We start from the raw sequence: 119,196 nt of genomic DNA on the forward strand, positions 1-119,196 counted from the left end.
TTGTGGATGTTCAGCCATGATCACAATGAATGGCGGTGCTGGCTCAAAGGGCCAAATAGCCTCCTCCTGCACCTATTTTCTGTTTCTATATTTTCTATGTTTTTTCTCCCCCTCACCTGACATCTGTCAATTAACCCCTTGCCAGGTAGTATAAGAAGATAACTGCAGATGCTGGTACAAATCGAAGGTTTTTATTCACAAAATGCTAGAGTAACTCAGCAGGTCAGGCAGCATCTCGGGAGAGAAGGAATGGGTGACGTTTCGGGTCGAGACCCTTCTTCAGACTGAAGAAGGGTCTCGACCCGAAACGTCACCCATTCCTTCTCTCCCAAGATGCTGCCTGACCTGCTGAGTTACTCTAGCATTTTGTGAATAAAAACCTTCGATTTGTACCAGCATCTGCAGTTATCTTCTTATACTACCTGGCAAGGGGTTAATTGACAGATGTCAGGTGAGGGGGAGAAAAAACATAGAAAATATAGAAACAGAAAATAGGTGCAGGAGGAGGCTATTTGGCCCTTTGAGCCAGCACCGCCATTCATTGTGATCATGGCTGAACATCCACAATCAGTAACTTGTGCCCAACTTCTCCCCATATTCCTTGATTCCACTAGCCCCCAGAGCTCTATCTAACTCTTAAATTCATCCAGCGATTTGGCCTCCACTGCCCTCTGTGGCAGAGAATTCCACAAATTCAAACTCTGGATGAAAAAGTTCCTTCTCACCTCAGTTTTAACTGGCCTCCCCTTTCTTCTAAGACTGTGGCTCCTGGTTCTGGACTCCCCCAACATTGGGAACATTTTTCCTGCATCAAGCTTGTTCAGTACTTTTATAATTTTAGATGTCTTTATAAGGTCCCCTCTCATCCTTCTAAACTTCAGTGAATACAAGCCTAGTCTTTTCAATCTTTCCTCATATGACAGCCCCGCCATCCCAGGGATCAATCTCGTGAACCTACGCTGCACTGCCTCAATTACAAAGATGTCCTTCCTCAAATTAGGAGACCAAAACTGTACACAATATTCCAGATGTGGTCTTACCAGGGCCTTATACAACTGCAGAAGAACCTCTTTACTCCTATACTGAAATCCTCTCGTTATGAAGGCCAATATGCCATTAGCTTTCTTCACTGCCTGCTGTCCCTGCATGCCAACTTTCAGTGACTTGTGTACAAGGACACCCAGGTCTCGTTGCAATTCCCCTTACCTAACCTGACACCATTGAGATAATACTCTGCCTCCTTGTTTTTGCCGCCAAAGTGGATAACTTCACATTTATCTACATTATAATGCATCTGCCCACTCACTCAACCTGTCCAGGTCACCCTGCAACCTCCTAACATCCTCTTCGCAGTTCACACTGCCACTGAGCTTTGTGTCATCTGCAAACTTGCTAGTGTTACTTCTAATTCCTTCATCCAAATCATTAATATATGTGGTGAACATTTGCAGCCCCAACACTTGCGGCACTCCACTCGCCACTGCCTGCCATTCTGTAAAGGACCCATTTACTCCTACTCTTTACTTCCTGTCTGCCAACCAATTCTCTATCCAAATCAACACCCTACCCCTAATACCATGTGCTCTAAATTTGCTCACCAATCTCCCGTATGGGACCTTATCAAAGGCTTTCTGAAAGTCTAGATACACTACATCCACTGGCTCCCCTTCATCCATTTTATGTCACATCCTCAAAAAATTCCAGAAGATTAGTCAAGCATGATTCCCCTTTCATAAATCCATGCTGACTTGGACTTATCCTTTTACTGCTATCCAAATGCACCATTATTACCTCTTTAATAATTGACTCCAGCATCTTCCCCACCACCGATGTCAGGTTAACTGGTCTGTAATTCCCCGTTTTCTCTCTTGCTCCTTTCTTGAAAGGTGGGATAACATTAGCTATCCTCCAATCCACAGGAATGGAGAGAAGAACAAAGGCTGGCGGTGATAGGTGGCGAACACAAAGGGCTGCAGATGACGGTATCTGGTAAAATAGCAAAGTGATGAGCGAAATGAGAGAACGAACCTAAAGACCACGTAGGGGCTGTACTTGGTCACACAGTCATGGTGTAGAGCAAAGGACTGAGCACACGGGCCTGAGAGGCACCAGTGTTAAGGGTCAGGGTGGTGGAAATGTTATAACCAATTCTAACCAATTAAGGAATAGGTGATGTTGTGGGTCGGAACCCAGTCTGGAGAAGTCTCGACACAGAACGTCACCTATTCCTTTTCTCCAGAGGTGCTGCCTGGCATTTTGCAGCATTTTGTGTCTACATTTGATATAAACCAGCATCTGCAGTTCCTTCCTACACATTCTAACTGAGGTCAGCCAGTCAGGAAATCCGGAAGCTAATTGTAGATGGAGGCCCCACGGTCAAGTTCCAGAAGTTTAGAGATGGCCTTATTCAGTATTATGTTATTGAAGACTGAACTGTAATGAATAAATAGGTTTTTGACATGAGTTATTATTAAAGTGATCCAGAGTGGAATGTAGTGCAAGGGAGATGGTATCCTTTAGACCTATTTTTCCTGTACACAAATTGCGAGGGTCTAAATTGTCTGGAAGACTGGGGCAGATGTGGGCCATTAGCAATCTTTCAAAGCACTTCATTATGGTCAATGTTGGAGCTAATGGGTGGAATTCATTGAGACTGGTCGCATTATTTTTCTTGGGAACTGGAATGATGGAGGGTTCCTTGAAGCAGATGCAGACAGTAGATTGCTGAAGTGAGAGGTTGAAGATGTCAGCGAAGAGTCTGAAAATGAAAGTGAGTACTCGGGGGGTTTTTAGACACTGCAATGAAGATGTTAGTAAAATAATGCAGAGAGGGGAGTTGACCTGAAACTTGAAGTGTCAGGAGATCCTCCAAAAGAATGGTTTGGAAATATCGCAAATAAATGATCATACACACAATGCCAGGAATGCAGTTTTGACATCAGTGTAGTGCAGGAAGATCTGTCTATTGAGTTCAAAAACTCACCGAGTTCAATCCTTGAGCATCCTACCACACAATGCTCAATTCATTATTCCTCTATTACCCATCACCATCAATGAATACTCATTCTACAATTTCTTACTTTTTTTTTTCAATTTTCAGGATGTGGGTGTTGTGGTGTGAAAAACATTTATTGCCTAACACAAAGTCGTCTTTCAGTAGGTGATAATGAGCCAGTTCTATGCCCCACTGCAGTTCTACAGGTGAAGATACTACTACTAATTATTATTTAGTATGATGTTCCAGATTCAGGCAGTGATAGTGAAGGAACCAGCACCATGTTTCCGTCAGGATAGTGTGTGACATGAAGAGGAACATCCAAGTGGTGCCTACTATTTATCTGAAGCTCTTTTTGGTGGTGGTGACAGGTTTGGGGGATGCGATTGAAATACCCTAGGCAAGTAATTGCAGGGCAATTAGTTTGTACTCATTGTGTGTGGTGGTGGATGAAGTGAATGATTAGGATGGTGAGTGGAATACTAGTCAAGCCGATGGTCCTGGTTGGTGTCAAGCTTGAATGTTGTTTGAGCTGTGGTTTTCCAGGTGTGTGTATTCCATTTCACCCTGTGCCTTGTATATGGTGTGAGCTACTACTTATCAGTTCACACATTAAAAATCACTTTGTGAAAGTCAACAGCCTCTCAGGAGAAATTCTGCAGGACTGCCACCCTGAAGGCACTGCCACCCTCGCCTCATCAGCCTACCTGCTCCCTGTTTCACTTATCTTCCATTTCACCAAAGATGTTCCCTGTAATGCAGAGTTTTGAACTGGTTGGGGTTACCAGTACAGAGTAAACAAAAAATGATGGAAAGTCAGCAGTTCAGGTAGTATCTTAGGAAAGAGGAAGTTTCAGACTAGGCTGACTAACCACACGCAGAGAGCAGGAGTGGCTCATCAGCTGATCATCGCCAGAAGGGTCTCGACCCGAAACATCAGTCTGAAGAAGGGCCCCTTCCCGAAACGTCACCCATCCTTTTTCTTCAGAGATGCTGCCAGACCCGCTGAGTTACTCCAGTACTTTGTGTTCATCTTCAGCTAGGAATAATCTGTATATGTACGAAGGTGTGTCAGAACAGTTAACATTCAGGCATCTTGATTTATTTCAAACACACCAGCCCTGTTCTCCTGCTTCCTGAAAGAGAGAAGCTAATGATAGCTTTAATGGTGATGTTGGAAACTGCTGTGGGCTGAAGCAATAAAAGATATGACAATGAATATAAAGTATGAGGGATTACTGCCCTCCTCTGGAGAAGTGGCAGAATTAATGTTATTCATGGTGTGGTTCATTCACACATTCTTGAAGCAAATATCTGGTATTTCATCCTAATCACACGTGAAATGAAAATACCCATGCCTTTCCTTCAATCTGCTGGAATATTTGATGAAGAGCCACCTGGTGTGAAGGATTCCGACCTGAAATGTCACCTATCCTTTGACATTGCCTGACCCACTGAATTACTCCAGCACTTTGTGTCTATCACCTGGTCTTAGCCAGTTTCCAAACAGCAGGATCTTCCAATTGTGCTTGTTCAGAGTGCAAACCCACCATAAGAGTATTTTAAGAGTCATACAGTGTGGAAAGACCCTTCGGCCCAACTAGCCCACACCGACTAACAAGCCACATTTACACTAATCTCACCAGCCTGCATTTGCTCATCTACTAAATCCATCCTATCCATATACCTGTCCAAATGTTTTTTAAACATTGTGACAGCACCTGCCTTAACTATTTCCTCTGGCTTGTTCCATATAACCACCACCCTTTCTGTGTAAACAAAAATTGCCCCTCGGGTTCCTCTTAAATCTTTCTCACCTTGCCTTAATCCTATGTCTACTGGTTCTTGATTCCCCAACTCTGGGTAAATGCATTGAGTCTATTACTCAATCGTGATCTTATACACCTCTATAAGTTCACCCCTCAACCATTGCTCCAAGAATAAAGTCCTAGCCTGCTCACCCTCTCCCTATACCTCAGGCCCTCAAGTCCTGTCAACATCCTCGTACATCTTCTCTGTACCCTTCCCAGCTTAACAACACAACAACCTTTAACAGGGTGACCAAAACTGAACTCAATACTCCAAATGTGGCTTCACCAATGTCTTGTACAAATATTGCGCTTATTTTTCTGTTTTTTACTGTGAATTTCTTCTGAAATGTGTTCTGTATTTTCTGTTTCCTTGTATTCATATTTTTGGCAAAGATTAAATAACTTTCACCAGAGTTTCCTTATTACTGGGAAGGCTGAAGCATTTAATGAAGGTTGAATGAATTAAAGCTTTCAGAGGGTCCTCTGGCTGGAGATTAACAAGCCCTTGGAAAAATGATGGAAGTAGCATAAATACCATTTAGCGTATATCCGCAGACGCTTAGATTCCTTGAAATCACATATAAATTTATCCTTGAAGGCAAATTGTTGTTAATTTTGCACTATTCTCCTGACATTATTAACAGGGCAGAAAATCCCTTATGCACCTGGGCCTGACAGGGTCAGCATTGCTGTAAACCAGGCCCAAGTAATGCGAGTCTATGCTAAATATTCTTGAATCAAAGTGCCTACCCCACAGGTCTCTCTCAGTCCTGATACAACCCAGAGATCCCTGACTCTGAGTTCAGTTCTATTTTGAATGCTTTGAAATTCCAAAGGGAATGAAAGCTGAGAATAATTTCTATAGACTTCAAAAAATAGGTGCACCATGCATAGGTTTATATGCATGAATTAAAGCTCTCAGATGGTCCTCTGGCTCTTGTGACTGCATAGGTTTCCTCTAGGTACTTCAGTTTCCTCCCACAATACAAAGGTATGCTGTAAACTGTCCATTTGTATAGGTGGGCAGCAGGACAAATAGCAGGGAATTAATGTGCATTTGCAAAAAACTAGTTGCAGTGGAAAAAATGTGGAATTAATTGATGGAAATGCTCCATTGGCCAGCAGAACTCGATGGACTGAATGGCCATTGCTACATCGTATAACAATGAAAAATACAAGAAAATTAAGTGCTGTTGTAATTAGATACGCAGTAGCCAATTTACACTCAGTAAGCTTACACATGGAACATGCAGACTGAGTGCTGAATTGGCTAGAGTGCCAGCATAATTCTCTTGTAAGTTTCCTGGGACACTTTACAACCACCTGAGAAAGCAGATGAAACTAACTATAATGTCTCAGTTGTAACATGACACCTTTGGTAATGCAGCATGGTTCAGTAGGACACTGGAGGGTCAACTGTGACTTCTTTGCACTGGTGGCTTGAGTAGGATCCGATTCAAATTCAGAGGCTAGAATGCCACCAACTGAGCTACTGCTGAAGAAATGAAGTGCATGAGAAATACTTTCTGGAAAGTCTCCAGAACGGACATCAAGTTTATGCACAGATTTACTGGCGTACACTAAACAGGTATATTTGGATAACAGATGAATCGATTTTATTTCAAAATGTAAAACCCCTTTGAATTTTAATGTATAAAGCACATAACACAGGTACTTTAACAAATTGAAGCAAGCTATGCTTTAAAAAAATACATAATTGATGTATATATTTATATGTATTTACATAGAATATCAACTTTCTTCTTTAAAAGTCATTTTGCTTGCAAAAGATTCACAATAACTAATATAACAAAACAGGATGACATTTTGAATAAATTACAACACTGTAAATGTTTTAATGTTACAATGAATAGTTAATTAAAAGCTAATGCATGTAGGAGATCCATCCGTTATCTGTCCTATAAGGAACTTCAAAGTGTACTTCTTTTGGCAATACCTTAAGGTATGACCCGGATGGCTGTGCGATTCAGCGACTAAAAAATAGGCATTGCTGGTAATTGCACCTGCCTTTTCACAGTAACTGTCTCAATGTAGTGAAAAATATCAATTTTAGCAAACTAAACTGTACAAATCACATTTACATTAGATCTATAACAGCATAAAGTTCTGTAACAATTTTTCAAAAAATAAATACATTTGTCATTTTCAAAATGTACAATATAGTACATGGAACACCACAGTGCTATTTTTCTGCAGGTTATTATAAGCTACATTTCGCTTTTTTAATTATAATAATTTTGATAGACCGGCCAATAATTACAGTAGCCACTACGGTGATTATGGCACTGTAGGTACTTATGTTTAAACAAAGGTGATGTAAAGTCTCAATGCTCAGAAAAAACTAAACCTTTTGATGTGCATTTTCTTCATGCAGTCTCAGAGTTCCCACAGCATCTTTAACAGAATGGTAAATTATATTTTTTATCTGCAGAGAGACATTAGAATTGATTAGCACAAACAATTCCAAGGATAAATATTGGCCATCATTTTAATATACAGTTTAGAAAATATATTTGATGTTAAACATGGAAGCCAATTATATTAGCCAATATACGAAATGTGGAAGCCAATTATATTAGCCAATAAACAAAGCCATATGAAACCAAATATCTAGAGTTCCTCCTATCATAATCAAAATTCTGAGGCTGGTATGACAAGGCAGATGCTGCTAAGAGGTTTCCCATCTTGCAAGATTATGAACTAGGGTCAGTTCATCTTGTGTTAATAGATTTGTCCAATGAACACCATTATAAGGAAGTGTTGCAAGTCCTCAGAATCCTCTTGCCAATGAACAATGAAACAAACTTTCAGGTAACAACAGAATCAAGGGTTATGGAAAGAATGGGCAGAAATGTGGTGTTGTGGCAAAAAATCAGATGCTTTATGATCTAACTGAATGGAGGGGCAGGGTTCAAGGGCTGTACAGCCTACCTCTGCTCTTCATGCATATGTTTCTTTGTCATGTGACTCAATGCAGCAAGTTCTCCTTATTCCTGTGTTCAATTATCCACAGTGTGTAGATATGTGATAATGGGAATAACATGAATAATGTTTAGTGCAAGATGAAGTCCGATCTAAGATAGTCCGAGGGTCTCCAATGAGGTAGATAGAAGCTCAGGACTGCTCTCTAGTTGATGGTAGGATGGTTCAGTTGCCTGATAACAGCTGAGAACAAACTGTCCCTGAATCTGGAGGTGTGCGTTTTCACACTTCTATACCTTTTGTCCGATGAGAGGGGAGAAGAGGGAATGGCCGGGGTGCAACACGTCCTTGATTATTATGCTGGTGGCCTTGCTGAGGCTTTGTGAGGTATAAATGGAGTCAATGGAAGGAAGGTTGGTTCGTGTGATGGTCTGGACTGCGCCCACAATTCTCTGCAATTTCTTAGGGTCTTGGATGGAGCTACACTTTAGTAAGAATGTTATGATTTTAGAGAGAGCACAGATGGAATTTTTGGAAGCTGAAATTAATCTTAGAATGGAGAAGACCAAAGGCAGACTTCAGAGAAATATTTATTTTGATTAAGAAAAAGAAAACAGTTTCAAAGCAGAACGGACTAACCAGAAGATACACATTTCAATGACTGGCTAAGAATTACCAAAGATACAGGAAAATATTACGCTCCCTATTAATATGTGAAATAAATTGGTGGCATTTGGATAGGGTGGCAATGTTCAAAAATAATTAAAATAAATGAAGGAAAAAAAACTTAGAAAGAAGATTAATTAGATAGATTTACTAAAGAATCAAAACTGCCAGAATGGACCAAATGTTATCTTATCTTATTCAGTACTAAAATGTGAAGTGGAGTTAGTTGTATCATATGTAATGTGCTGCTTACAAGAGGTTTGGTCAATGAATTCTATTCATCAAATTGTTGTAAATCGGATGCATGCATAGTAGATTCTGTAAACAAAAATAAAATACAATTCCACTAAAAGGACAACTATTATGAACATTTATGGAAGAATGGAAACAAATAAATGTTCCTGCTATGTTCAAGACCCTGATATTAACATGCATTTTTGGACCTATTACCTTCGGCTTATGCAATATAACTGAAGCAACAAAAAATGGTGGCCATAAATTATGTGAAATTATAAACCAAGAATCTAATGAATAATACTACAATAATTTAGAATTCATTGCTCTCTCTTCCCATCAACTCTTCCTCTTCTGAAAACAAATTCTTGTCTTCAAAACCTTAATTGGAACTGGCCAGTAGAGTGTCTAGAGCAAAAAGGTTCATACCTGAAATTTATCCTCATAGTTTATCTCATCTTTTGACTGATGTCTTAGCTCATGTGTCAGATGGAAAGACTGCGCTATGTGCTCAGGTGACACAAAGTCTTCAGAAACTTGAATGCAACTGTAAATACTCTGCATCTGCAAAGCAATCATCAAACCACTGTTCAATTAATCTAACATTCATAATTTAAACAAATATAACTTGCCAAAACACATTATGTTTCATTATAGGGACAATTCATGCAACAATTCTGATTAAGAAAAACATCTCAACAAGGAATCTTAATTTATGTACTGTACCCCCGTTTTGGAAACAAACAATTAAAATATAAATAAAGCTCAATGGCTGAGGAAATAACTTGCATAAAGATTGCTCCTGGAATTGCTGTACTTTGCGTTCTTTCTTTATATGATTGAAGACAAAGAAACCAGGATATAAAACCACAGAAACGGACTCTTTATGTCCGCCTCATTCATGTTGATTGTGGTACATATCAATGCTAATCCTGTTTGCCAGTAATAGGCCCGTGGCTGTTTAAATCTTTAATCTGCCAGTACTTGTTTAAATTGTCTTATAAATGTGGTCATTGTATTTGCAAATACTACCTCATCTGGCAACTCGATTCACTCCGTGTGAAAAACATACCCCTCAGAATTCCTTTAAATTTTACCTCTCACATGTTCAGGGAAAAGACATGATCTATCCTATTGATGTCCCTCATAAATTTTATAAAATTTATAAAATCACCCTCTGAGAATAAACCCAACACTCCCAAAGTATCTGACATTTACTCTGAATGTCTTTGCAGAATTTAACTTGCCAAAATGCAAGTCTGGATTAAAATCCATCTGCCTTAGCTCCAACCAGTCTTCCAGATGATCTATATCCCTTTATATCCCTAGCCAAACTACTTTGTTATCTATGATCCCTCCATTTGTTGCATTAGTTGCAAGCTTACTGTTCAGATTACCTACATCATCATCTAAATCATTAATATATATTACAAGCAACAGAAGTCCCAGTAACAATCCCCGTAGCACAGAATTTGTTACAGATTTCCAGTCAGGAAAAACCCACAGGCCTCTACCCTCTGCTTCCAATGACCATATATTGAGATTTACTGGCATGAACGTCCTGAATTACCTGACGCAATGTCCCAGCTGGTATTAAGAATGTATCACCCAAGAACTGCAAGATGGAGCAGCATTGTATTCCACATTCTTCACAGAGTCTCTGGCGCATTTTCTTGTCCAGGTAACAGATCTGATCAAGGAATGAATCATGTTCAGGTGACTCTTGACCCAATTCCTCATTAACCTTTTAGAAAATGTTTAAAAAAAATTCACCACTAGTAAACTCAGGTTACCAAATAACATAATAAGTTGATACAGGGTTTTTCTTTCTAAGCATGGCCCAATTTCAAAAGTTTAACAATGTTTAGGAAGCACAAAAGCAAAGTAAATACAACTTCTCTCAAAGGATGTACAGTAAAACCTTCTAATGGACCCTTTTATCTGCCTGACCGCCACTCTCTCCTCCTTTTTCTTCCATTTCTCTGTCCAGTCGCTGTCTTCCACACCTCCCCCACCACCGCTGCATCCTCCTCCTTCTCCCCTGGAGTCACCGACATATTCCACCTTGGAAGTGGCAGCAGTTGAGAGGGGAGGGAACCTCACAGTGACTGGGCGTATCTGGTCGTTGGAGGCAGCTTGATGAAAGTGTTGTCGGCAGGAGTCACAACTTGAGCCGCAAGTACCGGTGAAGAAGAGCTCGCTGGTGCTGACCAGCTGTATCGGCACCTTGTTTTAAGGTGAAATAACATAAAGTGCTGGAGTAACTCAGCAGACTGAATCAGTCTGAAGAAGAGTCCAGAAGTCACCTATCCTTGTTCTCCGGTGATGCTGCCTGACCTACTGAGTTACTCCAGCACTTTGTGTCCTTGTGTGTATTAACCACCATCTGCAGTTCGTCCTTTCAACTACATACAATTATAATAGCATACTCGGTTATAGCAATTACAATAACGGACACCATTCCTCCCCCCGTATGGGCAGTTATAATGAGGGTTTACTGTACAGCGAGTCTTCTTGCTTTACTTAAAGATTTAAAAACTCTCCAAGTATCATACTATGCAGTTAAAGTTAAAGAGGTGTTAAATTCTTCAGTTACTCCTGATTCAGCATTGGGATGAATTACATCAATAAAATCAGAAAGGAACCAATGCAAACTTCCTTTTGAGGGAACCATAAAATACATATTACTTTCAAAACATCTGACATTACTGATATTTTGTTTTTTATTACAATGGCTTAATGGTTGCATTTACATTTAAATGTAATATGTTCCACCACAGATGACTGCACCTTTCCTGAATGCTTGTGTTCAATAAATGCATGAACTGTATACCTTTTGCAGAAACTCCCTTATTTTGTCTGTATCTTTAGTTGAAAAGATATGCCACAAAGCACCTGGAGTCTCATTACTGTTCTTCAATCTCTTCTTTGTGCTTTCATCAATTTCTTCTTCAATTTTTTTCAAGATAGCTGGAAAAACAGGAGATAGTAATCTTAGCTAATATCACTAGGCATCAGCAAGTTTAATTTAATATTCAGCATATTCTACTGAAACTAGTCTTACTAAGTCACAGGTCGTCATTTTAGAGAGTATGAGTGGTGTTATTAATGAAACTTCTCCGGCAAACCATGACAATGTAGGTCGACACTTCGCAGTAATAAAGGTGAAGTAATTCACTACTATTACAAGACAAATGTGACAGTTATCTGCATATCAACAGTTATATGTGGAGGTTACTTGTGGAGGTGCCTTTTCTTCCACATGATGTGCTGCTGCAGTCTTCAGCAAAAGACCTATCACTGCAATAATTGCAACTGTAATTTGTTGGACTTCAAAGGCCATATTTACTTTGGACCAGTAAGTTCAGGATGAAACACACAACACATTTCTATTGATATGCAGAACATTTAGAAGACCATTTGACATGCAATGAAGCAAAAAAAAAACTTTAAATAGTCACTTGACTTCACCTGTCCAAAATTATTCCATACATAATAAGGACAACTCTGGCATCTGCTAGAAAGTCAGAGGTATCCACCTCCCCCCAGGAGAGTACCTTATTTAAATTTTGTGTTCATAAGACATAGGAGCAGAATGAGGCCATTCAGCCCAACGAGTCTACTCTGTCATTCAATTATCTCAACCTCATTCTCCTGCCTTCTCCCTGTAACCTTTGACACCCTTACTAATTAAGAACCTATCAATCGCCGCTTTAAAAAAGCACAGCCTCCACAGCCTTCTGTGGCAATGATTCTAACAGATTCGCCACCTGGCTAAAGAAATTCTTCCTCATCTCCTTTCTAAAGACAAGTCCTTTTATTCTGAGGCTGTGCCATCTGATCCTACACTCCCCCAAAAGTGGAAACAACCTGCACTCTCTCCGGGCCTTTCATTATTCGGTAAGTTTAAATGAGATCCACCCTCATGCTTCTAAACTCCTGTGAAGACAGGCCCAGAGCTATCATACTCATACTAAACTCATCGTACGTTATCATTTTCATTGTTCCGGATTGCTCCATCCAGCTCATCACTGATCCCAAGGCATCACGCTCAATCCCAATTCATATGCCCAGGCAACCTGCAGACTTGGAGTCACCTGCTCATCCAACCCAGGCCATCCGCCCGACCTCACACCTTTGATCATTTGCCCAACCCCCTACCGTAGCCCCAGCAACCACAACACTTCCCCCACCCCCCCCATTATCTACAACTCTAAAACAATTAGGTGGTTAATGCTAAATGTGTAACATTTGAAGGTCAGTTAATACCTCCAATTCTTTTGAAAGTAAATGTTGAGTAGTAGTCTCCAGTTTTATACTTTACACTGCCATAGGAATGCAGCTGACATAATTAAAGACCACTCACACCCTGGGTCATCTCTATTCTCACCCTCTCCCGTTGGGTAGAAGATACAAAAGCATGAAAACATGTACTGCTTCTTCCCCACCGTTATCGGGCTTTAAAATGGACCTCGCATTTGCTAGGGGTGAATTCGGGGCTCATGTTGCCGACTTCCCCGTGGTGAGCCCTGTCAACTGACCTCAGTCAGGCGAACGACAACAACAGAGACAGCAGAAGCAGCTTCATAACTTCTGCTGCCTCAAACGCAAGAAGAAGAAGGGATGAATTCCAGATCTGCCAATCCACCTTGTTGCAAACCTTGTCTTTTTTTTTTTAAATCTGCACTTTTCTCTGTAGCTGTAACACTATATTTTGGATTCTGTTTATTTTCTCTTTTGCACTACCTAATGTACTGATGCATGGTATGTTTTCGTTAAATTTAAATTGTTTAAAATCTGTTGCTTTTAATATTGGTGATAAGCTTAGATAGGTAGAAAGGCTCGTTGTACTCGTTGCAATGACAATAAATGAATATTATAAAAACGTGCAGTAATGATTCATTAAAAAGTTCACAAACCATTGCTTTGAAAACATTACCTGCTCTGTGATTGTTTCCATTCCCTTTTGGTACTCCTACATAGACAAGGACATTGACTACATCAGCAACATCTAGATGGAGGTTAGTAGTTCCATGTTCTTTAACTGATGTTTGTCCTGTAAATAATGCAACCACTTACATATTAGACCTTCCTACCCCCAAAAAAGTTATTTTGAATACTGCAGAACACTTCCTGCTTACCATAAACACTATACAGTTTCGGCCCTAGGTCTGGTTGAACAAAGAAATTCGGTAGCCGGGATGCAAGATTTAGATTTCCTTCAGGATTGCAATATTGTGACAGTGGCAAATTTTTCATAAAGTCATCATACCTAAAAGGGAGGGAAACAGGATAATATTTTAAATACTTTGCAATGTAATGTCTTAAAATGGTGGACTACCAAGTTACACATTTAAACAAATACGGTATAACATTTCAAGACACAGCAATATTGGTTCAGAGTTGAATCACATGATAGTATTGCTTTATTTCAGATCTGTGACGTAAAGTCAATGCAACTGGGGGTGAATTCTGTTTGCAGCCAATTTCAGGTTAAGTCACATTGTGAAATCAGATCAGCACCTCTTATCATGAATAACCTTTTCTATTCCAATGTGATTTGAGGAACATGGGTGGTGTATATTGCTATTTTTGAAGCACTGTAAAGAAACCTGCACTGCATTGTGATGGGAACGTCCATCATTAAGTGCCTAATATCTTAAAAATAACGCCAACTTGGGAAGTCCGCAAGTTAAATAAAATGATTATATTCAATCTGGTGCTCACTGTACTCCAATCCTACCTTCAGATCACCCAAAGCCATGAGATCTGTGCAAATACCTCTGGCATTTTTCCCAATCCTTTTGCCAGAGCATTCCACTCCCTCATTATTACCATACTATCACCAATTCTGCTAACTGTCCCCTCCTCAACTACTGGATTGGTAAAGTCCTTCATGACTCCCAATTGCTTCACCCACTCCCCTGCAGCAATTCTCCCCACCTCCTGACCAAAAGGCCACAGTACTGCTGGTGTCATTAAGATCAACGTCCATCACTCCTCGAGCCACAGGATGAAACACACGTCTTGAACCGGGATAAGAGGGGTGGCACGGTGCTGCTGCAGCAGTAGAGCTGCTGCCTTACAGCACCAGAGATCCCGAATACGGGTGCTGTCTGTACGCAGTTGTACATTCTTCCCGTGACCGCGTGGGTTTTCTCCGAGATCTTCGATCTCGCACACTCCAAAGACATACACATTTGTAGGTTAATTGGCTTGGCGCGGACTCGGTGGGCCGAAGGGCCTGTTTCCATGCTGTATCTCTAAACTACACTAAAGAGGGATTTAAGGCAACTTATGTGCAAAAATCTACAAAATGATCAACTAGAATTTTTACGTGGCGAATATTGACGTAAACATTTATTTCTCCATGTTATTCCAGTATACTCTTTAAGGCATACTAAAATTTCTGAGCATGTGTGCTTCTAGAAACAGAGATCGGAGGTACATAGCAGGTACAGCAAAATGGTGGAGTTATTACCATTTCCAATAGGTTTCCAACCTTTTAATTTTAAAAGAAGTCAAAATGCTAAAGTATAACACACAGTGCTGGAGGAACTCAGCGTGTCTGGCAGCATCTGGGAGGAGAATGGACACACAACGTTTCAGATCATGAGCCGCCCTCAAACTGAGAAGGGTCCTGAAACGTCACTTGAGAATTCCCTCTCGATACTACCCGACCCACTCACGACTACAGCATCTGCAGCCTCTCAAGTCTCCAATTGCTACAGTTCCTTTTGCGCAACATTACTCAAGCAGAATGTGTACTCATTTAGTATTCATCAAACATTACTTAGTTTAGTTTAGAGATACAGGATGGAAACAGTCCCTTCCGCCCACCAAGTTCACACAGACCATCGTTCACTCATTCACACTAGTTCCATGTCATGCCACTTTCTCATCCTCTCCTTGCACACTAAGGACAATTTACAAAGGCCAATAAATCTACACATGTGCACGTCTTTTGGATGTGGGAGGAAACCGGAGCACCCGGATGAAACCCACATGGTCACATGGAACCTCAAGGTCAGGATCAAACCCAGGTCTCCGGCACTGAAAGACAGTAGCTCTACCAGCAGCGCCACTGTGCTGCCCTTCATCTGCTGTGGAAATTCACTGATTTCATCAACTCCACTACTGACACAGTTACTGAAGTGGAAGGTGGCAACTGCATTATGCATCTTACAGATGCCCTTTTCTGATCTTTAAAACAAAAGGTCACAAAATACTACTGAGAAGAGTGCTGTTCTTTATGGAACTGTACACACTGCAAGAGGAAAATTAAACTATGCATTAGTTTAATGCAAACTACCATGCAACAGTCATTAAAATTCAACTGCCACAATTACCTAGAAGGCATCATGGTTTTGAAATCTTCACCAGAAGGCCAATCATTGAGCTTCAGCAATAAAGATTCCCCATTCTTAGACTTCAATCGCTCTGGATAAGGGATAGAGACTTAATTCACTCCAGATAAAATATGCATGTACTCAGTTTATTCATATATAGTCTTTTCTTTAACTGGATAGCATGCAAACAAAAGCTTTGCACTGTACCTCAGTACACGTGACAATCATAAACTTAAACTAGAGAATTAATTGCTTCGGTTACTCAATAAAGTTTAAATATTTAACATGCATTAGAAAAAGGTGCCATTGATATGCGCGTGCTTGTGAGTGTGTGAAATCAAAAATTATTTTGCAAATTAAGAGTCCAAATAATTAATCAATCTCATTACAATCACTCCAACCAACCAATGATACTTACTGGTTAAATCTTCAAAACCATCCCAGAAGTCTTGAATTCTCACACCGGATACAATACTGCCATCTTTGCAGTTAATTAGGTCAACCTTCTGGTCTGCAAAATCCTCATTGAAGCTTTCAGGTTTCCAAATGTTGGAATTTAGTTTTTTGTGCACTCCAGACACAAGAACAGGCTGCAAAATATTTTATTTGAGAGGGAAATGAGAAGGGAAGAATTGATTTAAGAGAATATTTCTAAGTAAACAACAATTTTATCATAATTTCATATGAAAGAATTTCCAAATATATATTTGAGCCAACACATCTAAATATTTGATATTACTAACATTTTTAATTAAAGCATCATATAACCATATAACAATTACAGCACGGAAACAGGCCCGTTCGGCCCTACCAGTCCACGCCGACCACTTTCTCTGACCTAGTCTCATCTACCTGCTCTCAGACCATAACCCTCCAATCCCCTCCCATCCATATACCTGTCCAATTTACTCTTAAATAATAAAATCGAGTCTGCCTCCACCACTTCCACCGGAAGCTCATTCCACATAGCCACCACCCTCTGAGTAAAGAAGTTACCCCTCATGTTACCCCTAAACTTTTGTCCCTTAATTCTGAAGTTATGTCCCCTTGTTGGAATCTTCCCCACTCTCAAAGGGAAAAGCCTACCCACGTCAACTCTGTCCGTCACTCTTAAAATTTAAAAAACCTCTATCAAGTCCCCCCTCAACCTTCTACGCTCCAAAGAATAAAGACCCAACCTGTTTAACCTCTCTCTGTAGCTTAAGTGCTGAAACCCAGGCAACATTCTAGTAAATCTCCTCTGTACCCTCTCCATTTTGTCGACATCCTTCCTATAATTTGGCGACCAGAACTGCACACCATACTCCAGATTCGGCCTCACCAATGCCCTGTACAATTTCAACATTACATCTTTGTCATTTCTCAATAATACATCTCTTACAATAGCCACAAACCCAATTTCAGTGGTAAAGTGCCCCATATTTACATCTGCTTTGATTTCTCCAATCTGAATTTGTACAGACCTGTTCTTGTCTCCAGCATTCTCTGAATATCTTACAATTGTTGGGATTTCCAGAATCTTGGAGCCACAGTACATTTCCCCCACAAAGCCAAGAATATGATTCTTCAGAATGATTCTTGCTGATGGAATCTAAATTTAAGTTTTTAATTTCGTTTTGCAAATGTTGATTTGTTTCTTCTTTCCCAAGCGATTTTTCCGATTTACTTGCTGGGATCTTATTTTCCACAACTGATGCAATTATGTCATCCAAGAGATTCGGCATGCTTCTTGCACCTCTGCCAATCTACAAGGAGTAACAAAGAAAGCAATGTCAAATACTCATCAAGTATATGTACGTAAGCTAAGACTATCTTGTACCAATGAACAAGCCTACTGTACTCACAACATTTTGTTGATTATAACCCACTTAGTTTGAATGAATTGTCTGTGTGTTCTGCTGTGTGTCTAATTCTAACAACCATTGGAGAAAGTACGGGGATGCATAAAACTAGTGCCATTGAAAAAGAAATCAGCGGGATGAAATACTCTGAGGTAAGACACATTATATAACTATTTCTACTATTCATTCATTGTTTCGTAGCTCATAACAAATCCATTTAATACTTTTAATATAGCAGACCATGGATAAAGTTAATATTTCTATCTGTAAATAAAATACAGACAGAACATTATCAATTCATTAATCATGACAGCAGCAGGTTGTTAGATTTACACTGCCTTCCCCTTCCAAAGTGCAGCTGCTCAACATGAAGAAATGGTTGCACTACAGAATGGAACACCTATTAAGATCCACATTATTAAATTCCACTTACAGGTGTCTCTGCAGAAAACACTGGGGCAAAGGCAATACCAGCATCAGTTGAGCCTAATCGCAATTTGCCAGCTGTTGCAGTAAGTAAATCCCGCAGAGTTGACCCCGGTTCAATCGTGGCAGCCGTTTTGCAATTCTCCGTCTTATCCATTTGGTTTAATTCAACCTTCACTGCCTTGGACATGAACAATTCTTTGTTTTCTATAAACAGTCCAGAAGAAAAACAGATGTTTTACTTTGACATTTTGCATGTAAATATGGATTCGTTTTTACTACGACCACCTCATCGCTGCAGGATATAAACATACCATCGGGCACCTAATTTGTAGAATTATGAAAATGAACTATTAGTAATTTTACAACTAACTATGTTAACAATCAAAAACTTGATATTGTCGGATTTTTTTAAATGACATTCAATTACATGCTCAGATATCTTTCCTTTTCAATATGCCCATTTATACTATACTGGGAACTTATCTCAAGTTACTTAGAAATATGACCCAAAATATTAACATATACATCAAAATTCCAAATGCAAGAGAGCAGGCTTTGCCCATTGAAGAAATGTTGTAACTGACAGCTGCAAGTAGTGGACTAATGTCATGGTGCTTTAAATGATAAAAGTCAGCACTTTGTTTATTTTGAAAATACAGCCATTAACTGCTTGCAATTAAAGGCATTCCATTCAAGGTAAATCAATTATAAATAGCAACTCCAAAAGTTACACAAGTTGAATTTAAAGAATAATAGAGAAAAGATTATGGTTCAAAGTGTACACTGCAGGCCAAATTGTGGAAGGAAATAGAGGAACACATTTCTTCATCAGTATACACCCAAGCCAACAATGTAATAAATAAGATTAGATTGTCTTCGGGGAAATAACATGAGCAAGTGGAATGTACTTCTGTGGGAAAGCGTTCTGAAAATATACAGGTAGTGAGTAATTAAAGAAAAATATTTGTGATTAATCAGATATATTTTTCCTGCTTTAAATCATAACGTGAACAATAAGGGAATAGCAATGTTAAATGACTATCCAATGGAAAATATCTTGCCTTTAAAGTTGAACGGTCAAAAGACTTGCCTTTATAATATGAAATAATGCAAGTTAAAATTCCCTTCTGTTTATATCCATCTAAGGGATACAACCTCCAGACTGCTCCATTCCTTTGAATCTCTGCTTTACTCCATTTTGGCCCATCTGCCCATCCCCAATTTCCTTCACACAAATTCAGTAAAATTCAGATAACTGATTATTCCAACGATTTAGTATTAGGCTCATTGCATTATTTCCCACAATCTCTTTAGACACCACGCCCTGCACCTGCACTCCCTTTAGACATCCCATTGCCGCATTTCCTTTTATATTAGATCCTGTTTGTGCATTACCTTTGGACTCATTGGAGCCCATTCCCATGCATCCTTTAGACTCGTTGGACCCTGTCCTGCACTCCCTGTGGACTCACCAGAATGTCTCTGTATCATATACCAATTGCAAAATGTTCTGTTTTAATTCATCTAAGCTACTCCAATAGCATCTCCCAAACATGCGACCTATGCTACCAAGGACAAGCCAAGAAAACAATACACTTTCAGGACCTCTTCGAGCCACACACAATCCTTGGTTTGAAATGCATCACTGCTCCTTCATCATCACTCAATCCAAGTTCTGAAATTCCTTACCAGCAGTACTGTGGGAATACATGACTTCAGTCATTCAATATTGTGGCACATGAGCATCTTCCCAAGAGAAATGCTGGCCTTGCCTGTACCCAAGCTGCTGTAGGAACTCAGTGGGTCAGGCTGCATCTGTATGGAGAGAAAGGAATGGTACATATTTCGGCTTGAGTTAGTCAGTCCTGATGCAGGGCCTCAACCCAAAACGTCAACCATTCATTTCCCTCCTTTCTTACCCAGAGTTCTTCCACCAATTTGTTTTTTTTGCTCCAGATTATAGCATCTGTAGTCTTTTTAGTCTCTGTAAAATATTCAGACATTGTAAGAGTGCTATTTCGTATGAGAAGCTGGTTTCAATAACTTAATAAACATCAGCCTGCCTGGTGAAGCAAGGATCACAAGGCATTATACAAATGGCACATAATTATTCTGGTATTACTGCCAATTTTGCCCCACCAAAACACTGTGGTCGGAAATGAATTAGTTATCGTATTATTCCGGGGACTATGGTTGATACAAAACATTTATTACAATGGTCAACAATTAGCAAGTTGCAGAACTCACTAATTCATTTGACATAAATCAGGATAAATAAAATTTGAAGGAGATGATCTGGCTGTGTCTACTTATTTGTCTCAACAGTGAATTTAAGAATCCAATCATTATCATTATTCTTATTTTCATATACACATACTGGTAATGATCATGTGGTTGCCATTTACACTTCTACTACAGCCATTATGCTTCTTCACAAACTATTATTAACCCCATTTTTTAATGCACCAAACTTTTTGTTATTCAATCACTCGTGCCCTTCGACCAATCAAACGTATCCTTTTATCCATTCTGTCCCTTTCTCTGTCTTTATTCTCAATTAAAACCTTCACATCCTTGACATTTACCTGTTTTGACAAGTTTGAAGGCTAAAATATTAATCCAGCATCAACACTTAAACCTGACCTGAACAATTCCAGCATTTTGCCATTACATCAGCCTTTTAACTGAGATTTCCTCAAGCATAAAGTGCTTCCTGTAATTGCCCACACTGCCATCATATAAAAGAGAACTTCAGCTGGAAAAACAAATACAGTGAATAAACCTATAGCTAATAGGAGTTGGTAACATACACCTTGACATTTAGCACAAATACCATTGCTCAGTTCTTTGGCACATGGAAAACATTAAAGGCCGAGTTATGAGTCAATAATTGAGTTTTCAGTACAAGTTTTAACTCTTCTGCTAAGGGCGGCACGGTGGCGCAACGGTAGAGTTGCTGCCTTACCGCGAATGCAGCGCCGGAGACTCAGGTTCAATCCTGACTACGGGTGCTGTACTGTAAGGAGTTTGTACGTTCTGCCCGTGACCTGCGTGGGTTTTCTCCGAGATCTTAGGTTTCCTCCCAAACTCCAAAGACGTGCAGGTATGTAGGTTAATTGACTGGGTAAATGTAAAAAATTGTCCCGAGTGTGTGTAGGATAGTGTTAATGTGCGGGGATCGCTGGGCGGCGCGGACTTGGTGGGCCCAAAAGGCCTGTTTCCGCGCTGTATCTGAAATATGAAAAATAAATAAATAATATGAAAATTAAAGTGGTGAAATAAACCGTGTCAACTTATGATTAATATTGTATTCTTGGATTTTTACTATCCATTTATCTTTCTTTTCTCTGGCTTTCTGTTCTATTTGCCATTAATATTGGTAAGAATCAAATGGTGCGAACTTACCTTCCGCAATGATGTGGATCCTAGGGCTGCTGGAATTGCCATTAGTTTCTGGGTTCTCCGATGTTGAAAGTTGTTTAGCCACTGAGTTAATGGTGCTGCGATTTAGGACACACTGCAGAATCAGGCAAAAGAGATGACAGAAAATAGAAAAATAAAGTTAGACAATACATTAGAAACTAGTCAAGGCCTTTATCTCGCGAGAAAACGCTATACAGGTCCTGCCCAGCTTATAAATTCCCGACCTATGTACAGCTGAAACACAAGAAACTGCAGATGTTTGAATCTTGAGCAAAATACAACGCACAGGAGGAAATACAAGTAGTATCTGCAGAGGAAATGAACAGGCAACGTTCAGGTCAAGACCGTATATTAGAACTGAGAATGGAGAGGGATAGCAGGTAAGTAGCACTGAGAGAGGAGCAGGGCAGAGACTGGTGGGTAATAGGTGGATTTAAGTAAAGGGGGAGGAGGGGTGGGTGATGGGCATATGGAACTGGGCAGGGTAGGGTTTGTAGCAGACATCAGTTGATAGTCTATCCCTGTGATGGAGACAGAGTGATTGAAAAAGGGAAGAGATATTTCAGAGAGTCTAAGTGAATTTGATGGCACAGGGGAAATTAGCAGTAAAGTTGATGAAATCAACGAGTTCTGCATGGGTGCAAGAGACAGCCCCGATGCAGTCATCAATGTAGAGGAAAAAGTGTTAGGGGATGATGCCGGTGTACACCAGGAACAGGGACTGTTCAATGTAACCAACAAATTTTCATATTTTTAGTAGCTTCCCACCCCCCCCCACTATAATAAATCAACACTAACTGGGGTGATGCAAAGCCGTTTACCACTTGTGCATGTTCTGCAATTCAATATTATGCTTGAAGTCTTGTCTTTATTTTTCTGCCAAACCTCCATTTTCCAGCCACCCCACCCCAAAATGCTCTGCCGCCCATTCCCCAATACAAGGTCCAATATATTCCCTTCTCGTGTTTGACTATCCACATTTCTCCCCTCTCCCTCCCACCTGCATTGCTTCCTCTAGCTTCACAATTCACCACTCTTTAATCCTTTTGTCTCACATCTTCTGTCTTTTTATCTCTGGTCTTTTCCAACCACCTGCCTGTCAAAACAACCCTACACCTGTACCCACTTATTACAGGCTTTGTCCTACAGACCCGTCGGCCCACCGAGTCCGTGCTGACCAGTAATCACCTCGTACTCTGCAACACTCTAGGGACAATTTACAAAAGCCAATTAACCTATAAACCCACATGTCTTTGGAGTGTAGGAGACGTATGTGGTCACAGGGAGAAGATACAAACTCCGTACAGACAGCACCCGTAGTCAGGATCAAACCCTGGTCTCTGAAGCTGTAAGGCAGCAATTGCCACTGAGCACTGTGCCGCCCTGACGAAGTATAGGTGTCGATGAACCTTCTTTGTGATACATGTTCTTGTGTCCAAGTTGTCCAGCACAGAATGAACAGCCAGTGAGATCATATCTGCTGTTGATCTGTTGTGGCAGTAGGCGATCTGAAGTGGGTCCAGGTCCTTACCAAGACAGGAGTTGCTATGCGTTAACTTACTCTTCTCGGTATCATGGATGATCTTTTAAAGAAGATGGGGGCCTCCGACCATATTAGTGAGAGGATGGCGATGTCCGCAAAAGCTCCAGCCAGTTGGTCCATGCAGCCAGGTGCACCATCAAGGGTGGACTCTTTCCAAGGGGTCAACCTTGAGAAGGATCTTCTGTTAAAGGTCTCAGAGACTGAGATCACAGGGTCGTCAGAAACCGTGGAGCTCATCAGTGCAGGTAGACCTTAGACAAATCTATTTACCCAGGTCTGGATACAGATGGGAGATGCAAAAATCCCACCTTCTTTATTTCTACAGATAGTCACTTTTGGTGGGAATATTTCATCCTGGTAATTTCACCTCCTGAGATTCAGGATTTGCAATTATGTAGAATATAATCAAAAGTTCAAACTTCCTTGACCAAAATTATAATTTCCCTTATTTTTGAAGTATTTTTGTTTAAATTTGTTGATGACATTGCAAGTTGATATCATAGCATGAGAGAAACCTTTTTCTATCAGCCACCGGGATTTATGTAGCCTCAATACAAGGCTCTGAATTCGTGAAGCAAACTTTTCACCCAGAGTGGCAGGAATACCTAATGTACCCAAAAAGGAACACCTAAAGTACCAGAGGTTTAGCAATTGAAATAATTACTTGTATTAAGTAATAAGAAAGCTGCATTTCACAACACTGTACTTTACCTGCAAAACTCCATTCGTTGTAGAGAGCTTGGAAGGTTGTACATTTTGTTCCTTAAAAGAATAACCTGCAGAAATTTTCCAACTGTCCTTGATGGAATGCACTATCTTTCCAATATCTGTCAAAACTGACATTAAAAAAAAAGAAACATTTGTTTGATGTTGTAAGAGCAAATCAAAATTATGCACAAGAATTGATCAGGTGATGAGTAGCGTTATTTAACATTTCACACTTTGCTCAAGAACATTTAATAAGTAGGAATTCTATTTTGACTCAAATTTCTTTTGGCAGGTTTTCTGCTCTGAAATATTATTTTTCACAGTGTGATATTGCCATTTAATAACGGACAAAATTGTCCTTGCATTCTAGGAGAAATAAATGGTCTTTTCTCAAGCACAATCATAGTATACCAAGAGAACAACTTAAAACACGACAAAGTAATTATGCATAATTAATTTTTGGAACTTGACATGCTTACCAAAGGTTTTGCTAAAAAGATTCATAATTAAACCATGATATGATGATTGGAAACTTACCAGAACCAGGGATAATCTGTGTTGGCATCAGGCTCTTTGGATCATGAACTTGACCTTTGACACACTTCAGCCAGACATAAATTTCTTTAACAGCTGCAATCATAAAAAAGAGAAATACACACTTATGGCTCTGTAAAATGTGAACAGTTATAAAGGCTCCATCAGTGAAGAACACATTCCAGGTGATGAAAACAGAAATATTTAAGAATGGCACAGTGGTACAGCTGGTATTGCTGCTGCCTCAGTTCCAGAGACCCAGATTCAATCCTGACATCGGATGCAATCCGAGTCAAATTTGCACATTTTCCATGTGACCACGTGGGTTGTCTCCAGATGCTCCCATTGCCTCCCACATCCCAAGGACGTGCGGATTTGTAGGTTGATTGGACTCCGTAAATTACCCCTAGTGCTTAGGGAGTGGATGTGAAAGTGGGATAACATAGAATGAGTGTGAACAGGTGATCGATGGTTGGTGGCCCGTTTCCATGCTGTATCTTTCAATCAATTTATTCTCCTAAACCAATTCATTCTTCTAAAAATAAGCTACCCGTCCACTGGGTCCCATGACAGCTGTTCACACACTAACTAGCAGAACTATATTTATGCTGCTTGAGCTTGCTCTGAAACTACATATATAGTACTCTTTCACAATGGTTGGCTAATGTATATTGTTATATTGAGAATGGGTGAATTACAGTTCCCGAAACCTTTGAATTTACAATCATTTACCAATCGATCTCCAGTGAACTTTATAAACCAAGTTTAACAACACATTGGACTTCGCACTTGAAGTGCGCAAGACAAGACAAATCCGCCTAAGACATCTCAAACTGTTTTATTCCAGAATGGGTTTAAACCTTAAACTGAGCTTTAACTGTCAAAAAGATGACAAAATTATGCGAAGGTACCACAGATTATAACATAAATTGTTTTTAAGTTTCAAAACTATTGCACAAGTTTGTATTGATACAGGTTTTCATTGGATCAGATCGTGCAAATGTTTTAGACAATCTATCATGAAAGTACATTCACTGTTGTAATTCAGCCAATTTACATAAAGCAAGGTTGTGCAAACAATGATGCAACCATGTGTTACACTTTTTTTGACACTTCTTGAAAGAATTATGGCCAGAAAATGAGAATTTCAATCATTCGTAATAATTATCAATGAAACAATTAGCCATTTTGACACTTGCATTACAATTTATAACCATTTTAAATGATAGAAACTGATTTTTGAGGGAATTCATAAATTTCTTGGAGAGAACGAAAGATCAATTCAAGCAGCATTCAGGTTTCTGAAAAAGTTCATCTTTCATTACTACAGAATGCCAAGGATCTTAATTATGTATACAGCTTGTAGGTATTACACAGTATATGCATAACTAGAGTCTTGAAGAAGTATCTCAATATCACTGCACATTTTCAAACATCATGATCCAATTTTCATAAAACAGCACAGATTTAACATTTCACACGCAGAATACCCTATAGACTGATAAATGCATGACTTGGTATACTTCCAAGACAACGATTTTGCATGGATCACAGTAGCATAAATGTAAACATGAAATTACCAAAGATTTTCATTCCAATCCATAAAAAGAATGGCCATTCCATCATCAAAATTACCAAATTTCTGAATAATTATTATTGCTTACATACTATGTTACTCATGGATCGGATTAATTCAGAACTGACCTTTGGAACCCCTTCTTTCCTTTGCTTCATAACAGTCCAAACAGACCACAAATCCACATTTCTGGCAAACCCAATGGATATTAAACAGTGTGGCTTCACAGGCATCACACATTTCTTGAACTCCTTTTACTGCTCTCTTCCAGGCTAGTTTGGCTGAAATACAAAATAAACAATGTTACTATACACTGAAGCTTTCAGTTAATAGGGAAAAGTTCACCAGTTTTGACTGCATTTTGTTTAGGTTATATCGAAAAATATTAATGTTTAAAAATAATAATGAACAAATGTATTAAATGTTCCATGAATCATAAAAGCAATGTCATATCTTGCACAATATAAAAATATACTAAGGCCTATATCCCAAAACATGCAAATAGGAACATTTATCCACGCTATCTACACTTGCAATTTCAACATTTTCTTCCAAAACACAAAGATCTATTTCCAATTCTTGAACCAAAAATCTTTGTCAACTCAACATTAATAAACAATTTGGCAGTACCATTTACATTGCAAGAATTTAATAAAATTCCACATGTTAAACATATCAAAATGGAAACCTCAGCACTCCGACTAAAATGGTCATTAAGGGTTAAATATTACCATCTGGTTTAAACCATGTCATAGCAGTCTTCTCGGATCTCTCTATTTGACAAAATTTATCTCCAACATTTTTTAATATATATTTGGAAGATTCGGTGTCCAAATTCAGATTTGTGGTATATCTTGGTAACCACAAGTTTATTGCTTCATCATCATACTGATCAGGAGTTGAAAACCCATCTGTCCTTAGTACTGTATTCTTACTGAATGCCAGTCTGAGAAAATAAAAAGGAGAAAATATAACAATACAAATTGCAATTTATTGCTTTCAATAAATATAACTTCTTTCTCAGAAACTAAGGGTAGAATCTCAGCACATTAGGCATTTTATCCAATTTGAGCCATCTACTTGAACACCCATTCCTTTTCTCTGTGTATGCCTACCATCAAATCTCTGGGATGGGAGCTACTTTACGTCCTCATCGTCCACCCTGGGTAGTTCTAAGGAACTGGCAAAATTTGCAGCAAAGCGTCAACTACGGTACTCTGAAGCACCAATTGCCATTTTTGATTGTTGTAGTTGATACACGAAAGAAGATGATCAAATCTCTATCCAATTATATATTAAATATCTTATATAATATTGTAACTGCAGACTCAACGCTCTGGGACGGCACAGTGGCACAGCGGTAGAGTTGCTGCTGACAGTGCCAGTGACCCGGTTTGCTCCTGAGTACGGGTGCTGTCTGTACGGAGTTTATATGTTCTCCCTGTGACTGTGTGGGATTTCTCCAGGTGGTCTGGTTTCCTTCCACATTCCAAAGACGTGCAGGTTTGTAGGTTAATTGGCTTCAGTAGATCGTCCTTAGTGTGTTGGATAAAACTCGTGTGCACTAGGATAATCGTTGAACAGTGTGGACTTGATGGGCAGAAGGGCCTGTATCCTACATTTGTGGTGCTATTTCTCAGTTCATGTTGTGTTGTTTAGATTATTAATAAATAATCCATGCAAAAAATCATTAACTTCTTAAAACTCTTGATAATTTTGAATCATTTTAGCCCATTAAAAAGCTCCAGTTGTGACTACATCCTTTATGAATATAATCTTTCGTGGTGTTCTGATTTGTCTTTTCATAGCTCCATTAATTTTATAATTTGTTGTCGAAAACAGAAACTTATTAACCAATATTAACCAGAATTTTGTTAATCTGACAGTATCTTCTATTAGTTGTTTATATCAGTTAAAGAAGGTAAACCAGAATTTATTTTTAATGTTGGTAAAAATTCAATTACTCCTAATCTATATTTACTTTGCTTTCACTCACTATCAATGGCAATTTTGCATTATTCAAAATATCATTTCAATTTCTTTTTTGTTGTCTTTAAACAAAACTGTTCATTAGAGTAACAAAAGGTGAAGGAGAAATCTAATTGTGTTCATCATCTTCACGGGTCTAGCGAGTGAGGAAGCCAGAGGAAAGGAAATGGAACAGAGAGACTGGTGCGTGAAAGACAGCACCGGACAAGGGAACCAGTAAGTGAAAAGGATGTGTTGCAAACATCATCTGGTGAGCTAGAAGTCAAACCACCAGGATTTCTGTACAGTCTAAAAGCAAAGTATAGATATTTAATAATAATAATAATAATAATACATTTAATTTATATAGCGCTTTTCAGGAAACTCAAAGACGCTTTACAGAGCAAACAAGACATAAAAACAAACAAACAAAAGATTTGTCCAGACGGTCCAAAGATTTTGCTCCAGGTTACCCATGTGGTATTATTATTCTTCTTGTTTATAAATGGCAGAAGAGTTGTACTTATTGGATACTCAGCAGAATGTTTTCTCGCATAACTTTTGCCTTATATAATCTGTGGATCTCCTTTGTGTTCTTTTCACTATTGATTTTTTCAGTGTTAATCACCTTTTCAGAAGACATGTTCCAGAAACCTTTGCTCTCAAATGTTTGAGCATAGCCAAACTGATGTTGAACTCAGTATTATTCCCTCTGAGAACTAAAACCCCTTGATATATTAGGCATCTTGTGTTCTTACATTTTGCAGATCTAGAATATCTCAGATTTTGTAAACTAATTAACTTCTTATCCCTTTCCTTTTGTCTCTAATTTTTTTTTTTTTAATAGTATTTCTGGATAATAAATAATTGTCCTCCTTATTATTTATGCACAGATGCTAGACCACACTCTGAATTATGAAGTTAACTTGATTTGCTTCAATTTAATCAGCAAAACAAGCTTTTACTTATTTGTTACATTATGATTGTGTAGAGCCCAAACTCATATTTACATACCGGCGAAAGTAGTAGAATCTGCAGAATACAGCTGAATGACTGAATTCCTCATTTTTTCTATAACGAATCATACGACATTCCCTGCACTTTTGAAGATTTGAGGCTATCTCAGAGCATGAACCATCTTGCAGAAAAGGTTCTCCAGACTGCTTGAGCTTTTTAACTTTCCTCCAGTCTTTCAAGACAGAGCGTGGTAAACCATCTGCAAAAGTAGAACAAACATATTAAGAACTAAAGCACAGAGTATTTGAGTCATACAGTACAGAAATGGACCACTCAGCCCACCACATCCAGGCTGACTGTTGTACCTATCTATACTGACCCCATTTGCCTTATTAGGTCCATAGCTTTCTAATCCACAGCAAATCAAGTGCCTGCCTAAATGCCTCTTAAAATGCTGTGATTGTATCTTCTTCCACCACTTCCAGCTCATTCCAGCTATCAGCCATTCTGTGTAAAATACTTTTTCCTTTGATCACTAAACCACCTCTCCATCACCTTAAACCAATGGCTTCTACCTACCTTAACTAGGCCTTTCATAATCTTGTATATTTCTATTGGGTCACCTTTCAGCCTTCTTTCCAGGAAATACAAATCCAGCCTATCCAATCTCTGTTCATAACAAAAGCCCTCCAATCTAAGCAACATCCAGATGAATCTCCCCTGTACATCTCCAGAGCAATGACATTCTTCTTACAGTAAAATAATCCAAAGATCTTAAAACTAGATCAGTTACCCAATGCAATTGTGAAAAGGAATCCAATACATCTGTTAATTTGTGGATTCATAGGTCAGAGCTGTCTATAAATGTGGTTCACTAAACATGGCCATTTCTGCAAGGGACATATCATTAATTTATCAGGATTAATTAGCAATTTTGATTCCATAATTGACTAACTTTAAGACCTAATAATAAAATAGTACTGCCCTGTCATCTCAACCTTGATCACACGAACAAATATTAAAATTAATAGTTCATTCAAATGCGTGATTATCCACAAGACTTGTCAACATTGCACGACATCCAATTATAAGGGTACATAATTCCTATATATTAATAATTTGGAACTATAAATGCAAATCAAATTATACATTAATTGAACTTTAGCCCACTTACTGCTCTGAAGTTTATTTTTCTTTTCCTTTGTATTCCTATATAATGTACCATTTGGCTTTATTTCCACATCCTCCCTCTCAGTTTCAGCTTTTCGTCTTTGCAGGTCATTTTGCCTCTTTTTGTAGGTTGGTTTGGGTTGACGCTTGACACGGTGCTCCAATTTATTTCCACATTCATCTGACACATCGCAGTCATCTGACACCTCTGATTCATAAGTTCTTTTTGTTCCTCTGGTTTTTCTTTCTTCCTGCTCACCTTTCCCTTCATCAGATTGTGCCTTCTTGTCCACATCATTTGTTGTGGAAGCCGAAGAATTAATCGTAATTGGCTTCTTTGCATCATTCCCTGTAGTCCCTGAATTTTCCATTTTACATGTGTTTTTGTCTTCTTCAGAATGTCTAGTTAGCCAAGCTTTCTTCAGTTTTGTGTGAAAACTTGGTTGATTGGATTGAGAAATCTGACCATTGGTGACAGAATTTACTTTACAAAATATACCAAATGTTCCAGTATTTTTGGGAGGTAGAGATATTGAACTTTTAGCATATTTAAGGCTTGCAGATTCATTGTTATTAGGAAGAGTACTTCCAGAATGGGCCATAGCCAGCGCTGCTTTGTGTTTCTTCAACTGGTAATAATCAGTTGTGCTTGAGATTCCTGTGTCACTTTGCACAGTGCTTCCTGTTCTTGCAGCAACTGCTGTGCAAATTGCAGTAGATGTGGTATCACTTATGCATTCCTGTACCTGTATTTTAAAATGATCTGAAGATTTGGGAATAATTTGTCCTGCTATACTATTGACTGGCGTGTACGACTGACATGAGGTTTTATTTGTTTCTTCGCCACTTACAATGTTAATTGGTGTGGTTACAGAGGTTGAGGGGTAAGCACTGCTATTATTGAAAGAGTTGTTGACAGCACTGGAGCTCGAATTACTGTCTGGAAGAAAAGCTTTTAACTTTTTCTCATGTTCTCCACTTGCAGTATCCAAATTCAAGTTAGGCAATATGACTTTACACACTTCTTTGAATTTTGAATCAAATGAATTTGTTTGCCTTTCTAACCTTGCAGAATCCTTTGCATTACATTGAATTTCTGCTTTAATTTCTTGCTTAACCGTGGAAGATGATCTTACAATGACAGATGCTGGGGAAACTTGTATGACATCACTGTTTTTGTTGTCCAAATGGCAAACTGGCTTACGAATAAATCCGGTACTGGTGTTCCAGCTGTCATTAGAAGTGACTGTTCGATTGTTTGTGCAATTTTTTACTCCAGGCCTCGGCTCTGGCAATAAAGTTGGTGGTTTCTGCAAATCAGAAAGCTTAGCTGCATTGACAGGGAGTACTGGAGTTAAGGTCGGTGGGGACAGATTGCGATAATTACCTTCCTTCCGTTCCATAATGTGATGAGATGGATGTTGGTAAATAGGGGCTCTTTGCAGAGATGGCATACCTCTCGTGGTATTTGATGGCAGAACGGGCAACTGTTCTGTCATTCCCCTGTGATCAGATGTATTTGAGACGGCATTCTGAGAAGTCACTTGATGGGAAAACTGTTCTGTAGGTTTGCCAACTGATCCCTCACCTTTAGGTTGATGCTTAATAAGTGGAGGCAACTTGGAAAGAGTCTTATTATAGGAAAGGAGAGCAGGGGTTGAAGAATTTGTTTTCTCAGCATAAGGACATGCATCTTTAGACAGATATAACCGAGGTGGCTCATTTATAATACTGTTTGACAAAGTAGTAAAATAGTTGCTCTGGGGCACAGAATGAGGTACCGAGTTCTTTGATGCATAAAGTTGAATTGCATAATACTTAGTTTCTCTATCTTGTTTTATGTTCTGGGGTTTTAGACTATCAGGAGGCAAAGATGGAATTCTAGAAAGGCCATATTTCACAAATTCATTTGGCTTGACTGTGGAAGCAAGACGAGCTGCTTCAATGCTCTCCTGCAAAATCTTACGACTCTCTTCTTTATACATATTGTGACTGTCAATTTGTTCCGGGAGTGATCTTTTTGGCTTATTCTGACAAAGAACGGTGTTCATGAATCCTTGGGTCAGCTGGCTTTCCACCCCGTGTGAATGTCCATCATGATTAAATTCAAGCTTCATTTGAGCAGAAGTAACAGAATGGAATGAATCAATTACAGTTTTCTTGTCAATTTTTCTATTTAAAAAGCAAAAGAAACAGATGTGATGATTATAACAATGATTTCCCTGGCAGAATACTCACTCAAATTTCTGCAATTTTTTTGCATATTCATTTTCACCTTATAACACATGCATTTTTTAAACAATAATAATTAATTTGTTAATGAATCAACGTGAAAATAACTTTTATCCATTGCATTATGTTTCAATATTTCACAAACAGCATTTGGACTAATCATCAAATAGAACCTTCATTCATACAGTATTTTTCATTGTCAATATATTCCAAATTATAGAGCCACAAGAGTGACTGCAGATGCTTGTATCTGCCACAAACTACTGGCAGAACTCAGCAGGCCAAGCAGCATCCATGGAGGCAAAGGGATGGTTGATATTTTGTCCGATACCTTGTTTCAGCACCAATCCTTCACAGATGCTGCTTGACCCATTGAGTTCCTCCAGCAGTTTGTTCAAATCACATAGATCTAATAACATACTTTTAATATATTAAGTTGTGGTGTATTATATGAATCACAGCAGTCAATTATTTAAAACTTTTCTCATATGTTTTAAATGCTTCTTATCATCATATTTATAAAACATGAAAGTGATTTCTGACCACATGTCAATTAGTGGGCAGGACTTATTTCTGTTTCTTTGCACATGAGGCAAACGCAATGGGGTGACTGCAAAGTGCAGTCGAGGTCCAGCATTTTCCAGCTCAGCAACAAGGTTATCAGTGCTCACCCTCAATAGGTTGCCAATCACAGACCAAATTTCAGTGTCTGAATGAATAGAGTCAAATGCAACAATCTTTTGATTGCCCATCAACCATGCAGGTTGCCCATGTTGAACAAGTGAGTAAAATCTTAATTAAAATTAAACAATTATGTGGTATTGAAAATATATATTTTTAAATGTGGAGTTTTAATCTCCACATTTAAAAATATATATTTTCAATACCACATAATTGTTTAATTTTAATTAAGATTTTACTCACTTGTTCAACATGGGCAACCTGCATGGTTGATGGGCAATTTAATAACTCCTGGAGATATTTTTTAAAATGTTTAACTATCCTTTTTTTCTTTTACTACTCAATCCAATCACTTCCCCCCCCCCCCCAACCCCCCTTATTTTCTTTCCTGTACTACTTGGCACTCTAATTTATACTTCCTAGTTTAGACACTGCCCTCCTCATTAATAAAAGGAGTTCCAAGCCATTGGTAATGTAAGGGAAAGTACAACATGACAGTAAGCTGGCAAAAACATAATTGTAGGACTTTATCTTGATAGGCAAGATGGAAAAAAAGATAACATTCCTCGGCAGAGCAGTTTTGAAGGGCCTCGTGGTCAACTCCTGCTCACATTTTCTTGTGATCCTGATGTTTTTACAGGCTAAGTCAGGATAAATTATATTGCGGAAGAAAAGAAACTGAATAAAATATTGTGTCTGTGTCTTCATAAAGGACAATGCAGGAAACCTGAAAATTGTGAGCTATACATGTTTAGAGTGCATTAGTGTTAGATAAATAAAATCACACTGGAGAAATGAATAGAAGTGAAAGATAAAAAATCCCCAAGACCTAAAGACACACATCCTTTTGAAGGAAATGCACTGGCAGTTATCTTCAAATATCACATATTCTAGAAAAGATCTGACAGATCAGAAGGGAGAGAGAAAACACCAAATTAAAGACTGGTTAACATCAGTAACAGTGAAAGTAGTCAAATAAGAGTAATAAGTGTAAGGAAGCAGGCTCTTTGGTCCAACTCGTTCCTGCCAACCAAGCTGCCCCATTTTGGTCGGCATGGATGAATTGGGCCATGGGGCCTGCTTCCATGCTGTATGACTCTACGATTTTATACACCTTCCTTAAGATCACCCCTCAGCCTCCTGCGCTCTAAGGAACATAGCAGAAGGGCATTAGGAGGCGATAGATGGCGCATTTGCAGTGGTCACAGTTGAAGGAGTAGGTGGATTAGGCCACTGGACTGTGAGCCAAAAACAGTGTTGGAGGGACCGAGGCAGCATCGGTAGAAGTAGCAAAAAGGTGAAATAATTTTAAATGGAGAGCGATTAAAAGGTGTTAGTGCTCAGACACACTCACAAATCACTTAAAGTTAAAATACAGATACAGCAAGCAATTCAGAAGGCAAACAAGAGAATTTGAGTACAATTATTATTAACAAGAGCCATGGTAAGACAAATCTGGAGTAGTGAATATAGATCTGATCTCTTGAGGCAAAGACTAATATATTAGCAATAGGAATGAAGCAATGGTGAACAAATTAATTCCTGGGATGGAAGATTTGTCATGAGAGGAGAGATTAAGCAAAAAGGGCTTGAAATTAAAAGACTGAGAGGACATTACATTGAAAAATACAAACATTTTAAGGGACTACAGGGTTTAGATTAGTTCAGTTTATTATTGTCACATGTAGTGAGGTACAGTGAAAAACGTTTGTTTGCATGATATCCAGTCAATGAATAGACTGTACATGATTATAATCAAGGCGTTTACAGTGCAAAGATAAAGGATGTAACATTTAGTGCAAGATAAGGTCCAATTGAAGATTTGCATCGGAAGGAACTGCACATGCTGGTTTAAACCAAAGATGGACACAAAAAGCTGGAGTAACTCAGCGGGTCAGACAGCATCTCTCGAGAAAAGGAATAGGTGTCGTTTTGAGTCAAGACCCTTCTGAAGAGGATAGTTCAAAGGCCTCCAAGGAGGTAGATGGGAGGTCAAGATTGCACTCGAGGCGACTCTTGTTGGGAGAGGGGAGAAGATGGAGTGACCAGGATGCGACTGGTCCTTGATTATGCTGCCGACCTTGCTGACGGGAAGTCAATGGAAGGGAGCTTGGTTTGTGTGAAGATCTGCACGATATCTGAAATTCTTGCGGTCTTGGATGGAGCAGTTCCCAAACCAGGCTGTGATGCATCCCGATAGAATGGTTTCTACAGAGCATCTGTGGAAGTTGGTGAGAGTTGTTGGGAATATGCTGACCTTCCTAAGCCTTTTAAATAAAGGCAGACCTGTAATAGATGAATAGGAGTTTGACGTAGGTGTCCTTATCCAGGTGCTCCAGAAATGAGTGCATGGCTAAGGACACGGCATGGCCCCTGTTGTGGCGGTAGTTGGACTGCAGTGGATCAAGGCTGCTTGGTAGGCGTGAGTTAATGTGTCAGAACCAGCCTCTGTAAACACTTAATTGTGGTGTATGCCAAGGCCACTGGACGGTAGTCAGTGAGGCATGAGATCTTGCTTTATTTTGGCACCGGAATGATAGTGGTCTTCTTGAAGCAGGTGAGTACCTCAAGAACAGAGATGGGAGAGATTAAGATGCATGGGTAGATGTCAGGTTGATGTTTCCCCAGGTTGGATTGTCAAGAGACAGGGTCACAGTCTCAAAAAAAGGTTTGACCATTTAGGATAGAGACAAGAAGAAATTTCCACAGCCAGTTTTTTTTTCTCCAAAGATTCACTTCCCAAGAGGGCTGTGGTGGCTCAATTGTTGAGTTCAAGACAGACGGAAAATTTATTAGATATTAAGAGCATCCAGCGTTATGGAAAAAAGCAGGAAAATGGAGCAAAGGTTAAAAAAAAATTTGACCATGATTTTTTTTCAAGGGCAAAGCAGGTTTGATTAGTCCACCAGTTCCTATTCCTTTGGTCCAATTCAATGGAACAAAAGTAGTCTGTGGGTAAATGTCCTGGAGCCATACAACATGGAAACAAGCCCATCTTTCAGCATTGAGCCAAAGCCTTCTATGCCTTGATAATTCAAGTTCTCATCTAGACAATTGTTAAATGCTATCTGCAACTCTGATCCCACCACTCTGTCAGTCAGTCTTTTCCAGGTACTCATCAACCATAAAAAGGTCCCCCTTAGGTCCCCTATAATCTCTCACTGGTACCCTAACCCAGTGCTTCTTAAACTGGTGAATGGTTCACCCAAGGGTGAATGAAATTCGTTTGGGGTGAATGAGTTAATATATATAAAATTGTACACAAGGGAGATTAAGACGGAAATTACCAAAAACATAAGAAAATTTAGAGGAAGATGAATGGGTGAATGACACTGAAATAGATTAAGAAGCACTGCACTAACCGTCTTCTAGTTTTATCTAATCTGATGTAAGAAAAATGCAATTCTGTTAAACGATTAGCACCTTTCAATCTGATCACAATTTTAAACTTGTTATTCTATCCTAATTTGCCCTCTTTAGCATGACTAACAAAATGTTTAAATAGCTTCAGAGACAGAAGGCTTACTCTTTCTGATGATTTCCAGTTGACTTAGACAAAGGTGGACTAGAAGGCAGGGCCAGTTTCGAGGGTCGATGAGGTTCAGCACTGGCAGGACGAACAGGAATGTGGTTTAAAAATCCCAGACCATCAGTTGAGCTCATGGAGGTGTGCTGAGGTAGCCAAGGACAGGATGCATTCTGTTCCAAAAATACAGATGATTGCATCAATAAATGTCACATTCTCAGAAGCTGAAGGCACAGAAATTAAGTGCAATTAATTCCTCAGTTAGAAATGCCATTTGTTTTTAGTCTAATTGTACCACAGAAAGCATAAACTTGATTAATGAGTAAAGTAACATAAGAAAGGCATTAAATATTCATCTCATTGAGTAATTCCAGCTACCATGTTACAAATAATCCTGCTCCAGCTGTTTTTCAGTTTAAATATTCAACTTAAATATTCAACCTGGACAATAGATATAGATAACATAAATGTAATAGCATTAAACAGCATAATAACATAACAGCATAATAAATGGCTCTCCAAGCCACCTATTTGCCCCAATCCCATGTTATTTTCCCCGCATTCTCATTAACTTGGGAGATTCTACCACTTACTTATACAATTCACAGTAGCCATTTCACCTACCAACCTATACATCTGTAGGATATGATGGAAACCAGAGCAGTCACAGGGAAAACATGTAGACTCCACTCCAAACAGCACCAGAGGCTAGTATTGAATTTGTAGCACCCAAACTAGCTTGCATTACTGAGCCACCCTGCTCTGGTGAATTCAATTTAGATCTATTGGTCAGATCCAATACCTCCTGAACGCAGTAATAAAAGTAGGAAAGCAAAACCATTATCTCCTATCATATGTTAATTATTTGACAACAAGCAACCTGCCTTTCTTGAACTTGCGTGATAAAAATGAACATTTGAAAATGGGGGACAGGAATATGAATGAGTTCATCTTGGCTGCTCTCCATTGAGAGCATGCAAGTTTTCATTTTCATTTTAATTACACAATTTTAGCAAAACAAAAGCTAAAATATTTAGGATATTTTCTGTTACAATTATTTTTCGTCTTATACAATTCTATTACCTTGAGCATAAAGCTGGCCAGATATGCTACACCTATTCCCTTTCTTTTCTGGTTTGGCTCTCAGTAGCTACTCAGCACCATCTGATTTTCGATCAGGCTAAGGGAGCTGAGATTATGATCAGGAATTTGACAGAAAAGTCCAGGTCAAAATCAGGAAGTACTCTGGAGAATTAAGCTTGGAAGCATTAAAAGGACTGCAGCATCTGATTTAAAAAAAATCTATGCCTGATTTTAATAAAATGCTGGTCAGTAACTATTTGCCTGAAGTATACATTAATTAATTTTCACTGAACTAGATATCATCTGAAGTCTTAACTTATTACCACCCCAAAACATAAGCCACTCGAGTACGAGATATACTTATGAACTAAAACATAAATAAGTTTGTAATCTTTCCATTGCAATAGTTTGCAATCAAAATTGTTTAAAATTGCAAATTTTAAGATGGATTTACCATCATCAATAATAGATTACAACTTCTAAACAGTTATTCTTCAAGTAAGTTAAATTTTAACGTGCAACAGAAAATATACACCAATGCTGAATACTGTCGCGGGAACGGTAAAAATGCAACCACAAGGTACATATAAATCATCACATTTGTACAGTGTAATATGTAACAAAGGAACATACCCTCCTAAAAGCTTCAGCACTCACTGAGTTTTCAGGGTGAATCCACTTAGATGAGGTCAAGCTTAGACCCGAAGACAGATTAGTGCCATTTGAATACTGCCAGATAACAGGATAGAGTCCAAGATGATTATAAGGAGTAGATGGATGGGTCCGGCCAAGGAGCTGAGATGATTGCTGCTGTAAAAACTGTTGCTGGCAATGTGCCAGCGCTAAAGGGTTTAAATTTCTTGCATGCACAGTATCTAAATGCCCACACACCAAAGATGCTGATGGAATTCCTGGTATTACTTTAGGAAGGAGATGGGAAGAATGAACTGAGTGGGAAAGGGCGCTGTTGAGAGCTCGGGAACCAGAAGTCTGTGGAGATCCGGCACAATTATGTGATGACACTCTTACAGATAAATTAGAGCTATTTGTGGTCAAACAAGTTGAATGTGATGAAGTGTGAAGTGGGTGATGATGCGGGTGCAAATATGGTGACAAAGATTTTGTTACTGCCTCAGGTCCAACCAAAGCAGGATCCCTGTATACAGTAAAATGTTCATTTTTATCAACAATTAAAGGGCTTCTTGTCGTTTCCACAATTGTTCTTGCACACAAAGGCTGGAGACTTGATGACCCATTTTTACACCTTGAAGTTGGTCTGGAAACTGAAGCAGCTGGGCTACGAGGATGAGATATTTCAGGCTTCAGTGTTTCAGGTGAAGTGGTCGCTTTATTTGATTTACTGATTTTGTTGATAGCAAGAACAGGAAGATTGGATTGTGGTCCAGAAGCATTAAATGCTTTTTCTTTTTCCAAACCACTATTGTAATCATTAACAACTGAAAATTCATCAACTTGAGATTTGACTTTTTTGTTAATTCTGTTCAGATCTACGTCTACCTCTGATTTTTGAATATCTGATTTGTGTTTTTTTGAAACGGTATGTGTTGGATTTAGAGTGTCAACTTCCAGTTTCTGCGATGCGAGACTGAGGGAACAGGTATCAACAGCTTCCTGAAGCACATTATTTGATAAAGTTCCATTACTGATACCAAGGAAAGATTTCTGTTCAGATACATTTAACAGCTTATCTGGATATGGCTCCACAGATTCACTAGTTGTCATTACTTCTACAATGCACCCACCAGTTACTTCTTGGGATTTTATGCTCTGTTGACTATCAACTTTCAGCTTATGGAGATCAATTTTATTGTCAACTAGTTCAGGCCTTTGAGTTTCATTCTCCTTGTTAATCTTATTACAGAGAGCTGAATTATCAATTACCATCTTTTCCCCAGATTCTTGTTTTTTCTGTAAGATATTTTCATCTTTATTATCATCCAAAGTTATCTTGTTTGGCAATTCAGTTTCTGAACTCTGCTCAGACGAAGAATCTAAGATGACTTTATTCACAGAATTTTCAGACTCGCTGCTTTCAGTGTCCGAATTATTATTTGTTCTCAGTCTTTCTGAAGTCACTTGCTTTTCATCTTCAACTGGCTTTCTCCTTTTATTAACCGACTGTTTTGCTTTGCTCTTTGAAGATTCTATATGAAAAATATGGAATATGTTTATCTAGTTAATATACTTTAAAAATACTCAATGTGAGAAGAAATGAAAACAAATCAAAACATGTGATTTTACCTTCTTTTACAGGGTTTTCACATTTATCCTCCATTTTAGCTTCTTCCAGAATGCTACAATCAGATTCTTTCCTTTTATTTGAACGGATCATTCGGTGTTGCTGCTGATTCTGCTTGCCTGATGAATTCTGAGAATTCATCGCCAATCGTGGGCTATTGGCTTGAGCGCGGGTGTAATGACCCTAGATATGACCAAAATAATACTATTTACAATTTTCAGTGCATGTGCTGTAATAGGCATTACTAAAAAATTCAATAAACTTCATTGTATCTACCTTCAGGAGGTGGTTAATGATTTTGAGGAAAAATGTGATTGATAATCAACAATTTAGCCTAGAAAAGAATGAGGTTAAGACATGCAAGTAGGTGAAGAAGATAAGGGGATCCCCTATATATAGTTGAAGTGAAATGTGTCGAGAAACATATTAATATTGTACTTCTTGAATAGGAATGTCCAAGATGTGGCAAATAGGAAGAGTGGAATTCTAACCATTATAGGTCACAGCTTAGAATGCAAGACCAGAGAGGTCAGGGCAGAACTGTGCAAAAGGCTATGCAGACTTATGCTGTTCTCGTCACCACTTGGCGGCACGGTGGCGCAGTGATAAAGTTGCTGCCTTACAGCGCCAGAGACACAAGATCGATCCTGAATGCGGGTGCTGTCTGTACGGAGTTTGTACATTCTCCCTGTGACCTGAGTGCGTTTCTCCTCATACACTCCAAAGACGTACAGATTTGTAGGTTAATTGGCTTGCTATAAATGTTTTTTAAAAATTGTCCCTGGTGTGTTGGAAAATGTTGATGTGCAGGGATCGCTGGTCGCTGCAGACTCGGTGGGCCGAAGGGCCTGTTTCCGCGCTGTATCTCTAAACTATACTTAACAGAATTAATGATATAGGACGAATAAACTCAGAGTGTAAAGGATACTTATGACTTTGTTGCCAAGTATAATTATGGTTATATTGAAAGAGCAAGATTAAAATTAGGTGTATAAAATTATGGAACACGCGGACTTAGGTAAATAGTAAGGGGCCATTTCCCTTAGCAGAGAGATCAGTGACTTAGTAGAAAACATAAAAAACATTGCAAATGTTTGAATCTGAAACAAAAACAGAAATGCTGGAACTCAGCCAGTCAAGCAGCATCTGTACAAAGAGAAATGAGTCACCATTTCAGATCAACAACCCTTCCTCAGAACAAGGGCAAGAGTGGAGAGATTAGTTTTCAAAGCAGAGTTGAAGTGAACAATGTTGTGCAAGATAAAAGACCATATGGAAATAGGTTAAGACAGATCAGGTGATAGGAAGCACGAGTGCTGATCATTAGTACGGCATAAAAATGCAACAGTGTGGGAAAGAGATGTTAGCATATGGGAAATTATGAGAGCAATTTACCTCCAGTTGCAAATTCAATGTCCATTCCAAAAAGAAGTAAAGTGTCTTGATGGAAGATAAGAAGTTATCCTTCTAGTTTACATTGGGCCTCATTATGGCAATGGAGGCCGCATACAGACAAGTCAGAAAGGGAGATTAGAGATATTTCAAGAAAAAAAATATTTCACCAAATAGTAGTGAGGGACTGGATTTCATCACCTGCAAGGTTGGTGGAGGCAGAAACCATCACCGCATATAAAAAGTATTTGGATGAGCACTTAAAGATTCATAACGTGCGGGGTTATACACTGAGGGGTGCAAAGTAGACATAAGATGAAGTGCATTTCAGGCCAGAGGTACAATCGGCTGAATATCTTCCATCTATTTCACATATTTCTACAATTTAAACAGAGGAATTCCTCCATACATTTTATTTTCATGTGGTCCATCTAAATTTAGTTAATTACTTCTTGCTGCAGATGTCCAAGCATTTGAACTTAGCAATTGACCTGCTTATAAAATGCCAACTGTAAAGACGGAAAATTGGACATCAAACTATCACCGTTTGCAGGTGCACAAATTGAAAGATAGAACTAGAAAGATATTCATACTCCTGTACAATAAAAGGACAAATAGTATGCCCCAACACTCACCAATGATTTAAAATGACAAGGAACCTGACTTTGAGATTGTTAGAAAATATCCATGGGCAAAAATATTCATTTCAAACACGTGTGTGTGTGTGTGTGTGTGTGTGTGTGTGTGTGTGTGTGTGTGTGTGTGTGTGTGTGTGTGTGATAGAGGAAAAATGTTGAAGGATGAACCATGTGACAAGCAGGCTGGCAATGATGATAATTAAAATTGAGGTTAACACTTTGAGGTAAAACCAAACTCAGAAAATCAGAAACAATAGACAATAGGTGCAGGAGTAGGCCATTCAGCCCTTCGAGCCAGCACCGCCATTCAATGCGATCATGGCTGATCACTCTCAACAGAGAAACTATGAATATGCAAGACTATTTCAAAACATGAATGGCAAGGGATAAAGAGAACCATTCTTGCTTATATTTCCTGTGTTTAATGGTAATCTCACCGACTAGACCAATCTGCATAGCACACAACAAAAGCTCTTCACTGTACCTCGGTACACGTGTCAATAAACTAAACTGAACTGAATCCAGACTGCAGGAATCTGAGGGACACACATCTGAGGGCCTACTTGACAGCTCTGTGTGGGAGGACCACGGTCTGTCAAGGGACATTGAGGGGCTGATTCTGGTAGGGAAATGCCTCAAACAAGGGAAGGGATATCAACCCAGGGGGATACGAGTAGCAATGGTGCTATAAGTAAGGGAAATGAGAGGTGCTAACAAGACCAGGTATAAAACAGCAAAACTGAGTGCATAGACACAGAAGGAACGCATTAAGAGTTTTACTCTGTTTTTGTTTTGTATATATTTTGTAAAATGTAAAAATATTTTGTTTCCTGCAAAATTTGTGCACACCAGAAGCACGATATAAAATAACGATAGTGAATCGCCGTACAATAGGAATGTAATGGAAAATTAACCTAGGGAAGAACTGAAGACAAGTAATAAAGCTCACAATAAATTTAAAGGTGGAAATCACAGGTGAAAAAAAAAGTTCTATTTACATTGCATTATTCACAATATTCACTGAAGTAGTGTTTCAGACATGGTAATGAAGTGCTTTGAGAAAACATGGCAGCTAGTTTGTGCACAGCAATTGAAAATAAGACAACAATTTGGAGAAATTTGCTGGCCGAAGCCAGTGGTTCTCCCAGGTTTAGCCTTACTCACACAAGTCTCTAACTTCACCTTCAACTTAAGTTTGAAACTTATTTAATGTCATTGCACCTTTCACTTTGCTGTATCGCTGTTCTACAAGGCTTTGGAGACCCTGTACATTTGAATGGGAATTCGCAACCTGGTGAATGGGGGTGGAAATTTATCTTATTATTTTAATTTTATGTTATAGTGCAAATATCCAAATTAAATTTGGTTGCAATATTCTAACCTTTTAAGCAAAATTTGCTTTTTTGTTAGAATTTACATCAGTTTAGTAGCCCTTAAGATTTGCCACATTTAGAATCGGCCAAACACCTCAGGTTTGGCAGGAAGTGAACGTTCACTTGCTGTTTTGCCTACTGTCAAAGGCAGTTGGAATGTTCAGCGAGTGGGGCCTCAAGACCTCAGTCTATGAGCCTTACTTGGCGCTGAAGCCTCACTGTATCTCACCACCCAATATACTCACCACCCAATTCAGAGTCAATTAGATCAGTCCTTGCATCTTGCCCAAGCTAATGTGATCAAGCAGAACTCAAAGAGTGAAAAATTATCGCACATGATGATTGACTAAATAATGATTGCAATAAGCCTAAACGAGGGGCAAACTTTCAAGAGGTCCCCTGTTCTTTCCTGAATAGTGCAATGGGAATGTTTATAATCGTCCATGATGATGGGGATCAAAGAGAAAGCATTCCAATTGTTGCACCTTGCACAAAACTGTAGTTACTGGACGTCAATCATCAGCAGACCTTTAATCATCAACAATGTAACAGGACAAGTTAATAGACAACAACTGCATATCATATATTACTCATTCATGTGTGGTTGGTGTTCTGCCGAAATCATCTGGCTTCCGGTCTTGTGACAAATACGGACAAAAAAAATTCCAGAAGTGAGAAGAAAGTAAATGCCTTTAACATTAAGAGGGTCCAGAAGCTCGTGTAAACTTCAATGGGAAGGAGGTGGGGGAAACTTTAGTGGATAGAGTCAAATTAGCACAGAGAATGATTATAGTGCTCAGTCTCAGAACTGAGCAAGAGCACACCAGGACAAGGTGCAAAGCCCAAGCATTTTCAACTGTTTCATCAAATCTTTCTAACCATGAGGTCACAGTGGATTTTTCTAAAGATATTTTATTCAATTTGTATGTGATTTGGGTTGAGGTTAAGAGCTTCTAATAACCACGATTTAATGTTCACCTGCATTCTTAACAATGAATTTCCCTGACTTGAACATCTGGGAATCACTATTCACCAGAAAACTAACTGCACTAGCATTGATATGGTGGCCACAAGACTATACCAAAGACCAAATATTCAGAAGCAATGAACCACTTTCTGCTTCCCCAAAGCTTTTCTACGAGCCACAAGGAAAACACAAAAGCATATTTGTGGGCGAGTGTGGCTCCAACAACTCAAGAAACTCAATGCCATTCAGGACAAAATTTTGATGGTAGTCAGTTCGCACTGCCACATCCAGTACAGTGTGCATCATCTATATGATAGATTATAGCAACCTGCCACCTTCAGCAGCACCTCCCAAAACCATGACGAATGCAGCGCCGGAGACTCAGGTTCAATCCTGACTACGGGTGCTGCACTGTAAGGAGTTTGTACGTTCTGCCCGTGACCTGCGTGGGTTTTCTCCGAGATCTTCGGTTTCCTCCCACACTCCAAAGACGTACAGGTATGTAGGTTAATTGGCTGGGTAAATGTAAAAATTGTCCCTAGTGGGTGTAGGATAGTGTTAATGTACGGGGATCGCTGGGCGGCACGGACTTGGTGTGCCGAAAAGGCCTGTTTCCGGCTGTATATATATGATATGATATGATATGATAAACTCAGACACTAAGTATCCCAAACTGGAAATAAATTACCTTTCCTTCATTGTCTCTAGATTCAAATTTTGCAATTCAAAAACAGCAAGTCCCTTCAAACTATTAAGTCTGTCGAATTTCAAGATGGTACCTCAGTACTAATTGTCAAGAGTAATTAGAAGTAAGCAATTACACCTGGCATTGGCAGCAAATTACATATCCTGTGAATGAGAAATGATAAAAAAATTGTATGAGCCAGTTATACAAGGATTAGGGCTAGACGGGAAATTATTTGCCACTTCGGTGAGGACCAAGGGAATGATTTTAAAGACACAGGAATTTGCTTGGCAGATACATGCCTAAAGTTAATAAATATTAAAAAGTCAGAAACCAATTCGGCTCTACACGGGTTAATTTTCAAAACAAAACTTCTTCTGTCACTGTACACTCCAAACACAAACTTCTGAACCTCTTCAGAGAGAGTCTTATCCCAAGAGTTCTGGTGAAAACTAAATTGTCATATACCTGGATTCCCAAAACCATCAACAACGTTCCTTTCAAAGGTTTTATACATGAAATTTAAAGCAAATTCTCATTAGGACAGCAATATCGGTTGAGAACTTGCAACCTACATTAACTACCTGCAACTCCAAAACACTATGGATTAAAATCAAGTCTTGGGCACAATGATGAAATGTGGGGATAATCTAACTAAAATCAAAACCATTTAAAAAAAACCTGAAAATCCAATTTTATTTCTATTGAATACAGGAAAATCTGAATACAGAAAAATCTGCATTATTTCATTAAACATGCCGTATATGATAAGCAAAAGATCTTTTCCGATGCTAACTTTCATGAATAAAGAGAAAAACAAACATGGCACAAATATGCTTTTTCTCAGATCACAGACTTTCACTTGATGGACATCAGTTTTCATGTTTCAAAAGGAACAGAGTTGAAAGTTTTCATGCGACCTTTTAGGAATTATTCATTTTCATTAATAATTTTAGGAAATACCAGATCATCAGGGTGGATTTACAGTTCGCTGTCTCAACTGGCTGCATTGTACTGCATTCATTTTAGGTTTAAAAGTTTGGGCATTAAAACTCGCCATGTCACACTATTTGAACAAGTCAATCATATTGCTGAATTCCAACTGCTTCCAGACACTTGACCAGAATGTTTAAAAAAAAATACAAACTAGAGATTATAGAAATAAATTGGATTTGCTGTCTGGAAACACAGGAGCAATTCGCATTTACATTAAATAATAAGATTCTGACAAACTCACATGAACTGCAGGGCTGTTTTGATTAGAGCGAGACCTTCGTCTTGATGTGATGCCAATGTTTTCACCTTTCAGCAGAGAATGAACAACATCATCCAAAAAAGTCATTTGTACCATAGAAGGATCGACATTCTGTGGTTCTAGCACCTGGTTTGTTCACAAAAGCAGGACAGCATTTACAATATGCCACAAAAAAAATTACATTTAGTGTTCTCATGTCAGACTACAGTAAGTGTGCATTGAATTAACAGCATGTTAATGCCAATCAGCACTGGTAATAGTTATATATTTCTCATCCTCAACTGGTTGTTGGATGTTACTATTGTTTCATTTTGTTGAATGTCCTGTCAATGTTTGTTATTGTGATTTATATACTAAAAAATATGCCACGAGCAAAACTGAACCATGGTATGTGTCATCACCTACATTAAGGTGGAAAACAAATATATAATCATTAAATATGCAAAGTTAAGGAACGGAAAATTAAATGAAATTTGTGCATTGCTCGCATTTGATTTTTCAAAAGATAATGAACAAATTCATGCAGCCCTAATAAGCATTTCCTCAAATCTATTTACCTGGTCGTTCATCACGATCATAGTGCGACTTAAAAGATCATGGTAAGTAATGATACCAGTGAACCACTGGGTGGCAGAATCTTGCCTGTACACTCGCACTCTATAGCCGTTCAATGAATAGGGACCTGCAAGGTGTAAAGCACAAATTGAGCAACTAGTCATCGCATAGGAAGATAATTGGCCAGAAATAATGTTTTGCATCAATTTTGATGTTGTAAAAGTTGAATAAATCATCCTAAAATAATTGACTCTTTTTAAAATTATCATGCATTAGAAATGATAATGAAACAGTGCTATTATCATAACAATCAGCTTGAATATGGAAAAGCATTCCGAGATTAAAAATAGTTACTGGATTATGTTACAAAATAATTCTACCACAAGACGACAAGATAAACACAAAACAATACCTTGCATAAAAATTTCCTGAACCTTTTGTTCTTTAACCCAGGCTTTTACTTCTTCATGAAGAGGGGGGTTGTCCCTGAGAACTGGGCTCAGACTGTCTATATCATCCTTTTAAAAAAAATAACAAGTGCCTGTTATTTTTTGAAAATCAGTATGTTTGCATTATTTAATATTAAGCATGCATCACTCAGAAAAACAATACTTCTTTACCTTACACCGATCTAAACACATTTATTCCAATAATTTTATGCACAAATTTGATTTTTTTTTTTGCAGATCTGGACCAATGGCGATTGAAGTAGATTCCTATCATTTATATCTCAATGAAAAGAGGTTGAAAATTAAAACAGAAATGTTCAAATATTCGGTGGTAGAATGTAAAATGTAACAGCAGGGACTAAAGTATCGAACAAGGAGATAGCAATGGAACAACCCTGTTGCCCAACTACACCGAGGATTCAATTTTTCAGATAAGCCACTTCAATAGCAGGGTGAAGATTCAACAAAAGATTCAACTTAGAGCAATGTGTCAAATGGCCATGATTCAAGTTATTCAAGTCTTAGGGGAAATAAAGTGAGAAAATGAAAATAATTATCACCCATTATATTTATTTAACATATTATTCAAAAGGTAGCTCTCTGATTGATAATCAAAGGCCACTTTGCATTATGTGTTCATGACTGCCCCATCACTTATTATGATCATACTGATCTGACCCAGTACAATTTCCTCTTCACTGCTCGAACCTCACTGCTCTTTGACCTTTGAAAGGTCAAGGAATTATCTTTTTTTTCTTTGACTACCCCAATGACCTATCTTTGGTAAGATTAAGATTACCCATTATTCTTCTAAACGCCAAAGATTATAGATCTAATTTATTTCATTTTCTGAAATTGGGAAACTCTCTCAAGCTATGAATAAATTAGCCTACTGAGCCTTTACAGTATATCCTTTCTCAAATAAGGGGACATGAACTGTGTACAGTACTTCTAGCTGTGACCTCACAAGTACCCTGTACAATTGCAACAATACTTTTCTATTTTTTAAACTGCTTTGAAATAAAGTCCAAAATGCCATTTACCTTCTTGAATACTGGTTGCATCTGCCTACTTACTTTCCTTTTGTTGTTGCGACTCATGCAAAACAACATCTAGAAACTGTCTTGCAATTTTTGTTATCTTATAAATTGAAATGTGTCAGTAAAATGTTCCAATAAAAGTAGAAAATTATATACTGTATAATGGTTACTAAATTGATTCCCTCAAATGTTCCTTCAAACCCTTAAGCAACAGCAGATTATTGATTCAAGTGGGTGACTGGGGCATCAGCAAAGGTCCACTCCCAGGTTTTTCAATAGAGAGATGAATCATGTGCATACAGATGGGATTGGTTTATCCTGGCAGCATGTCAGAACAGACATTATGGGCTGAAAGGCCTGTTCCTGTGCTGTATTGTTCTGTGAACAACCTAAAAAATATTTGTTTCATGTTTATTTTACTATTGATTATGCAATCATCTATGTATGAGTCAGAGTCATTGAGTGATAGTGTGGAAATAGGCCCTTTGGCCCTAATTCGCCAACACCGGCCAACAATGTCCCAGCTACACTAGTCCCACTTGCCTGTGCTTGGTCCATATCCCTCCAAACCTGTCCGAATTATGTACCTGTTTAACTGTTTCTTAAACAGTCCCAACCAACTACCTCCTCTGGCAGCTTGTTCCATACACCCACCACCCTTTGTGTGAAAAAGTTACCCCTCAGATTCCTATTAAATCTTTTCCCCTTGAACAACTTGAACCTATGTCTTCTGGTCCTCGATTCCCCTACACTGGGCAAAAGACAGTGCATCCACCCGATCTATTCCTCTCATGATTTTGTATACCTCAATAAGATCTCCCCTCATCCTTCTGCGCTCCATGGAATAGAGACCCAGCCTACTCAACCTCTCCATATAGCTCACAGCCCTAGTCCTGGCAACATCCTCGTAAATCTTCTCTGAACCGTTTCACGTTTGCCAATATCTTTCCTATAACATGGTGCCCAGAACTGAACACAATATTCTAAATGTGGTCTCACCAGTGCCTTATACAACTGCAACATGACCTTCCAACTTCTATACTCAATACCCTGACTGATGAAGACCAAAGTGCCAAAAGCCTTTTTGACCACCTTATCTACCTGCGACTTGACCTTCAAGGAACCATATACCTGTACTTCTAAATCCCTCTGCTCTACAACACTACCCAGAGGCCTACCATTTACTGTGTAGGTCCGGCCCTTGTTCGACATCCCAAAATGCAACACCTTACACTTCTCTGTATTAAATTCCATCAACCATTCCTCCGCCCACCTGGCCAATCAATCCAGATCCTGCTGCAATCGTTCACAACCATCTTCACTATCTACAAAACCACTAACTTTTGTATCAGCAGCGATACATTATCCCAGACTTTGCAAAACCCAATGTACATTTTGTACTTCATCCTTGCAACAATCTTTTTTATCCACTAATATTTCACAGTAACTGATTCACATATCTAATCTTCCCTATCATTTGCATTCATACAGCACAGAAACATACTCTTTGGCCTACAATGAACATGCCAACCATCAAGTATCTATCTATATCAATTCCATTCGTCTCATCACCTTTGATGCCAAAGCAATTCAAGTACTCATTTAGATATTTAAATATGGTGAATCTGCCATCACCACTCCATGCATTGCAAATTCCAACCAATGCTAATTCCAATTCCTTGATACCTCCCACTCTTGATCTTAAACGAATGCCCTGAGGCGTTGGACACATCTGCTATGGAGAAAAGGTTCTTACTCTCTAGTCCTGTAGATCTCATCAGGCTCTTCCTCAACCACATACTCCAAGGAAAACATACCCAGCCTATCCAGTCAAAGTTCTGAGAAAGGTCAACTGATTACCTTTGATTAATCAATGCTTTTTCTTTTTCAGTCTGAAGAAAGGTCCCAACCCAAAATATCACCTATCCTTTATCTCCAGAGATGCTGCCTGGCCTACTGAGTTACTCCACAACTTTGTGTCTAACCTGTACTCGAGACTCTAACAAAGGCAAGTGTGCCAAATGTTTTCATCACCTCCATGTCTACCACCTGTATAACCACTTTCAAGGAACCATATACCTGCACCCTTTTCTCTCTGTTCTACCACACTCTTCAGGGTTCTAGAATTTATTGTGCAAATCCTGTTCTGGCTTGTCTTACCAAAATGCAACACCTCATATTTATCCGAATTAAAATTCCTTCAGCCATTCCTCAGCCCTTTGGTCCAGTTGATCAAAATCCCGTTGTAATCTTGGATAATCTTCTTTACTGTCAACTATATCACCAACTTTAGTGTTATCCACAAATTTGCTAACAATGCCACCTATATATATATTCAAATTATTAATAATAATGAATGGACCAGCAGGTGGCGCCGAACAATGGCTGCCTCTGCCAATGGTCTGTCTCGTCGTTTTCTTCTTTGTTGTTTTTAGTCTGTTGTTAAATGTATGTTTTAGTGTATCTTTAGTTTTATATTATGTGGGGGGTGGGGGAAACTTAAAAAAATATCTCTTTCCTCAACAGAGATGCGACTTTTTTATCGTATCTCCGTCTGTGAGGAGGATGCTATGAAGTTGCAGGGTGACTTGGACAGGTTGTGTGAGTGGGCAGATGCATGGCAGATGCAGTTTAATGTGGATAAATGTGAGGTTATCTACTTTGGTGTTAAGAAAAGGAAGGCAGATTATTATCTGAATGGGGTCAAGTTAGGAAATGGGGAAATACAAAGAGATCTGGGTGTCCTTGTTCATCAGTCACTTAAGGTTAGCATGCAGGTACAGCAGGCAGTGAAGAAAGCTAATGGCATGTTGGCCTTTATGACAAGAGGAGCAAAGAGGTCCTTCTGCAGTTGTACAGGGCCCTGGGGAGACCGCACCTGGAGTACTGTGTGCAGTTTTGGTCTCCAAATTTGAGGAAGGACATTCTTGCTATTGATGGCGTGCAGCGTAGGTTCACTAGGTTAATTCTCGGAATGGGGGGATTGTCGTATGTTGAAAGATTGGAGCGACTAGGCTTGTATACACTGGAATTTAGAAGGATGGGGGGATCTTATTGAAACATGTGGCGCGTCGATAGAGGCCCGAAATAAAGGCAAGGAGCCAGGTATTTCGGGGGCGTTATGTTTTATTATACCTCGGTTATCAGACGGGTCGAGTCTGCCGGAATGGCTTCGCGCCAAAACCTTGTCCTAATATACATGGTACCGGACCGCCCCCCTGGACTGGTCCATTCCCGTGCCGAGGGGTCGGTAGTAGTATGGCCCGACCCTTGGGAGCCGCCACAGGACCCCCCCCCCCCCAGAACCGGAGGCACGAAACGCACTAGTGGTCGCACAACCCGACCGGACCGCGTACGGTAATCGGTCGACAGAGGGGCCGGCGGAGGCACAGTTGGAGGGACAGGTGGTGGGTCCCGGAAGGGTGGGCGACCTCGTGGCCGAGGCTGGGCAACCCGCACCGGTTGGTCAATGTCTAAGTGGGCCGGCCCCATGTCCAAGACAAAGGTTGTCTGTCCGTGCTCCAGCACCCGGTACGGGCCCTCATATGGCCTCTGGAGTAGCGTCCGGTGGGCGTCACGGCGCAGGAACACAAAGGCGCAGTCCCGGAGGGCCGATGGCACGTAAGGGCGGAATGTCCCATGGCGGGACGTCGGCACGGGTGCGAGCTTGCCAACTCGCTCTCGGAGGCGCTGTAGGGTGGATGAGGGCGGTTCCTCTCGCCCCGGCAACGAGGACACGAACTCCCCGGGCACCGTGAGCGGGGACCCATATACGAGCTCCGCTGAGGATGAAGCCAGGTCTTCCTTGGGCGCAGTCCGGATGCCCAGCAAGACCCATGGTAGCTCGTCCATCCAGTCGGGGCCGGAGAGTCGCGCCTTCAGCGCTGTCTTCAGCTGCCGGTGGAACCTCTCCACCAGGCCGTTTGCCTGCGGGTGATAGGCCGTGGTGTGGTGCAGCCGCACGCCCAACAGGTGGGCCATGGCCGACCACAGCTCGGAGGTGAACTGTGGCCCCCGGTCCGATGAGATGACCACCGGCACCCCAAAGCGAGCAATCCAGTGCGCAGCCAACGCACGAGCGCATGTGGCTGTAGATGTATCGGCCAGTGGTATGGCCTCCGGCCACCGCGTGAAGCGGTCCACCACCGTGAGGAGGTGGGTGATGCCCCGGGACGGCGGGAGCGGGCCCACAATGTCCACGTGCAGGTGGTCGAAACGTCGGCAGGGTAGACCGATCCCTTGGAGTGGCGCCCGGACGTGGCGTTGAATTTTTGCCGTCTGGCACGGAATGCAGGTGCGGGCCCAGTGGCCAACCTGCTTGTGCAGACCATGCCACATGAACCGCGCAGCTACCAGTGCGGTCGTCGCCCGGATGGATGGGTGAGCCAGCCCGTGGACCACGTCGAACACCCTCCTGCGCCACGCGGCCGGGACGATGGGGCGCGGCTGACCTGCCGACACATCGCATAGTATCGTCGCTGCTCCGGGGACGAGGGGAACATCCTCAAGGCGGAGGCCAGAGATGGCAGTCCGGTAGGCGGGCATCTCCCCGTCCGTTAGCTGGGCCTCCGCCAGGGCAGAATAATCAATGCCGGGTGCCACTTCTAAAACGGCATTGATGGCGGGGCGAGACAACGCGTCGGCCACCCGGTTTTCCTTCCCCTCGATGAAGCGGATGGAGGTGGTGAATTCCGAGATGTAGGCCAACTGGCGCTGCTGTCGGGCGGACCATGGGTCGGAGACCTTTGCCAGGGCGAACGTGAGCGGCTTGTGGTCCGTGTAAGCGGTGAACGAGCGGCCCTCCAGAAAATAGCGGAAGTGACGAATGGCCAGGTACAGGGCGAGGAGCTCGCGGTCGAAGGCGCTGTACTTCCTCTGGGCGTTGTTGAGGTGCCGGCTGAAGAAGGCCAGGGCGTGCCAACCCCCGTCCGTCAGTTGCTCCAGTACGGCACCAACCGCCAACTCTGAGGCATCCACCGTAAGGGCTGTCGGGGCATCCTCCAGTGGGTGAACCAGCAGCACAGCCCGAGCCAGGGCCTCATTCACGCCGTCAAAGGCAGTTACCGCCTCGTCGGTCCACACGACGATCTTACGCTTGCCCGCCAGCAGCTCGTATAGTGGCCGCATGATGTGGGCCGCGGATGGCAGGAACCGGTGATAAAAGGCCACCATGCCGACGAACTCCTGCAGGCCACGCACCGAGGACGGACGGGGAAACCGGCGGATGGCGTCTACTTTGTCCGGCAGGGGAACCGCGCCTTGTGAAGACACACGGTGGCCGAGAAAGTCAATTGTGGCCACGCCAAGGCGGCACTTGGCGAGGTTTATAGCCAACCCGTGCTCGCTGAGCCGCTGAAAGAGCTGCCGGAGGTGGGCACAGTGCTCCTGCCGCGAGCGGCTGGCTACCAACATGTCGTCGAGGTATACGAACAGGAAATCCAGCCCGCAACACACGCCGTTCATTAACCGCTGAAATGACTGCGCGGCGTTCTTGAGGCCGAATGGCATCCGTACGAACTCGTAGAGTCCGAACGGCGTGATGATTGCCGTCTTGGGCACATCTTCTGGGTGGACCGGGATCTGGTTGTAGCCTCGCACCAGATCCACCTTCGAGAATATCGTGGCCCCGGCCAAATGGGCGTTGAAGTCCTGGATGTGGGGCACGGTGTATCGGTCCTCGGCGGTAGCGACGTTCAGCCGCCGATAATCCCCGCAAGGTCTCCAGCCCCCGTTTGCCTTGGGGACCATGTGGAGTGGGGATGCCCATGGGCTGTTGGAAGGGCGGACGGTCCCCAAGGACTCCATCGTGCTGAACTCCTGCCGTGCCAGGCGTAGCTTTTCAGGCGGCAGTCGGCGTGCTCGTGCGTGGAGGGGTGGGCCGGTAGTTACTATGTAATGGAACACCCCGTGCTTGGGGGTCGACGACCGGAATTGCGGGGCCATAATGTCTGGAAACTCCGCCAGAACCCGAGCGAAATGGGAGTCCACGGACGACAGTGGGCGTACAACGGGCTCATTCAGCCGCAGCGCAATGGGCTCCATCATGGCGGCGTGGACCAAGCGCTGCTGCCTGACATCCACCAGGAGAGAATGAGCCCGCAGAAAGTCAGCCCCGAGCAACGGCTGGGAGACGTCGGCGATTGTAAACTGCCACGTGAAATGGCTGGCGCCGAAAACGATGTGGACCATGCGGACGCCATAAGTCCGAATGTGGCTCCCATTTGCAGCGGTGAGGATGGGCCCCCACTCCCAGAACCAATGTCCAGCAGCGAAGGGGGCAGGACGCTCAGCTCCGCCCCGGTATCCACGAGGAAGCGGCCCCCGGAGCGCCGATCCCAGGCGAAGAGGCGGTGAATCTGGCCGGCCGCCGCGGGGACTATTGGCAGCCGGCCCCGGCGTTTCCCGGGAACGTGCACGGCTGGCGGCATTGTCGGGCTGCAGCACCCCAGCGCTGGTGGTAATAACACCAGTGCCTCCTGCTGGTGCTGGCTGGATCCTGCTGGTGTGGGACTACAGGTGCATGTGCGGGTGCAGGACCCGCAATGGCCACCGGGGGCGATCTCGCAGGCCTCCGGGGCGTAGCTGTCACTCCTTCCACAGCTCCCCCGCCTGACCGGAGAAAATCGGGAGCTTCTCGAGTGACGTTTAGCACGCTGATGTCATCACGGCGCGCCGCCCACAGCGCATCCGCGCGCCTGCCGAGGGCCCGGGTGTCTGCAATGGAGGCGTCGGTGAGCTGCAGGCGAATGTCGGCCGGCAGCAGGTGCAGGTAGGTGTATTCAAACATCAGGCACGGTCTGTGCCCGTCGAGCAGCGCGACCATCTCCTTCAGGAGGCTAGATGGGCGCTGGTCACCGAGGCCTGGCATGTGGAGGAGCCTTTCGGCCCGCTCCATTCGGGTTAGCCCGTAGGTTTGGAGCAGCAGCTCCTTAAGGGCTTCATATTTATCGTGGGCCGGGGGGTCCTGGATGAACTCCGTTACCTCTTCGGCCGCGTCCTGGTCAAGGGCTCCCACCAGGTGGAAAAAACGGGTATCATCTGTTGTGATGCCCCACAGCTGGAACTGGGCCTCCGCTTGGTAAAACCAAACGCGAGCCCAGGTGGTCCAGAAGGTCGGGAGCTTGATGCCTACCGCGTCGACAGCTGCGGCTTGGTCGGCCTGCGAGCCGGACTGACGGTCGGCTATCCATTGTTTGTCCATCCTAGTATGAATGGACCGTCGAGGTCACCAATGTGGCGCGTCGATAGAGGCCCGAAATAAAGGCAAGGAGCCAGGTATTTCGGGGGCGTTATGTTTTATTATACCTCGGTTATCAGACGGGTCGAGTCTGCCGGAATGGCTTCGCGCCAAAACCTTGTCCTTATATACATGGTACCGGACCGCCCCCCCTGGACTAGTCCATTCCCGTGCCGAGGGGTCGGTAGTAGTATGGCCCGACCCTTGGGAGCCGCCACAAACATACGATTATTAAGGGATTGGACACGTTAGAGGCAGGAAACATGTTCCCAATGCTGCGGGAGTCCAGAACAAGGGGCCACAGTTTAAGGGGTTCGCCATTTAGAACGGAGATGAGGAAAAACTTTTTTAGTCAGAGTTCTAAATCTGTGGAATTCTCCGCCTCAGAAGGCAGTGGAGCCCAATTATCTGGATGCTTTCAAGAGAGAGCTAGATAGAGCTCTTAAAGATAGCGGAATCAGGGGATATGGGGAGAAGGCAGGAACGGGGTACTGATTGTGAATGATCAGCCATGATCACATTGAATGGTGGTGCTGGGTCGAAGGGCCGAATAGCCTACTCCTGCACCTATTGTCTATTGTCCGTCCACACTGCGGCCTAACAACGTGGAGCTGGCGGCCTCTTGCTGGGGATCCACTTCAGGAGCTCCAACCACGGGAGCCTGCGGACTTAACATCGTGGAGCTGGCGGTCCCTTTGCCAGGGATCGACCTCAGGAGCTACAACCATGGGCGCCTGCGGACTTAACATTGTGGAGCTCACGGCCCCTGGTTAAGGACTCACTTCAGGAGCTCCAAGCCGCAGGAGCTTCGACCACCCCGATGCGGGAGCTTTGATCGCCGGTTGCGGGAGCTTCGATCGCCCCGACTGCAGATGGTTCGACTGCCCCGACCGCAGGAGAAAAGAATATAAGACTTTATTGCCTTCCATCACCGTGGGGAATGTGGTGGATCCATTGTGATAGATGTTTATGTTAATTTTTAAGTAGTTGTGTGTCTTGTTGCTTTTTTTGGTATGACTGTATGGCAAAATCAAATTCTTTGCATGTTGCAAAACATACTTGGCTAATAAATTAATTACGATTACAATTACGACAACAGTGAGACCCAGCACCGATACGACTACTTTTGCACGCATACGTCTTTTCAGGTCAGGTCCCTCCATCAGCGGTTTGTTTCATTGCTCAAGATTCCAAGATCTGCAGTCTGTTATCTCCATCACAGTAGCAAAGTAAGGTGTCTGCCATTCAAAATAGGAAAGAGAAGAAAATACTTCACCCAGCGGGCAGTGATCTTCGGAGTTCTCAACCCATGAATTAGAGAAACTCCATCACTCAATGTATTTCCAAAAAAGGAATCAAGGGCTCTAGGGTCAGTGCAGGAAAATGACACTGAGGTAAAAGATTAGCAACGATATTACTGAATGGCATGGCAGGGATGAAGGGCTGAAATGTCTGCTTCCACTTTCCTTTGTTGTTTATGTTCCAGCTCGTCACACTTGATTTCATAATGATCTAAAATAACTTAGACTCTGTCTTTTTTGTACCTTTCTATATTAAATCATCAGGCCAATAGACATATCAAATTTATACTTCCTGCAGAAAGCTGCTTACAGAGATGTTCCACTTTATACAAGATCATGTAAGCCACCTTTGTTATAGTTGAGACTCCCAATGATAGCTCAATGAAGAAGCAGCACTCTAGGATGAAGGAGCAGACTTCATCAAAGCCAGAGATAAGCTTAGCATGTAGTGCATAACTGCACAAATTGTGGTCATGTAGGTTGATGAGCTGCAAGTGCAAATAGATATGGGAAATGAGGTAATGGCGATTACTTGATTACTAAGATATAGGTCTAAACATAAATAAATGGGCACGCTAGGGCAATAAATATTTTGAGTTACAGTTGTCCAGGAAAGACAGAGAAGGATAAAAAGGGGAGGAGGTGTGATAGTAGTTACTGCATACTTGAGGAAGACATGGGAAATATTCTTCAGGAGACGAAGGCTGGACTCATAAAGTTTAAGATAGGAATCAATACGTAACTGGGCATTTTCTCCTGGTCACCAAATAGTGACAAGGAGGTAGAACTGCAAATCTAGTGTGAAATTACAGGAGGTGGTAAGAGATGGAAAGCAACTGGTAACTCCAACATTAATAGGAACAATTTTTGAGGACAAAGAAAGGCAGGGAATTTCTTGGGGAATCAGTGGAAGATAACAGTGATGGATGTGCTCCTAGGAATGAAATGAACCAAGGGTTAGTCTGGGAACACGTGGGACACAGTGCTAATAGTACTGTAAATCAAGATTTGCAATGGCCAAGGACAAACAGCAATCCAATTGAGACTTTCTCAACTGAAAAATGTGCTCAGCAGGTAGCCCAATCAGGACATTGCAATACCCAATTTGAATTAAGTTGAAGTCCACATAAAATGGCCAGTTGCAGATGTGGCCCACTGGGGCATACAGACTGTGAATCAGCAGTTCACAGAAAAGTGAAAAAGCAAAATTGCGGATGAAATGATAGACTCGTGTAAAAATGATCTGAAAATCTCTCAGCTCATAAATAGAAAATAGTACAGAGTTTGGACTAATTGGTTGAGACTAACTAACCTCCCTCTGCACCGAGACTCATGGCTGAAATAGTTAATAAACACTGCCGCTGAATTTATCAGAGGATGCGGGCAAGAACCAACAAAAGGGAAGGTAGCAAAGATGGCATAAGACAAGAAATTCATTAAGTACTTAGATAAACTGGCAGAGGTTAAAGTAGATAACTTATCCAGTCTGAAGGTATTTATTCACAAAATGCTGGAGTAACTCAGCAGGACAGGCAGCATCTCAGGAGAGAAGGAATGGGCGACGTTTCGGGTCGAGACCCTTCTTCAGACTGATGTCAGGGGGGCGGGACAAAGGATAACTTATCCAGCTTTTAACAAGTGGAAATGGCAATTTCATCAACCATATAAGATTTAGGCAAGACAAATGAATAAAATCAGATTTAATGAAATTAAGATCCAGAATGATATGGGGAAAATGTTTTACACCATGGGCAGTTACAATCTGTAATCCACTGCCTAAAACTGAGGAGAGTACATACAGTTTGCGATTCTCAAAAAGGAATTTGCTAAATATTTGAAGTCTATGTCTAAACCTGGAAAAAGAGTAGGGAACAAGACTTAGTAGATTGTGCTACCAAGAGCTGAGACAGATTCAAGGGGCAAAAATGGCTCCTCCTGTGCTGTAACAATCTGATGATTCTGGTATGTTAATTTCTCTTAAAAATAAATATCAAGTTCAAACATACTGCACAGGTCTAATTTTAAACCTCATGTTGTCTCACATAGTTTCCTGTTCCTCAATCTAGGCTGAAGTAAGTTTTTATATCATAAATCCAACAAATTACCTTAAGTTGTACTATTTTTGATCAGGAAATAGGTCAATCGACAGCACTCAAAAACCATATAATCTTTTAGTGTGGACAACATGCTTCAACATTCCAGGAACATTTAAAACTAACAAAAATGAACAGAAAAATTCAAACTCTCGGGTGTCAATTCTTAATTATGCTTCAACTAAACACTGAAGCCAAGTGTTAAATTATAACACTTCTTACCACAAATAATATACGACAGGTTCCATAACAGTATCCTGTCTGATGATAGTATCACACTTCCCTTTTACAATGATTGATGTTAATCAACAAGATAATTGGCAATGCATCTCATAGTTTTCAATACATTTCCCCAAGCCACATCAATCTTATCCTCGTCATCATTGGATCAATAGGTTCTTCTTGGTAAGGAAATCATAAAGACCTTTTCTAGACACATTTTGAAAAAGTCTAAACTTAAGGACGATTTTTGTTTTAAGTTTCAAGCAGTTAAAATTTATAAACTGGTTGAGAACAATGTGCTGCAGATCACCTCCCCTGAAGTTTGATGTTCTTCAACTTGTTGTCCTGGGTCCCACACAGATCTTTCTGTCCTGGGTCCTACACAGACCTTTCTGTCTTGGGTCTCCTCCATTGTCAGAGTGAGGCTAAACGCAAATTGGAGGAACAGCATCTCATATTTCGCTTCGGCAGCTGACAGCCTAGTGGGATGAATATTGATTTCTCTCTCTTCAGTTAGTGGCATTCCCTCTCTATCCCTCTCCCATCCAAGTTGCACTAGGATCTCATTTTCACCCTGCAAACAGCTAACAATGGCCTGCTTCCTTTATCATCATTACTTTTTTGCATATCTTTCATTCATTGTTCTTTATCTCTCCACATCACCATCCATATCTCTCGTTTCCCTTATCCCTAACCAGTTTGAAGGGCCTCGACCCGAAACGTCATCCATTCTTTCTCTCCAGAGATGCTGCCTATCCCGCTGAGTTACGCCAGATTTTTGTGTCTATCTTTGGTGTTCGCTAATACTTGATTACTATGCGCATGCTGAGGGCTAGAAGGGTGGGGATAGGTGAACAAGAGAGGGGGCCGAGGAGAAAGGCAGCAGAGGGGACCGAGGAGGGAGGTAGAGCAGTTTCGGGGGAGGGCGGGAGAGCAGATAAAGGGGGAGAGCAAGAGAGTGGGAAAAGGGGAGAACTAGAGTAGCAGGGAGAGTGTGTCACCATCACACCCAATGCATCACAAAGTCTTTGTTTGATTGAGGAAAAAAGGTATTCAAGGTGAAACCCCCAGACTAAACACAAAACTTATTCCACCAGGCAGCAATGAGTTTCCCCATCTACATATTTTTGACAACTGAAAAGCCTACAATGAGGCAATGCAAAGCACTGGTAAAATATAACACTGTTTCTGCAAAACTCTTCAAACTTAGTAGACAATATTTTTATAAAATCAATACTATAAATATGCAAAATAATCTTAGCACATGTGGTACTTTCCACAGTAATCACTATCATAAAGTAATCACAATCATAAACTGTCCTTCATGGAACTTACACAACAGATCATGGTTAAGGACTCGCCGCTTGCTCTTCCTTAAATTAGACCGATCTTTTATTGGCAAATTTTCAATAACATGGACTTATTCTTAAATATTATAAGCAACTTCCAATGTGCAACCCATACACATTCATATAGAACCTTCTAATGTTAATTTCATTCATGCAGAACCTTCCTATGATAATAGAAACAATTTGATTGAGAAAACTTTAGATCTTACTTAAATATTTCCCTGAAATTAGATTGTTTTTTTCTCGTGTTCATAAAAAATATTGGCTATGTATTTTACATCAAAAATGTTTTCCTGAAGATTATAGGTTATTTGCTCAACAGCTTCAGCTATTTTAATTCAAATCAACAAACCAGGTAGTAAGAAATAACAACTAAGGCTGTAGCATTTGCCTTGAACAATGGAACCAGTCTCATTTATTGAAAAGTTAAAACTTAAATTGTACACTAAAGCTAAATTAAATAGAATCTTGCCAGCGAGACAAAGTGTTGCATGTTCAATTTCAGCAATCATGTTGTTTGTGAAAGAGACACATACTCTTTGGTCGATCACTCAGGCATGCTGCCAGCAGTTGAAATCTGCAAGCTAAGCATTGGCAAAGAACATGAACTTCTCCACCCCAGCTTTGTTGCCATAATTACCCACTCCTATTACTGGGGTAGATGTGCCATGAAATGCCTTTCTCTTACAAAGCAAGCCCCTCATCTGATTGATACATTGTATCAATCCACCAACTACAATCATCCCTGTCTTCTTGAGCAAGCACAAGGAACCAGCTTATTTTTCAAACTCGGCAATTTTCATAGAAGCACACGGCATAGGCATGACCCTTAGGGCCCACCTTGTCCATGCCAACCACGTTGTCTGTCTATGCTAATCTGATAAGCCCACATTAGGTCTGTATCCCTTGACACCTTTCCTATCAAGTACCTGTTCAAGTGCCTTCTAATATTTTCTGCCTCCACAACCTCATGACAGTTCATTCCAAGTAAGTCACCAAAGATGACAGAGAAGAAATGTTTTTTTTTTTTTTAAAACAACCCCTCTACCTTTATTCTATACTCCCTTCCCAATTTTCTGTTTTTCTTACATTGTATAAAGTCGTCGAATTAGAGTCACAGTGAGACGCAGCTTCAGCACACTGAGACAATGTCGACTATCAACCATCCCATTTGCACTAATTCATTTTTATCCTTCCTGTATTCTCATCAACTGCCACTCCCCCTCCCCCCCCAAATAAATTTACCAGTGCACACATTTTGGGATGTGGGAGGAAACTCACAATGTCACAGGCAGAAGAGCATGCAATCGCCACAAAACAGCAGGTCAGGATAGAACCAGCATCTATCATAGACTCTGGGTCCACAAGACGAACCAGGGCCATCTCGCTTTAAAACCAGGGTCACTGGAGGTGTGAGGGAGCAGTCAATATTTCCATTAATTTTTCTTTCTATTGGTTTCTAATATTTTACTTACGATTTTATTTATGATCTGCCCAATTAACATTCTACTCACAATAGACAATAGGTGCAGGAGTAGGCCATTCAGCCCTTCGAGCCAGCACCGCCATTCAATGCGATCATGGCTGATCACTCTCAATCAGTACCCCGTTCCTGCCTTCTCCCCATACCCCCTCACTCCGCTATCCTTAAGAGCTCTATCCAGCTCTCTCTTGAAAGCATCCAACGAACTGGCCTCCGCTGCCTTCTGAGGCAGAGAATTCCACACCTTCACCACTCTCTGACTGAAAAAGGTCTTCCTCATCTCCGTTCTAAATGGCCTACCCCTTATTCTTAAACTGTGGCCCCTTGTTCTGGACTCCCCCAACATTGGGAACATGTTTCCTGCCTCTAATGTGTCCAATCCCCTAATTATCTTATATGTTTCAATAAGATCCCCCCTCATCCTTCTAAATTCCAGTGTATACAAGCCTAATTGCTCCAGCCTTTCAACATACGACAGTCCCGCCATTCCGGGAATTAACCTAGTGAACCTACGCTGCACGCCCTCAATAGCAAGAATATCCTTCCTCAAATTTGGAGACCAAAACTGCACACAGTACTCCAGGTGCGGTCTCACCAGGGCCCGGTACAACTGTAGAAGGACCTCTTTGCTCCTATACTCACACTTTCTTTCCTGGCTTAATTTGTAAATGTTGAAAGTTCCATTGACGATTTCCCGGTGGAAGTTAGTTTAAAAAATAAAGGTAATAAGATTTAAATGAAAAGAACCAGTCAAATGAAGTAAAATATACCTGTTCTGCGATAGAAATGTTCCCAACAAACTTTGATTATAGAAAAACTGCTTTATAAAAATAATTGTGTGGAATAACACAGAACTAGTATGAACGGGTGGTTGATAGTTAACGTGGACGGTGAGGCGAAGGACCTGTTTCTGTGCTGTATCTTTCAATCAATCAATCAAGAGATAATGATGTCTGACTACTGTAGGGAGTAGTAAAAGTAATTTTTAAAGTGTTTCTCCAGTTCCTCATAGAAATCACAATATAACCAATTCGGCCTGTTTAATGCAAATAGTTTTCCTGCATTTATCTATCACGTTCCATCCAATTCATGTTATGAAATCACTTATTGTAAAATTTACTTGGTCCATAGGGCGAAGAATAAAATCTTGTCCATCAAGAGACTGAAATGTGGCTTAAAGTTAGGATTATAAAAACTATAGAAAATAATCCATAGTTTATGAGCCTTTTCACCCTGCTTTTGGCTTGAATCAGACAGGACAATGATTAAACATTAGGTGCCGAAGAGAGGCCTTCATTGGCATCATTGATTATAGTGCAAATAACCGATAGACACAATGCAGATAAATTCTATTCAGAATAATAAAAAGGTCACATTTAAGAAATTTGAAAAGCATGCCCTTTTGAAATGAAAATTTAAATTTGAAAAGCATCGATTTAGTACTTTTTCTGAACTATAAATCATGCCCACTTTAACATCTTCAACAACAACACTCACTTATTCAAACACAGTGTGTAAATCTTTCAGAATTACCTTTAATAATGCCCTATAATAAGCCAGTATTGAACACATTGGTCATTAAATATGAATAATTGCAATTTTGTTTTGCAAGTTAAAAATGAGTAAAAATCGAAGTCTTTAGAAATGCGATTCAAATATGTGGACTAATTTTTTAATGCAATTGTTGTAAAGATGGAAGCATATAAAGCAAAATGTACAGGTATGGCAAACTGAAAAGATTCAAATGACGGGTAAAGATTTATAAAAGATGAGGCACATTCAAGGACTTGAGAATAAAAATGGAGATGGAATAGTGTACTTCAGGAATAGATGTGAGTAATTTCTTCAGAAAGAATGTGTTCGTGGAAAGTTTGAAAATGTGAGGTGAGACATTAGATTAGATTGTATGGGGGACCAGAAGTACATGTCTTATAGGAAAAAAGAAGAAAACAGAATAAAAGGATAGGAAGGGATACACTCAATGACACTGTTTTGCAATGTCATTTGCAAAATCTAGTTTGGTAAGACAGATAATGTTAGAAAAAATAAGCATCGTCCTAACAGATGATCTCAATCCTAATAACGAATCCCATGACTTCATGCTTATGGTCGGCACGGTAGAACAGCTGGTTGATCTGCAGCCTCACAGCGGTTCAATCCCGGCCTCGGATACAGTGTGTGGAGCTTGCATGTTCTCCCTGAGATCACGTGTTTATTCTGGTTTCCTCTCACATCCCAAAGACGTGCGTGCGGTTTGGAGGTTAAATGGCCTCACTAAAACTTTCCTGAATGTGTAGAGTGGATGCAAAAGTGGAATAAACATAGAACTAGTGAATGGGTAATTGATGGTCAGCGTGGATTCATTGGGCTGAATGGCCTGTTTGCATGCTGTATCTCTAATCTAAAACTTGTTCAGAAGTGCATTCGCAGTACACAAAAGAGAATATTTAAGAAGGTGGTTAAGATGGTGCCCATAGGGCATAGGGGATAGCTTATCATTATCTTTCCAGGGTGATTCAAAAGAGCAGGTGAATTAGGCAGAAGAGTGAAGGTTCCAGCAATATAGCTTGATGATTAAAAACTGATTTATCTGCCACTCACTACTTCTGGCAGCAGGTTCCATATATACACCTCTTAAATCTTTCACACCTCACCTTACTCTGGGTATAAGACCCATTTACCCTATCTATTCCCCTCATGCCCTTTCTCAACCTCTATAAGATTACCACTCATCCTCCTGTGCTTCAAGGAATAAAGTCAGAGTCTGTCCAACCTCTCCTTATAGCTCAGGCACATGTCCTGGCACCATCTTCGTAAATTTTCTCTGCACTCTTTCAACAGTAACATCCTTGCTATAGCAGGGTGACAAAAACTGAACACAATATTCCAAATTTGTCTATATATTTGTTTTTCCAAATCCCACTTACTCTTTGGATCTCTGTACTCTATTCGCATTAAAATTATCACCTCTTTCTGATTTTTAGGTTCTACCCATATAGCTTCATTTGCTAAACCCTCATGATATCCCCACTCAGTACTGCTGTAATGCTCTCCCTAATCAGCAATGCAACACCTCCTCCTCTTTTGGATCCCCCCATCACGTTGTAAACATTGTACACCGTAACAATGAGTTGCCTTTCTGTCCTTCCCTCAGCATTTTTCTGTGATTGCCACAATGGCATAATCCCACATGCTGATTCACCCTGTCAACTCTTCCGCCTTAACTGCAAGGTTCCTTGCATAAAAGTAAATGCAGTTAAGCCTCCCAATCCATTCCTGCTTCCAAACACATTCCCGCTGCTCTGCCTGGTTCATTTATTACACACACTTCACTCTCTCCAGTAACAATGTCATTTTAGGACCTACCCTGTGTGCCACTCATTTAAACCACCCCAAACTGTACAGGCAAACCTCCCTTCCAGGGTATTGGATCTCCTTCAGTTTAGGTGCAACCCCTCCTTCTTGTGCATATCATCACTGCCCCAGAAGAGATTCCATTTTTAAAATATGTAGGAAAGAACAGCAGATGCTGGTTTAAATCGAAGGTAGACACAAAATGCTGGAGTAACTCAGCAGGCCAGGCAGCATCTCTGTAGAGAAGGAATGGGTGACGCTGCAGACTGCAGAGTCTCGACTTGAAACGTCATCCATTCCTTCTCTCCAGAGATGCTGCCTGTCCCGCTGAGTTACTGCAGCATTTTGTGTCTACCTTCGATTTAAACCAGCACATGCAGTCCTTTCCTACATATTTTTAAACTTTCAGTCTGAAAAAATGTCTCGACCTGAAATGTCACCCATTCCTTCTCTCCAGAGATGCAGCCTGTCCCGCTGAGTTACTCCAGCATTTTGTGTCAACTTACATGTTTAAAATATCTCTACTTTGCTCTTTGAACATGTTATCCTACTTTAATGTATATTTCCATTATGTCCAACCTATTTAAACTTTAGCGTTTTTTTCCAATAAAACTCCCTTTCTCCACACACACTCCCAAGTAGATTTCTACCTCAAAATTATTTCTCAAACTATGTCCCCTGCACCAGCTACTTAGCCAAACATTTAGCTGCTCTTCCTTTCTAAACTCGCTACTTCATAGCACAGGGAGCAATCCTGGTCAAGCCTGATATAATGAGGTCTAATTTTGCCAGCTGTGCGCCAGTGACTTGGGTTACTGTGTACAACTGGAATTTGAGAGAGCAAAGTGGATGTAGTGAGTAAATGGGTGAATAAATATTTTGCTGGATTTAATAGTAACCTAATACAGCAAATAATTGATTAAAACATTAACAGATGCAGAGTTCTTGTTAGAAATGTAACTACAGTTATAAATAATGTGAAAAATACTTTTTCCATGAAGATAGTAGTAGAGAAATACATAGTGAAAGATATAAGAAAGTTGCCAAAGGATCGGCCATGGTGAGTGAATTGTCCTTGAATATGGGTGCAAGATATTAACTAATAAAGAAAATTGAGACAGAATGTCTAAAGGCATCTTGGAGAAAAGGTTGAGAAGATAATTTGAGGTAGAAATCAGGAAGTGAAGGTGTGTGGAGGGAAGAGTTATATTAACAAAAGGCCTTTAAAGTTTAAATGGGGTGAAAGATAATGGGAACGTGTGATAACATTGTAGGGTAAAATGTTTGATGGACAATACGGATTAAGAATAATGTGCAACTTGATGCTATGATTGAGGCAATTTAAGAAATAATACCAGAACATGTTTTTAAAAAGCATGTTAGGATGAACAACAGCAAGATGTTGCCATTCTTGAATGATATCTTAGTCAATTTAATCGCAGTCAATAAAATAATGGCAAACAAGAGCCTTGATTCATCGCAAATGTGTACTCTGGATGCAGAAGTGGGTCAACTGGCAGAGTTCACACAAACAATGATGGTAAGACCAAAGAAGATTGGCAAGGTTAACTTCAATACAACTGTCAACTGAGAAAGGAAACGGGGCAAGTTGGGGTTTTATTACTGAAAGAAGGTCAATGATATGTGCCTTAGCTTGCACAATTATTAACACAATAAGATTGAATGGATTATAATTGTCAAAAGCAGACCATTTTCAATTTTTCCAGATTGAATTTTATACATTTGACAAACAAAATGAAATATTTTATCATTTGTAAAAAATTTGAACACAATCCTACCTGGTAGACCTGGAAGGCATTATCCCCAGGTATAAAATTCAGTTGTTTATCCACAAAGAATTCTACTGCATTCAGTAAATGAAGCACAGTCTTTCCCACAACGGACTTGAATGTCTAAACGAAACAAAACAAGATACAAATTTACTTGGCTTAATTGATTCAGCAGTTCAACTAAATATTTTTGGCAGAGATTCCAAAATTAGATTAAAAAAACATGGTAAGCCACTTTAATTAAAATATCATATAAAATCTCAAGAAATATGCAATAATTTCTTCAAAAGTGCTGATTTGAAAGACCCGATTCAGGGACTATGTATTCCTCTCCAGACTGACTGACCTAAAAAACATTAAGGATTATGATTTCATCTCAGATTTCTAGCATTCACTGTATTCTGCATTTGCATTTCAGCTTATTTCAAACACCCTACAAGCAAACTACAAGTTGCTGTCAGAATCACAGTCATACAGCAGAGTCAAGATATTATCATTGCGATTTTTGTTGATCACATGTGAAAATAATTCAATTATAGGCATTTTAAGCAAAAGCTTCCAACATTTAACAACAAAATAGTAGTTCCATACACAAGATGTAGAATCAAAATTTCATGATGTTATTTTCTACATTACATACAGAAGAAACACACGTTTCCTAAATTACTACTCATAAAAAGAAAGATGCACACTCCTTCAGTCCTCCCGATTGCAGAGGGAATGGCAATTATGTTGGGGGGCCCATGGTCCCTCCTCTTATTATGAACTATTGACATTTGTCAATATAAGACCTTGAAAATGGCAGTAACTTCAAGATTCAAAGCAGATATAACTTTATATATGAAACTTCAATAATTGCTGTCAGTGATTCAATTCTCATGCAGTACTGTTTTACAACCATTGGCCTTTGGCACGATGGAATTTAGATGAACTCACAAATAGTTCATACATTTATTAGTCTTCCCCTCCCTTCCCTCCGGGGGAGGTCGGGGAGGGGGGGTGGGAGGAGGAGGCGAGGATGCGGCAAGTGCACGGCTGAAGATACGTTTGTGGCTATGTAATGTGGCCTTGAGAAGATAAGGTGTCTGGGAAAGGCCATTTTACAAGGTCTATATAATGAAAAGGAAAATATCAACAGGCAACATAATTAAGAACTCGCTTGCCTGATAAGAAAAGATGTCTTTTGTTTAATCAGTCCTTGGATGAGTTGGAACTTGAAATTATAGACTTCAGAGTGGTAAGAGCTTTGGATTAGAACAAAATCTCCCTTTAGAAGATTGAATGAAAAATTATAGAATAGGGCCGTCCGAGACTACAGGGACAATCTAGGAACATTCATCACAAGGAGGGACTGAGTTCAAAGTTCAAAGAAAATTACCCCCCGACCAGCAGAGTGAATCTGACCAATTCATTCACACGGGTAGTAATCGAGTCCAAGCCGTGAGTCTTGTGATTTAGTGCAAGAAGTGATAAATTGGAACAATAAATCAAACAAGGTATTAGACATCAGTGGTTTGTATGCATGCTTAAATAACTCAAATGCTAATAAAGATAAGTTGTACTAAACCTTGGTTCAGAACCTTTTGTTCGATGTATGAATTAATACCCTATAGAAATAATAGGGTCAACAGAATGAAAACATTGAAATGTTATTTTTCATAAACCAGCAAAACATCTTCAAAACAAAATGTCACAGAATTGAAATGAAATGAATGGAACTTTTAAAACAGTTGGATGGCATCATCTTTGGTTAGGTTACAAACTTATACTTGACATTTTTACAAATCTCAATTGTAATGGCAACTTTCCGACTTTTCCCAGTGACTTCTTTTCCAATTGCCATTACTACACAGGGAGTAGGAGTGATCTTACGCAAACCCAAAAGAACAGAACTTCCAGTCGTTATTTGCAGTTTAATTGGTTGTTTACAAACAACGAGATGAACATACCAGACTTTCTTTATTCCGCATACAAGTTGTAGCTCTGTCCCTGGTCTGATCCCAGGTCCTTCCAGTCGTTGGTCTGTTCCCCCGTCTGGTTAGAACTGTATGCTCTCCCTCCCTGTGTCTGCCACTCCCATATATATACACCACCCTGTGCATCTAATGACCGCCCCCGAGTGTCCAAAATAATACGGCAAGATAAATCTAGAAAAAATAATATAATATGCCAACAGTAGCTAGCCTAAACATAAATGGCTCCTACATCAATTTTAAACATGGGGATATATCCATTAAAAGCAGAAATAGGCCACTCAACTGATCAAACACAATCTCCCATTAATTAGGATCACAGTCTATCTTACTGTTATCTCAACTCCACATTCTTACCCACAGTAACCTTTCATCCCCTTGCATATTAAGTATCTACCTACATCTGCCCTAAAAAGATCCAAAGACACAGCTCCGCAGACAAACTAACACTAAAAACGTCCAAAGAACAGTGAATCACTTAAATAGGTAGTTTCCTATTCAAACCAGCAACAATGCATCATCTGCAAACGGCATGTGTAGATGCTGGGTTGCCAGTCTTTCCGCTGTCATTCTGCGACAATGGAAAAAGAGAAAATGGAAATTTCTGGCTTGACCCAGAGATGGGATAATTAGACAGTCAGCATGGTTTTGTCTGTCGCAAGGCATGCCTTGCTAATTCAACTGAGTTTTTGAGGAAGTGATGAAGGTGATTGATGAGGATAGGGTAGTGGATGTTCTTTAGGTGGATTTCGGTAAAGCATCTGACAAAGTCCCTCATGGTAGGTTGATCCAGAAGATTAAGAAGCATGGGATCCACTGTGACTTGGTAGTTTGGATTCAGAACTTCCTTATCCAGAGGAGACAGTGGATAATGGTAAATGGGTGCTATTCTGGCTGGAGGTCTGAGACCAATAGTGTTCTGCAAGGATCAGTGCTAGGACTTGTGATTAAAAAAAAAGACATGGATGTAAATATAGACGGGTCGGTTAGTAAGTTTGCAGGCAACAACAATAATGGAGGAGTTGCGGTCAATGAGGAAGATTGTACAGCGGGATTTTTGAGATGTTTTGTTTAGTAAATACGGCTTCCCCTCTTCTGTCACATTCTTTCCCCCCTTCATTGCTCATCTTCCTCACCCCTATCTCCTCTATGTTCCATGGTTCTGCTCTCGCTCCCCCTTCCCCCTGACTGAACAAGGATAGAGTTCCCCTGGTCCTCAACTTTTACTCAACCGGCCGCTGCATCTAACACATCATCCTCCGACATTTCCATCACCTCCAATATGATTCTGCCACCAGTCACATCTTCCCATATCCACCTCTTTCTGCGTTCTGCAGAGACCACTCCCTTTGCAACTCCTCGGTTCACTCATCCTTTCCCACCCAACCTATTCCCTGCCCAGGTACTTTCCCCTGCAACTGCAGGAGAAGCACCTATTCCTATATCTCCTTCCTTACCTCCATCCAGGGATCCTAATAGACACGAGATAAAGGAGCTAATTCTATAAGTATAAGCCATTTGTGGATTAGAAACTCCATTTTCCCTCAAGGGAAAATAAACAGCTTTAAAGACACCAGATCAGAGGACCAGCACAAAAAACCCAAGATGTTCTACTGTGTCAGATTCTTGACAGATCTCCATGATATCAGTCATCTATAGTCATTCTTAAAAAGCTCATGGGATAGCATTGTTGTAACTGAAATTTACAAATATTTCACAAAGTAGCGTCATACGATTCAAAATGCATTGAATTTAAAGAAAAGTGTCAGCTTTACTAACACATTAGGGATGCTGGACAATTCCTAACAGAAAACATCAGTGTCAGAAGTTACCGTACCCACAATGATGATGGAGCACAGCACATGCATGTGTACAAGGATGAAGCATGTAGTACTTTTAACTGAAATTGCTTCAGATTAGATGATCCATCTTAGTTCCCTCATGAGATTTCCATCATCCCTGAAGCCATTCTTATGGAGATTTATCAAAATACAGCTGAGTGGACCGGACACAGTAAAGACTATTTGTGGGATCAAATAAACCCTGGCTGAAATTTGTGGTTCAGAATCAGCCACTGCTTCAACAAATGTGTAGGAAGGAATTGCAGGTGGTGGTTTAAACCGAAGATAGACACAAAACATGTCTCAGCGGGTCAGGCAGCATCTCTGAAGAAAAGGAATAGGAGACGTTCAAGTACTGAAGTTGTACACAAAAAGCTGGAGTAATCCAGCAGATCAGGTCTCATGGGCAGGCAGGTAGGACTATTGTAGATAGAGCACATTGGTCGGCACCGAAAAAGTTGGGCCGAATGGGCAGTTTCTATGCTCTATGACTTTATCTCCAACCTCTCCTTCAAGTTACCCATCACCCAACTTGAAAATATGCAACGGTGTTTTCATTATTTTGGCCAATTCCTAAAATCCCAAACCAAACAACAATTGGAGTACCTTTACCAACACAAACGCAGCAAATCCAAGGCAATCAAAGAAAAATGGCGGCGCAGCTGCGGCTTACCTGCGGTTCGTTTGTCTTTGTGTGTTTTTTGTCTTAATTGTAGTGTTTAGATATGTAGTGGGGTTTTTTTGTGGTTGTGTGCTATGTGTGGGGGGGGGGGAGGGGGACTGTAAAATTGTCTCTTCCCAGCGGTAACGCGACCTTTTATCTTATGGGTCTTGTCTCCGTTCACGCTGCGGCCTACCATCGGCTAAACAGCTGGAGCTGGCGGCCTCCACCTGGGACCACCTGGGCTCTGGTTTGCCGAGCCCGCGGACCGGACTTGCCATCTGCGGAGCTGGTTGTCTTCGGAGGCTGCAAGAGCGGCTGCGACTCGCCTTCGGAGGCTTCGTCGCGGGCCGCGTGGACGTCAGAAGCTCGCAGGCCCCTGGGTGAGGGCCGACATCGGGAGCTCCGGCAGCGGCAGCGTCTTCGCCTGCCCCGAATCGCGGGGCTTGGGTCGGCCCGCTGCGGACCTTTCACCGTCCGGCACGGCCTGGAACGTGGCAACTCCAACAGCCTGACCGCGGGAGAAGACGACAGGGGAAAAGACATTCTGGCCTTCCATCACAGTGAGGAGATGACTGGAGGAGACTCACTGTGATGGATGTTTCTTTTTTTTGTTTTGTGTTGTTTTGGGTTGGTTTGTGATTGTGTGTGTAATTGTTTATTTTTATTGCTCTTATTGTTGGACTGTGGGTGACGAAGTCTCGTCCAAAAGACTTGTTTTTTGGATGACAATAAAGGTTATTCTGATTTTGATGATGAGCTACCTTTTATTCAAAAGCTATTTGAACCATCTAACACCAAGATCGCTGGGGTCCTGACTGTGAGGAAGGCTGTCAAAGCATACCACAGGATGTAAATCCGCTGCAGAAATGGGTGTAGAAATGGCAGATGGAGTTTAATCTGAGCAAGTGTGAAGTGTTGCACTTTGGGAGGTTGAATGTCAGGGCAAAATATACACTTAATGCATACCCTTAACAACATTGATGTATGGAGGGAAGTTGAGGTCCAAGATCATAATTCCTGAAAGTGGAAACACAAGTAGTGGTTTATATAGAAAGCATATAGTATACCTACTTTCATAGGTTGGGATATTGAGTGTAAGAGTCAGGAAGTCATGATGCAGCTTGAGAGGACTTTGGTTAGGCCGCATTTGGAGTATTGAATGCAGTATTGTTTGAATATTGTATGCAGTTCTGGTCGTCCCATTACAGGAAGGATGTGGAGGCTTTGAGAACTTGCTAGAAATATATAAAATTATGAGAGGCACAAATAGGGTATATAGTCAGAATATTTTTCCCTGTATGGAAGAATCAAATACTAGAGCACATAGGTTAAGGTGAGAGGAGTGAATTTTAAAGGAGACTTGACCAATTCCTCCCTTCTCCCCACCCACTCACACTCTACCCCTACGCCCCCCCCCCCCCCACTTTCTCAATAACTCCCTCTCCTCTTTCCCCCCCACCTTCACTCCCCCTCCCTTCCCCCCACCTCCACTCCCCCTCCCCCCACTCCCCCACCCCATCCCCTCTCAACATCAACGGGCCTCACGCTACGTGGCCAGGCGAGGCCATGCCAGGGGCGAGCCGGGGGCAGGGCGAGGCATGTGTTTAGCGAAAAAATGTGAGGCGAAACTGGAATGGTGGAAATGAAATAAGAAAGCAGAAACTTTCCGCCAAATTCGGAAGTGTTTGGAGGTCTGAGACAGGGAAGATTCAGATGGAATATAGAGGCTTTGTCTTTGGTCTACAGCCTCATGGCTAATAAAGCACATTATGAAGTTAATCTACTTATCGTTTTTCACACAACTTCATAAAGCAACTAAAATGAATTTGTGCTTATCTACACACATTCCCATTAATAAATGAGATCGTAATGGAGTCCTACCCATAATGCAACGGGAGAAACCGAGATTTGCATGACCTGGCATTCTTTATAACTGGAAATGTCTGCAACAACAGTATCCTGTTTTGGGCTTGTTGCAGACCACATTTCATTCACAAGAAAACTACAAAACCAATGAATTTTTACTGTAATTTTTTTAAATGTTTCAATTTAATGTCAACACAATTTCAGATTTACCACATTGAAAATTGCTATTTTACAGGAACTACGGCAATGAGAACAGTCAATTACCCAAGTCACAAGAGCGATAAAATTTCAGTAAACAAGGAAATATTGACTCTTCTACTGACCGAGTGTTAACATATTGTTAACATATCTGCTGTGTGGCGACTCTTAATATTTCTCCTCACAACTAAAATACAATAAATCCTTCAATGCTAACTAGCAAAAGAAATGGTAATCCCCAGCCACGACGGAGCAATCGCCTTGTATAAACATGTTGAAATTTTGAAGTCCGGCTGTCCAGCCAATCAATCAACAAATCAAGGTTACGCTTCAGCAATTTAAGATTGCATTGAAATTTGTACTCCCATTTTTATCTCTTATCAATCCTCACATGTGAAACACGATAACTCTTCCTGCATGTGCTTGATTTGAATACCGTTCGTTTTTGCACACAGGATAACTGGTGCAATGTTAAGTATATCAGCCTCGCCGAGATATTTTTCTTCAACCGTGTCGATGCAGTATCGAGAGATAATCCACTGTAATCACTCGATTAAAAACCCACTCCAATCCATAAACAAGAATAATATCCGAGAAAAAATATTTCCTTCCAAAAAAATTATCTTCAAACTGTGGTGATGTGAGAACAGACCAGACGCCCACGATTGCAGATTGATATCCACCTCGTTAACAGATAGTACACGTTTAGTCGCTGGATCAATTAACATTTCTGTTTAAAGTACAGAACAGTTGAAGCCACCATACTACTTTCCAACGATTCAGTATCTAACATATTAAACCGCAAGTAACATACGCGTTTTTTAATTGTATTGTTTTGCAAGAAGTACCTCTGCTCCGAGAACCTTCTCCCTCCCTTCACGCCCGAATGCGGATTGTGCAGAGACGGATCACTGATCTTCCTTTGTCATTATTACATGGTGTTAACAAATAGTAAACCCAGCGACCGTTTGCACTCCGTGTAAAGATCTAGGTCACGAACATTACCCTAATACTGGTCATTTAATCAGCCGTCCAAAACAGATCAGCGGAAAAATAAATATATTTAAACTAAAAGTTTTGCGCCATGATTTGTATTTTTGGACTTGATGAACTTAAAAAAAATAAACCGCTCAAGAACGCGAGTAGCTCTAATTCGACTTCTTTTTATAAAGACAGCTCAAACGAGGCCGAAGAGGGCGGTGCTTCGAACGAAAATCCAAGTCACAGGTGGCAAAACAGTCATTTCCAGCATGAGTCATGTTAATGATTACTCAGTGCAACCAAGAGACATTCGGAAGGAGGCGTTCACTGGCTGCAGCAGATGAAACCCAGATTAATGTCAACTCTTGGGCAATTCTCAGTTGGTTTCCTTGCCAACATTATACCCCCGCGTAACAATTCATTCTCTAATGAAAAGAATCACATTAGACCATGTCTTATTTAACAAATGCTATCTGACCTACAGTTAATTTTATTTTATTCAGACGGGTTCTTGTTCTTTTAAAAAACCACTCAAATATAAGGTACTGTGGAGTAACCTGCCTAAATGTTGGCATCCAGAGGCACGAGGCTGAAATATTTTCAAAGCCAACAATACTGTCGGCAGAATAAAGACAAGTGCTGGAATGACTCAGCGGGTCAAGCAGCATCTCGGGAGAACATGGGAGAGATGTTTTGGGGTTGAGACCCTTCGTCAGACTGATGGGGGGGGGTTTGAAAAGGAGGAACAGGACAAAAATCCAGGTCTGTTATAGGTCAACACCAGTGAGAGGTAGTTTTGGTAGGTAGATGGCTGAACTAGCAGCAGAGATGAAAAGACAAAAGGTGTGAGATAAGGATACAAGAGCGAATTGTGCAGCCAGAGAAGGGATATTTGTGGAAGGGGAGAGAAGCAATGAGTGCGCTTGTAGCTGGGTGAGAGGGGAGGGGTTGAGGGCAGGAACAGGGAGATAGGGGATCTGAATTTGTGGCTGAGGGGCTGGTGCAGGGAGCAGGAATTTAGATTTATAGAACACTGGGATCTCTTCTGAGGTAGGGGTGACCTGTACAAAAGGAACGGGTTACACCTTAACTGGAGGGGGACCAACATTCTGACAGCCAGGTTTACTTGTGCTGCACGGGTGGGTTTAAACTAAATAGCAGGGGGGAGGGGTTGACAAATTGGGAGTATAAGGATGGAGTTAAAGGGGAAGAGAGTCCAGGAAAAGTATGAAAGACACCCGAATTAATGGGACGGAAAGTTCAAGAAGGGATAAGAGAGTAATGTCAGGTGAAATAGGAACTGGTGTGAGGGGGGAGGTGAATACCAAATTTAAAGTGTTATATATGAATGCGCGAAGTATAAGAAATAAAGTGGATGAGCTTGAAGCTTGGTTAGAAATTGTTAAGTATGATGTTGTGGGAATTACAGTGACATGGCTGCAAGAGCTGGGAACTGAATATTCAGGGGTATACGTCCTATCGAAAAAACAGACAGGAGGGCAGAGGGGGTGGGTTGGCTCTGTTGGTAAGGAATGAAATTCAGTCCCTTGCGAGGGGTGACATAGAATCAGATGTAGAGTCATTGTGGATAGAACTGAGAAATTGTCAGGGTAAAAAAACGCTAATGGGAGTTATCTACAGGCCTGGAGATAGGGTGCAAGTTGCCTCAGGAGTTAAAATTAGCATGTAACAAAGGTAATGCCATGGTGGTTATGGGAGATTTCAATATGCAGGTAGACTGGGAAAATCAGGTTGGTACTGGATCCCAAGAAAGGAGTTTGTGGAGTGTCTCCAAGATGGACTCTTAGAGCAGCTTGTACTGGAGCCTACCAGGGAGAAGGCAATTCTGGATTCAGTGTTGTGTAATGAACCGGATTTGATAAGGGAACTCAAGGTATAGGAAACATTAGGAAGTAGTGTCAAAAGTCTGTCACTTGTGATAGATAACAGAAAGATTGAGAAAGGGGAGAGAGGTGTCAGAGATAGTCCATGAATTTGAGGGAAGGTGAAAGTTAGTGGTAAAGTTGATGAAATCAATGAGTTCTGCACGGGTGCAGAAGGCAACCCTCCAACAAGATTTTGTCTGCAGTCTAGTGCCTCCATTGATAAACCCACCTTGTACCAAAACTCAGTCTGGCAACTAAGCTCTTAATACTATCATTTGTGCTAATGCCAATCCATTCTTGATTGGACATCTGACCAATGTACCATCCCTGCTCTTGTATGCAATGCCCTAACTAATAAAGGCCAGTATTCCATATCCCCTTTAATATGTTATCTACCTGCACTACCACCTTTAAGGATCTTTGGATTTGCATGCCACAGTCTCTCTGTTCTCTTTTGGATCTTCCCATTTATGGTGTACACCCTAGCTTTATTCATACTAAATGCATAGCATGAAGTGTCCCAATCTGACAATATCACCATCTGACATTTCTCAACCCATTGCACCAACACATCGATATCACCCTGTAGGCCAAGACTACCCTCCTATCAATATCGAATCATTGTGTCATCTAAACAAACTGATTATGTCTCCGAATTCCACATTCAAATCATTCACCTATTGTAGCAAGGGTTCTAGAACCGATACCTGTGGAACACCTTTACCACATCCAAATTATTCACCTATACTATGGACAACAAAGGCCCCAGCACCAAAACCAGTGAAATGCCACTAGTCACATGCATCCAATTGTTAAGTCAACCCTCTAATATTACCAAGACAATTTTGGATCCAATTTGACAACTTGCTCTGGATCTCATGCATGACCTTGTCTAAGGCTTTACTGAAGTCCATGGAAACCTCATCTGCTGCCCTCAAATATGCTTTGTCACCTCTTCAAAATTAATCAAACAAATTAATTAGATAGGATCTGCCCTTCATAAAATCATACTGCTCATCTCTGATCAGTGCAAATGGCACTCCTGACCCTTAACTTTCCCAAATGCTTACACCAGCAACTGCCAATTCTAGCAGTGACCAGTTCTTACCACAGAAAAGAGGATATACAATGTGGCAGGAAAAGCAAGCACATGATTGTCACACAAATGACAAAGACAGTGTGCTGAAAACATGTACCCCACTTCCCAAAAGTACAAGTTAAACAAATAACAGTTTCTGGCATGTTTTTAATGGAGCATATCCATTTTAAAAATCCATTTAGCATCTGAAAAAACCTCACAATGTTGGACTAAAAGTCCTGTTATTAGTTTGTAATTGTGATATCTATTAATGGTTTACACCGCCATCCATAAATAAGTTAATTTATTTGAATTGCAAAGAATCATGTTAATAGGTAATACAATTATTAAAGTTTACTATCTGAAGCAACATTTATTTTGCATTCCGCGTCAAGGACCTTTCTTTCAACAATTGCTGGCCAAAGATAAAGGAGATTCAGTATGGTGCCAAATACTCTTTAAACTTCGAAAGTTGTACGATAGAGAGCTTACTGGCTGATTGCACCACAGGCTGATTGGATAACTGAATGCTGAACAATGAAGGCTACAGAGTGATAAGACATTGCCTGGAACATCATAGGTACTGACCTCCCCACCACCAAAAGGATCTATCGGAGGTGCTGTCTCAAGAAGGTAGCCAATATTAAAGGAGTTGGACTCTGTAGAACCCATTCTTATTTTTAACAGATCTGTAACCTTTCAAGGAAGGGCTTAAGTTTAACATTACAACGATAGGTAGTTTTTTGTTGAATCTTGGCAGCTCAGATCAAAGATCAAGCTCTGAAGCTGACAAGTTTATTTTGGCTCAAGAGAATGGGCAGAAAAGGAAATGAAACGAATTGGGAATATATGGAATTGAAAGCATAATTGAGAATGAAGACAACATTAGAACACCCTCAAACACTGCTTCATATATGCCTTATTCCCAAACCACATTTTGGAAAATCTGATCACTTGGCTGTGGTTCTACTCCCTACTTACAAGCACACACTGAAATGGGAGGATTCAACACAAAAAGTCATACAGTGCTGATCTGAGGAAACAGATGAGATCCTCATGACTCCTTTGAGTCAGTGGAATAATCCATAATTAAGGACTCTATGACCAACCTGCCAGTGCTCTCAGAGAATTGTAAGTGTGCAGAGGAAAGCGTATCAAAGACAATACTGCATGAATGTTCCCCAATCGGAAAATATGGATGAACCTTTAGTCCATTCCCAAATTAAGATCAAATCTGCAGTGCTCCAGTCACGGTACATGTAATAATTTTATGATCTTTGCCAAGCTATCTAGGATACCAAGATGAAATTTTGGATCAAACTAGAGTCCCCAGATAAGTACACAGACACCATCATTGTAGCATGGCTTGCATGCTATAACTGGCTACAGTGAAGTTGAGCAGTATTGCTGGCAGCAAAGCATTTCTTGCTCACTTTGAACTGAGCTTGGTGGAATTATATCATCCACCTCAATACCCTTGGGTGTACCAGTACCAACAGTCACTATCGCAGATATCAGATTGGTCTTCATAAGAGTGAACACGTTGAAAACAACTGCCCCAGATGGAATCCTTGACCACGTCCTCAAGACCTGCAGAGACCAGTTAGCAGATTCAGATATCCTTAGCCTCTCCTTACTCCATTTGGAGCTCTCCACCTGCTTTAAGACCACTACCATCCAAGTGCTGACAAAAAGAAGTGTGTCCTAATGACAACCATCTGGGGCTCCGACATCGATCATCGTGAAGTGCTTCTGGAGGCAGGTCATGGTGTACGTGAAATTCAAGCTCCCAGACAGCCTTGGATCATTGCAGTTTGCCTACTGTCACAACTGGTTCATGGCAGACGCCATCTCTCTGGTCCGACACTAATCCCTGAATCATCTGGATTCTGAGGACCCCTATGTCAGACTTTATTGGCTACAGCTCTGCCTTCAACGTCATAATCCTAACCAAACTCATCTTCAGAGTCATGGGAGTCAGCCCCCGTCCCTCTCTGCGACTGGATCATCGACTTCCTGACCCATAGACCATAATCAATGCAGATAGGTGAGAAAATATCCCGATGATAATTCTCAACACCGATGCCCGCAACGAGGCATTCTCTATGCACCCATAATTGCGCTGCAAAATCTGCTCATTCAATTTTCAAGTTGCAGACGACACCATCTCAAGGTCTCAAACAATGATGAGACGAAGTACCGGAAAGATATAGAGAGCTTGGTAACAATGGTATAAAGAACAACAAGCTCTCCCTCAAGTGAAGTGAGGTGGTGTTCATACCTGCATCTAAATGGTATCAAATGGTATCAATGGTATCAAAGTGCAGATAATCAAGAGCTTCAGGTTTCTGGGTGTAAATGTCACCAATAATTTGTCTGGGACTAACCACATTGAAGTTATGACCGTGGAAATATACCAAAGCCTATACTTCCTCAGAACACGAAGGAAGTTCTATGTATCTGCAATGACTCTCACAAACTTCTACGAATGCATTGCAAAAAACATTCTACCAGGACACATCACAGCTTTGTTTGGCAACAGCTCTATCTAAGACGGCAAGAAATTTCAGAGTTGTGCACTTAGCAGTCCAGTCCATCAAACAAAATATATTTCATTTAAAGTTTCATTTCCTACATAAGTGCGATACAATGAGTTTCTGCTTCTCAATAATAGGAACAGAGTCGTCCATCATAGTCATACCATTACGGGCACTGGAGTATTTAAATTAACGATATATTTTGAAAGATGTCATATGTTTCAAAATCAGAATTAGTTTAGTTTCAAATCCTGTAAAATTTCAAAGTTGATTCTTCTGGGAATTGAGAAACACTACTAAAATCTCAAAATATTCCCTCATATTCTGTTAGTATTCCTCTATGATTACTAATTTCTGCAGGATTATATATCTGCCTTGGTTTTTTTAGAATGTATTCCAATGACAAAAAAACCTGAGTACTAAATTTTAATGAGCATTTCTGAACATATTTCAATCCACCTATTTATCAAGAAGCAGCGTGTTTTTAAGCAGTCAAGCACTTTTAGGATTTGGTAACTTTCTCTGAAAGTTGCTTATCATAATTTGGATAATTATGTAAGTGTGATGCTATGCAAGGTTAGGATTAACCACAGTTGTGATGCCATTACTGTTACGTGATTTCCCAAAGCTCACTAAATAGCAAAGAGCAACTAATGGACCTCGCTACCAAGCAATAGTTGCTGCCTTTATGGGTGTAACTCAGAACAACACTGTTTTCATAGAATATGAGTAAAATTGATGGTACGGTGAGGCATTGGGGGAGGGGGGAACAAAAGAACAAACTTAACATTGAAATCCATCTACTCCAATAACAAAGTTATAATCAATGCAATATGAATAATTATGTAATAAAAATAAAGATGTAATAACTATAATACTTTATAATCGTAGCAGCAGTTTTGTACTGTTCCTCTCATAATGAAAATCGAATTGATTCATAAACTGGTATCGTAGTCATAATGAATGCTTCCAAAAATGTTCTCGTCGATCCACACAATTTGGCGATACCTCAATAAATGCTTTTGATTTTCAAGGTTAAAATATCACTCTTCGCTCAATAAGAACGCATACGCCTCATTCCAATTTGTATGATGTTTGGAACAAAGACCCATCATTTATTTTTTTGCCTCTGTACTCCACAATTTGAGATTTGTAATAGAAAAAAATCACATGTGGTTAAAGTGCACATTGTCAGATTTTATTAAAGGGTATTTGTATACATTTTGGTTTCACCATGTAGAAATTACAGCTGTGTTTATACATAGTCCCCCCATTTCAGGGCACCATAATGTTTGGGACACATGGCTTCACAGGTGTTTCTAATTGCTCAGGTGTGTTTAAATGCCTCCTTAATGCAGGTATAAGAGAGCTCTCAGCGCCTAGTCTTTCTTCCAGTCTTTCCATCACCTTTGGAAACATTTATTGCTGTTTATCAACACGAGGACAAAAGTTGTGCCAATGAAAGTCAAAGAAGCCATTACGAGACTGAGAAACAAGAATACAACTGTTAGAGACATCAGCCAAACCTTAGGCTTACCAAAATGAACTGTTTGGAACATCATTAAGAAGAAAGAGAGCACTGGTGAGCTTATTAACAGCAAAGGGACTGGCAAGCCAAGGAAGACCTTCATGGCTGATGACAGAAGAATTCTCTCTATAATATAGAAAAATCGCCAAACACCTGTCCGACAGATCAGTAACACGCTTCAGGAGTCAGGTGTGGATTTGTCAATGACCACTGTCCGCAGAAGACTTCATGAACAGAAATACAGAGGCTATATTGCAAGATGCAAACCATTGGTTAACCGCAAAAATAGAATGGCCAGGTTACAGTTTGCCACGAAGTACTTAAAAGAGCAACCACAGTTCTGGAAAAAGGTCTTGTGGAGAGATGAGCCAAAGATTAACTTATATCAGAGTGATGGCAAGAGCAAAATATGGAGGAGAAGGAACTGCCCAAGGTCCAAAGCATACCACCTCATCTGTTATAGCCTGGGCATGTATGGCTGCTGAAGGTACTGGCTCACTTATCTTCATTGATGATACAACTGTTGATGGTAGTAGCATTATGAATTCTGAAATGTGGAGACACATCCTATCTGCTCATGTTCAAACAAATGCCTCAAAACTCATTGGCCAGCCGTTCATTCTACAGCAAGAAAATGATCCCAAACATACTGCTAAAGCAACAAAGGAATTTTTCAACGCTAAAAAATGGTCAATTCTTGAGTGGCCAGGTCAATCACCCGATCTGAACCCAATTGAGCAAGCCTTTTATAAGCTGAAGAGAAATCTGAAGGGGACTAGCCCCCAAAACAAGCATAAGCTAAAGATGGCTGCAATACAGGCCTGGCAGAGCATCACAAGAGGATACCCAGCAACTGGTGATGTTCATGAATCGCAGACTTCAAGCAGTCATTGCATGCAAAGGATATGCCACAAAATTCTAAACAAGACTACTTTTAACCAAATCTCAAATTGTGGAGCATAGAGGCAAATAAATAAATGATAGGTCTTTGTCCCAAACATTATAGAGGGCACTGTAGGTTGGTACTTTAATCATTGAAACTCAGACAAAGTATTAAACAGAAGGCCAGTTATGTGTAGGAAAGAACTGCAGATGCTGGTTTAAATCGAAGATAGACACACAATGCTGGAGTAACCCAGCGGGACAGGCAGCATCTCTGGAGAGAAGGAATGGGTGAGGTTTCGGGTTGAGAACCTTCTTCAGACATCTTATTATTGAGAAGCCAGTCATCTTCTCAGGTGAAAATAAAAGATCAATGGCACAATTTACAGTGAGAAAGCAGTTCTCCCAATGTCCTGGACAACATTAATTTCAGCTAATATCCATTAAAAACAAGTTTTAAAGTAAATCTTTGCACAACTATGCATTAAAGATTGTGTTTTGTAAATAGTTTATCTTTTGTTGAACAAAAATATTTTGTCTGGCAACGCATAAAACTTCAAATGCTAGATATCTGAAATATGAACAGAAAATGTTGAAATATTCAGGAGGTCAAACAGCATCTGTGGAGACAAACAAAGTTAATGTTTCCTCAAATTTGACCTTTGATTAAACTGCCTAATCTTCTGATGATTTGCAGCATTTTAACTTTTATCATTCAATCTGTTAGGCTTATGATTTTATAAAGATTAATAGAAACAAATTAATCTTTGTGAATGATGCCTCCATATAATACTTAGGCCTGGTTCACTTCAACATCACACATCAAAAAATACTATTAATTACATTATTTATGCACTCAGCCTTATTTAGTTTTACACACTGAAAACAAGGAATCAAATCAGCAGTTTTCACATCCAAGATTCTACATGCTATATCATGGGGTTTTTTATAGGTAATTTAATACTTTCTGGGATACGTTTAGAGGAGCTAACTATAGAATTTAGATTTTTTTTCTGGGGAAAAAACTAGAAAGTGGAACTGAAAAATTAGATAGCCATTTTTAACAATGCATTAAGGAATATTAATGGATATACATCTAGAAGAAGTATCAAGTCCAAAAACATAGCTAATTACAGGAAAGTTTAAATTAATCTGAAAAATTGAAGGCAGACACGGGTGAAATTATTATGCGTAACAAGGAAATGGCAGAAGAGTTGAACATGTACTTCGGATCTGTCTTCACTAAGTAAGACACAAACAATCTCCCAGGTGTACTGGAGGACAGAGGATCTGGGGGGGGGGGGGGGGGGGGTAGAGGAACTGAAAGAAATTTTCATTGGGTAGACTAATAGTATAGAGAAATAGTATTGGGTAGACTAATGGGACTGAAGGATGATAAATCCCCTGGGCCTGATGGTCTGCATCCCAGTGTCCTCAGGGAGGTGGCTCTAGAAATAGTGGACGCATTGGTGATCATTTTCCAATGTTCAATAGATTCAGGAACAGTTCCTGTGGATTGGAGGATAGCTAATGTTATCCCACTCTTCAAGAAAGGAGCAAGAGAGAGAAAACGGGGAATTACAGACCAGTTAGCCTGACTTCGGTGATGGGAAAAATGCTGGAGTCAATTATTAAAGAGCTAATAATGGTGCATTTGGATAGCAGTAAAAGGATAAGTCCAAGTCAGCATGGATTTATGAAAGGGAAATCATGCTTGACTAACCTTCTGGAATTTTTTGAGGACATGACAAGTAAAATGGATGAAGGGGAGCCAGTGGATGTAGTGTATCTAGACTTCCAGAAAGCCTTTGATAAGGTCCCGCACGGGAGATTGGTGACCAAAATTAGAGCACATGGTATGGGGGGTAGGGTGTTGGCATGGATAGAAAATTGGTTGGCAGACAGGAAGCAAAGAGTAGGAGTAAACGTGCCCTTTTCAGAATGGCAGACAGTGGCGAGTGGAGTGCCGCAAGGCTCGATGTTGGGGCTGCAGCTGTTTACCATATATATTAATGATTTGGAAGAGGGAATAAGAAGCAACACTAGCAAGTTTGCAGATGACACAAAGCTGGGTGGCAGTGTAAACTGTGAAGAGGATGTTAGGAGGTTGTAGGGTGACCTGAACAGGTTGAGTGAGTGGGCAGATGCGTGGCAGATGCTGTATAATATAGATAAATGTAAGGTTATCCACTTTGGCGGCAGAAACAAGGAGGCAGATTATTAGGTTAGGTAAGGGGGAGGTACACCAGTCACTGAAAATTGCGTGCAGGTACAGCAGGCAGTGAAGAAAGCTAATGGAATGTTGGCCTTCATAACAAGAGGATTTCAGTGTAGGAGTAAAGAGGTTCTTCTGCAGTTGTAGAGGGCCCTGGTAAGACCACATCTGGAGTATTGTGTACAGTTTTGCTCTCCTAATTTGAGGAAGGACATCCTTGTAATTGAGGCAGTGCAGCGTAGGTTCACGAGATTGATCCCTGGGATGGCGGGACTGACATATGAGGAAAGGTTGAAAAGACTAGGCTTGTATTCACTGGAGTTTAGAAGGATGAGAGGGGATCTTATAGAAACATATAAAATTATAAAAGGACTGAACAAGCTAGATGCAGGAAAAATGTTCCCAATGCTGGGTAAGTCCAGAACCAGGGGCCAGTCCTAGAATAAAGGGGAGGCCATTTAAAACTGAGGTGAGAAAAACGTTTTCACCCAGAGAGTTGTGAATTTGTGGAATTCTCTGCCACAGAGGGCAGTGGAAGCCAAATCACTGGATGGATTTAAGAGTTAGATAGAGCTCTAGGAGCGAGTGCAATCAAGGGACATGGGGAGAAGGCAGGCACGGGGTATCGATTGGAGACGATCAGCCATGATAACAATGAATGGTGGTGCTGGCTCGAAGGGCCAAATGGCCTCCTCCTGCACCTATTTTCTATGTTTCCATAACCCAATTTAGTACAGGATGTGTAGGAAAGAACTGCAGATGCTGGTTTAAATCGAAGGTAGGCACAAAATGCTGGAGCAACTCTCGACCCGAAATGTCACCCATTCCTTCTCTCCAGAGATGCTGCCTGTCCCGCTGAGTTACTCCAGCATTTTGTGTCTACTCCAAATTAGTACAGGTCCACAACCGATTTTCTGGCATCCTTGGTTCCAGAGCCATTCTGGATTATCCGTTTTGCCAGACCTGTAGAGGTCCCGGCCTCTGAACTGAGTCCAATGGTACCAGAACGGTCCACCAAGGCAACCGAGGAGCTGAGAAATTGGCCAGCAAAGCCGGCTACAGGAACGGATCTGCCAGATCCGGCTAGGTCGGAGTTCCGGAGCCTCGGCCACAAGGAGCACATTCTATCCGCTGATAAGTTGTGGAAGTTGGGTATGGGAATGGATCTGCTAGCCATGGCCACAGGGGGAAAATTCGACCCGCTGATCGATACGGAGGTCCCGATGAGGTAGAAATCGGCCAGCTCGCCCGGCCTAGGCTCCACATTTTCAGGGGAACTTCCAGGGTGATTTCAGTGTGCTCTCAAAATGTTGTCTGGATTAAAGGAGCTGCCGGCTACCAGTTGCCGGAAACAAAAATCAGTGGTGGACCTGTACATAAAGAACTGTGAAATCCACTGCAACTAGCAATCATAGAAAACTTATTTGAAGAAAATGAAAAACACTGTTAGAACCAATAGAAATAAGGGCGCCCACGGTGGCGCAGCAGTAGAGTTGGTGCCTTACAGCGCTTGCAGCACTGGAGGCCCGGGTTCGATCCAGACTCCGGGTGCTGTCTGTACGGAGTTTGCACGTTCTCCCCGTGACCGCATGGGTTTTCTCCGAGATCTTCGGTTTCCTCCCACACTCCAAAAACTTACAGGTATGTTGGTCAATTGGCTTGGTGTATGTGTAAATTGTCCTTTGTGTCAGAAAGCTGGTCGGTGCAGACTTGGTGGGCCGAAGGACCTGTTTCCGCGTTGTATCTCTAAAACTAAAAACTAAAACTAAATCAAAATGTAGATCATAAAATATGTCCATATACGATGAAAGGATAATGAAAAGACAACATTAGGAACAAATAAGTAGAATAGAAATCAATTGCTATTTTCATTAAACTTACCAAAGCTGGCCACTGAATCTGCTTATTCTTTGATCCCTGAAACTGGCTGGCGTTCTTTTTCTTAGCCCAGACCAGCTGATGCTCCACCAAAAAAATCTGGAAATCTTCATAAACTTTAACCCATTCACGTTTTTCCCATTCTAGATCATCAAATTCCACATATGCCTAGGAAAAATTAAGATGAAAATTAATGAATATTTTGCATTTTTCAATTCAAATATGATTTTTTTCCTATAATAATACTGAAGCTCATGAGCACAAGGAAAATCCTGAAACCAGAGATTTCAAATCTTATCGTCCTGGAATAAAAGATCTTACTTGTTTTTATTCATTCAACTAAATTCTCCAGCAAAATTATCTTATTAAAAAATAAAACTTAATGTGGAAATATTAACTAGTTCAGTTATATTGTAAGCATTGTTTTTATTTTAGAACATAAAACATAGATCTGTACAGCATAAGAACAGGCCCTTCGGCCCACAGCGTCTGTGCCAACATGAATTACTTATCTATTTGCACATAACCAATATACCTCCATTACTTGCATATTCAGATTCCTACCCAAGAGTCTTTTAAATGCCATTGATGTATCTGCTTTAACCACTACACCCGGCAGCGCGTTACAGGCACTCACCACCTTCTGTGTAGAAAACATTCCAAGGAAATCTCCTATAAACGTCGCCCCTCTTATTTTAAAACTATGCCCTCTAGCGCTTGATTTTCCATTCTGGCCGTCTATCCTATCTATTCCTCTCATAATTATATATACTTTTATCAGGTCTAACTGCTACATCCAGTGTTCCAGAGAACACCTGTGGCTAGAGAAGATGATACGATCTTCATCAAGGCTCCCGCAATCTCTTTTCTTGCCTTTTATGAAAATTTGGGGTAATTCCCATCTGGCTCTGGAAATTTATCCACCTTAATACTCTTCAAGAGTCCCAACACTTCATCCTTTTAACTGTCAAACAACCCTTGCATACTAGTATTCTCCACACTGGTTTCACTGTCCTCCATGGCAAACACAAAGTACTCATTTAGTAGTTTTATTTAGTTTAGTCTAGAGATACAGTGCAGAAACAGACCCTTCCACCCACCGAGTCTGCACCGACCAGCGATCCACGCAAACTAACGCTATCCTCCTCATGTTTGGGACAATTTACATTTATACAAAGCCATTTAACCTACAAACCTGTATGTCTTTGGAGGGTGGGAGGAAACCGAAGATCTCAGAGAAAACCCACGCAGGTCACGAGGAGAATGTACAAACTCAGTACAGACAAGCACCCATAGTCAGGATTGAACGCGGTTCTCTGGCGCTATAAGGCAGCAGCTCTACCGCTACGCCACCCAATATCCCGCCTGCATCCCCAGTTTTCAAGCACAAATTCCCTTCTTTATCTTTGAGTGGTCCTAGATGTCCCTAGTTATCCTTTTGTGTTTTTAATATAGATATAAAAAGCTTTGGGACTTTCTTTAATCCGACTTGCAAAAGCCATTTTGTGTCCCCCTTTGTGCCTTCTAATCACCCACTTGATTTATTTCCTCCTTTCTTTATATTCCTCCAAGGCCCTGTTTGATTCCAACATCTTAAACCTTGCATGCATTCTTTGTGACCAAAATTAACAAACTCTTTGATCATCCAGGGTTCACTTAGTTTGCCGTCCTTATCCCCCCATCTTACTGGAACATGCCGGTTCTGAATTTCAATCAATTGGCCTTTAAACAACTGCCACATGTCAGATGTGGACTTACTCAATAACAATTGCTCCCAGCGTACCCTCCGAGCTCCTGCCTAATAACATTGTATTTTGCCTTACTCCAATTTAGCACCTACCCACAAGGTCCAGTCCTCTCCATATTCAAAACAATCTTAAAACGTGTAGAGCTGTGATCACTATCCCAAGAATGCTCTTCCAGTGAAACACCAATCACCTATGTAATAACAATGAACTCCAGATTCTGGTTTACCAAAGAAATTCCCAAAGTGCTGTCTGGACAATGTGGATAGGTGACGTTTCGGTTCTGAAGAACAGTCCTGTCTTTGAGACTTACTGTTCCTAACCTCTACCTTACCACAACTCCTTCCAATTTCTGACCCACTATTCTGGTTCCCACCCCCCTGCCTCTCTTGTTTATACCTTCCTAAGTAGCACCAGCGAACCTCTCAGCATGAATAGTGTCTCCCCCGTTCCCCCCCCTCCCCCCCTCTCCAGTTCAGATGCATCCTGTCCCTCTTGTACAGGTCACCTCTGCCCCAGAAGAGATCCCAATGGTCTAAAAATCTGAATCCCTGCTCCCTGCACCCACTCATGAGCCACACATTCATCTGTCCTATCTTCCTATTTCTACCATCACTAGCATGTGGCACCGGGAGTAATCCAGAAATTACTATGCTAGGGGTCCTTCCTTTGAATCATCTGTCCAACACCCTATTTTAGTTTATGGCAAAGCTGTGCCTTAAAAACATCCAAATGGAAATTAAAAATGATGCAATTGTTAGTGGAAAGCTAATAATTCAACATAAAATTTAAAGTTTTCAGTGATCAAAGTTTTATGTTTGCATCCATGTAGTCAAGCTGCACATACCAAACCATTGATGCCAAATTCAAATGTAACTTATATAATTATAATCTGCCCATTAACAAGTTCATTCTAATGCTCTGATATACAAGTGGCAATGATTGTGAGAATTCTCCTGTAATTTTGAAAATTACTTGGAAGTACCTCCTTGCAAATGTAATTTTGAACTGCCACATTGGTAGAAAAAGTATACAATTTTGAGAGACCTTCTTTATGAAGTCACGTCCAAGCAATGCACAAGAGTAGATGTTAACTTTTATTACTCGTGAATTTTTAAAGACCATCAAGTCAAACCTGGACCATCTTGGCCTCAGAATATTAAATTAAATTTACTGCTCTTCTTTCAGTAGTGAAGAGCAATTAAAATATTTTCTGGCAATTTCAATCCAAATTTCATATTTTAGTATTACATCTGACAGAAAAGCTTTGCAGTTTGTAATGTCAGATACACAGAATAAATAAAAAATATATCAGCCAGCGGCATTTCTCAGACAATCCTAAATACAGTGGTAACTGATCCCAAAAAATGCAAGTGACTAACTCAATTTATATAAGACTTCAGCCATCTATTCATGAGAAATTAAGGTCCTAAATTGTTTTCCATATCAATTTCAAAGCCATGAAATGATAATGTTCCTGAAAAAAAATCTAATATTTTTGTTCACATGTAACTTGATAAAAATTCAACAGATGATTCTAAAACTAAGACTTGGAGAAATTAAAATAATGGACAAGGCCACTGACATTACCAAAGAAGTAATATAAAACAATGGTTTAAATGCACAATAAACCTGTGTCAGATATCAACTGACACTACTTCATCGGAAGCAATGCCTAAACAAACTCTGCAATCCAAAAACAGCTAGGACGAATTCAGGGCCCAAAGTCACTAAATTTCAAACTATCATGGACAAAATGTACATTCCAACCCAGTAAAGATGGTGGTGCCAACATTTCATCCAACACACATGGCAAAATCTTGAATTATTAAACTAAAAGTTTATGTGCTGGTTCCTTTCACTTGAAATATATGGAGTGAGGCTCCATCTTTGCAAATATTTTGAGGAAATTTATGTAGGTGTATTTTGTATCAGGACTGGTTGATTTTGAGGCAAGGTCATCAATTTTTAATGCTAAAACTCTTCTCCCTCCATATATGCTACAAGCAGTTACTGCTTCGATTTCACATTTCCAGCATCTGCAGAACTTTGGTTCTATGGTTTATTTCTCAGTTCCAACGCTTTTATTTCCTTTGTTCCTGTTTTCATTCACTTCCTATTTATATCTTCTTCAGAAACATTATCTGCAACTTACAAGCTTTCATCACTCTCCTTCAGTCCACATGACTTGTGTTCAGTCTCTCCTGCTGTAATGAAGATACTTCCTTGGTTTCCTCTACTCCACTTATAGTCACCTTAAAACATACTTAATTTCTAACTTTCCTCACTTCTTGGATCGTCACTTGGGACCAAGGATGAGTTTTTTTCATTTCTGTTTTTTGGGTTCTGAGGTGTTGGATGAGGTCGACCTGAGTAAACGTATGGAGCAGGAAGTGTAGATGGGTAGATGGGTTTATAAAATGTAACACTCCTCCTGCTGGTTACCCAAGGCTATGGCATTGCTCTCAATACAAGCCTGAATATTAATCCAAATGCTCTTTCTCTGCTCTGCGCAGTCATGAGTCATAGATTCTTAGCAGTAAATGGGGATGTTGTATTTCTTCAAGGCGGCTTTGAGTACATCCATAAAAAATTTCCTTTGTCCTTTGTCCAACTGACAATCTGTTCCCATGACATGGTTTAGAATAGGGCTTCTGCTTCAGGGATCTGATGTCAGGAAGCAAATGGCATGGGCTACCCAAAGGAGCTAACTAAGTGTAATAAAGGCCTTAATATAGGGAATGCTGGCCTGGTAAAGGATATTGGATTCTACAGACTTTTGCAGACTTAACATTGGAGCCTGAGGTGCCTCTTGCAAGTAGTCCAGGGCTTAGAACATATGGCAGTGCCTGGTATATTGCTGCCAGTAGACCATGACTATTAATATTTCTGCAAAACCAAGACAGAACAATTTTAGAGCTCCTTCAATCAGACTTAACTTTCTTTTTGTCACATTAATAGATTGAAATACTTTATTCCAACAGTTTATTTCATTGCCTTTAACTATATCCCATGATCTTCTGCAGAACTATTCCTCTACAGGGCAACTACACAAAAATGGAACATGTATTTTGACTGATACAAAATCCTGACCAGTCCTGATACAAAATACACCTACAGCGTAGCAAATGTAAAAATCCAAATTAAAAAGTGGAAAAGCATTAATAAATCCAATACAAAGAGACACAACCAACACAGAAATTTTCAGTAGTTTCTGTCTGCTCCATGGAAACAGATTACACCACTAAGAGAGGGAAGTTATTCTCATATTTACTGATTTAGCAAAGAATCTGTGGGTAGAGCCAAGAGCATGTAACACAATACCCCAAACACACTGAGCACTCCAACTCAAACATTTGGTGAAAGACATCTAAATTGGGAGAGCAGTCTCGCACCCTAGTCAAGATAAAAACTGACAGCATGCCATGTGTATATCTTTCAGCCTCCATCATAATCTCTGAATAGACACACTCCATCTAGCTCTGTGCTGCTACTGTGGCAAATGAATTAGATTGAGATTACAGCTGGTAACCTCCAAAATGGCTATCAATGGCAAACAAATTGCAGAACAGCGATACCAGAGGTGCCAACACAGTTGGAGTCAAGAAGTATCTCTGAAATCCTCAGCCTTGAGTTTGATACCCGAAGACTCAAGTACCATCAGTTAAGACCTATCTGATTGTCACCTTTCTCCCTTATTATTGAAATGGTGTTAGATTGCAATGGTGTCTGGTGGCCCAAGTCTATCAAAAGTTAAGTAGCTATTGCAGCAAATAACATCGGCTAATAAAGGAGGCCTTTATTACAATAGGAAAATTTTCTCCACATTCAAGGAATTTTATGTACAGGTTGAACACCGATTTTCTGATACCGTTGTTCCAGAGTCTTTCTGGATTATCCACTTTTCCGGGCCAACAGAGGTCAGGTGATAATGAAACAACTGAAACACCCCTGGCCCGCTAATGACTCCCCTTCCTTGCCTCTAAAATATCATGGAGTGCCAGAAACTTAAGAAATATATATATAAAATATAAACTGAATGCGAATGGAATGACCTGCCGACCCATCCCCGGCTTCTATCGTCTCCCCAGCCGTTTAGAGCACTGATTTCCGACCCCACTCCCGACTCACAAGGTGCACCAGCGAGCCCCTCTCACCTGCTGCTGTTTCTTACTGTCAGCAGTGGCTTTACACGTTCCCTGCTTGACCACCGCAGCCTGCTTCTCCCGTCGCTTTGTCCAGTCGGCCTCTACCCCCACCCACCCCACACCGCCTCCTCCTTCTCCCCGAGTCGCCGAAATAATCCACCTTGGAAGCGACAGCAGGTGAGAGGGGACGGAGCCTCATTATCACAGGTGAGGCCTCAGCAATGCTTGTACAATTGCAACAAAACCTCCTTCTTTTTAAGCTTGAATTGCTTTGCAACGAAGGCCAAAATGTCATTTCTAAACTACTTGTTGGACCTAGCAGCTAGTTTGTCATTGATGCACAATAACACCAAAATCCCTCTGTACCACCTACTTGCAGTCTCTCCATTTAGATAATAAACTGCCTTTTGATTCCCTGCACCAACGCACCTGACCTTACTCTTCCCCAAATTAAACTCCATTTGCTAGCCTTTTGCCCACTTAATCGATCAATCTATCTATATCCACTGGAAGATTCACAGTATCCCAACATGCCCGTCCACCTATTTTAGTATCGTCATCAAATTTGGAAACCTTACATTCTGTCCCTTCCTCCAAGTCATTAATGTAAATAGTGAACAATCTTAGGCTAACAACTGATCCCTGTGGTAATCCAACATTTATCTCCTTTCAGCCTGAATAGGACCCATTTTTCCAACTTCCCATTTTCGGCAAGACCAATAGTTTTCAATCCATTCTAACACACTTCCTCTGAAACCACAGGTTTTTAGTTTATGCATTAGTCTCCTAAAGTGGCACCTGTCGAATGCTTTTGAAAACCTAAATATACTACATCTACAGGCACCCCAGTCATTTCTGATATATCTGATATGATATAATATGATATAAATTAAAAGGGTTGTTTTGCAAGCTTGCAAATAACACCAAAAATTGGTGGATTTGCAGACAGCAGATGGGCACATACATGGAATGGAGGGATATGGATCATGTCTAGGCAGAGATTAGTTTAACTTTGCATGATGTTCAGCACCTACATAGTGGGTCAAAGGGCCTGTCCTGTGCGATACTGTTCTAAACGACTGTCACTGTCACCGTCACCGTCTCAAGGAGCAATTAGAGATGGGCAACAACTGCTGGCCTTGTCAGTGAAGTCCAGATCATGGATAAAGAAAAACAAATTATTCTAGTCTCAGGGCATTGTTTGCAAAAATTCCTAAGGCCCAACCAACTTCAGCTTTTTAACAAATAACCATTTGCATAACAGCCAATGCCATTCACAATTCCTCGGCAAATAAAGTTGACTATATCTGCAGACAGCAACATCCATAAGACTTAGGGGCAGATTTAAGCCATTTGGCTTATCGAGTCTGCTCTGCCATTCGAACATGGGTGATCTATTTTTCCCACTCAATCCCATTCTCCTGACTTTTTGCAGTAACCTTTGCCCTTACTAATCATGAGCATTAATCTCCCCTCTAAAAATAAACAATGACATGGCCCCCACAGCGGTCTGTGGCAATGAATTCCACTGATTCACCACCCTCTGGCTAAAGAAATTTCTTCTGAGCTCCATTGTAAAGTGACATCTTTTTATTCTGAGGCTGTGTCCTCTGGTCCGAGACTCGCCCACTACTGGAAACATCCTCTCCATATCCACTCTATCTAGTCCTTTCATTATTTGGTAGGTTTCAATGAGATCTCCCTTCATCCTTCTGAACACCAGCAAGTACAGGACCAGAGCCAACAAACATTCATACATTAATCTGATCATCCCGGGATCATTCTTGTAAATCTCCTGTGGACTTTCTCCAACTCCAGCACATTTTTCCTCAGATAGTGGGGCCTAAAACTGCTCACAATATTTCAAATGTGGCCTGACCAGCACCTTGTAAAGTCTCACCATTACATCCTTGATTTTATATTTAGTCCTCTTGAGGCGAATGCTAACATTCCATTTGGCTTCCTTATGACCGACTCAACCCAGGCAACAATCAAATACGAGGTAACATGTGGCAACTGACAGTAATGTGTAAACAATAACCATCTCAATATCTCCTCGATATCCCGCAGGTCTGCTCTTGCTCCCCCTCCCCCCATTCGCAACAAGGACAGTCCCCCTTGCCCTCACCTTCCACCCCATCAGCTGTCGCATACAGCACATAATCATCCAACATTTTTGCCACCTCCAACGGGATCCCACCACTAGCCACATCTTCCCATCTCCACCCCTTTCCACATACACCGTTCCCTCTACAACTGCTTGTTCCTTCCCACCCAAACCACCACTTCCCAGTGGTCAGCTTGTTCCTTCCCACCCAAACTACCACTTCCCAGGTACTTTCCCCTGAAACTGCAGGAGATGCAACACATGTCCCAAGACCTCCCCATTCGACTCCGTTCAAGGACCCGGACTGTCTTTTTGGTGAGGCAGCAGTTCACTTGCACCTCCTCCAACCTCATCTGCTGTATCCGCTGTTCCAGGTGTGGACTCCTGTATATTGGCAAGATCAAGCGCAGGCTCGGCGATTGTTTCGCTGAACACCTCCGCTCAGTCCGCCTAAACCTACCTGATCTCCCAATTGCTCAATATTTTAACTCCCCCTCCCATTCCCACTGACCTTTCTGTCCTGGGCCCCTCCAATGTCAGAGTGAGGCCCAGTGTAAATTGGAGGAACAGCACCTCAGATTTCGCTTGGGTAGCTTACACCCCAGCGGTAAGAACATTGACTTCTTTAACTTCAAGTAGCCCTTGCTTTCCTGCTCTCTCCATCCTTTCCCAGTTCTCCGACCTGTCTTACTGTTTCCAACTACATTTTATCTCTCTACCGCGCACTCCCAACATCAGTTTGAAGAAGGGTCTTGACCCGAAACGTCACCCATTTCTTCTCTCCAAAGATGCTGCCTGTCCCACTGAGTTACTCCAGCATTTTGTGTTTATCTACCATCTCAATAAATGCAGGTTTTTACATGTAACACCCACTATTCGATAAATTTAAAAGCTGTGCAGTCCAGATGCTAAATATCTTACCTTGTTCCACCCCTCTCCATCTCTTGTTTAAAATTCTCTTCTATGTCCAAATAAGTAAATGTCTGCTGTCAAATTTCTAAACTGTCTCTCTTCCTCAGCCTGTGATTATAATATCAGAAGGTTTAGACTGCTCTCCAAAGTAAATATAGTCAATTTGAGAAGGGCCAATTTCAGTGAACAGACCAGGTCTGGATAAACTGGAAACAAGGCTTGACAAGAGTTACATCATGCAGCACAGAAACTGGACCTTTAGAACCTACTTGTCCATGCAGATAAAGATACCCCATCCAAACCGCCAAAGATACCCCAGTCAAGCTAATCCCATTTGTCCATGTTTGGCCCTAAACCTTTCCTATTTATGTACCTATCCAAGTGTCTTTTAAATGCTATTACAATACCTGCCTCAACTACATCCATGGGCCCCTTGTTCCATATACGAAACGATAAAACTTTATTCATTCCCGGTGGGAAATTGGTCTGCCAACAGTGGCAACACTCAAGGTACACAAAAAATTGAAATTAAAAGTGCAAAAAAAAGGACAAGCGACTGTTGGCTGGCTGCCATATGCACAGCGCCTAAACCGGAACGAACAACAAACGAACACAGGCCTATCCCCTGGGCAGAGGATTCTAAACTAGAGTGCCCCCCCCCCCAATCTTCTGACTGAAAAAGCTGCCCCTCCCCTTAATTCGCCTCTCCTCTTAATTCTATGTCCTCTAATTCTTGATTCTTTTACACTGGGAAAAAACTCTCTGCATTCACCCTTTCTATTCCGCTACGATATAAGAGATGCAATTGGACTACCGAAAATATTCTAAAGAACAATTAGTGGGTAGGACATAAAGAAGAAAATCTGAGGGAAATGCAAAAGACTGCATAGTGACAATTGCAGATTTCAAGCATCTAAATATAGACTGCGATACCTATAACTTCTGGGCAAAAGGGGAAGGAGTTCCTGGAGTGTGTCTTGGATAACTTCTTTGGGAAAGGTGGCCTTAGTTCTGGGAAATGAGCCAAGGCAACTAGAGCAACTATGAGGGGGAGAACACACGGGAAACTGCTATCATAACATCAAAAGGTTTGGAATAGCAATACAAATTAATACAACCTACTCTCCAAGGTAAAAATAGTCAATTGGAGGTGTGCCAATTTCCGTGACCAGATCTTGAGTGGGTAAACTGGGAGCAAGGTTTTGCAAGTTAAACTGTAATTAAACAAAGGAAAGATAAGGAAATTGCAGAATACTGGGCTATAATCTTCCAAACATCTACAGATTCGAGAATGCTGCCAGAGAATATTACATTCTTGCTTAAAGGATTTGGAAATAAATCCATTACCTATAAACTATTTTATTCATAATGGCGGAGAAACAATAATCAAAAAAGATTTAGTTTAAACTAGCTGCTGTGGACCCATTGCTGGTGTAGCACCCTCCCCCCACATCACCCACTCCATCCCCCCTGGACATCAACGCGTCCCAACTGCACAGGCGCGGACCCGTTGGGTTCTGCACACGCGCAGATCTGGCGGCCACCTTATGTATGTATTAGATCAATGGGCCCCAACTGCGCAGGTGCGGACACATTGGGTTCCCATTGTATCGTCGAACACGGAGGTATTATTGCGCAGGCGCGGCTGACGTGCAGGGCAAGTGGAAAAGGATTTATTACAGTTTAAAAAGTGATTTTGAAAGTTTAAAAAATGAAAAGCTTTTAAAATATAACAACCATTTGAACCGCAAGCCCATGGTGAGTAAGGTGGGCCTAAAATTGTTCCGCTATTATGTACCGATTTGGCTGTATTTCAGGAACAAATATATCCACAAACCCACTTACAAATATATCCATAAACCCACTTATATACAAGATGAGAGTTCTAGTAATATGTACTAGACCAAGTGGACCCGTTGGGCCCATTCCGGGGAGAGGGAAGGGGAGAGGGTGTCACCGACCTGGGCTCCCCACTCTCCCCTTCCCTCACTCCCCTCCCCCAACTCAGCCCCCACGCCCATTCCCCTCCGTAGACCCATTGGCAGCGAAAGCCACTTACCAGTGCCCTGTGCGTTCAGCGCTCAATGCCGGTGAGCTGCAGCTGGGGCCGTGCGGGAGCTGGGACTACACCTCCCGGCGGGCAGCACGGTGGCGGGAGGTGCGCACAAGATGGCGGAGCGGGAGGAGGTGGAGGAGAGCGGCCGCCATTTTTGTGGAGTGGTGACGAGGCTGTCGTCGACGAAGCTGTCGGTGGAAGCAGCCGCCGAAGGAGGAGGAGAAGAAGCTGCCCGCTGGGGGTTGTATTCCGGTGATGTTGTGGGGTGCTGGGCCCGGGCGGGAGCGGGGACTCGACGATGCTGTCGGTTGAAGCGAGCGCTCGAGGAGACGGAAGGGAAGGATCAGTGGGGTGGACGACTGCTCAGAGTCTCCCCTGGGGCCAAGTGGGGGTGAGGAAAAGGGAGAGGGGGCCACTTACCCCGGGCGGCCCTCCTGCCAGCGGCCATCTTGTTTGGGGGAGTGAGGAGGGAAGCGCAATTAAAGTCGTACGTGACCCATTGTGACGTCACACGCTGAGTACCTTTAAGAAGTCGGATTGAAAAGTGATTTTTAAACTTTAAAATCTCTCTAACGTTAAAAATATAACACCAATTTAAATAACATTTTTAATTGACAGTCGCCAGGACAATGGTGATTAAGGTGGTGCTAAAATTGTGGTGCTATCCTTTACCGTTTTGGCTGTAGTTCCATCACAATCTCAGAAATACATACAAATACACACACACATATAAATATATATATATATACACACACACACACACACACACATATACACACACATATACACACTAGATCTGAGTTTTAATAATATAAATAATAAATGGAAGGTAGATATATTTGACAAGTGAACTGCTGCCATCATTTTTGTATGATGCGCAGTCCCCTAATTCCATAGCATGACATTTGTTAGCCCTCTGGATAATCAGAGAGTACCCAGATACATGTTCACCAGTTCACCATTGAAGCCTCTTTGATACAGAATGATTGAATTGATTGAAAGGCCCATCAGTGTGGAAACATGGAACAAAGAGGCAATGCCAACCATTGATCACCCATGCACACTAGTTCTGTTATCCCACTTTCACATTCACCCCCTACATGTAGGGGCAATTTATAGAGGCCAATTAACTGACAAACCCACACGTCGTTCGGATGTGGGATGAAACTGGAGCACCCAGAAGAAACCCATGTGGTAACAGGGAGAATGTGCAAACTCCACGCAGACAGCAACTTAGATCAGGATCATACCCAGGTCTCTGGTGCTGTGAGGTGGCAGCAGTTTTACCAGCTAGACACAATATACAGCATAAGGCCAGCTAGTGTAGACATTTTGCACAAGAGCCTGTTTTCAGTCTATCTTTAAACCAATGAAGTAATTTTGAACCCAGCCACCTATGAAAACAGCATGGTAAATAGTAAAGCATGCTAATCTATTTATGATGTCAGTAACAATTTAAATGCTAATCACAACAGAAGGTCCTTTGAACAATGTAAAGGGATCTTTTTAATCTGAGGATAACACCTGAATTTTAAGAGTTCATTTGAATTAAGTCGTTACTTGAAAGGTCTGTCTCAATCTTGCGCTGGTGTGCGACTTAAACTCAGGTCTTTGAAAACAGAACAATTATTTTCATATGGAATGATTTGCCCTATAGTGAGAAGCTTCCCATACTGTGTTTATAGATGGCAGTGCAAAGTCATCTTGAAGTCAGCATAAAGAAGAGATAGATCAGTCTCTCTGTGGCAATGTGCTTTCACGGATGACTGCAACTATGTTACAATGAAAGGGAATGTAGAAATGTCCGAGTTGTTTCAACAACATTAAAGGTTCAACTATAATGCCTGCATAATGCATTCAGTTATTGCCATCTATTTCAGTAAAGCAGAAGAAATTGAGAGTTCACATTTCAGCCCTCATATCGACAGAAAAATATTGTACAGAACCAAGCTCTCTTTTTGAACTGTTATTAATCATAAAACAAAAACACGTAAACGTAACCGTGTCTTACAAGTACTTTCATTGAAATATCCAGTTCAAATATTTATACGGATTCTCCAAACCACCTTTAATTAAACCACACAATTTTAACCCACTAATTAGATTATTTACGGCGTACAGGCAGTCCCCATATCATGGAGGGGACAGGGGTTGGTGGTGGGGGAAGAGAGAGTGGGGGGAAAGGGGGAGGAGAGAATGGGGGGTGGGGGAAGAGGGAGTGGGGGAAAGTGGAGGTGGGGGAGAGTGAGAGTGGCGGTGGGGGAGGAGAGAATGGGGGGGTGGGGGAAGGAGAGAGTGGGGAAAAGGGGGGGTCGTGGGGAAAGGGGAGGTGGGGGAGAGTTAGAGTGGGGGTGGGAGAGTGGCCTCCTCAGTCACACCCTCTCCACTTCCCTGCTCCCCCCCTCTACGAGGAATGGGCCCAACTTTGTCTAGTATATATCACTAAAACTCACACCTTGTTTGTTCCCCCATTTGTTTGTCCCGTGTTTCTTTGTACGGTTTTCATCCGGAAAAAAAACAGCACACGATAGCGTTACAATTTTAAGCCCACCCTACTCACTATTTCCCCGCGCTCTGAACAAATTGACTTTTGTTACTTTTTAAAAACAATTTACCTAATAAACTTAAATAAATGTGCTCCCCCCCCCCCCCCCTGGGGGGACCGGCACCCGTCCTGGCATGCCCTGCGCCTGACCTTCCTCTCGTGGTGCAGCACGGCGGCAGAGGGTCCAAAAAGATGGCCGTCGTCGCCATTCACTGTCAACCGCTGCAGGAGACGTTTTGTGTCATGGCTCGCTCTGCCCGACGCGATGGATGCCCGGGACCGACATGACTGGCTCCCTATACCCTTCCCTGTGCCCCCTCGCCCGCCCACTACCCCGGGGGACGCTCCCCGCCCGCCAACGGGTCCACGGATCGGTAGGGTTGCTGGGCCTGCACGAGAGGTTTGCACCCAACCAGGGTTGCCGTGCCCGCAAGAGACGTTTCAGGTCCACGGCTCGCTCTGCCCGCACCACTGGCCGATGGCCATCCCCGCCAAGCTGCAGGAGACGTTTTGGGTCCACGGCTCGCTCTGCCCACAGCACTGGCCTCACGGGGCAGAGGTGAGTGGCTCCCTCTCCCCCCTCACCCACCCACGGCCCCGTTAGGCCAAACCTCTCCTGCATTGGTCCAGCATCCTCTCCTCCCCCACTCCATTATTGTTTTATAAATGTTAAAAAAAACACGACTTCCACACTCCTTAATTTTCTTCATTTTTATTCAACATTGAGTATGAAATGGGAAGAAATATTCTCTTACTGTCTGTCCCGATCACAAACAGTGGTTGGATTTGTATGATAAGCGATTCAGTTCCCAATTCCCCAAAGCCTTTCACATTCAAAGGGCATATTTTACTGGTTGATTATTGCCATTTGTAGCGAGTTACATTGAAAGGTTTTGTTTGCACGCTATCAAATTAAATCAGATGATACTATATACACGAGTACAATTAAGCCATACACAAGCACAAGTGCAAAGAGAGAAAAATACACAAATGCAGAATAAAGTTGGGAGCACGATGGAAATAGGTTGCCCCTATCAGTGTGGCTCCAACAAATGCTCAACACCATTCAGGACAAATCAACATCCTTCATTAACATCCAATCCACTACTCTATAAATATTCATTTCATCATTCTGCAATGTATATAAAATACACTATAAAATGCACTCTAGTTACTCACCATGGCCATTTCAATAACACTTCCCAAACCCACTTGCTCTATCCCCAAAAGAATGATGGTATTCGGTGCATGGGACCATCTTCAAATTTCCGAAAAGGGCACAAATTGCTGTAGTAACTCAGCAGCTCAGGTCGCATCTCTGGAAAACATGGATCACCGATGTTTTGAGTCAAGACGCTTCTTCAGACTCATGGGATAGGTAACGTTTTCGCTGAAGACCTTTCTCCAGAGATGCAGCCTCACCTGCTGAGTTACTCCGGTATTTTGTGTCCTTTTGTATATTAACCAGCCTCTGCAGTTCCTTGTTTCTTCGAATTTCTTCAAGTCACTCAACATCCTGACCTGGAAGAATACCATCAACTCCAGCGTCACGAAATGTAAATTCAGGAAACAAAGAGTAGGGATAAATGGGTCCCTTTCAGAACGGCAGGCAGTGACTAGTGGGGTACCGCAAGGCTTGGTGCTGGGACCGCAGCTATTTACAATATACATTAATGACTTTGATGAAGGGATTAAAAGTAATATTAGCAAATTTGCAGATGACACAAAGCTGGGTGGCAGTGTGAGGATGCAGGGCGACTTGGACAGGTGGTGTGAGTGGGCAGATACATGGCAGATGCAGTTTAAAGTGAATAAATGTGAGGTTATCCAGTTTGACAATAGGGCCCTAGTAAGACCACACCTGGAGTATTGTGTGTAGTTTTGGTCTCCAAATTTGAGGAAGGACATTCTTACTATTGAGGGAGGGCAGCGTAGGTTCACGAGGTTAATTCCCGGAATGGCGGGACTGTCGTATGTTGAAAGACTGGAGCGACTGGGCTAGTATACTCTGGAATTTAGAAGGATGAGAGGGGATCTTATTGAAACATAAGATTATTACGGGATTGGACACGCTAGAGGCAGGAAACATGTTCCCGATGTTGGGGGAGTCCCGAACCAGGGGCCACAGTTTAAGAATAAGGGGTAGGCCCTTTAGAACGGAGATGAGGATAGTTTTCATTCAGAGAGTTGTGAAGCTGTGGAAATCTCTGCCTCAGAAGGCAGTGGAGGCCAATTCCCTGGATGCTTTCAAGAGAGAGTTAGATAGAGCTTTCAATCATAGCAGAGTCAAGGGATATGGGGAGAAGGCAGGAAAGGGGTGCTGATTGTGGATGATCATCCATGATCACGGTGAATGGCGGTGCTGGCTCGAAGGGCCTACTCCTGCACCTATTGTCGATACTCGACAAGGGAGCATCTTCCCATGGGGACTACACCAATTCCAAAAAACAGTTTATAACCTCCTAAAGGACAATTAAAAGTCAATAATATAACACCCAGATCTCATAAGTACTGATATATCAATAAGAAAAAAAAGTAGAGATAACATTTACCCTCAAGTTTAATGATCTGACATAGGTACTGAATGACTAACAATTGAAAGACTTCATAAAGTTGGAACATACACGATCAGCCAAAACATTATGACCACTGACAGGCGAAGTGAATAACATTGATTATCTTGTTACAATGGCAGCTGTCAAGGGGTGGGATATATTAGGCAGCAAGTGAACAGTCAGTTCTTGAAGTTGATGTGTTGGATGCAGGAGAAATGGGCGGCAGTAAAAACCTGAGCGACCTTGACAAGGGCCAAATTGTTATAGCCAGACGACTGGGTAAGAGCATTTCTGAAACGCCAAGGCTTGTAGGATGTTCCCGGTCAGCAGTGGTGAGTACCTACCGACAGGGGTCCGAGGAGAGACAAACCAGCGAAAGGGTGTTGGGTGCCCAAGGCTCATCAATGCGCAAGGGCAACGAAAGCTATCCCGTCTGGTCCGGACCGACAGAAGGTATACTGTGGCACAAGCCACAGAAAATTTGAATGGTGGTTATGGGAGGAATGTGTCTCAATACACAGTGCATCGCACCCTGCTGCGTTTGGGGCTGCACATGGGGGACCAACAGCATATTAGGCAGTGTTCATAATGTTTTGGCTCATCTGGACATAATGTTTTGGCTGATCGGTGTATACACATACATGAATTTGCAAAAACAAAAACATTGCTTCCAGATTATAGCTTTTTCCTTGAAACATCCTCAGGTCTTTCACATTTATTGCAAAAAATGTGAACAGAAATTCCATTATCATATTCGATTTAGCTTTGATGAAATAGCTCGTCAACACCATCTCCCATTAATAACTAAATTTCAGATGCTCCAATACATTGTACTTTATGCACAATAATAACAAGGTGTATTTGTACAACGGTAATTTTATCATAATAAAATCAGAAAACACCTTCAGTGAGCATTCATGATACCTTTTGAATTAACTGGTACATTTTATGCAACTTACATAATGTACACGGTAAAAGGTCATTATTCAATTTGCTGTGCAAGTATTTACTTCGGATGTACTGCAGAAAAAAAGACATTTAATCCAAACAGTCTGTGACAGCATTTAACTAAGAATATAAGAAACTGGAAGTAGGCCACCAGACCAACAAGGCAGCCCATCTATATCAATATAATCAATGCTGGCATCAACTCCTCTGCAAGTTCCCCATTACCCTCAATTCCTTCATCTTTCAAATAGGCATCTATCGCCACCTTAAATAGACCAGATGATCTAGTCACCACCACCCTTGGGGGCAGCAAATTCCAGAGATTCACCACACTCAAAACTTTCTACACAAAATCATCAATGACCTGTAGTGAGTCCAGACGAGTGGTATTATCTAAATCCTTTATTAGTATAAAACCCGTAACAAACGCGACAGACTTCTTTCTGGACAAACACTAACTTCACTCACTAATCTAATCTCTAATCTAACGTTTGGCGCCAAGCATTTAAATACCCCGCGCTTCCTCACCCCGTGACCGTAACCCAATCCGAGGGTTCTATTACCTGGCCAATCCCTATGTCCCTACATGACCCCCCCCCAGAACCCTCGAAACCATACCTCACGGGCGGCCGAACCTCCCGCCCAGAACGTGTACGGATGGGGGAAACCGATACCCCCAGCGTGACAGGAGGCGGGGGGGACGCCGCCGCTGGAGGCGATGGGGGGTCCACTGGCGCGGAGGGTGCAGGTGACGTGGGGCACTTGATGAACAACGGCAGCCCGGGACCAACCATAGGCGGCGGAGGTCCAAGAGGTGGTAAACTGGGCGCCGCTGACGGGACCAGTCGAGCAGCCACAGGCCGGCCCCGGCGCGGCGGCTGAGCCACCGACACGGGGAGGTCCTGGTCTAAATGGGCCGGCTTGAGACGGGACACTGAAACCAGCTCCTGACGATTTCCTACCTGCAAGGTGAAGGTTACAGTCCCTCTTTTGAGCACCTGGAACGGGCCCTGGTAAACCGGCTGAAGAGGGGGACGGTGGCAATCTTTCCGAAGAAACACGAAATCACAGCTCCGCAATTCCGAAGGAACGTGAACTGCTGTGCTTCCGTGACTAGAGGTGGGGACTGGAGCCAGAGAACCCACCCGTTCCCGGAGGGAGCCCAAGACTGACGTGACGGATGGCGGCAAGGCGGGAATGGAAGGGAGAATATCGCCCGGCACCCGCAGGGGCGAACCGTAGACGAGCTCGGCCGAAGATGTGCCCAGCTCAGCCCGCGGGGCCGTACGGATGCCGAGGAGGACCCAAGGCAGCTGGTCAGCCCAATCGTAGCCAGTCAGGCGAGCAGAGGGACGCCTTCAGCTGCCGATGGAAACGCTCAACCATCCCGTTGGCTTGGGGATGATAGGCGGTGGTCTGCTGTAATCGAGCACCATAAAGCTGCGCCAGCGCGGCCCAGAGAGACGAGGTGAACTGGGCTCCCCGATCTGTAGTGATGATAGCCGGGACCCCGAAACGAGCCACCCAATGCAACGCCAGGGCCCGTGCACAGGAGGCCGCCGAGGTGTCCGACAACGGGAGCGCCTCCGGCCAACGAGTGAACCGATCAACCACCGTCAGTAGATGAGTGTAACCCCTAGAATAGGGCAATGGACCCACCAAATCCACATGGATGTGGAAAAAACGGGCGGGGGGAACCTCGAATGTCTGGTGCGGGGGCTGGACATGACGATGGACTTTGGAGGTCTGGCACGGAATGCAGGCGCGTGCCCAGGCTGCCACCTGCTTTCGCAGGCCATGCCAGACAAACCGGTCGGCCACCATGGCTGAAGTCGCCCTGATGGACGGATGTGCCAGGCCATGAATGGCCTCAAAAACCTTACGCCGCAGAGCGGCAGGCACCACCGGGCGAGGGCGTGGGAGAGTAACGTCGCACCACAACTTGGTACCTGTGGGGCCACACGCCACCTGCTCTAAACGCAGTCCCGAGGTTGTGGAGGCGTACACCGCGGCAGTTCCTTCCAGGCGCTGAGCCTCCGCTAGCTCCTGGAAATCCACATGTTTACCAACCACGGCTACGGAGGGAATGGCCGGCCGGGACAGGGCATCAGCAACGGCATTCAGCCTACCCGCAATATGACGGACATCGGTCGTAAACTCCGAAATGAGGGTTAGGTGCCGCTGCTGGCGAGCCGACCACGGATCAGAAACCTTAGCAAAAGCGAATGTCAAAGGTTTGTGATCCGTGTAGGCCACGAAAGAACGGCCTTCTAAAAAGTAACGGAAGTGCCGGACTGCTAAATAAAGGGCCAGGAGCTCCCTATCGAACGCACTGTACTTGAGCTCCGCTCGAGAGCTGCCTGCTGAAAAACGCAAGAGGCTGCCATTCACCGTCAACCTGCTGCTCCAAAACCCCACCCACCGCCACGTCTGAGGCGTCCACCGTCAGAGCTGTGGGGGCGGAGGAGCGCGGGTGCACCAGCATGGTGGCATTGGCGAGGGCCTGTTTGACCGCAACAAAAGCCGTCTCCGCAGCTACGGACCATACCAACTCCGCGGGGTTACCTGCGAGACATTGAAAAAGGGGACGCATAACCCGAGCTGCTGCAGGCACGAACCGATGATAAAAATTGACCATGCCCACAAATTCCTGCAAGCCCTTGATGGTAGTCGGGCGGGGGAAAGAGCGGACCGCGTCCACCTTAGCTGGTAAGGGAGTGGCACCGGCCGGAGTAACCCGGTGACCCAAAAAATCCCCGCGGACAGGCCGAATTGGCACTTGTCCGGATGGAGAATCAGGCCATGGTCTTGCAGCCTCTGGAACACCGTGCGGAGGTGGACCAAGTGCTCCTGGACCGAACGGCTGGCAATCAAAATATCGTCTAGATAAATAAAGACAAACGGCAACCCTCGACCCACCCGGTCCATCAGACGCTGGAATGCCTGAGCTGCATTTTTAAGGCCGAAAGGCATACGCAACCACTCAAACAGTCCGAACGGGGTGATGGTCGCTGTTTTCGGAATATCCGGCGGGTGGACCGGGATCTGATGGTATCCCCGCACCAAATCAATTTTTGAAAATATTGTCGCCCCCTCCAGGCTAGCTGAAAAGTCCTGAATGTGTGGAATCGGGTAGCGGTCCGGCCGTGTTGCCGCGTTGAGTCGACGGAAGTCACCACATGGTCTCCACCCCCCAGATGCTTTGGAAACCATGTGCAAGGGGGAGGCCCACGGACTACTCGAAGGCCGAATAATTCCCAACCTCTCCAAGTTTAGGAACTCCTCTCGCGCCCTGGCCAGCTTGTCGGGTGGGAGGCGCCGTGCCCGGGCAAAAACCGGCGGCCCTTCGGTTGGAATGAAATGGACGACCCCGTGCTTCTCCGAAGGTGAATCAAAACGCTGGACGAGGAGCTGCGGGAAGTCAGCCAGGACCGCATCGAACTGACCGGGAGCCGTGGTAATGGACTGGATGACTAGGCTGGGTGGGGCGGCGCTTGTAGAAGCCTCTGGCCCAGTATCCCGAGGCCGTACATCAGCCGAGGGTTGTAGGCCCCTCCCTCGGACGTCTGCGACCAAGGAAAACGCCCATAGGAAATCTGCCCCCAATATGGCCTGGCCCACATCCGCAACGATGAATTCCCAACGGTAAGTCCTGGACTCGAAGGACAGGGACATGGTCCTTTTACCGTATGTACGGATGGTGCTACCATTCACTGCAATTAGGGGCGGGCCCTTTTCCCCCACTCGAACTTCACAGTCATAGGGGGGCACAATACTTACGACCGCTCCCGTATCCACTAGGAAAACGATCCCGGTACTCTGATCCGTAGCGTAGAGGCGGTGGTTACGGCCAACCGAGACTGCCTCTACAGTCGATCGGCCCAGGCGTTTCCCGGAAACGAACACGGGGATCTACAGCTTCGGGCCTCGCTGCCCCACCGCCGATGGAAAGAGCACCAGCCACGCCTATCCGGCTCTGTTGGTCGAGCCCGCTGCCAATGAACAGGCGCCGCCGCCCTCTCTTGGCCGGCCGGCTGCGCAATAGCGGCCGATGCGTCGCTCTCCCGGCCGCACCCCCGACTGCCGCTGGGCCTCGAGACCCGGTTAACGGAGCCGTCTCGGGCGTTGCGTTCCCTCACGAGCATGTCTGCCTTCTCGGCGAACGCTACCGGGTCTTCAAAAGGGACGTCTGCCAACACCAACCTGACATCCCCAGGTAGCTTCTCCCGGAAGGCCGCTTCGAATATCATGCACGGCTGATGGTCGCCCGCCAAAGCCAGCATCTCGGACATCAGCTCCAACGGCAGCCGCTGCCCCAGGTCTGGCAAATGGAGGAGCTTCAGAGCCCGCTGGCTCTGGGCCCAGCCGAAGGTCCGCAGCAGGAGCTTCTTGAGCCCCACGTACTGGTTCGTTTGGGGTGGACTGGTCAGGTATCGGCTGACCCGCGCAGCCACCTCCGCCTGCAGACAGCTCACCACGTGGTGGTACTTCTCCTGGTCTTCCTCCACCTTTTTGAGATGGAACTGTGATTCTGCCTGCACAAACCACAGGTGCGGCTGATGGGCCCAGAACGGCGGTAGATGGATTTCGCCCGCGCTCGCTCCCGCCTGCGACATGCTGCTGCTTTCTTCCTACGTTCGAGGTCACCAATGTAGTGAGTCCAGACGAGTGGTATTATCTAAATCCTTTATTAGTATAAAACCCGTAACAAACGCGACAGACTTCTTTCTGGACAAACACTAACTTCACTCACTAATCTAATCTCTAATCTAACGTTTGGCGCCAAGCATTTAAATACCCCGCGCTTCCTCACCCCGTGACCGTAACCCAATCCGAGGGTTCTATTACCTGGCCAATCCCTATGTCCCTACAGACCAACCTTTTATTTTTGTAGCTATATTCCCTTGTTCATAACTTTTCTTCCAGTGAAAAAATTTCAACAACGTTCCTGTTAAAACCTTAGGATATGTGTTTCCATAAGGTCATCCTTTATTCCTCTGAACTTCAGAGAATATAAATCCAAACTGTCTAGCCTCTCTTGAAAGAACAACCCTTTCATCCCAGGAATTAACCTGATAAATCTTCTTTGGGCTGCCTATCTTGTATATTTCTTTTAGGCAAGGAAACCAAAACTGTGCCCATTATTCCAAGTGTGGCCTCACAAATAATCAGTACAACTGTAACAAAACCTTCCTGTTCTTAAAGTCCAAGCTCTTTGCTAAGAAGGCCTAAATGTTATTCATTTTCTTACCCATTTGTTGGACTTGCCTCCTAACTTAAATAAAAATTCACCAATTATGCTCTCTTCAGGTCTCTTCCCATTGTTTCTCATCCAAACTTGAGTGTCACCCTCTTTTCCCTTATATCTTTGTGTCATCTCCCCTTAAATGCTCTTATACTTTGCTGCCGTTTTGGCCATGAGTTTTATTTGCTAAGGTACATTGATGCTTAACTTGATTAAGTTTGCTGTCCAGTTCCACCTCTGGTCCAACCTAATGGCTGACAAAAATTGGGGGATGGGGCTTTACTTTTAAAATAAAATATTACGAGTGACCATTTTTTCAAGTATAAAAATTACTGTAATGATGAAGAATGATGCCCCATTATTGACTTGGAAAATAAAATTCCTCCTCATTTTGACAAAGAACGAAACACCAATATTTAAAATCTTTCACATCGTTGAAATGTCACAAAATACTTTTGGACCAATGAAGTTTTTGTAAAAGTGGATTATAAAGAAGAAAACTGCAGTCACCAATACAAACAACGTTTCAGGCCAGGACCCTTCTTCAGACTGATTGTCAGTCTGAAGAAAGATTATGACCGGAAACGGCACCTATCTTTGTTTTCCGGGGTTGCTGCCTGACCCTCTGAGTTACGCCATCACTCAGTGTTTTTTTTTTGTAAACTGGCATTTACAGTACCTTTTTTTCTTAAGCACAGTAGTCTAACAAACAGCAATGAAATAAAATGGCCAGATAACAAATGACCTTGCATTGCCAATAGGGAATAATAAGTGAGGAGAAATGCCATAAACATTTTGATGGACTAAAAAAGAACACGAAGAACTGTATTCCGAGATAGCCTCATTGACTTTGAACATCATTGCATCATTCACAAGATCACAATTAAGCTACCACATCAATTCTACCTTTTGTTCTCAACAAAAAAAAATCAAATTATCAATACTAAATACATTCATAATGTGCTTGTCTAGGCACTCGAGTAGAAATTTCCCAATATTTTCAAACGCAGGGAAAATTTTATTTCTAAATGACGTAGTACTTTATCCGGTGCTCCGGTTTCTTCCCACGTTCCAAAGAAGTGCAGGTTTGCATATTGATGCCAAAGTGCTGGAGGAACTCAGCAGGTCAGGCAGCATCCCTGGAGCAAAAAGATAGGTGACGTTTCAGGTTGGGACCCTTCTTCAGACGGAATTTGCTTCTGAAAACTGTCCCAAGAGGGTGATCGCTGGTCAAACTGACTCAGTGGGCCAAAGGGCCTGTTTCCATGCTGTATCTCCAAACTAAACAGCACCTCCATCTGAGCACTGCAATGTGAACATCGAACAGTATAGCACAGAAAAGGCCTTTGGTCTGTGCAGACCATGATGCCAAATTGATCTAGTCTACTCTGCCAGCATGTGATCAATATCCCCCATTCCTTGCATATCTATGTTCCTATCTAAAAGCCTTTTAAATACCACTATTGTATCTGTCTTAACCACTATCCCTGGGAACATGTTCCAGGCACCTAACGCTCTTTTTACAAAAATAAACAGGCCCATTTAAGCTATGGCCCCAGTCCTGGACATTTCCACTCTGGGAAAGATTCTGACTGTCTACCCTTTCTATGCCTCTCATATGTTTCCAGGAGGTCTACCCCTCACTCAACAAAGTTCCCGGGAAAACAATTCAAATTTGTCCAACCTCTCCTTTAGCTTGATTATCTTCAGTGAAATCATCTCTCATCCATCTTTCCTACTACAGCCATACAGATTATTACAGGCATTCAATTTGCACTGACATATATAATCAATTTCATCTTAAAGTACCAAAACTATTACAAGTGCGTTTGACTGAAGCTAATGAATTGAACACTCTTGCACTTGTTCTTCCAAGTAAAAAGAGATTTCTGTATATCTCAATGGATTTAATACTAACATCTTTATAATTGTAACCCCTAGTTTTTGATCCCCCTAAGAAATGAAAGTATTCTCAATATTTCTTGCCAATAAACATATTCTTTTTTAATGACTCACATCAAAGTCTGCTCTTTTCTACAAGACTCAAACCTGATTAGTTTTCATAAAAGTTGTAATACTGTAGCACTTGCATTGTCCTTAAAAACCTTATTTTCCCAGAACAGGCATCAGAACTGTACACAATGCCCAAAGCATGGCCTTCGCAAAGTCCTGCAAAAGTTCAACATACATTATGATTTTTCAATTCAACACTGAGAAAGGAGAGATAAAAACAGAATTGTATTTATCCATTTCACTTCTTCCAAAGCAAATTGCAAAATACTTCTGAGGTGTTGTGACAGTGTCAAAGGATTTTTATCATGCATTTGAAGGCAGGCAACATCTCTTATCATGTCACAATTGATTAGCTCCTCCAATTTTGCGATCCTCAGTATCACACTGAAGCATCCGGTAACGTTCTTATTCTGAAATGACTGAAGAGGACAAACATAGAAAAATTGCTATCATCTGCCATTGGAAATAAATTACAGTACTTTGCATAATACCAACTTAAAATCCTAACAATGTTTGCTTTTAACGAATTGTTTACAATAGGCACCTTCAAAGTGTTTCTTCAGGCAGACATTGATAATCTCCCCATCCCCGATAGGTTCAGCCATTCATGGCTCTTCATGTGGTGGGAATCTTTGTTGTTGGGCTGCAGATGGTTTAACATTGCTGAAGTACCCACGCATGCCATGGCACATCAGCCAGTTGACAAGCCTCCTCTGCACTCTATTCACCTGTTGATTAGGTCCTGGGTTTTCTGTTAGATCTTTACTTTCAGGACCCTCCCTGCAAATCTGTTTTTATTCCTGATGCTTCCAATACAATAGTGTCTTGCATCTGGTTAATTAGCTCTTCGATCTCAAGTTAATTCTCATCAAACCAACCCTGGTTCTTCTTGTTGGAGAAGCCATGTCTCCACACAGATGCTAACTGTGTATGAATTCACGACAGCCCATACATTGAACACCCTGCAGCTTCCGTAGACTGGGAGTTGACGGGCTGTTGATGGTGTTTTGTCTGAGCTTTATGGGGTTCAAGAGGTTTGACATTAATCTCTTGAGACAACAATTCTGTTGAAGCTGATGTTTTGGGGTTGGGTTATTGGATATAATGGTGTGGATTAGGCAATTATCAGCCTGGCTTGGTGGGGTGATGTGAACATTTAGGCTGATCTTTGACGATGATATAATCTAGTAGGTGCTAGTGCTTGGAGTATGTGTTTTGTGATGCTGTGTTGTTTTCATCTCACAAGAATTAGAGTATCTGTTATAATGAGACTGTTCTGCACATTTTGTAAGGAAAAAGATTCAATTGCAGTAAGCCTTCCTCACTCCTTCCTCGTTAATCACAGCTTGCTTTGGAGTTGTATAAATAAGGAACTGCAGATGCCGTTTTACAAAAAAAAAAGAGACACAAAGTGCTGGAGTAACTCTGCGCATCAGGCAGCATCCCTGGAGAACCTGAATAGGTGACGTTTCGGGTCAAGACCCTTCTTCAGACTGGAAGATGTTGTGTCCCATCCCACCACAACATTGAGACCATTTAGGAAAATCAGCTTGTCTCTCTTTCATTAGCAGACCTGGATTTTTTCCAAGGTCTTTCCTTATTTTCATCCAAAGGTTCCAGATTTGGACTGTACACGCTGATGATCAAAGTTATTGCCATGGTACAGTGGGCCAAAGGATCATAAGGTATTCACTAATTTTGCAAGGCAAGTCACTGAGAACCTGGATCAGTTAATTCTTGATGGTAATACTCATTCTGAGGACGATGTACTTCCTCCTGTTGCCTCTGCAGAAAGGGTGCATTCATTGCCTTATGCTTTAAAATGGCCATCTGGTGCCAACCATGTCCCCCTGAATCAATGTCAATGTTAAAACAGTGGAGTTGCTGAACTATAGAGCAATGTTCAGGTCTGATGTTACTGTGATTATTCAAAAAGATCCTGATCTTAAAATTGTGGTATACCTGTGCTTGGCTTCTTCTAACGTGAGGTAGCTGTTGCATGACAGCTTATCACATTGACCGGCGAGTAAGGTCTCGTTTTAGAAGCACGGGGCGACAAAATAACTAGTGATCAAGCTCTGTGACATGGGAATTAATGCTCATGTATTCGTGGAAACATATATATGGACTACCTGGTGCTTTAGTACTCCTAATCTTCTTTTATAAATAACAAAATTACTTGAAATTCTCATCGCGAACTGCGAAACAACGTCCAAAATTATGAAGTACAATTACGACAATGACAAAGCGTACATTTCTATTTTACTAGAAATCATAAAAATATATAATTTGAATCCACCAATACATCTGGTACACTGCGTTGCTAGATTTAATGTTTACGATCTCGATTATCTCCCCATTTTGCAATTTTTTTTGTTGAGAATCAGAACAAAAATGATTTTAACCACTTAACTTGAGATGGAATGAGTTACACATCTGAGTTTCCTTCGAAATGACAATTAATTTTAGGAAAGGAGTATCAAATATACTTTAAATTAGTGGCAATAATCAGTCCAAGAAATTTGAATTTCCAGGACAAATGCAAAGCCCGTTATTCTCAAACTACACTATTCTCGCGAAAGCAAAACAAGGAGAACATTACAAAACATCTCAACCGTGCCACTCTCCGGTGTAATGTCCTTACAGCCCGCCGGTATTCGTTCCCATGAGGACAACAACATACCAGGACTCCGGCATTTAAAACAACCACGCAAGCAGTTTCTTGCACAGGGCACGTGTGCATGCGACGAACAAAAATCAAAAGAAACAATTTCACTCCACTGAGTAATCGAGAGCAAGTCAGCAGCAGGGGGTCAAAAGTAGGAAAACTGACACCAAACAGCACAACACTGTCATCAAACTAGCCGTCGAGAGGGAGTCCCCTGGGCGGCTACAGAGCCAGAGCCAGGGTCCGCAGACTCCACTCACTCCCCTACTTACCGACAGTTCACTGTTGGAGGGCTCACTGTAAGAGACGGCCCTGATCACCCCGGCTCGCCATTCCCATTCATGGATTCTCGACACGTCCAACTCCCAGCCGTTGTCACCCACGCAGACGAACCTCTTGCCGACCAGTTCCATCCGCGGTCCCGCCGCCATGTCCTCCTCGTCTCCCCTTCCCCTGCTTCAAGCTCGCGAAACGCGAAGAAAATACACTTCACCCAACTGACATTTTTTTTTCTTTCTCTCTCTCTCTCTCTCTCTTTCTCTCTCTCTCTCTCTCTCTCTCTCTCTCTCTCTCTCTCTCTCCTCTGTCTCTGTCTCTGACTCTCTCCCCAAAAAACAAACGGACGCTCTTGCTGAGATTGGTCAAGAACGAGGAGAGAGAAGAAAAAAAAAGCACAATGGGAGAGTATGTGTTGAGGGGGGGAGGGAGATTAAAAATTAGTCCGAAAGGAGCTCGGTGAAGTGGAGGGGAGGAGGCGCCACTCAGGGGGCCGTCTCGGCCGTCCCGTTGTCGTTGTCGTTGTCGTTGTCGTCGCCCTCAACGCCGCTGCTGCTCCTGCTCCCGCTCGCCGCTCGAGGCCCCGAGTTCGCCGCAACCGACATCCAGCTCGAGCCGGCTGCGTATCCCTCCGCTGCAGGGGTTAGAGAGAGGAAAAAAAATAGAAGAGGAAGGGAATGGAAAAAAAACCGCTGTTGTCTCCGTCCGCCAGCCCGGGCGACCACGCGCTTCCCCCACCACAAAAACCAGACAGCAAATAGTTCTCCTCCAACCAGCAGCCGCAACCGCAGCACTCTGGCGCTTGGCACCGCTCTCCACCCCCACCAATACACTTTGACAGCTCTGCGGAGGTCACAGCCTCTCCCCTCCCCCACTCCACCCCCCATGACAGTTATGTTTTGAAAATAATTTAAGCCATAATTCACTCAGAACATATGGAGAACATTAAGCAGATTTGTTGGTATCACGGACGTGGACTTGGCAATATGTGTGTTTCCTCCAATACTGCAGCCTTTATTCCTTCATATGAGGTCTAGATTTTTAAATATATAAATGTAGCTTCTCTACTGACATCTCCGCGGGCATGTGTACAGCTGTCGCTGTCGAATTGAGCTTAATGCCATTTGGTGACATAAGATCTGATGGAGTTAAATTACAACGCAGCATCAACCTTGTGTGTATGTGTGTGTGTATGTATGTATGTTGTAAAAAGGAATTTCCCTAAATCTGAGGTCATTATCATCAACAGTGATTCTCAATCCCAGTATTTTACTGCATTGTCTTGAACATTTGCTCCATTGAATACGATTTTTGACGTTAACACTGCTGTAAGGCTGTTTTATTCTCTACACACACAGAAAAGGCATTTTTTCCTTTGTATTGCTATCTCAAACACGACTCCCAGACTGCAACGTCAAGGGAGGAGGCGGGGAAGTAAACGAGCCTGTCCCAATTGAATTCCAGCGCCAATTAAACAGCACAGCTGAGACAAAGATTATAACAAAGTGAACGGGAGTAAACTGTGGCAGAATCGCATTTGAAGACCCGTATGGATTTAGTTATTGGCAGGTAAGCAAATTTAGTAGTTTTGAATCTTTGTAAATGTAATTACAATTTTTTTAATGGTCTCAACATCGAATAAATAATATTTATATTAAATGATTTATACTCCAATTCAATTGAAAACGTCGTGGAACCAGATTTTTTTGAGGAAACCAACACAAACCAATTTTATACACGATGATAAAACCTTAATTTTACAAAGGAAGTTCGTTTACCAGAGGGTTGCCCGTGGTTTGTACTGAATGTGTTTCCTTGATTATGTTCTGCCTTGAGGCGTAAATCTTCCAGAATACTTATTTAAATCAAATATCTCAAAATTAAAGATAATTATATACCAACATTGTACGAAATTTTATCTTGTTTATCCAAGATGATTCAAAGGATAGATTTTTCAGGAAAGTTATAAATGTACATTTATACCTTACCTGGTGGAATTGTAAATAATTTCTATGCTCAATAATCTTTGATGACTTTGGTGAATAATCTTTGGTGAACCCACTGCAGGAATTCACATGAACTACAAGGAATAACCTACATCAAATGATTAAAGTGAAATAGATCCTGCCCCAACTCTGGTCCCCACCACCTTCTTCCCTTTGAGAGAATTGGTATTGATATTCTCACAATCTTTTAAAATTATTTAATTGTTATAAAGAGTTCCAGATTCCAGCCTCAGGAATGAATAGGAAAATTTAATTATTTGAGTTCCTGTACAAAGATCCAGCACAAGTATGTTGTATCAAATGGTCTCCTACAGTGCTACATCATTCGCCAATTAAATTATCCTTTATTCTTGCTCTATTTTCATATCTGTCTTCATCATCATCCCCAATGTCATTAAACTGGATTTCATCATCATCACCAGGCCCAAAGGTATCAGTCTCATTGATTTTGGCATGTTCTGGAAGTTCACATTATGCTATATTTTTTGTAAAATTTTGTTTATAGACAATTATTTTTCGTTTTCATTTCCCTGTTTTGAAAAGTTAAATTGAATCTCGTTCAATCATTATTTCAGGGGGAAAAATCCATATATAAATGAATGACCAAGTAAAACAAAGTTGTTTTATACATCATTTGTTTTTTTTAATTTTGCTAATTAAATTATGTCTGCGACCTCCAATGATCAATGGTCCCACCCACCTACACTGCCAAAAGTCTGCTTTAACATTGATAGTTTCAACAAATTATATTAACCAGTATTTGTGACTCGTACATAATAGAGTTAAATCTGGTCAAATATAATTCAGTATGTAGTGGTCCCCATAGTTGCATATTAATTTTCTGTACAACATTGAGGCATTGTAATCCATGTAGAAATCCAAATGGCATTTAATCAAGCATTAAAAAAGGATCATTGTTCAACCATCAGATATTTAATCTATCTACAAAAAAGGGAAATTCTCTACAAAACAATACCAATGTTTCCAAAAATAGTAGCTGCATTTTTTTCTGCGGGCCCCAAATTATTCTGGTTGCTAAATACTTTTTGTTGCATTACAACTCTTGCTTTCGCTGTTGTCATTAGTTGAATGATCTTTCTGATTTATTATTGGGTTTTCCGTGTGTGTGTGTGTATATTTATAAATTCAAGATTAATATCTAGGTGTAATTGCGCTGGTTATCCTTCAGAGCTATGTTATGTATGGTCTCTCAGCCATAATAGGTTTGAGAGTTAGGATAGATTATTTAGATTATCTATATTGGAGAAAGAGAGTGATATTTCATTGTCCTGGATTGACTCTTTGGGGAAAGCCGTTTACAAAGTGGAGCAGAGAACTTCTTGGAGCTTTGATATTTCATCTCCTTTTTCTGTGTCGCTGCTGTGGTCTCTTCAGGTGACAGGAAGAGATATAAAAATTGTAGTAGAGGTAATTATTGCAGAGGTACCCACATAGGGAAAGGTTGTCCAAAGATAGATAGTGTTTAGATTTTTTTTTAATCAAAAAAGAATAAGATGAAAGTTGATCTCCCATAATGAAGGCAGGAGAATGGGGTTGAGAGGGAAAAATAAATCAGCCATGATCGAATGGGAGACTCGATGGGCTGAATGGCCTAATTCTGCTCCCATGTCTATGGTCTGCATGTTAAATACCTCATGTATGTCAGTCACTGGCTACTTCATGTTAGAAATTGTGTTCTGTCCTGTACTTGTTCCTTGTGTTCTTCAGATTTGGTGACAGAAATAAAATTGGAAATCATGGCAAGCAAGTTAATTTCAGAATATAGAACTCACAAAACATAATGCTCAGGCTGCATAACAGGGATTGGACTTAAACAGGTCCAAACCTATTTTTTAAACTTTAATTTAATTTTGCTGTATACTTGAGCCAAGTTGTCCCTATTACATACCCTCATGTCCCTCATAAGTGGAATGAAGTAGAGAGCAAAAATAACCTTCCTCCCTGAGAATTTGAAAAGGGAATTTTAAATGGGGAAATGAGGATGGAACACATGTTTGGCATAAATGGAGTCGACAGTTAGAATCTTCCACCTAGGGTGGAAATGTCGAAGACTAGAGGACAAAGCTTTAAGGTGAGAGGGGCAAAGTTTAACTAAAATGTGCGGGGCAAGTATTTTACACAGAATGTGATGGCTGCCTGGAATGTGCTCTCAGGGTTGGTGGTGGAGTCAAAGGTTCAAAGATTTTTTATTGTCACATGTACCAATTAAGGTACAGTGATATGTGAATTCCATACAGCAACACTAAAAAAGCTACAAGTCACACAACTACATAAAAGTAAACATAAACATCCACCACAGCAGATTTCCCACATTCCTCACTGTGATGGAAGGCAATAAAGTCGAATCTCCTTGCCTCATTTTTCTCCCGGGGTCGAAGCAGTCGAACCATCCGCAGTCGGGGCGATCGAAGTTCCCGCAGCCGGCGGTCGAAGCCCCCAAGTCGGGGCAATCGAAGATCCTGTGGCTTGGAGTTCCCAATGTCGGTCTCTAACCAGAGACCGCGAGCTCTACGATGTTAAAGTTTGCAGGCATCCGCGGTAGACCTCAGAGGTCGATCCCTGGCAAAGGGATTGCGGGCTCTGTGATGTTAAGGTCCCGCAGACTCCCGTGGTGGAGTTCTCGTAATTGGTCTCGAGCAAAGGCCACCAACTCCTCGATGTTAGGCCGCAGTGCGGACGGAGATACGATACGGAAAAAATTTGCATCTCCGTCGAGGTAAGAGATTAGAAAAAGTTACCCCCAACCCCCTCCCCCCATATAAAACAAGCTAAAGAACATATGATGGTGGTGCCTAAGTGGTTTTTAGTTAGGTACCATATGGAAGGATGTGGATTACTCAGGCAGCAAAGATTAGTTTAAACTTGGCATCATATTCAGTGTGGGTCATTGTGGGCCGAAGGACGTATTCCTGTGCTGTATTGTTCTACATTCTATGTTAATGAATGTTAAGCATCTCCCTTCATGGTGGAATATATCAAAATGTAGACCCAAACATAATATATAACCAAGGAATTTTAAACAATTAATACCAGACAAATGTAGAAAAATTACCAGACAAATTAAAATGAATAAAAGTTAATGAATTCTTGTGACCTCTTGACCTGTATCTTAAAATTCTGAAGGAACTAGTGTTTGCAATAGTGAATGCATTGAAATCAATTTGTGGGTTTTGAGGTGACGAACGAGGCCAATATAGAAACCACAGACTCGGGAGGTGATTCACAGAGCAAACATGTAGGCAAGCTGTGAGATAGTGTTCATCTATTGCTGCTTGCATGGGGCTTCTTGGTGTACATCATGACTGAAGCCAG

The 119,196-nt window shown here is 41.8% G+C and overlaps 1 protein-coding gene across 3 annotated transcripts; it reads right to left on the minus strand.

The window, feature by feature from the left end:
- Positions 1-6,564: 6,564 nt before the first annotated feature.
- jmjd1cb (jumonji domain containing 1Cb) lies at positions 6,565-114,653 on the minus strand. Of its 3 annotated transcripts, none has more exons than XM_078413248.1 (26): positions 113,854-114,653; positions 86,643-86,807; positions 67,122-67,235; positions 47,207-47,312; positions 46,797-46,921; positions 46,222-46,365; positions 39,932-40,112; positions 39,572-39,834; positions 36,587-36,759; positions 30,152-32,319; positions 29,035-29,236; positions 26,784-26,998; positions 26,181-26,333; positions 24,480-24,572; positions 23,946-24,070; positions 21,674-21,785; positions 18,273-18,472; positions 17,462-17,743; positions 16,417-16,588; positions 15,999-16,089; positions 13,791-13,921; positions 13,589-13,705; positions 11,483-11,619; positions 10,220-10,393; positions 9,079-9,213; positions 6,565-7,252 (listed from the first exon to the last, which is right to left on the minus strand). In XM_078413248.1, exons 1-26 carry the CDS (start codon positions 114,010-114,012, stop codon positions 7,169-7,171), a joined length of 6,021 nt encoding a protein of 2,006 aa, XP_078269374.1. In that variant the 5' UTR covers positions 114,013-114,653; the 3' UTR covers positions 6,565-7,168. The 3 variants fall into 3 exon arrangements, with proteins under 3 accessions (XP_078269374.1, XP_078269372.1, XP_078269373.1); XM_078413246.1 differs by having other exon boundaries at positions 38,303-39,834; XM_078413247.1 differs by lacking the exons at positions 86,643-86,807; positions 113,854-114,653 and adding an exon at positions 74,503-74,526 and having other exon boundaries at positions 38,303-39,834.
- Positions 114,654-119,196: the final 4,543 nt, after the last annotated feature.

This window comes from Rhinoraja longicauda, chromosome 16, assembly GCF_053455715.1.
Source record: "Rhinoraja longicauda isolate Sanriku21f chromosome 16, sRhiLon1.1, whole genome shotgun sequence".
NCBI lineage: Eukaryota > Metazoa > Chordata > Chondrichthyes > Rajiformes > Arhynchobatidae > Rhinoraja > Rhinoraja longicauda.

Coding starts and splice junctions, on each gene's coding strand:
- jmjd1cb (XM_078413246.1), bottom strand. CDS start 114,012: ATGGCGGCGGGACCGCGGATGGAACTGGTCGGCAAGAGGTTCGTCTGC. Junction 40,113..46,221: donor AAAACAGCCCTGCAGTTCAT/GTGAGTTTGTCA, acceptor GGTCATATCTAG/GGTCATTACACCCGCGCTCA. Junction 16,090..16,416: donor TGGTTTTGAAGATTTAACCA/GTAAGTATCATT, acceptor TCCCTTATCCAG/AGCGATTGAAGTCTAAGAAT.